At 38.2% G+C, this 144,179-nt stretch overlaps 1 protein-coding gene and 1 long non-coding RNA gene across 2 annotated transcripts; one reads left to right on the top strand and one right to left on the bottom strand.

The window, feature by feature from the left end:
- Positions 1-17,986: 17,986 nt before the first annotated feature.
- On the bottom strand, positions 17,987-21,198 carry LOC118470292 (uncharacterized). The gene is made up of 2 exons (XM_055004794.1): positions 20,677-21,198; positions 17,987-18,475 (listed from the first exon to the last, which is right to left on the bottom strand). Exons 1-2 carry the CDS (start codon positions 21,196-21,198, stop codon positions 18,170-18,172), a joined length of 828 nt encoding a protein of 275 aa, XP_054860769.1. The 3' UTR covers positions 17,987-18,169.
- A 9,314-nt stretch (positions 21,199-30,512) lies between these two features.
- LOC111568519 (uncharacterized) lies at positions 30,513-120,665 on the top strand. Its single transcript, XR_002746132.2, has 3 exons — positions 30,513-30,986; positions 37,842-37,965; positions 120,020-120,665. It is a non-coding gene; the product is annotated as an uncharacterized LOC111568519 (long non-coding RNA).
- Positions 120,666-144,179: the final 23,514 nt, after the last annotated feature.

The following is a 144,179-nucleotide window of genomic DNA, read 5'->3' as shown; positions in this document are numbered from 1 at the left end:
TTATGTTTGAATTGTGAAGGGACACATGCACATATTCTAAATATTAATATCTACACCAATGCTGATATTCAAACGCAGCAAACTAGAAAGGCACTTATTGATGTTTTAATATTTAAAAGCTAGACTATTACACATATTCTAGATATTTGTAATTCAATTCTTCCTTATCAAGAAGCACATTACAGATATGAACAGTGTTATTCTTCCAGGACAAATGAATTATGATCAGTTGTAATTGCATTTTTAGATGTCAAAGTCTAACTCTCACTATGAACCTTAATTATGGCTCCAGATATCTTCTATTTGGGGAATCTTAGATTCTAAAATTAAGTTTGAAGAGGTCAGAATGGCGTTGATATCTCAACTTGGAATTCCGCCCAGTAAAAATGTAATTACAGATATGTAGAACTAGAGTTCTGACGAAGCGAATTGATGGCAAGTTGAAGGCAGAAACAGTTTGCCTTTTAATCACACTGACAATGCAGCTCTGACCACATAGAACAACCATCCTGAGGCCAAATTTCAAGTACAAATCTCTGATGAACAAAGCCTTGTTCTCCACAAACTTCTTCTTGTTGAGTTCTTTCAATTTCACTGCCTTTTCTACCCATCTAAACCACCACAACAGCCATTGCTTATTCTGCTAACACGCTTGAAATGCTTTGATGGACCAAAATCCACCAGAAAACCTCACATGAACATCAGACTCAATAACTCAGACCAGTCATAGTGATATATGAGATGTCTGAAGCTGTTATTTTGACTAGTCTAAACTGAATTTCCAATATCTCTGTTGCTTTGACGAATCAGAATGATGTTATAATGAGATAATTCTGCTTTAAAATGTTAAAAAGACTTGCCATTTTCACTTGGAGAGCTCAGTCCTCTGTCAGGACCAATAGTCCTCTCTAGTAGTTTGTAGTAATCCAGATCTGCACCAAAATTTAGCAGGTTTCTCCTTCGCCCTTTCCCCAACTTCCTGCCAAGTTTCAAGAAATTGAGCAAGGTGTTTTTTGTTTAGTCCTGCTGACAGTCAAACAAACTAACAAAAGGCAATGAAAACATTACATCCACTGAGGTTCCGTCTCTCCGGTGGAGGTAATCAGCAAAGTAGTAAAACACAGTTCCAGCAGAGTAAACGAGGCCAAGGTCAATAGCAATATCTTGTAATTTTTAAAGAAAAAGATCCACATCTGCACCAGAAGTTTATGAGTTCTTCCTTTGGTTGCGCTCTACTTGTCCGCCAAGTTTTATGAAATTCAGCCTCATAGGTTTTGTGTAATCCTGCTGACAGACAAACAATAGTACTGAGAACATTACATCCACACAGATGCAAGGTCATTGCCAGAGATAATGAACAATATAGTGAAACTCAGGTGTAATATCATCTTACAATAAAAATACGTCATATTTTCGACAAGTTTCATGACATTTCAGGGGCCTGGAAGCAGAGTGGTCTAACTCTCTGCTTCCACCTTTCTGTAGCTTTGGAGAGAAATGGGTTCAAAGTTTTGTATTTTCAAAAGTGGTCTAACTTTCCACTGTAGCGCTATATTTGGCTTGTGAGTTAGACTACTCTTCCACTAAAATCTACACTAAAAAATAATAAAGAAATTATTTAAAACTCAATTTCAGATTTTTTGTGGGTCAGATCACTCTGCTTCTAACCCTCTCATTGGACCAGGACATTTTTGCGTAATCCTGCTGGCAGACAACAAGTAAAATAAACATTCCATCCACAGAGGATTCACCTCTTTGGTGGAGGTATTTAAATATTTAGTAAATCATAGTTCTAACAACATAAACTAACTGGGCACTCAGACCTCCGACGAGGCCGTTAGTCCTGTCTTGCTAATTTTATAAAAAAAGTGGTCCAGATTTGCACCAAAATGTCATGGGTTCTTGCTTTGACCAAGGCGCATCTCTACACCAATTTTCAAGAAAATCAGCCTGGTAGTTTTTGCATAAACCTGTAGACAAACCATCAAACAGCAATGAAAACATTACCTTAATATGTCTGTATAGAAGATGGTATAAACGTTGGTAGATGGTGTACATTCATAAATACTTAAAATGTCCTCATATCTGCAACATTATGATGTGAAAGAAACCATTTATTTAATGTTTTTGCTGTGGTTATAAATGGTAAATATGGGAGCTTAAAGTGTTGCAGTGTTGATTTTAGCTGCAAAGAAACCGAGGCTGTCGAGGTTCACCACTGTTTATCTGCTCGGCTTTGAAAAGGAAGAAGAATCCTCTCTCCTGACATCTCAGTCACAACACCAACATTTCTCTGTTTATGAGGCTGCAAATAACCCTCCATTCCTGTCCGCCTCGCCTCCCTCCAGGCCTGAAGCTCGATGCACCGTGAAAGTCCAGAGTTTGGTTGTTATATCTGGAGCTCACTGATGCTCCCTGAAAACTTTGGACTTCTGCAATCCAGGCACTGAAACGGGGCTTAATGAGGTATTTACTTTTAATTACCGGGACAAGAAGCGCCTTAAATGGCCAAATAAACCGGAGTGCAAACACAAACAGTAAAATCACTGTGGAAACTGCAACTGAGAGCTTGCTCCGAGTCGTGCCAACGCTGAAACAGTAGATATTAAATTTCACTACATCATCTATAATGTGCAGTCATTATGTCATTTTCAGGCGCTGCTTTCCAGGAGAGAACAGACATGCCATGCTTTTACTCAGGCAACCAGCGTGGAACAAGTTTCCCAAGAAATTCAATCACACGTCCTTAAGAGCACCGAAATATATCGATGCTGACAAAGCATCTGCGTGCAAAAACCGCGACCTGGAAGTGACCCTTTCCAGACCTGGGAATACTGAAAAAGTCCGGCGTGATCGACTCCCAACAAACAAGTCCACGACACTTCGTTTAGGCCTCAAGTGTCATCAATGGAGGGTTGGATACCAGGTGCAGGAGTCCCTGAGGGTCCGTCTTCTGTTACAAGTGCAAGAAACAGGATTCAATTAGGCGACGAGAGCGCACAAACATTCTCAGTTGAGTCATGGTTTCTATAAGGAATATTTATAGAACTGACATACAGGCCTCAACAAATGATCACTGGCTTCCTTTGTCCGAATGTGGGCGAGGAAACCTTCAGCGAACTCTGTTATCTCTCAACTGACAATTTCTCCAGATAATCACAGTTTCCCAGTGAAAGCCTCCATCCTGCAGCGTGATAGTCAACTCGTCTGCCATCGCACCACATCTCCAGCTTCAACTTTTTAGTGACGGTTTCCAAGACGCATATTTTCGGTCCCGCTTTGAACTCGGAAAAAGGTGAAATATCTACTTTCAGCTCCGCTCAGTGCAGCGCAGACTTCTTGTTTATCACTAAGTTGTCTAAAAAGCAGCTTAGACACAGTCAACACCAGACCTGAGTGATGTTCTGCCAAATGCACAAGAGACACAGTCAAATAAAACAGATTGTATATCATGAGCAAGCAGAGAGATGCTTGACTGATGCTTGTTTTTGCCAGTGGAATCCGTCTTACAAAAGCAAGCGAGTTTCTGCTGTTGACTGCAAACAGAGCGAGTGGAAACTGAAGTATATCCATAGCATGTGAGCAGCTTCTCTCACATGCCAGCAGCTAAAACACATAAAAAGTGTTGGGTTTCTGGTCAGCTGCAATCCAGTGTTTCAGGCTGCCCGAGATGGAATATATTTTCCTTCCTACTACGGCACATAATACCCCAACTTTCAGCAAAGATTACATGGAATGCCTCTACACTCCAGTAGTTTTACCTCCAGGCCTTGCAGTCGAACTTTTCCAGGAGCGGATATTATTGCTCCGGTCAAACACATATGGACGATGACGGATGTACTCGGAGACGGATGTTTGTGCTCCACCAACCACTCCCTTATCAGGTCATGAGCGCTAATAGCTCATAACAAATGGAAACCAGAAGAGACGTCTGGCTGCCTGAAGGAATGAGGGAAGCACAACTAATTCTGTGTTCGTCTGCGGCGATGCAGGCCTTTGGAAGGTGGATGTTCGTAAGCGGAGAGTGTTATTCTCAGCAGGGAGGGAAGGGGAGAAGCCGAGGTCAGGGAGGAGACCGAAGACGAACTCTGATTCAGCTTCCAGACGCATCTCAAGAAGGGATCGGCTGATATGTGTTCATCAGGGCCGATAGAGATGCCAATTACTGGTCCTCGAGAAAGACAAATAACTGATATTTTGAACTGATGTGCATCAAATGTTAGTAGCATTTCATAGTAGGAAACCTGCCATTCATAATGAGGCAGCTCCAAGCACCAGATTTTTTTGAAAAAGTTCATGCCTAACTATCTTATATTTGTTTAATTTCTCTTCTGTGCATATGTATGTTAAGTAAAATGTAAAATCTGGGTTCATAGGTAACAGCGTAAAAAACTCTTCAAGAAGGCTGGTGTCTTGTTGATTTTTGCACTCTTTTTTTCTGCGCCAATATGTGGAGCCATGTTGGTATTGTCCATGAATGCAAAAAAAAACCCTTAATTTTAATAATTTTTTTCCTCATAAAGTATGCCTCTGATTGGTATCATATTCTATATTTTGTAAAGCTCCACTTGGTGCTAATCACAGTGGAAAAAAACTGCCTCTTAGGGTGAATAATAAAGGTTTTATCATTGGTGGAACATTGGAATTTGACCAAGTTTGCACCATTGTATAATTGGTTTGTGTTATTCTATCAGAGCAGGGTTGTGTCATTAAAGACCACATGCACATATCAATGGGTCTACCAAATTTTAGGACTCTAGCTTTATTATTTCTAAAGTTATGGCTCTTCAAACATTGCTCCACAGACTGGTGTGAAGTAAACTGCAAAAAAATCAACATGACTCCACCTTCTATAAGAATTTTGAACTCAAAAACTAATGATGATGAGCCCAGATTCTACCCATGGTCAACTCAATCAATATCCTCCACTTTAAATAATAATCAGTCTAGTTGAAGATGGTCAGATGTGGGGCCTTCGGTGAATTGACCCAATAGGAATAATGACGTCAAAACATTACAGGATGCTAAACGTTCTCCTCTGTTTACTGATCAGTTGATTGATTTTAGATTTGTGTTCTGCAGTTCTATCCACTGTTTGTCTCTGTTTTATCACTTTTATTAGTCGCAAAGGTCCAGAACTCTGTTTCAGGTTAATCTGTGGCTGCATCCTAACTTAGCGGCTAGCTGTTAGCATAGCCTTAGCCACAAGGAAAGCGATAAATTTCCTTGTTTGTGTTTCTTGTTCAGTTTTTGCAGGTTGTCTCTCTGCTAGAGAGACGTCTTTGAGATCACAGAATTCAAAATAGTGCATTTAATTTAGTGATAATTGGTAAATGAGAATAGAAATAATTGAAAAAAAAAGGCAAATATCAGCCCCAATCAGTCAGGCCGATAATCGGTGTGTTTGTAGATAATAGGAAACTTGTCATTCTTTGTTATTAAGGCAGCACCTACCGATAGCAAATGTTGACATTAGAACATCCCAGGACGCTAAAGACGTTCACCTCTGTTTACTGATTGATTGGTTAAGATTGATCAGTTTGTCTCCTACAGTTGTTCTGCTGTTCTTTCTCTGTTTTATCACTTGTTTTAGCCACTAAGGCCCAGATCTTGAGGCATTTTAGTAACTTAGCCATTAGCTGTTAGCATAGCCTGTGAGAGATGCTAATTTCCTGGTTTGTGGTTCTTGTTGGTTTTGCTGCTTTAGAGATGTTTCTGAGATCACAGAGTCAAAACAGACAGAGAGAGGAGGCTGATCAGACCTGAAATAAAGCATTTAATGTAGCGGTAATCGGCTGATCAGAACAACGGTACTGCTAATCAGAAAAATGCCAAATATCAGCCCTGGTTAGGCCGATAATCTGCTGTTCCTAGTCTGAAATAAGTGGCCCAGACTGTTTTAGAGCAATGTAGAAGTCGGCGACATTTTCCTAAAGAGATGGACAGAAGCTCCTCATGGGTCGAGGGTTTCCAGCGAGCCGTGAAAGCTTCGTTCTGTCAGCCGAGTCCATGCAGAGCGTCGAGCCAAGCACATGTGCCGAGGACAACAGGAGGTGCAGAGGATAGGAAACAGGGCTGTCAACAAAACAACTCCAAAAAAGCACAGCCAGCCTCAAGGTTCTGGAGGCGACATTCACTTCCTTGCTTTAATCACCACCTCATGGACTCCAGCGTCTCCAAGGAAAAATATTAATCCAGTGCTACAATTTAGCAAATCGCTTATTTACACTCCGGAATAAAAACCCGCTGTGTTAAAAGTTCACCTAGAAACTTTTCAGACGCTAAAAATCAAAGCTTACATGCATGTTTTTCTGCAGGCCGTGTAAAGGTCGATGGAACACGTGTAGTTTTAAGAGTTTACACAACCTGTCACTCGGTAATTGCTTGAGGTCAACGGATCTGAAGGCTGGAGGGGGAAAGCTGTCATAAAGCGAGGTCAGTTCCTCCACACTCAAGCAATTAAAACGTCTCTGCGTTTGACGTAAAGTTCTGTTGTGGAATGAGACACTGCAGATCTTTGTTTAAAAAGTAAGTGGATCGAAAGAAATGAAAGTTAAGTCCTCTGTTGTGTCTTTTTTAGTGTTTATTGTCAAAAACAAAGAGTGAATCTACAAAAGTAGCCTTAAGATAGAAGTCGAGATTAATTATTAAACCTGAATTTGAGAACTGAGCAGCTGAGAAAATACGGTTTTATGTAGATGATGAGGAACTGTACTTTTATAACAACATATCAGTTAATTGTTAAATATTAGCACTGACACTTGTGACGTTTAAAAGCTAAAATATGTTGTAAAAGAAGTTCTTAAAGGCCCGGAGGCTCAGGATTTGTCACAACTATATTCTACAAAATTTGAATGAAAGCCAGATGTGAGGCTACGCTTATATAACGACAAAACTAAAAAGAGTAAGGGTGAAAAAATTCAGTCAACACTGCAAGTGGGTGGATTTCAGTCGAAGTATGAAAGATTTTCAAACAAGAATGTGTTCTGTAAATCAGCCTCGATTTACTGAAATTATATGAAAACTAGCACCTGATTCTGCCAGACATTTGGTATCTTAATGTTAACTGTCACCATAGCTAACTGAGTCGATGGCTACTGTAGCTATCACAATACTACTGTAGCTAACATTAAACTGTCTACTGAGTCAACAGCTACTGTAGCTAACGTAATGCTAACTGTCAACTGAACCAACGGCTACTGTAGCTAAAATAATGCAGACTGTCAACTGATTTGACAGGTACTGTAGCTAACGTAATGCTAACTGTCAGCTGGTCGACAGCTACTGTAGCTAACATAATTCTAACTATCAGTATACCGCTAGCTGAATCAACAGCTAGTGTAGCTAATGTAATGCTAGATGTCAACACACCGCTAGCTGAATCAACAACTACTGTAGCTAATGTAATGGCAAAAGAAACTGTAAAACAACTAAAAAGCAGCTGTGTCATTGCAGTATTGCTAATGTTAGCTACTGTACTAATCCGGCATTCACAACACCTTTACAGCTAGCTGTAACTCACATAAGCTATCATACATGCTGTAAATGAACAGAATAATTTCAGATTCCTGGCACTGAGCTGCCAGTTGTCAGTTTTTCTGTCATTTTACAGATTTATTTTTTAGAGTTTCTTAGAGCGCATGGAACCTTAAACCTGGTTTTCACCCAAATCTCTTGAACCGAAACCTGTTTTTGAGCCGTTTCTGAGAAATAAAACAAGCACTCGAAGCTGGAATCCTTTGCGGGCGCAGAGAAACGATTAAATGTGACTCTAAAACAGGAGCAGCGTCTCGGTGTGGGCGGCGAACATTACGCAGCCCATGAGGAGCTGATTTATGACAGGCGGTAGTCGGCCTCCAAACAGAAACTTTACAGAAAATTAACATTCGGATGGAATCAAACCAGTTTTCTTGATGTCATCGTTGCTAACCATCCCTCCCTGGATCCTTGCTTCCTTCACACTCGTAAAGTTTTAGGGACGACAACGACGTCTTTGTCCTGTTTGGGTTGGATTAATATCTGCTGGTATCGCAGGACGTCGTCTAAAACCACAGACACCCTGAACCAGAACTCTGAGGAGGAAACTGTTTCTCTGCTTCCACAGACAGGCTGGTGTCTTTGTGTTTGTTTGTATGTTTGTGGAGGTTATTAGAAACCAGAAGCTTGATGACAACAACAACAATAATAATAATAAACATAATAAACATAATAATAATAATAATGATCTGGCCCAACATAGAAGCTGTTTTATTCCTATAAAAGTCTGCTGCTGATTAATCAGGCGTCAGTTCGTCTTTTTTCTAACTTCATTCTGACCCCTTTGGAGCAGCTCGATGCAATCAGCTCCAAGTGCGGGGGTAATTGTTTCCTATCTGCCCCGGAGAGGCAGATATCTGCTCGATCTGCCTCAGCTTAGGAGAGTTTAAGATCAGGATCAATACAGCGTTATCAGATGTCAAAGAGCCTCTGGAGCTAGATTTAGTGAAAGGAGCTGCAAGTTTTCCTGACATTATTTGTGTTTTTATGGGACGAGAATATATAATAATAATAATAATAATAATAATAATAATAATAATAATAATAATAATAATAATAATAATAATATAGTGATAAGTTGGTATTCTGATTGTTATTGTTTCTAGACTTTATACACTGATGAAAACTCATTTTTGTTGGTAAAACTCTCATTTAACAAACAAATGTATGTAAAATTACAGAAACAAAAAATATTTGTTAATTTTTACAAAAATATTTACAGTTTAAATTTAATTATAATTTAAATAATTTGGTAAATGTATTTTAACAACAATTTCTTAAATTCAGATTTTTTTTGAAGAAATAAATGTTATTGTTATATGAATAAATTTAAATAAAATAAATAAATTAATATAAATATAAATTTTATTTAAATACATTTAAATGAAAGATTAAAATTAATTTTATTGAAATAAATTTTATTTTATTTAAATACATTTAAATAACACGAAATGAAATCGTGTTTCTTTTTTTTAAAATGAATGTTTGGAAAATTATAGTAAAATTGAGAATGTATTTTAGCAGTCTTTTAAATATTTTTTCTCAATAAAGAACATTTAAAAGTGTAAAAACAATGAAAATTGCTTTCTTAAAAAAGAAAAAATGTGATAAAAAGTAATATTCTTTCAGTTGTACTTCAAAAATACTGTAAATAATAGAAATAAATTATGTATATAATATGTAAAATATCTGTTTAGTAAAAATACAGTACATTTTCTTGAATAAAATGCATTATGTAGCCTTAATTTTACACAAAATCATGTGTTTTTTTAATATTTAAAGAAGAATTTTTAGTGTAAAATCAATTAAAATTACCTTTAAAAAATATAAAATATATACACATGTATTGCTAAATTTGTGAAATGCATTTTTGTCATCTTTTTCAAACAGCTTTTTAATTTCCTTGCTATTTGCTAGTATTACTATAATGAAAATAAATTTTCTAGCCTCAATTTTACATGAGATCATGCCTATATATATATATATATATATATATATATATATATATATATATATATATATATATATATATATATATATATATATATATATATATAGTTGTTGGCTTTTTAATATTTAATGAAGGATATTTACAAGTATATATATATATATATATATATATATATATATATATATATATTTATATATATATATATATATATATAGTGCATATAAGGATAAAAACTGTATTTTGAGTGGTTACAGATGTTAAACTCAGATCAAAACACATTTTTCGTTGTTAAAACTTCCATAACTATGCATATCTCTCATTTAACAAACAAATGTGGATAAAATTCAATCCTTTAACTAAACTTGCTTCCATTAGTGTTTTTATCGCTAAGTTCTGTAGAAACTTCAGTGTTTGACGTCAGTATAACTGATTACTGGGCTCGTCTATCTGAATCTGCCTCAGGATTTTCTCATGGAAAAGGTTCCTCTGTGGGAAATGTGTGGTTTAACCGTCAGAATGTGGGGCGTTGGCACTTTATTAACGTTACGACAGCTCCGGCTAATTGCTTATCCAATATGAGAAAGTGTCTTTTCTTATGACTCACGGTTCATCTGCCATCTGGTCAGACGCTTTTTCCATCTTCAACATCATCCTCCAGATCCTCGCTGAGATCAGTGGAAGCCAGAGAATAAACCCGTCTTTGTTGACGATGATTTGCTGTTATCTTTTAGAGGAAAGGCGACAGATTCTCTCTTTACTTTCCTATCCAACACGCCTCAGTTTTACTGTCGCTTTGCTTCATTATCGCTGCTCAGTCAGCAGGTTTAACCCTGCAGGACATTTCCTGACCTCCACAGAAGAGTTAATCCAAGCAGCAGATTCCTCCAGGCCCTTTGGTGGAGGAGTTTAGATGATTAAATGCAGAATGAAATTATCTCAGAACTACTGGCTATGATGTGTCAATCAGCAGAGGCCAGAAAGCTGCACTTTAAAGCCTCAGCATGCCGTCGACTTTGGAAAGAAACCTGCACCAATTTGCCAAAAGAAATTTTTCTCTGTAATGAATTTGAATAACATTTCTCAGCATCACATGATAGATGACTACACTGTAAAAACACAACAAAGCTAAACAAAAGAGTAATGTTCCAGTGGCCAGGGTGACAAAAAAAGTAAAAAAAATTAGAAAATAAGAAACACACTCAGAGAGTGCAGTACTCCTCCAAGGCTGCTCATTCCCCCATATGGCAGAAATGCAGCATTTGTTTATTGTTTAGTGTCATCGATGATCAGAAATCATGACGCCTTAGAATGTGTCCATTTATTATAGATGTTCCGACAAACACAATGACCTTGCGCTGAGCACAGGCGTGTGTTCTGCATGTGTACGTTATGTATGGATACCGAATCATGTGACCTAAATATGTAGCAGGTGGCAGGAATTGATGGGACTCAGAAACACCCCCAGAATTTAATCAAATGTTCCTTGTATCATTTCCGGCGGTTAAGTCCCGACAAGTCCTCAGTGGTGGATTTGTAGTAGGATCACAACCATGTGATCATCAGCAGGCAACTGACGTAGTGTTCACGTGTTGTCATGGTTACAGTGACGCCGTGCCGCTATCTCGCAATGATACAGAAATCTTTAACAAATCCGTGGATCCAGACTATAAGCTGCATCGCTGTCAACATCTAATCACTTGGCCCTTGTGTCATTTCTGACCTTGCCTGAAAATTTCATCCAAATCCGTTAGTCTGTTTTTGAGTAATGTTGCTAACAGACAGGCAGACAGACAAACTGACCAACGCCAATCCTCACATAACTCCGCCCATGCTCCACCTTCTTGGCAGAGTCATAACCACCCAATAAGAATACAGTAATTTTCTGTAATTTAAATGCACAATTTTTATGTGAGATTATGTGCGTTTTTCTAGGATTTTTTATGTTTAATGTGTTAAGATGTTAACAGTTTAAAAGATTTTTTAACAGTGTTTTGAAATCAGATGATTTATTTATAATACATGGAAATTTCATTGTTATTGAAATTAATTTGATTAACATTTTGTGATGTAAAAAATAAGGGTAAAAAAATGTAAATTAACAGAAAAATAAGTCTCATTTAAAAAAAATTAAAAGTATAGTTTCCATACTTAAATGTACATTTTCTTTAGATTGTGTATTTTTCCTTTTTTAAATTTTTTTTGTCTTTTTAATGTTTAATGAAGATAATTTAAAAGTGTAAAACCAATGACAATTACCTTTAATATATAATAATAATACTACATGTAATTTCTATTATTTACTCATACAAGATATTACACTATTAACAAACAAATGTATGTAAAATTACAGAACCTATATTCAATCAATATAACACACAACTGATCTAATCTTAGAGATATATTTACAGTTTAAATTTGATTTATTAAAATTCAGTAGTTTCATCTACTAAATAAAAAGTAAATATTTTTAAACTACAGTAAATTTATTAATGTCTTTTTGTGAACAAATACATCTTTCTAAAAAACCTGAAAAGTTACAAGCTTTTATTGTTATTTTACATTAGGCATGTAAATTCAGTCCATTTTGGTGATTTTATTAATATTTTGTGAAGTCGGTCTGTTAAATAAAAAGGAAAAATTCTTTAAAACAACATTTTTTTACAGTGTAGCAGACAGAAGGCTAAACCTCCTCCTATAAAACAGCTCCATCAGTAGATCTGAGACTTTTACGACATGATCGACTGTATTTTGCGGCTCTTGGCAGCTCCAGAGTGCATCCAGATATAAATTAGAGCTGATCGCTGTTTCGACAGTTAATCAGCAGCTCAGACGCCGTGTTTTCCCTCCGATCGCTGCCACAGAAACTATGTGTTCTGGGTCTGGACGCCGATGAAACGCCGAACTGGAGCTGAAAGAAGGAACACATAAGCAAGTGTGACAATTCCAATCATACTTGTCTGATTAACTTCAAGTGTTTTCTAATCTAAAAACTCTGGGAAAACAAAAACTATGCAAGAGGAATTCCAGAAGTGGAGCCACTTGTGCTTCCATTGTTTGGTCCTTCGACGCCCCTAAAACGCAGAATCCTCCCTTAAAGCCTCAAACCTCCTTCAGTCTGCAGGTCTGAAGCTGCTCAGGTCTCAGTCTGAGGCCACCCAGGACTCCACAGCGCCAAAACTCTGGCCAGAAATATGTGGACAACCCTCGACCTCCGACTGTTATTAGCTGTTTGAGTTGGTTCCAATTAGGAGGAACCTTAATGCTACAGAAAACAAGGATACTGAGCTTCCAGCTTTGTGAAAACAGTTTGAAAAAGGTCCTTAGGGATGTTTTCAGTGAAGGCCACATCACTCAACTCTCAAATCTGATCTCACTGATGATCAGCAGCAGATTCCAGCATCCAAAGTGTTGTGGAAAACCATGTAAAAGGAGAAAATGGCAAGTTTGGATGAAAATTCAATGTCTTTTAATGGAAAACACTTCATTTATTTTTTGCATTAAGTTCAAGTTTGTTGGATTTCTATACACAGAATCAACCAGAATCAGAATCAATGTTATCAGTGCTGGAGAGCCAGAGGTTAAAAATAGGAAGGTTTCACAACAGTATCTTTGTTTACCATCCGTTGTTTTAACCTTTAAAGCTCCAAAGTTGGAATATAAACTGCTGTACACTAGCAGGTCAATGGTGTAAACCGTAGCCATGTTTCCATGTAATTATCCAGAAAAAGGAAGTGTAATTTAGTCTTGTTTCCAACTACTACCAGTCTTGTCAGTAGGTGGTGGTATATTCTACATTATACATAGGTGTGATAAACACCATAGAAGAAGTAGAGGTTGTGACCTGGAAGCAAATAAACCAAAAAACCTTGAAGAGCAACAAACATAACCAGTCGCCTTGGACATCTACGACATAAAAACAGACAGAAGCCTTCAGGAGCTGCTTACAATAAGGCAAGTTTTATTTATCCCTTCATGTCGGCTGGTTTTCTTCATGTTTCATGTTCTGTGGAATCTCTAAAAGGGAAAACAGCTCATCAGTCTTGCCAGTTAAACTGAAAAAAGTTGTGTCCATCTCACACAAAGCACATTAAGGCCACTGTTATACTCTGTATACCTACTAGCATCTACTAAGGTCGACCACATGCTGTAAATCATATGAATATATCTTTGTACGTCCAAATACAGCCCATAATTTATTTGTATACATTGTTGTGTACATGTTGACTGGAGTACAGAGGAAGTAGTTGGCATGAATGAATTATGTAGATACGATGCATGGAATGGAGTCCATCTTCAAAGTCATAGTAGTTTCACTGATGTTTTTGTAGAAAATATGAAAAAAAATCTGCAAACTTCTAGTCCTAGCCAACCAGAAAGTTATATAATAAGAATAACTACCAATCTGTGGTGTCTGCAGGGGAATTTGCGCCTCTACAAAGAGTGTAATCAAGGCTTAACTCTTTCTTGAAAAAATGAAAACCCCCCTAAAGTGAATGAAAAAAACTGTTTTCAAAACTGGATAGGTGTGAATAAGTGATGCATTTTTAAAAAGTACATTATGGAAACTGCTTGTGTGAACAGCCCTGTTAGCAACTGAGCTAAGCTAATAAGCATTACTGAGCTTGCTGGCTTTAATTCTTGAGAAGAAGAACAAACTTTGATTTGAAAACTGAAACTTGAGCAGATTTTGTGATTGATCAGCACCACAATGTTCTGAGCTGGCTTGGGTTAGCAGCTAAGCTAGCTAGCCAACCAGCTATAAAATGCACTTTTGCAACTTCTGCATGGGACTCCAGTGAGCATTACAACTGTTGCAGGAGCACTGGAAGCAGTGTCACTGCCTTTCAACACCATTAACTAACACAATGTAGCATTAGAACACAGGAGTGATGGTTGCTGGAAATGTTCCTCTGTACCTCTATGGAGATATTCCATTAAAAATCAGCTGTTTCCAGCTAGAATAGTCAATTACCACATTAACAATGTCTAGACTGTATTAATCATTCATTTAATGTTATCTTCATTGAAAAAAAAACTGCCTTTCTTTCAAAAATAAGGACATTTCTAAGTGACCCTAAACTTTTGAATGGTACTGTATATTTAGGCATTTTTATAGGTATAGGCTTGGAATTTTTTGACCACACTTTCTACAGTAGTTGACCAAGAAGCAGTGCATAAATGTCCAAATATTTTCAGTTTAGCGCTTACATATGGGTGTAATGTTCAGCTCCGCCCCTTTCCTATCAACCAGATACCCACTGTAAAAATCATCCAACAACTCTTCCAGGACTGTGGATCAACATGATTGGAGAGCAGACCGGCTCTGGGATGGTTTGGAGATCCAGTGCCCATCACAAATGGTATTTGGCATCTTTACCTAATTTCTAGACTTTTAGTGTGGATTACAAGTGTTGCAGGAGCACTTGAAGCTGTGTACTTGTGGCACAATGCGCCTACTTTGACAGGGACGGTGGCAAAATTTAAATCAGGTACATTTCTGTAATTTTATAGGTATAGTCTTGGAACTTTTGGACCACATTTTATTGAGTTGTTGAACAAGAAGCAGTACATAAATGTCCCAGTATTTTTGAATTAATGTCCACCCCTCACATATGGGTGTAATGTTCAGCTCCATCCCTTTCCTATCAACCAGATACCCACTGCAAAAATCATCCAACAACTCTTCCAGGACTGTGGATCAACATGATTGGAAGAGCAGATCGGCTCTGGGATGGTTCTGGTGGTCTGCCTCGCTTCCACCTCTGGAATGTCCATATTACAAACCGTGATCACTTCCCATCTCGGCAAGAATTGTTACAAGTGTGTAGTTCATTTCAATGTCAGATGTCTTTTTCCTCCTTCCCCCCTCCCTCCACCATGTAAATGCATTCACTGCGCCGTGTGCGGACAGAGCGGTGTTCTGCTGCCATAAATAAGGCCGATGTGGGCTCCGGCCTGTTTCATCCATCACCGGAGCCGGAGCTGTGTTTGTGGAGCAGGGGGGAGCGTGAGGGGCCGGATTCATCCATGTTCCCAGCAGCCGTCCCCCCTGTGGGAACTTCACGTAGCCATTAAACACCTCATGGCAGCCCGTTAGCTATCGGGCCAGCTGAGCCGAAGAGAGAACCGCCGTCCCTCCGGCTCCCCCGACGTTCCCCTCGGACATGTCAACAGGTTTTTCATTTAAAGTTTTAGTGCACATCTCGGGCGCATAAGTCTGCTGATATAGGGGGGAAATGGAGGCGTCTTCGGAGTCGCACGGGTGTTAATGTAGGACGTGAAATACAGCGTTGAAAAGCGGCGTCTTGATTTGCAAACAGAAATGACCTTTTGGACCTGTCGATTAATGAAGCTGTTTGGTAGAATAATAGACTTTTAGAGCAGGTGGTGGACATTATGTTTGAGTTTTCGACATTAAACGCAGCTTTTAGAGATCAATCTGGAGTTGGTTTTGCAAATATTCGTCTCATTACAGGAAAATCTCCTTGATTGCATAATCATTGGTTCTGTAAAGTCCTCTCAGGATCCATGGTGACCGAGGTCCTTCGGTAAACACAGATGACTCTGGGTTTGTCGGTTAAACCTGCAGTTTGATTCTAAGGGGATGTGATGGATTCTAGCATGCCCTTAAATCACAACTGGGAGCGAAACAAAGCTTTTTTTTTTTTTATGAGGGAGAGAAACGCAGGTGTTGAGTTTGACAGACTCTGCTGCAGCAGATTCCCAAGCTTTTTAAATTCATGCATCTGGACTAATAAAGAGCTGAACTTCCAAACGAGAGCGGCGGATTTGTGTCGGTTATCATCACTTTATTGGAAAAAAAACCCTAAATTAAAACCATAATCGTCAGTTAGATGCAGTGTTTCCCCGCTTCGGTCTGCCGTGGGAGAGTTCCTGCAGGACGTTTGATGTCGTTAATTAAAGGAGAACGTCTCGGTGTCTCCATGTCGGATCACTCGGGGGAGTCGACGGCATTGTGTTGCTGAGGAAGACTGAAGAGGTGGCGGCTTCTGAAACTCCTTCAAACCGCAACTCCACATGCCAGAGATTCCTTCTGACCGCACCGCTGGGCAGAAGCAGATGCCTGATTGATGAATAGGTTCTTTTTTTCTTAAGTGTGTTTTCTTCATCAAACAAGCTGCAGCGTCTTTGAACTTTACGGCGTTTAATATGACGCCATTTTCATTGTTTGGCCTCAGGTTGGGGAGTTTGTCAGGGAAAATTTTACACAAATACAGAGCGTAGATGTCCAGTGTTTTCTAGCTATCTGCCTACATGCGACCATTTTCTATTTGTTTCATCAATTATTCTTTATAGCAAGATTTTATCAGTGGTTACAGCTTATTAATACTTCATAGATTAGTTAAAAACAATATACTTTCAAATATGAAAAAAAGATTCACAGTCTTAAAACTGTAAAAACTATATCTAGAAAATAGTGCAAAATACAGCCTCTCTTTTTCTTATAAGCAAAACTATCGAGTCTAAACCAATAAACAAAAGAAAAAGTCAATATTACTGTGTATATATTTGTTAAAAGTCCATAAAAATCAAATCTGCAGTCACTAAGGATGAGAAATAAACAGCAATTCTGAAGTTATTACTAAAGTAAATTAAAATTAAGTGTCAGTAAATCATCATACGTATAAATGTTAATACACTGATATTAACACCTAATAAATGTCTAATCTACATGGATAAATTATTGACAAAAGGTTATAAAAATCAAATCTGCAGTTATGTGTTATTGAGGTCATTAATGACGAGAAATAAACAGCAAGTCTCTAATATAAATGTTGAACAGCAGTAAATTCTGCAAAATAAAGCAAGTTAATAAATTTGGGATAACTAAGAACTTTGCATTTATAAATGTTATGAAGATGTAAGAGTGATTTTAAATACAAACTCTGCATTAAACATTTATGATTCTGCAGATTAAAATGTTCTTACTACATGAGTTGGGATGGACTGGAGAAAGATCACAAATGGCGTTTGGCATGTTTACCTAATATCTAGACTTTTGCTGCGGATTACAACTGTTGCAGGAGCACTTGAAGCTGTGTCGTTGTGCCACAAGGCGACTACTTTGACAAGGATAGTGGCCAAATTTAAATCAGGTACATTTTTGGATTTTCATAGGTATAATCTTGGAACTTTTTGATCCCACTTTCTACAGTAGGTGAACAAGGAGCAGTACATAAATGGTCTTTGGCGGGTTTAGCTAAACTGGACTTCTAATGAGGATTACAGGTGTTGCAGGAGCTAGTCTTGGAACTTTTCGATCCCATTTTCTACAGCAGTTGATCAAGAAGCAGTGTATAAATATCCAAGTATTTAGAATCAATGTTCAACCCTTACATGTGGGTGTAATGTTCAGCTCCATACGTTAAGGATTTATAAAATTTATCATGAAGTTAGCCATGTTATCTCTTCTTATTAAGCCAAGAAAATGCAGAACTCCTTTGTTAACAAGTTATTAATAAAGAGTCTCTATGATTCTGCAGATTAAAATGTTCCTACTACATGAGTCCAGATGCTGTGCAGCTTTTCCCAGAAGGTTGGAGGTGAGGCGAACTGAAGAACCGACAACACAAAGCTAGAGGAAGATAAACATCTGACAAACCCAACGCTACAACCTGTAAACCACAGACGTTCTCTAAAGCCTTTTATTGGGAGTTCTCATTAGAGTGAAATCTGGTGTTTTCCTGCAGGATCCTGGAAAAGCAAACAGCGGCTGCTCTGCGAGGGAGTTGGGCTGTCTGGGTGATGGACAGCGCGATTATAAAGCATCTCTCTGGACTCCGACATGCAGCCGACAGCCGGGACTCGGCCCTGGACCCCTGACAGCACCCATAAGTCTCGGACCGACTCCCTGGTGGATCCAGATCCTGCAGCCCTACATGGTCCGAGTCGTCGTCTGAGCCCCGTCACAGCGAGATGATCCACAGCGACGCCATGTTTAGTCATTAGAGGGATGTAGGACCACGTCTGACAACAACCGAAGAGAAGGAAAAGCTGCATGAGAGAGGATGGAGGATTCGAAAGGAAAATATAGTTCTGGTGCAGCAAGGAACATGAAGCTGGAATATAAATATAACAGGGAAGATGTAAATACTAGCAGCAGCTAAACTGAAATTTCTGTTCCATTTGGTGGAAGATAAGTTCTCCATCAGATTCCGTTTATTTGTGATGCATCACAAAGATGTTTCTAGTCAGCATTTCTTTTATTTCATTGCTTTACTGTAGCTTTATTTCAGCCAAGACGTCATACACTTTGAAAAAAAATACATCTTTTAAAATGTTTTTTAACTGTAATTTATTGAAAAATTCAGTTTTTTGTTGTATTTTTTAAAAATAGATTTTAGCTTTTCTTTTTTTAAAAAAAAAGAAATCAGAAATGCAAAACTATTGCCATCACAGAAAAAAGTATTAATTTACATGTTAGTCTTGCAGCAAGAACACAAAGCGGAAATTTAAGTACAACAGTAAAACAAGCTAAATGTAAATACTAATAGCAGCAAAACAGAAACCTATCACAAATATGTTTCTAATCAACATATACATAGCTGTTGTATTTAAATGAGCTCAAATAAAATATTTATTTTACAGCAATTTGCCATCATGTTCACAGTTTTTACAGCTTTTGAAAATTACAGTATTTCACTGTTTTGCAACTTACTTTTCTGGCATTATGCTGTCAAATTTTCACTTTTTTCCAATTAAATTTTTTTACAGTGCATGTAGCACCTCAAAACACAGTTTTGTGACGAAACTATAAATAATATCCACATGAAAAAACAATAATTTGTTCATTTACAGCATTTGACGTAAAAAACGTAAAATTATACTATTTTTACAGTATTTAAATTGTCAAAATAAATATCGAAGTACAGGTTTTTAAAATTATTTTGTGGTGTAGTCACTGCTTGTAGTGCTAAGCTAAGCTAAGTAGCTGCTGACTACACTGTAAAAATATAAAATAAATATGAAAAATGTGAGAATCTGCCATCTAGGGTGTCAGAAAAAAATATGTTAACAGTGGAATACTGTGACATAAAACAGTCTAGAAATAATTCTAATTATATTTTACTGCTTAAAATTGTATTTTTAATTAGCGGTTTATAATATATTTGTCATTTTTCAGCACTTAGTATGCATAATAGTTCTTTCAAATAATCGCAAATATCTTTAAAATAATGATATTTTTGCTTATTTAAGTTCAGTGAAAATACAATGCAATAATTTTATTAATCCCCGAAGGAAAATTCAATAAATAGTGCAATGGAATAGTGCAATTTTAAACTAAAATGCCATAAAAGAACAAATTGAAAGGGAAAAAAGGACCGGATTAAGTGAAGTTTATTAACAGACAGCAGAAATATGTACAAAAAACAGATTGATGACTGTGATAAAATCAGAGATAAAAGATGAAATAAATGCAACAGGTTCTTTATTTGTTTACCTTCTTGTTTTATTTGTGCATCTGTTTTTTCATGATGCAACTGATCTGGCTTTCCTTTTAAATCATTCCTCCTCCACAGCTGGTCTTCGTCACAAACAGGAGGGACGATTATAAGTGAGTAATTCGACAAACAATTAGTCGCTTTAAAGGCTGTGCGAACACCAGACGTCCTCTCACTCGTGAAGGCATGCAGGGCTCAGGCTGTAAAAAGTCGGTTTGCGAGGAAACAGACGAAAAACGTCCCGCTGAGTCTGTAAAGACCTGCTCACAACTTTAACGGCTTTTCCAAATATGCAAACAAAAAACAAAAAGGGGAGTTCTGGGTGAAAAATTGTTGAAACAGTGTGTTAAAAATCTGCTCATTCTTCATCTCAACCCTCCTGTCAGCTGATTTTGACCTCATTTATAAACATAACAGACACCCAGAGTTATTTTAATGGAAACTGTGACTAAACCGGAGGTAGAAAAAACACATTTTTAGAAAGTGATGCAAGTAATAACATCAGTTTGACTCCTGTAGAGGGCTACAGTAAGAAAATCAAATTTTTTATATTTTTATATTAGTTTTTATAAGTCTAGACCACTCCACAGGCACCGTGCCCGATGCCCACGCGACATTGTAGAGACGTGTCAACCAAGACAGTTCAACGATGTCCAGAGCCTTCAGCATCCTGGGGCGAATCTTGTCCACACCTGGCGCCTTGCCACCGAGGAGCTCTTTAATTACCTCGGCGACCTCTGCCATGGATATGGATGACGATTCCCCTGAGTCTTCAGGATCTACCTCCTTCATGGAGGACGTGTCTACCAGGTTCAGGAGTTCCTCAAAGTGCTCTGTCCACCTCCTGACAATATCCCCAGTACAGGTCAACAGTTCTCCACCTCGACTGTACACAGCCTGAGTAAAGCCCTGCCTCCCCTTCCTGAAGCGTCGAACAGTTTGCCAGAACTTCCTTGAGGCCAACCAAAAGTCCTTCTCCATAGCCTCTCCAAACTCCTCCCACACCCGAGTTTTTGCTTCCGCAGCTGTCACAGCTGCCGCCCTTTTGGCCAACTGGTACCTGTCAGCCGCTTCAGGAGACCAGGCCTGAAAGGCCTCCTTCTTCAGTCTGACGGCTTCCCTCACCGCTGGTGTCCACCAGCGGGTTTTTGGGTTGCCGCCATGACAGGCACCAGTGACCTTCAGGCCACAGTTCCTAACAGCTGCTTCAGCAATGGAGGTTTTGAACATGGTCCACTCAGACTCCATGTCCCCAACCTCCCCCGCGATGCAGGAGAAACTCTTGTGGAGGTGGAAGTTAAAAACCCCATGGACAGGGTCCTCCACCAGATGTTCTCAGTTCACCCTCACTACAGGCTTGGGTTTACCAGGTTTGTCCAGCAGTCTTCCATTGGATCCAACGCACCACCAGGTGGTGATCAGTTTCCAGCTCTGCTCCTCTCTTTACCCGAGTGTCTGAGGCATACGACTGCAGGTCTGATGATACGACTATGAAGTTGATCATTGACCTTTGACCTAAGGTGCTCTGGCACCAAGTACACTTATGAGCCACCTTATGCTCCGACATGGTGTTTGTTATGGACAATCTATGACGAGTGCAGAAGTCCAATAACAAAACACCACTCGGGTTCAGATCGTGCCGTTCCTCCCAGTCACCCCCTCCAGGTTTCTCCATCGTTGCCCACATGAGTGTTGAAGTCCTCCAGGAGAACTATGGAGTCCCCAGGTGGTACCCCTTCCATGAACCACCCAGAGACTCCAAGAAGGCTGAACACTCCGAACTGCTGTTCGGTGCCTAAGCACAAACAACAGAGTTTTCCCCTCTGCAACACTGTGACGGAGCGCCTCTAAATGCCCCGTCACTCTTAAGCCCTGTGCGCCGTTTCTCCTCTCGGCGGCTCCGGAGGGGGCGGGGTGCAGGAGCGCGCCGCGCTCCATTATTCTCACAGCGCGCGCTGAGAAACTGTTTGCCGAGATCGCCCGCACGTTCCCCGGCCCTGGACTCATAAACTGCCTGTCATAATCCACCCCATATCTGGACTCAGCTCTTCCTTGTTGTAACGCGTCGAGGGTGCACACTCGGCGCCTACACGTCTCCCCTCACCAAACACACACGGACAATAACACTCACCTCTCAATGACTGTGCAGCCTCTGTGTCATGGGCCAAACAGAGGCGCTTCCGGCTGTGGGATAAATGGGGCAAGTGGCGCGCAATGGGGCCACCACGTGACCGGGACGTTCTCATTTTCCGGTTCTGTAGTTATTTTGTGGTTTATTATGCTTTCAGAGTTGTTTCAGTTACCATAAGTTGGGTAATTTGTTTTGTGTAATTTTGGGTTAATTGTATTATGGATTTTGTTATTCTTTATGGTTATTTGTGCCTTTTCTTATTTACCCCCCCTACAAGTAACTTTTGGTTTGCCCGGGGGAGGGGCTAGGGGGTATATATAGGGGCCCTGAGTTGAACAGGGAGAGAGAGTTGTTGGTGCTAGAGGTTCTCTAGGTGATGTGGCTGCCTGCGGAAAGTTTTCGAGCTCTTTGTAAATACTTCTGTTTTTTTTTCCTGCTGTGTCCACCCGTTTTTGGTTTTTTTGCACTGTAAATATTTATATACACTTTTAAAGGATTTGGTGCAAATAAAAGAATTCACTGTTTTGGGACTCTTCGGCCTTGCCATCATTTTTTTTAAAAATTTTTTTAAACGAACCCGTGACAAACACGAAGTCGCAGAGAGGCGACCCTCTCGTTCTCCAGGGAGAACTCCAACAAAGCGACGCTCAGCCGGGGACTCTGAGTATCCCCACACCCACCCAGCGCCTCTCACCCTGGGCAACTCCGGAAAAGGAGAGAGTCCAACCCCTCTCCAGGATTCTGGTTCTGGACCACTTGCTGTGCGTGGAGGTGAGCCCAACTATATCTAGCTGGTATCGGTCCACCTCCCACAACAGCTCAGGTTCCTTCTGCTCCAGTGAGGTGATGTTCCACATCCCCAGAGCTAGTCGGGACCCCTAGATGCCCACTCCTGCTTACTGCCTGGTGGACATAGCACCCAACCCCGACTTCCTGCCCAGTGAGTGGTGGGCCTACCGAATGTTGGCCCCGTGTTACTTTTCTGGGCTGTGCCTGACCGAGCCCCATGGGGCCCCAAGGTCTGGCCACCACTTGCTGTTTGGCAAACCCCACCCCCTCAGACCAGGCTCCAGGAAGAGACCCTGGTTTCCCTGATCCGGGTGAGGTGGCGGCTTTCCTTTTGTTTGCTGTCATCAAAGTTTTCTGAAAGACTCTGTGTCTGGTCCCTGACCAAGGATCAATTTGCCTTGGGACACCTTATCAGGGGTTATTGCCCCGGACAACGTAGCTCCCAGGATCAAAGGGACACTCAAACCCCTCCAGGTGGCGATTCATCAAGAGGGTAAAATATAATGTTGATTTAAAAAAAAAATGCCACAATTACAAGAGACATCAATGAAAAAAATAAAATAAAAAAGGAGATTTAAATTTAATTTGAACTGTTTTATTTGAGATTCAGTTTGGTCATCAGGGGGGTGGGACAAGAGAAAAATGGCATTTTAGGGGGAACTCCAGACTTATTTGGTACTTTAAAAATATTTTCAAACATTCTTTTCTCGTATTTTTTTTCAGATTCGGTCTCAGGACAAGAACATTTACACAACTGCATGTTTTAGGATTTTCTACATGGATTATTTGAAATTTGATGGTAAAATGTTCTCGAGTTCTGGAATGACCCATGACTTGACAAATCTTTGCTGCAATTACACTTTTTTTTCTTTTTTTCTTTCTTCTAGCAACAAAACTGCAGATCAGGTCAAACCAGCACATGATACGAGAGAAGCTAAACAAGCCCAGTGATGTTTGCGCCATTAAAAACACGCATCCTCCTGCGAATAACAACAGAGCCGAGTCCAAATGGGCCGTTGTGTCGAAATCTTAGCCCGCCGAGGGGAGAAAGGAAAATTTTTGCAAGTTAATGTCTTCCTCTCGGATCACTAGTGCCATCCGACTCCTCTTGTATCTGCTCAGAGGCGTCGGTGACCTGAAGATGGGTCAGGAAGGTGTTTTCTACACCGTGGTCATCGAGAAGCGCTGCGATATCCATCAGGGTGACGGCCGTGTGGACGTAGAGCCGGGTGTCTCTGAGGTGCTGATTGAGGCGGCAGATGGAGGATAAATTATGATGAAAAGGCATCAGCGAGGCCTGACCCCCCTCCATCTACGCTTAATCTGCAGCCAAGGAGAGATTTTATTTTCCTTGCAAGATCAGGGGAAAAAACGTCCAGGGAATCGTTGTGCTGAACCCTCGGCTGGCAGCCGGAGACTCCGAGTGCTTCAGCATCTGGTGCTTTATTTTCCACTGGAAGTCTCTGCGAGGGTTTTTATTTTTCAAATTTTTTTAATTTGGACTAAATGATTACTTGCACCACATGAAATTGATTAATCTTAAATAATAGCAGGAGTTTTTTCTTTTCTTTTTTTAAAAAATGACCACATCTTGAGTCCAGTTTATAAACTGTTTTGGCATCAGGAGCTTAAAAGAGGAAAAAAATAAAACCCTGCAGTGGAAACTGCATAGACCTCTGAACTCTAAGCTGTTTTAAGGTGATTTTATTCACTGTTGGTTCATTTTTCACTTTAATATAAAGTCCTGAAACTCTATGGAAACAGAACAACCATGAATAGAAGGAGAAACAACTCAAAAATGTCTTCTGTGCAGAATGAAACAGTTTTAATGCCATAAATAATCAAAGAAGATCAAAAACAGTTGAATTTCTTTGATTTTTTATTCCACAAAAATTGAAAAAAATCTGAAATCAAGATGTGCAACAATTTTTTAAAATAGCCACAGGTTTTGCTAATATTAGAGGGAAATTCCTGAGTCTAAATACTATTAATATTAAACTACTTACATATTTAATTTGTTGTTTTCTCTCCGTTTGGTGACACCGCCTGCAGTTCAGCCGAAAAGTCATTGAATTTTTGCCACTTGTCTGTTGTCCACAGGTGAGTCAATAGTAGCTCCACAGTTGTGGGAAAGAGTGCAGATTTTTTTTTTTTTTTTTAACAGAATCTGGTTAAAGCAAAACTATTTATTTTTGAGGATTTTTTAAAATTTAAGCTCACCATAATACATCAGGTTTTCCAATGGAATGAACACGTGAGCAGTTCAAGGACAGTCAGAAAGTTGACAATCTCACAATCCTATATCTGTTTTTGAAGTTTCTAGCTGATAGATTTAATAAAATAACGTGCCTTCTTTCAAACCCACAGGCCAGTATTTTGGGTTCAGAGGGACTAAATGAAATGAGTTTGTTGAAATAAATGGATAATAGCCGGTTCTGGTTTGATCTCAAATCCTCATCGTTAATTTTAACACGCATCTCAGCAATTAAATGCAGCATGTTGTAAAACAGAAAGTGATTAATAGAAAAGCCTTTAATATATCACAGCTGGATCCATCTGAAAGTGGAGCAAGCGCTGCAAATGCAAAGCTCTAAATTTGTTATTTTAATAAAGACTCCAAAGCAAAAACTCGACCGTCCTCCTCCAGGTTGAGCAAACAGAGCCGGTCAGTCGAACAACTGGAGATGACAGAAATCTGTTCACTTTTATAGGAGAGAAAAAAAACCCAAAAACGCTCAGCAGAACCCATTTCCAGTTGTGCACAGTGACTTGCAGTGAAGCCTGCAGTAAATAAATAATCAAATAATTTAAAAAAAGGGTCAAAAATACTTGAATTTCTTCAATTTAGTATTCTACAAAAATGGAGCAGTTTCTGGGTGTTTTTACAAACTGTGGAATGGACCGTTGGTTCATTTTTCACTTTTTAAGGCATTTTTACTCACTGTAATTTAAAATCCTGAGCCTCTATACAGAACAACCATGACTAGGAGCAGAGGGAACTCAAAATGTCTTTTTTTGCAGAATAAAACCGTTATAAAGCCGTTAATCATTTAAAATAAAGTTGAGTGAAGTTGAATTTCTTCGATTTTGTATGTACAAAATTTGAAAAAACTCTGAATCAATTTTTACAACATTTTTCCAAGTGATAAGTGTTTTTACTCACCGCACTACAGTTATAATGCCATAAATGATTTTTTAAAAAAGGTAAAAAAGAAAGCTGAATTTCTTCGATTTTGTATTCTACCAAAATGGAGCAGTTTCTGGGTGTTTTTATTCACTGTTGGTTCATTTTTCACTGCAGTATCAAGTCCTGAACCTCTATGGAAACAGAACAACCATGACTGGAAGTTGAAAGAACTCAAAAATGTCTTTTTTGGCAGAATGAAACTGTTATAATGCCACAAGTCATCAAAAAAGGGCAAAAAAAAAAAAATACGGTTGAATTTCTTCAATTTGGTGTTCTACAAAAATGGAAGAAACTTGAAATTAATATATGCAACATTTTTTCAAGTGCCAACAGGTGTTACTAATAATGAAAGAATTATTTTCCTATTTACAAATCTCAAATATCTACAAACTTGGTGCTTTGCACATTTTAACCTTCTGAACTCTGAACTGTTTTAAGGCGTTTTTACTCACTGTGGGCTTATTTTGCACTGCAGTATAAAGTCCTGAACCGATAAAGTCCTGACTAGATGTATAGAGAACTTTAAAATGTCATTTTTGCAGAATAAAACAGAATGTCATAAATAATCAGAGAAGCTGGATTTTCATACTACTTTGCCCATTTTAACCCTCTGAACTCAGTTTTAAGGCGTTTTTGCTCACTGTAATAGCAGGAGTTTCTTCTTCTTCTTAAATGACCACATCTTGAGTCCAGTTTTGGCATCAGAAGCTTAAAAGAGGGGAAAAAAACTAAAACCCTACAGTGGCAGCAGTGTAACTCTCTGAACTCTGAGCTGTTTTAACCTTGTTGTCCTCATTTACGGGCACCAAGAAATATTGTTTCCTTGTCTGGAAAAAAAATCCAAAAATTCAGCAAAGAAATTCCCCAAATTTCTGAAAATTTGCAAAACCTTCAGGGAGAAAATTCCAATAATTCCTTAAAAGTTTCCCTTAAAAGTTTCATTTAAAAAAAAAAAAAAATCCCCCAAATTTGGCAAGAAAATTCTTGTAAATATTTTCAAAAAATGAGTAAAAATCTTCCAAAAAAATTCTAAAAATATCTAAATTGATTACACATATATCTGGAAAACTTCTAATATTTTCTTTAAGAACATTCACATAAAAATTAACCAAAATCCAGCGAAATTTGCTGGATTTTGGTAGATTTTTTGTGTCGAATGTTCTTAAGAAACATTTTTAACATTTCTTTTTTCCACCAAAAAATGTTCAAAGATTTCCCAAAAATGTTGAAAATGTGGACATCAGAAGTTTCACTGCGAAAATATTATTTTTCTTTCCACATTTTCAAACTTTAAAACGGGTCAATTTTGAGCCGCAGGACGACACAAGGGTTCAGGCATTTTTCCTCACTGTTGGCTCATTTTTCACTGAAATATAAAGTCCTGAACCTCTATGGAAACAGAACAACCATGACTAGAAGTAGAGAAAACTTTAAAATGTCTTATTTGCAGCATAAAACAGTTCTAATGCCAGAAATAATCACAAGCAAAACTCTACCCACCTCCTTCAGGTTGAGCAAACAGAGCCAGTCAGTCAGAACAACTGGGGATGACAGAAAACTTTTCACTTTCACAGGAAAGCAAAAAAGCCCTCAGCAGAAACCATTTCCAGTGACTTGCAGTGAAGCCTGACCTCGCTTGGCGGTGACTCCATCGTGCACCTGTGCAGCCTCCCCGTCGCCCTGATGGATGTCCCGGCGTCCCGGGGTCCTGTCCCCGAAGGCGTGGGTCTCCCTCCAGAGGTCCGATTAAAACCGGCCCGGCTCTCAGCTGTGTTGTCAAACAGCCATGCTTTATGGGCTTCATTAGCCGGGGAGGCGGCTTACATGTGGGGAGAGTGTTTTTCTGCCACCGGCTGTCTGTGAAGGCCGCAGATCACGGCTCTGTAGTAAATCAGCCGAGGAGAAAAAGTCTGTTTGGACACCCAGAAGATAAGAAATGCCTCCGAGTGTTGTGGGACTGTAAGGTTTTATGATATGTAGTCGATGCCTGACTGTGTTTATGGGAGCAGCGTTTACATGCTGGTGTGTAGGACTCAGTAATTAGTTCAGTCTGTGGAGTTTGTTTGCAGCCGAGTCCTGTTGAATCACGTTAACCTCAGAGTTCAACGTATTTCTACACGTGGCCAGTGGAGATCTGTTATACCACAGGTGTCAAACATGCAGCCTGTGGGCCAAAACTGGTCCTCCAGAGGGTTCAATCTGGCCCTCGAAGTGTAGAAATTACAGAGGAGACATTAACTGCAGATTGTAAATTAGTAAAACTATAACTTTTAAATAATTTCTAGACCATGACAAATTGTTTTGATTATAAAGGAAAATACTAGATTACTACCTTACATAAATAAAGCTTTTACAGCTTAACTTGAAGCAGAAAAATTAAAAATTGCTGCAAAAAGATTCAGCGGAATGAAGAAAATGAAGTACTTTCATCATTAAACTATAATAAAATAACCCAGTTTTGTCCACTTTGTAAAAATTACCTTAATAAATGAAGAAGATGGTAAATTTATTTCATGAATTGCATAAGATATTTTTTGTACACTGACCACCAGGCATTTGCAGGTCTAAAATTCTTACTTTTACTCAACTTTAATGAGTTTCACATCCCAAGTTTACTTAAAGATCCCCCTAAAACACATCCTAAGACACATAAAAATACTTCAATTATTGTAAAATAACCCATACTGTTTAGTCCACTTTGTAAAAATGACACCTGTACCTTCTCCTTCATTGAAAAATCCAGACTCCATCACTCCTTTCATGCTTTATAATGAGTCACAAGATGTTGCCTTCATTAAAAAGTTGATTTTAAATCTATGTTCTCTGCAGGATTGAGTTTTTTTGAGTCACTTATTGGTCCGAACTAGTCACAAACCCTGCAGGTACAGCATGTATTAAACTCAGATTATGGGTGAGCATTGAGAAATTGCAAAAACAAACAAACAAAATAACCAAAAAAGTCAAAAATTACCACAAAACAAAATAAAAATAAACCATCAAAAGACATCAGTTCAGCTTTTTGCTGATAGTAAAGGTGTGATTTTCAGGATCTGACACAGTGGTGACACTAAATATGTTAATAAACCAAAGTTTTTAAAAAGGTTCATCATTCAACACTTTACATCCATAAAATATAAAATACAGGCGATACCCGGAGCTTCAGAACCAACAACCTGTGGAAAACATTATCAGATAAGAACAGCATGGGAGGAGAATCAGTGTAACCACCGGTTGAAATGGGTAAAATCTGACGGTGATAATGATTTTTCAGGGTGTTTAGAGCGCTGAGACGTCGACTACAGAGGCCTGCTGACGTCCTGATGACACTAAAGGTCAGTGAAGAAACCGAGGCGACGACGTTTGCTGAGTTATAGCTGCAGAAGCTGCAGCGCTCACTGCTGCTCAACACCAAACATTTCATCTAACAGTAGAAACTCTATCAGCTGAACAAAACGAAGAATTTACTGCCAAATACATTAAATTGCAATCAGCTAAGAAAGTAAGAAGAATGTACATTCTTTAAATTACTAAGAAAGAAGTGAAAGTTTTGACTACTGACATGCTATTGTAATATTTGGTTATTTGCCTATATACCTGTCAGATTCAACATATAACAACATTGGAATCGTGCTACAGTTCTTAGATATATAAATGTGAATATTTAATACGTCATTCCAACATTTCAGCTTTTGAAAAATAAATTGAAACTTGTAGTTTGCTGTGAAAATAGAAAATCTTCAATAAATCAGATTGGAGGACATAAAATTGGAACAAAAACTTCATGTTTTTTTGAGTGAACAGTGATTTCAGGAGAGTTCAGTTCTGTGAGAAAATGTGACAACTTAGGGATAAAAAAATGCAGAAAGAATTGTGAAGTTAATCATGTATTCCATAAATTCCATCTTCATGTGTAGTTTTTCCATATGCGTGATATTTAATTTTCAAGTGCAATATTTTATGCAACATTTCAATTTAATATGCAATATTTCATTATCAAATGCAATAGTTTATTATCATGTGCAGTATTTCTGATCATGGTCAATAGTTCATTTTCAGGTGGAATTTTTCATTATCATGTGCCATAATTCATTTTTTGTGCAATATTTCATTACGGTGTAATATTACATTTTCATGTGTGATTTTTCAGATTCATGTGCAAATTATTTTACTGCTAGCAGTACTAGAATTACTTCGTATTTTTCTATTGTAGTTGTATATTATTTTACCTGTTTAAATGTTTATTTGGTCATGTACTCTATGGATCTTAGGACTGCATTTTTTTGGTCATAATTTTTCGTAGCAAAATCTGGCAAGTTTGGTCTTATCATATTTAAATTTTAATCTTTTCGAAGTGTGAGTGTGTTATTGCTTTGTTCCTTTATGCTTTGAAATTATAAATCTAAGTCCTCACACTGTTGTTTGGGGAAGTTCGCGATTTGTAGGTTAATTAAACGCACCTGTGATTGGTAGGAGGGAAGATAGTGAAAACTATGGAGACAGAAACAGGCTGGATGAGTAGCTCGGGATAAAATGTTGTTTTCTCTGTTTCTGTTTCCTCCTTATTTCAGATATTTTACCTGGATTCTGTTTATCTGAAGCAGTGAGCTCCGCGTATCTCTGCTTGTTAGCTGCTAAGCTAAGCTAGCCGAAACGGGGATGCTAAATGTCGCCTCTAGCATGCCAATGTTAGCCACTATGCTAGCGTTAGCTTATGTGGCAGGCGGATTAATGAACCGTGGACAGGTGAAAGCTGGAGACAACGCCGGACTGAAGGTTAGAACGAGCCACGGTTACCGGGAAAACGGTTTTATGGAGCCTGGTGTTACAGTGGAGGAGCTACCGGTGACCAGACGGTTGTTTTTCACCGGGGAGAGGTCAGGCTTCAGCTGCGGCCTGCTAGCCTCCATCATCCAGGACTCAGAGGAAACTGTGAGTTGGACTTTCAATTTCTTTACTTTTTTTTTGCCTTATTGTGCTTAAAATACTGAGAAACAGACAGCTATGAAAGGTTTTCTGTTTTAATTGTTACTGTGCATAAATATTTGTTTGAAATACAGGAATTATTGATAAAGATTTTCGAGAAGGATTAGCTTTACTCAGTTGTGTTCATTCCTACATTATATTAAAGTGCAGAGATGAAATTATTTGATTTATATATATTTTTGAATTATTTTATGAAAGCCGATCAGCTGTTTTATTCCAGAATTTCTTAGTTTTAGAATCTAAACTTGTGTTTTGGGCTGTTGGTTTAAAGATGCAGCATTGTTTTGGGAATTTGTGATTGACTGTTTTGGGAACTAATCAATTAATCAAGCCCTCTATAATCACTATTGGACAACCTGCAAGCCACCATGTCACAGTTAAGGTTAATTGTCCCAAATGTTCTCCATCATACCTCTCAGGACATTAAGGTATAAAATTTGATTAGCGTTTCTTTGTTGATTCAAAAAAACGCTAATCTAATATAAAATATGACAAAATGAACATAATCAAGGTATGAATTTGCCTTGAAAGTCCAAACTTTGGGGATGAATTCAAGGTGTTCAACCACATTAATGTTGAAGAAAACAAGAAGCTCCTGAGGTGATGCGTTTTTTTAGAAACTGCTGTTTCTTCTGGTGGTAGCCACAGACCCATCTCTAGTGATGACTCTCCACATGAAGGTTCGATCATTACCAACCAAGAATGTTGAATCCAAATCCAACAAACATGCACATTGAACAGTTTCAGAGCTTTTTGATCGCACCGGTGGTTTATGTTGGGCTTTTTATAGAAGCTAAGGGCGAAAAAGGTTGCACTTTTATTCCTTTTCTCTCAAGATCATGAGATTTGTTCCCTTTATTTAGTTTTCTGAAGTTTCACAGACTCTAAACCCACTATCATCTGATGTATGTTTTTTAATTTATTTTTTTATCCTGAATAGATAATTTGAATGACGGAATTATTTTCCTGTCTTGAAACGACAACATTGTGTTCTGAGCTGTAATTGCATGAGGACAACCTTTTGTTTTCTCAAGAGAACCTCATAGGACTTAGGAGATCTTGAGATAGATAGTCCACTATCTGCTTCATGTTTTTTAGCCTGTACATCTAAACAGCCTGGAGAGAATATGCAATGGTGCTTCTTTCTGACAGATAATACAGTTTGATTTGTGGTAGAACGGCATGAATCTGTGAAATCATTGGCATGACAGTTTAAACCCCGGATCAGACTCCTCGCTAAGTGTTCGAGGTGTGGCAGTGGAATAATGAGTCTGGGTTTTATGGCGTCCAAACCACAGCGTGCAGCCAGAAAACCACACATTGTACGTTGATCGATGGCGAGAATAAACAACCCCTGAAAGCTCCAATCTGAGTTTAACGTTTAAATCTGCTCAAATTAAACTAAATTACAGCACCAGTCTCATGTTGTAACAGCCACACCTTGTGGTTTTCCAACTGTATTTCTGATTTAAAGCTGATTATTTGTTCAGTTCTACTATTAGATGGCTGGTTCTCTTAATTTTATGAGTGTTTTTGGACTATTGCTTGGATGTTTGATGTTAGAATTTGTAATTATCCAACAAGACATTTGTCATTTTGGACTTTGGGAACAGTGATGGACATTTTCTGTCATTTTAAAGAGCAAATAACTAATTAATTAGTTCAATAAATAAAAGCTGCAGCCCTCATTCACCTCCACTGTAAGTGCTCACTTTATGACTAAAAGCAGCTTATATATAATGAAACAGGGGGAGAAAAAAGTAAAATAATAGGTAAATTGTTCTTGTAGATTGGAGTTTTTTTTGGTTTTGGTGTTAACATGTGAATTAATTATGTTCTGTAATTTAGCAAAAAGGCAAAATGTGTAAAATAGAAAAACTTTGATTACTCCTTAATATATATAAATTGTCTTTTATATGAATAAATGTTTTTTAAAATAGTGACTTTTTTTCCTGATTTTTATACATAAAGCATGTAGATGAAAATTCAGCTTTTTGTTGTAGACATCATTTACAGCTTTGGCCTCATACTTTAGGGTTAATGTGTAAATTATTATTTTTTCTGCAAGTTTTCTGGTTTGTATCTGTATTTTAACAAAACAGAGAAAACCTGTAATATTAATGTAAATTGTTAAAAAAATACATATAAAACTTTTCAAAAAACATTCAGTTTTTACCCTGACGCATATCATTTAATTCAAATAATAGGCAAATTTTTTTAGTGTTAATGTGCAAATTAATATTTTTTTCTGTCATTTTACAAGTTATTTTCTCTAATTTAGCAAAAAGAAAAACTTCAATTGTGCTTTAATATATATAAATATTCTTTTAAATAATAGCAAATGTTTTTAAAATACTGACATTTTTTGCTGATTTTATACATAAAATTTGTAGGATTTTTATAGTCAAACATGAAAATGTATGTTTGAAATACATATTTTTGTTGAGGACATTATTTACAACTTTGACCTATTAATTTAGGGTTTGCATGTAAATTAATTTTTTTGTGCAAATGTACTAGTTAGTATCTGTAATTTAACAAGACAGAGCTAATTGTAAAATATCGGTAAATTATTTTTAAAAATTACAATTTGTTATTACAATTAAAAACTATATAAAATACGTTCAGTTTTAAAAAATTTTTGCTGATTTAAATACATAAAAAATTGTATAATATTTATGGTCATATATTATAAAATAACAAATTACCTTTTATGAAAATTATATAAATTTTTTTTAAGTGGACATTATTTACAGCTTTGGCCTCAGACTTTAAGGCTATGGAGTAAATTAATATTTTTTGTTCTTGTTTTCTAGTTAGTGTCTGTAATTTAACAATACAGGTAAAACCTGTAAAATAAAAGTCAATATTAAAAAAAACCAAAAAAACATAGAAAACAGTTTAGAAATAATCAGTTTTTAAGCTAATACATATATTTTTTCATTCAAATAAGAGAAGATATCTGTGAAGTAAATAATAATTTGAGTACATTAAATAATTTTATGGTTTAATGTTGTGGTAGTTAAATTGGTGGTAGGTAAAGCAGGTAAATTGATTTTTAAAAATTACAATTTAAAAGCAATTAAAAAAAATTACTTTTAAATTAATTTTTTTTTTCAGTAAAATAATGCTTTTTTAAAAAAAACTAATTTAAATATAATTTTAAAAAGTGCAATTTCTTGAGTTAATATTTTAAAAGAACAAATTAGTATTTGTAAAAAATACTATTGATGTGGACAATAAAACAGTTTTGGCCTGTTTTTTATTCCGTCAGCATGTCAATAAATACTTTAATTTTCCCTGATTTTGTGAGATATTATTTGTAGTTTATGATAATAGGATAAATGTTTTATTTACCATTTATTAATCCTTAGTATAGATTATTTTTTTTATGTTGAGAATAACTGTAATAAAAAGAGAAAAACTGTAATATAAGGACACTTTTTCAGATTTAAATACAGTAAAAATGAGCAATTTTATCTTTAAATGTTGTGAAACGACAAATTACTGGTTACGAAAATACAGATTTTTGATGTGGACATAATTAGGGGCCGGTTACTTTAGGTTTAGCATGTGAAATAATAGTTTTGTCTGGGATTTTATAGATATTATCTGTATTTTAACAGAACAGGGAAACTGTTTTATTTGCCATTTTTAAAACTCTTAATATATATACTTTTTCTTTGAAATGATGGCAGCGTAATATGACATTTTTGCTGATTTAAGTATAGAAAGAATTGTGTGATTTTGTGATCAAACGTAAAAGAACAAATTCTCGATGACAAAAATGCAGATTTGTTTTTAATGTGAACATAATTTAGAGCTTTGGCCTGTATTTTTGGGGCTAATTTGTTAAATAAAAGGGTTTTTTCAGTTTTTTTTTTCATATTGTTATTAATATTTATACATACATATATATATATATACATATATATATATATATATATATATATATATATATATATATATATATATATATATATATATAAAAATCTGCAAATTGTTCAAAAAGATGCAGTTTTTTCCACTGTGATTGATTATCAGTGATTGAAAGTCCAAATAAGAAGAGCGTTTCTTGGTTTTCAGGCTTTACGTAGTCAGTCAGCTATGCAGCGTTCTTGAGTCTAAATAATTGGACCCTTACCAGAGTGCTTATAATGTCAAGTCTCACTGCCACAAATCTAATATTTGGACTTATTTGTACTTACTGGGCCCAAATGTGTGTTCCTACCAAATATGTCTCCTAATACAGCGAGACATCAGAGCTCTTAATGCCAGAGAGTGATCACATATGGGAGCAAATTTGTTCCATCTCGTGGAGATTTACTTTGAGGTAACCTTATATTTTCTCAGAGCGAGGAGTCGTAACAGAAGCCCACATGTGTTCCACTTAACGCAGGATGACTATTGGCTGTCGGTGGCGTCTCCATTCTCACCCAATCAGGACACTTCTGACGATTAATGCGCTGGAAAAAGAAGCCCAGAGATGGCAGACGACTCGCTGCTACCCAAAGACGTATTTCAGTTTAATGATGCACGGAAAACGAGGGCTTAGTTTTTTGACTCTTCCTATTTTTCAGGCCATTTCACCTGTCCACGGCTGGGCTCGGATCGTGACATTGATGTCTCTGAGTGTTTGTTGTGGAAAACGAATGACTCTAGGCTCAACTGAGGCATTAAAATACCTGTAAATATATGTGTGTGTGTGTGTGTGTGTGTGTGTGTGTGTGTGCTGTCACTATGGTTTTTTTTTTTAGTGCTTTGGCCTCGAGCCTGCAAATCTGGCAACTTCAGCGCTTCTTTGGTGGTTTTCGTCATCCACTTTCCTGGTGGTCTCCAACCTACAAAGTCAGAGCATTTGGTTAGTTCTCAGAGAAAGACCTGGCAAGGAGGCCGACCTGGCAGAGCGGCTTTTCATGCCCACACAGAGGAGTGTGTGTGGCGCTTTTTCACGCCGGTACGTGAGGCTGGAGGTGGATTTTAACAGCCGGAGTGCACATCTGAAGGCGACGCGTCATATATATATATATATATATATATATATATATATATACATACATACACACACACACACATACATACATACATACATACATACATACATACATACATATATATAACAAGAGTGTTTAATCTCCCTCCATGAAAAAGAGCAGCTCCCTCTTTTCTAAATGCTGCAGATGGAGGCTGAAGAATTCATGGCAGAGTATCCTCATGCTGCAGCTCTATAAAAATAATCCCATAACATCATCACACTCGGCCCGTCATACAGGACACCTGGGAGAGGTCGGCCGGCCTTTCAGCCTCATGACTCAGACTCCATCCACTGGACCTCCTCTGCTCTCTGTGTGAAGGAAGCGGGAGGAAGCTGCCCTCCTATTTAATAAATAGGAGGGCAGATCTCTGGTTGTTTAGATGATCCAGATGCCTCAGTGTGTTGTTGAAGAACAGCCATTTATACGAGAACGCTTCACCTGGAATAGAAATGAACAAAACAAAAACTCACGAGGATGTTTATGTCCCAAACTCTCAAACAATTAAGTCAACATGCTAAAACCTCCATGAGCTTAGACACTGGACTAAAAATCAGGGGGTTGCCATGGTCAGGAGTCTTCGTTCTCTATTTTCTGCACTGTAAAAAAATAAACAAAAAAAAATCCTGTGAGAAGACTGAAAAAATCTGTTAGAAAATGGTGGAATACGGTAAATATTCAGAAATTGTAATTTTCTATAAAATAATATTTTTTTTCCTGATTTAAATATAGCAAAACAGTGTTGTTTTGTTATTATTATATTTATTTATTATTGTTCTCCTTATTATTTATTTTATTACATTTTCAAAAAATTTCATTGGATTTACACAATGACACATGATTTTTTTTCTTTACTGTCAAAATGTAAATGAATGCTTCATTGTGATATTACAATATATTTTCTGTAATTTCATGAAACAGGGAAAATCTGTGAAATAACAGCTGAAAAACTGATTTACCATACATACATAAATCTTAAATTTTCCTTGTAAATAATGGCAAATGGCAATAAAATATTTTTTCTGATTTAAATACAGTAAAACTGTTATTTTGTTGCTATTGTTATTATTATTTTAATATTTATTTTATTATGAAAGAACAAATTACTATTTGTAAAAATATAAATATTTGATTTGTATTGCTGTTATTTTATTACATTTATTTATTTTTATTACTTAAAAAAAAAAAACAGATTTACTGTTTTTCAGTCCATATACATAAATCAAAAATTTTCCTTTTAAATAATGGCAAATAGCAGTACAGTAACAGTATTCTTAGGTGATTTAAATATGGTAAAAAAAAAAAACCTATCATGTAATTTTATGGTTAAACATGAAACAACAAATTAGCATTTGGATAAATACAGATTTTTTCGCAGATACTATTTATCGTTTTGTCTTATAACAATTAACATGTAAATAAATTATTTTTCTGTGATTTTCGTAGTTATTCTTTTATTTAGCAAAACAGGGAGCATCTGTAAAATCACTGTAAACTCCATTCATTGGTTGCTGAAATATTTCAGTCTCAACCAAACTTCTGGACCATTTTTAGCCATGCTGCTAGCTAAAGATCATTTCCACAGAAACTCATGATTAGTTGTGTGTTTAGTTTCCTTGTTTTAAACTCACAAAGCTCTGCATGTTGTTTTTGCTGTGATGTTATTGTGAAACTCAAAGTGTTGAATAATATTTCCACTGCTTTGCTGAATGTCCACCGTATTTCCATCTATTCTTACGGACATGAATCGTTTCTCCTCCTGCTGCAGGTTCTGGTTTTAGAGAACAAAGGACTACTGTTGGCGGCTGCAGTTGAAGACGGTTGAGTCGGAGTCGATCAGCGGAATAAAAGGATGACATCAAGACCCACAACAGCGACCTGACAGCATGCAGGTAGGGAAAACTGAGATTACATGGGCTGGACTAGCTGGCTAGCAGTGACTGAACATTCAAAATGAAATTACCGCTGCAGTTTCCAGGATGATTGGTTGGTTAATGTGCTCTTTTCTGACCAATACATACTGGTTGAACTGTTGCTGGTGTTACTTTCATAAACAGAAAAACTTTGCGTCAACACTCTGTCAGGATTTATCCATTATTTTTACCAACCTGATGGAGACTTCTTTGTCTAACTAATGTAGTGTTTACTGAACTGACACCATGTCAAAGAAGTCGCCAACACGGCTTCATTTTATTTAAACGGATGGACAAAAAGTTGTGCAAACAGCAGAACAACAACCAACCCGAAATCTAAAAACAGCAGCTAACTTGTCTGCGTTACACTGCCATTCAAAAATCTGGAAAAGTTGCTCTAAAATGAGTTAAAGTTCCTCTATATTGGTTAAAGTTGAACTACACTACCGTTCAAAAGTTTGGGGTTACTCAGACAATTTCACGTTTTCCAAGAAAACGCACACTTAAAGTTGCTCTATGTTAGTTAAAGTTGCTCAAAAATGAGTTAAAGTTGCTCTGTATTAGTATCTTCAGAAAAAAATGCTTTTCTTTCAACAAGAAGGACTTTTCTATGTGACCCCAAACTTTTGAACGGTAGTATGCAGTATATTCCTAAATAGTTCTTGTCCTGCAACACCACTTTATGTAGTTCTATTTTCAGAAATCTTGTCACTATAAGCTGCATTTCAGTGTAAAATAACCAGGTTCAGATGATCTAATATGCTGCAAATGCTAGCTTTTTATACCTACTAATAATTTAGGCTCTTCTAATCAGTCGGTTTAAGTGTAAACGTGGTTTCAGCTGATCAGGATTTTCCTTAAAAACACTTGAATTTATCACCTTTTCACGAAGAGATCTGTTTGATTCCTTTGAAAAGCAGCCCATGTTCCAAATTCAGACCGTCCACGATGTAAGATTACCAAACCTGCTGCTGTAAAACTGCCTAGAACAGAAATGGAAAACATCTTGGACTGAAGCTTTTTGACTAATGCCGAGAGGAAAGAGATGAATGTTGGGTGTCTGCAGAGCGGAGATGGACGGAGTGTTTCCTAAAGTAAATGTCTCTGAGCTCAGCGTCCAGGTGGGCAGCCTACTTTCTTTGGCCATCTCTGCTCATCTTGGCAGACACTGCTGCTAAAAGTTATTCCAACCTTTCCTTTAATGCGCCTCCAAAGTCAAGTTTTACAGTTTCATTAGAACAGCACTTTGCCATTCAGGGAGGCGGATCGGGGATGAAACTGATGATAAACAATGAACAAGCAGCCAGCATCAGGGGGAGGAAGAGGAGACTTATTTCACCCAACATGACAGCAGAGTTGTGTTAAATGTAGTGAGTAAAGTTTACTTTTCTGCTCTGTCGGAGGTGAAGCAATGACAAACTGTCGTCTGGTGGCTTCTGGCCAGGTTGTCTTCGATCTCCCCCACGGAGGATATTAACGGTGACCCCTCATGTTCATAATGTGACCTGTGGACAACCTCCATCAGTTTGTTTCCAGCTCCAGCCCATTTATTCAAGGTTTCCCAATGCGGTTAGAACATGAGTCCCAGAAAGAGGCATTTACATTCTGATAATGTTACCGGCCAACTGCCTGGGAGCGTTGCTGTTTAGATTAAGCTGCAGAATCACAGGTCTGCATTTAATCCTGTTTATTATTGTTTCCATGCGCTGTGGAAATTTTAGTGTTATGCTCTTGATTCTCCCATTAACCCAAAACATACCAAAGGAACAGAACCTTCAGCTTGATAAGCAGATTTGCTTTTGATTTTCTGCCTGTAATCTGCATTTCATCTGTACACGATCTATACATCACTGAGAACCATCATCTGTCTGTCTCTGTCTGTCTGTCTGTCTATCTGTCTATCTATCTATCTGTCATTCTATCTGTCGTTCTATCTATCTGTCATTCTATCTATCTATCATTCTGTCTATCGTTCTATCTATCTCTCGTTCTGTCTATCGTTCTATCTATATCGTTCTATCGGTCTATTGTTCTATCTATATCTTTCTATCTGTCTATCGTTCTATCTATATCGTTCTATCTATCGTTCTATCGTTCTATCATTCTGTCTATCGTTCTATTGTTTTATGTTCTATCTTTCTGTCGTTGATTCTATCTATCGTCTATTGTTCTATCTATCATTCTATCGTCCATCGTTCTATTGTTCTATCATTCTGTGTTCTTTCTGTCATTCTGTTGTTCTTTCTGTTGTTCTTTCTGCTGTTCTTTTGGTCGTTCTATCGATCGTTCTATCGTCTGTCGTTTTATCGATCTATTGTTCCATCCATCCATCCATCCATCCATCCATCCATCCATCCATCCATCCATCCATCCATCCATCCATCCATCCATCCATCCATCCATCCCCACTCTGACTCATAACAAACACTATGAAACTCTTACTTAATGTCTTTGTATTTTAATACTCTGCTGGTTTTAGTCATGTTTTTAAATCCTGCGTGTGATTTAGATTCTTCTGACTCCTCGTCTAGATCGTTCCATAGATTGACCCCTTTCAGAGAAATGCAACGTTCCATTAATCTGGTCCTAAATCTTGGTTTTATGCAGATCTCTCTTTATGTAAGCAGCATTCATGCTCAAACTCCACATCTACTGATGAAAGTACATCTAAAGCACAAAGAGGCAGCACTGCGGTGTGAAAAAGTGGCTTTTACGAGCACATAAAACGTGGATCTTGTTACAGCGCTCTGGCTTGCGGTCAGAATCTCTTAAACGTTTAAAACAACAGTTGGGTTTTGTGGGTTGTTTTTTTTAAAAAAAATCACTTCTTTCTCTCGGGTCAGAATAAACCGTCACACACTAAACTTCAGGTCAGGAATGGTTGCGGTCGAACATGATATTTTCGATTTCATTAGGAGTGGTTTGGTTGTGTAAACCTCCTCAACAACCACCATGATGTTTAGTCATTCTTAACGTGTAATCTGTTAATAAAAACCATATTTATCCTCAGAAGTGTAATTACACCGGGGAGCATTGTGTCTCTGCACGAGTGGAGTGATTGAACTCTTCATTTCACCAAGCGACTGGGACTCATCCAGACTTACATGCGTAGCCCCAAAGGCCGGGGCGAGCCTCCTTCCCTTTGTTCTGGCCGAGGCCTTGATTAGAAACATCAAGCATAATTTCCTAATTGGGCTGTCCTAACCACTTTCATCTGTTGGGATGCAAGGCGAGCAGGTACAGCCGTAATCTAATAACACATGCAGCAGAGGATGCTCGCCCTCTGACTCAGGCTTTTCCGTGGAAGAATCGGGGTTTTATCATCGCCAGAATCCGGCCTTCAGCAGACCCTCTTCTCCGTGTTGTACCTGCTACAGAAACCTGCATTATCCTGGACTTTATCTGTGTTCTTATATATTGAAGGAGATCACACTGATTGCATGTAATGAGAAAGGTTTATTATTTATTTACTAGAATGCTCATTATTTGTGCCTCCGGTCTTCCTGGCATCCGCATTAAAAACATGCATTAAACATTATTTAACCCTTTGAGCCCCAAAAACAACCCGTGGATAAAAAGATTGTTGCAGAAATACAGCAAAAAAACCTGCATCAGAACAGTTGGATTGTCAACTTTCCAGCTGTCCTTGAGCTAGCCATGTGTGAATTCTGTCCAGTTTGGAAATTTAACTAAATCTAGGCTTAACTTAATAATCAATCTGTTAGAGGGCTCAAGACTGAGGCCAAAATGCATCGGTGTCGTACATGAATTAAAGTTGCTCTATCTAAGTTGAAGTTGCTCTATATTAGTTAAAGTTGCTCTATTTTAAAGTTTATCTATATTAGTTAAAGTTGCTCTATTTTAAAGTTTCTCTATATTAGTTCAAGTTGCTCTAAAATGAGCTAAAGTTGCTCTAAAGGAGTAACTTTCTTTTATGTTTTAAATCCTTGATTCTTATCTCTCCGGTGCAGGTGATTTTTCTTTTCCTTTGGCTAAAACCTCTTTAGGGGTTGCCAAAAATGTCTTTATGCAGGAAAAAACCCTGTTTAGCAACACCCAACTGAGGAAAAACGATTCCAAATCATTCATTTTTGATTAGGCAGGAGAATGAAATCCTACAAGGTGTTCCAGACAGATTGCAAAGTGTGTTATCATTAACGTCGCTCTATTTACCCAATATCACATTTCAGCATGGCTCAGCAGAAACAGATAGAAAAGAGTTATTACCCCAACATGTGATATCTGTCTGTCTCTATATTTAACAGATTATGAATGTTACAGCTTCAAACTATAGAAAAACTTTCCAGGAACAAAAAGACTTTTTGATTAATGACGCTGACAAGCCAACACATAATTTTCTACCAGCCTCAGTGGACGTCTCATAGAAATGTTGCCTGGCTTAAATATTTGTTGATGAACTCCAAACTTTTAGTTCAGAGCCTCCTCTGGGACAAACAAAAATGTTCAAGCAAATAAATCAGGCCCCATCGAATGCTCTGATAAATGAACATAAACAAATGCAAGTCAGATGTTTTTTGGGGGAAACGTCCATGGAGGGTTGTAACCTTGTCGCTGCAGTAAAAAAAAGCTGATGTCAGATCAGTTCTAAGTGCACGGCGACCGTAGGATTGTCAGCGTATACTCTAAAAGCGATTGAATCATCTTGCTTTGGGGCCGGAGCATCATATGGCGCACATGTTTCCAGAGGGCCCCCGTACATCTATCAAAACCCAGATCAGAGCGCCGTTCTGTGTTTGTGTCAAGGTGTCTGCAGCAAACATGTGCAGAACATACCATGTGTCGGAGGAATAAACCATCCCGTGGGCATTACAGGAATGCACATGGTGTAAGACGGAGGGGGGGGGATGAGGGAGTGCCCCGGTTACCCCCGTTGTGGTGGTTTCAGTCGGAGATAGTGGGAACCAGTGGAGTCCCAGGCCTTATCGCAGCTTCCATCTCTGCTACGCCGACATCCTCTGGGACAATAAGACCAGGGAGAGTCTTGGGGGTCGAGGCCAAACCAATAAACCTTCGCTATCTGCGCCTCCCTCATACTGCCGTCCTACCATCCCTCCATCTAAATAAGGGCATGTTGAGTCTATCGGAGACCCCCATCAGGAGAAAGTTTTCTCTACACTTGTGTTTTTCTTATCTGATAGAGAGACGCACAATCGGTTGTTTTTAGATTGTAGATCTTTGTCAGGCTGGGAGATCTTTGCTGATTTTGTTGTTCTTGTGTCAGTCAGCAAGTTACTTTCCAAATACTTAAACATAGATGTGGTAAAGATAGAGATTGTCAAATTGTTCAAATCTGGCCTCCTGGTCATATTTCTGCCATTCAGATTTAGTTTAAAATGATGGAAAACCAAAAAATCGTTGCATCCAAAAGGTTAAATCCAGATCATACTTGGTTCTTTTGCTTGATAAATAGTTTGTGATTATTCAGTTATCATAAAATGTGACACTTGGAAATGTTTGCATTGCAGTTTTACAATTCTGAGGTGTAATGTTGACATATAGAGCTGCCACTAACCACTATGTTTTTGTGAATTTGTTTTATGTTTTTGCAAATTGATTTTTCTTCAAAAAAAGCGAAATGTTGAGTATCAGAGACCCCCATCAGAAGAAGAAAGTTTTCTCTGCAATTGTATTTTTCTTTTGCACAGTCGGTTGTTTTTAGATCATAGATCTTTGTCAGGCTGTGAGATCTTGATTTTGTTGTTCTTGTGTCAGTCAGCGAGTTGCTTTCCAAATACTTAAACATCGATGTACAGATGTGCTAAAGATAGAGATTGGAAAGTGATAAAAACAACCAGTTTTTCAAATCTGTCCCCCAGTCACATTTCTGCCATTCATATTAAGTTTAAAATGATGGAAAACTAAAAAATTGTTGCATACGAAATGCAGATCATATTTGGTTCTTTTGATTGATAAATAGTTTGTGATTATTCAGTTACCATAAAATGTGACGTTTAGAAATGTTTGCATTGCAGCTTTAGATATTAGAGGTGTAACGTTAACATATAGAGCTGCCACTAATGACTGTTTTTGTGAATTTTTTACAATTTTTTTTTTCAAATTGATTTTTCTTCACATAAAGCAAAATGTTGAGTCTATCAGAGACCCCCATCAGGAGAAGAAAGTTTTCTCTGCAGTTGTATTTTTCTTTTGCACAGTCGGTTGTTTTTAGATCATAGATCCTTGTCAGGCTGTGAGATCTTGATTTTGTTGTTCTTGTGTCAGTCAGCGAGGTACTTTCTGAATACTTAAACTAGATGTAGTAAAGCTAGAGATTGGAAAGTGAAAAAACCCAACTAGTTTTTAAAATCTGGCATCCTAGTTCCATTTTCACCATTCATATTCAATTTTTTTTATGGAAAACCAAAACATTTTTGCATACGAGAGGCTATATGCAGATCATATAATCGAATTAATTCGAGGCTTTGTAATTAATTAATCACGATTAATCACACTTTTGTCAAATAGCAATATTTGACACAATGAGCAACGTTTTTCAGTTCAAATAAATATAGATTGAGACTGAATGACAAATAGACATATATGTGAACTTAGACAACAAAAAGTGCAATTACAGCGATTTTATTGAACATTGTTGTACTTTTTGTAAACTGAAGCACTTTCGGTGTCTTGAAAAATGGTGTATTATGGGATGGCTCCACCATTAGCCAGTACCAGGACTGTCATAGCTAACGTGTCCACAACATCCGTCATTTTCTGACATCCCATTCATTGTCTATGTGAAACGCGCAGCGTTGCATGCTGGTTGTGTTTCGAGTTGTGTTTCAGTGCGTCTCCGTGGAGCTCATTTGCATAAAGTAGACTTGACTTCTACTTTTTGCAAATTCGGTGCGGGAGTGAAGGCCCAGTGCATCGCAAAATATTCTTTAAACGTCTTAACTAGCCGTTGTTGAACTAAAATCAGGACAAATTCAGCAGCTTATTTCTGGCCTCAAATGCTTTCAGAAATACTGTTTGCTGAACTGTTTGTGTAATAAAAGAGAAAGTTTGCAGCCGAGCCGCCATGTCGGGCCGATGTTTCTACCAGACTGAAGCTAAAGCTGTCATGTGACCAGCTAGTAACCCACTACAGTGCATCCTGTGCATCTTCGTCACGTCTTCACAGACTTTAGGTTCATTGCCGCCACCTACTGGGCTGGAGTGTTCATCAGTGTTACCGTGGGCCAAAAATTAGGGGACTGAGAAAGGTGCTGTAGGAGCCAATGAGCGCCCTATATTATAAATCGGAACCAATCTTGTCTGGGCAGGTGTTCCGCCCGGAAGGTAAAACAGTTTTGACCGCTGAAGAAGCCACTAAAGAAGCCGGTAATGATAAATTGTTTGTTTTTAGATGAAGACTGTTGAACTGCAATTGTTTTGAGCAATAAATGCACAGATTATTGGAACGCAAGCGTTTGTCTTGGGCTCTCTTCATCAGAGGCGGTTAAGTTTGTCATCTTAAGTCCTGGTGAAGCACCTAAGTGGCTTCAAGCATGGGCTTAGCCTCTACAGGTGTGATTTAAACATGTTTTTTTTTAAACACTTTTTTTTAACACGTTATTTTTTTCGTAATTATTTAATCAAAATTAACGCGTTAAAGTCCCAGCCCTAGTGATATGAAGTACTCCTATAGTTTCCAAGCTTTGGGTCATCGTCTTAAGATGACATCATGACACGGCAGCATAACAAAGGAAAACAGTTGTAATAATGATTTGAATCTTTTCAGAAAAACATGCATCTGTTTGAAATATTAGTGTTGATGCATTTTTAGGGTGGCGTCAACAATAATAATGCAGTCCTGATTAACATTTCATCCGTTTTTTATCGCCTCCTGACTAGAAGTTGGAATAAATGATGCACAACAGGTTGTTGAGACCTGACAAGTGTGGACGTTGTTTGACTTCACCCAAAACATCCGAATCATCTGCAGGAACATCTGCATGCATCTTCACTCTACGTGTTTGTTTTTGCTCATTCTTCTTCGAAATCTGAAAGGATTGAAGCTTCCATTCATCCCCTGGCATTCAACACAACGCGTCCTGGGGTGTGCATGTGTGGGCATTTCCACAGTTTGTAGCTTTGACGGCCATCTGATGGATGGAGGGTGAGATAGAGGAGGTTTGGAAGTGGCCAAATTCTTCAGCTGCCGCTCTGTGCTGGCATAGCAACATGGGAGTGTTTTACTACGTGGATGCACAGATGAAGCATGCACATTTACCTACAGTAGAGTTTATAGATGCGTAGCCTAAATATTTGGAGGGGCTGTCACACCGGTCGCTGGCTGTTTGTATGTACCTGCAGGGTTTATGAGCGCTGGGAGTTATTCCTCTCTGACAGATGGAGCTTTTAGTTCCGTTTTCAAGGTGCTCTGGGTTAATTCATTCAAGCTGCATTTGCTAGGCTTTACCATCCGTCCCTCGTGCACCAGCATACACCCGTCTACGCATTGATCCTTACGTTTCAACGAGCATCATGCTAAGTCCCCTGCTCCGGCATAGGGGCTTTAGGTTGATTCTCTGTTGTTTTGAGACTTAATAGCGGAAAATGCAGTAAATGCGGGTCCAAATGAAAACCAGGGGCTTTTGTCAGTGTGCATTACATGTCAGCCTTCAGCCTCACCTCTCCCACTGCCTGCAGAGAGCCAGCAAACTGCCCAGAGACCCAGAGCCCTTCCTAGAAACGCTGTCGAACCATCACAATCCTCCCAAAGTGTTTGCATTCAGAGTATTACTGGTCAGCCCCCCTTCGGTTGCATTCTTGGCAGCCAAATTTATTTCAGGGTGGTGCCCGGCTGAGATGCTTGCTCGGGCTTTGAGGAGGGCTTTTAAAGATTTCAAGGTACAAGGGAATGTTCTACTTTGAACTGGCCCCTTTATCATTTCAGCTTAACGTCCATTAGAGCACCACAGACATCAGTCGTGATAGATACTTTGCCCGGCGCTTTTTTTTTTGACATCTTAAAATGATTACGGGGTGAAAGGGGGCCTTTTAACGTTACAAGAAGGGCCGTGGCGGCGGTGGTGGTGGTGGGGCGCTGTGGGGGTCTGGCACATCGGTTGACGCCGTTCATGCTTCACATTAGTTTTTGTCATCGTGGCCGTCCAGAGCCAGCTCTTACAGATGCTGCTGATGTCATGCTGCACAACACGGCGCATAAACAATGTCACTTCACACCCGCTGATGTCGAGTAAATACTCACACAACAGCTCAGGTCTGTGCAGCAAACCCAGCGATGGGCTTCAGCGGTTCGTCGAAGGCATTTCTGAGCATCTGTGGACCGTGAGGGACGACCCTGCCGCCTCCTGAAGGTTTAAATGCCATTTGATCCTCTTCCATTCTGCTTCTCTTCACTCTCCAGGACAACACCCAGGACATGATGTCTGATCTCTGTCTCTCTCACCCACTCCTAGATTTAGAAATGTTTCCACTTGACATATTCCTGTTGTGCTCCACTTTATATACAGTGCTTTTTGCTTCCCACACACCTGAATCACATTTTCCTGTGTTTGATTCTGTGTTTGTTCTCCTTGACCCGCCCTGCTGGTGAATAAACAGTCTACCGTCCCTGCCCTGGTTCAGGCGTCCTTGCCTGGATGGCTTCCTCCGCTCTTTAATCCACGTGTTTGTGTATTTATGTTCACCTATGTGCGAACACATGTTTGTATATACATGTGTGCTGCTTGGAAACGCACATAACCGGTAAAATCTGTGAGCGTCTTTTTTCAGTTTCTGCACAAAGGATTACAGATGTGTTCATTCAGCAGAGGTTATCATCAGTGTAGTTTCATTTCCTTGTGTTTGCGCTGGATTTGATGAACTGGGGTGTTCCAGACGAGGCATTAAATACACAACAAAGGGAATGACAGAGTGAAGAGGTGGTGATGATATTGTTCATTTATTCACATTGAATCCAGTGCACGGCTGACACAAATGGACACGGTGAAGCAAACCGAAAAATATGAAGCGGTTTGGCAGGCCGGGCACCATTGTTGTAAAGCATGTTTATCCGCCTTGTACTTTTTATGTTTGCTTTGTTTGCTTTCTGTGGATAGAAATGTCCAACGCTATTGTTGTAATTTTTGTCCAGAAATTCATGGTCGTTAGAAGATGATGCCAACTAACTTTGGTCATCTCCTGAAGTTTCATTTAGCATCACATGGTGATTAACGTTTTTGGGGTTTTTTTTGTGAAGGATGGATTTACATGGACTTTTGTACAGACATTCATGTTTCCAACAGGAGGAAATAATATCTTTGGGGACTTTCATCTACTTTTAATTGTCTAGTTTAGGGATATTTAGGAATAAATTAATTGCCGTTAACAATTGAATTGATCAAAATATTTTAATTAAAAAGGCAGACTGTCAGAAAATGTGTTGAAGATTTGCTGTAGTACCTGCTTTTGCTGCCAGGAGTTTTTTACTGTTTAACCCTTTAAGACCAAGTCAGCCAGGACATATTCTTACATTTTTATATACTAAAGTGCAATGTTTTTGGAATATTTTTATTTGCTTTACATCAGTATAACCCTTATATCCCAAGTTTTAATAATATGCATTGACTTGTGTCTTAACTACTACAATAAATTGCTTGAAAGTACAACAAACCTAAAAAGCAAAAAAAGAAAATCGTTTTTGTTTTTTTTTCACATATATTTCAAAATACAGAAATTGCATAGCCGTACCCCTCAAATTTGTAAATGTAAAAAAGTTGCACAACATCCCGTGGTCTCATTTATAGATTTGGGCTTTATTGTGTATTTTTACAAACCCATCACTGCAACCAAAAAGTGCTCTGAGACCTGGCGAATGTGTGAAATGTTAGTCTAACACCCCAGATGTTACATGCAAAAAGAATGATCGATCAATCTGAACTGGTTTCAAATCTACTGCTAATCAGAAATTGTTATGCAGTTGTAGCGCGAGTGCTACTCTAGGGTCTGTTGGGTTAATGAGATGGAGTTATAGGTGTGTTTGCTGACCATCCATAAAGGTTGCACAGAACAAGTGCGCCTCCCTGCTGCCTAACTGCTAACTGTGGCAGTCGTGTTGATGAATTCATAGTGTGGTTGCTGTCCAGTCCAGCTAGCTACCTGAGGCTAATGCTAAGCTAGGTACCACAAAGGCCAAAGGTACCACAGCACCCCAAGGTCCCCCAGCACCCCAAGGTCTCAAAGTTCCCCCAGCACCCCAAGGTCCCCCAGCACCCCAAGGTCCCCCAGCAGTTCAAGGTCCCCCAGCACCCCAAGGTCTCAAAGTTCCCCCAGCACCTCAAGGTCCCCCAGCACCTCAAGGTCCCCCAGCACCTCAAGGTCCCCCAGCACCCCAAGGTCCCCCAGCACCCCAAGGTCTCAAAGTTCCCCCAGCACCTCAAGGTCCCCCAGCACCCCAAGGTCTCAAAGTTCCCCCAGCACCCCAAGGTCTCAAAGTTCCCCCAGCACCTCAAGGTCCCCCAGCACCCCAAGGTCTCAAAGTTCCCCCAGCACCTCAAGGTCCCCCAGCACCCCAAGGTCTCAAAGTTCCCCCAGCACCCCAAGGTCCCCCAGCACCCCAAGGTCTCAAAGTTCCCCCAGCACCCCAAGGTCCCCTAGCACCCCAAGGTCCCCCAGCAGTTCAAGGTGCCCCACTAACCCAAGGTTCTCCAACAACCCCAGATACCCAAGTACCGACTCCAGTGACCTCAGATGGTACACTGTCCATTCAAGAAGCTAGGCTACCAGCCCAAGGTGCTACACCAGAAGCCCCATTAGACCAGTCCAGTCCAGAACTTCAGCAGAAAGCAGCTGTAGCTACTAATGCTCTGCTTGACTGTGAGTATAAATACATTTCAGAGGTGACAGTAAATACTGACAGATTTCTTGGACTGATAAAGATGCTGCGTTAGTATTTGTGGATGTTGGTTCCAGCTGAGCAGCTGTTTGCAGCAGCTGGATTAACTACAGTCAACAAGTCGCTCCATCATGTAGATCAGCTGTGAGGATTATTATGATTTCAAACTGCCGTGAAGAGAATAATGACATGCTTAATTATTTACTGGAGAAGACTGCACTTTGTTGTTGTGTTTAATACAATAAACCAGGCATGCCATACTCATTCTAGTTCAGGTTAAAAAAAAAGACAAAAAAACAACAAAATCGAGACACAAAAGGACAAAAAATGAGACAAACGACACAAAACAAAACAGACAAAAATAAAAAGACAAAATATTACAAAAACGAGACACAAAACGACAAAAGAACAATGAAAAATCTAGTGTTTTACTTTATGATCCAAACAACTTGTCATGATCTAGAAATTATTTTAAATTTATAGTTTTACTAATTTACAATCTGCAGTTAATGTCTTCTCTGTAATTTTTACGTTTTACAAAGTTGCCCCCCGGCTTTGTAAAGTGTTCTGAAATATCCGCCTTGTTGCATTTGTTTCACGGATTCAATGCTAATGTAGCCGAATATTGATTTAAAAAAACTCATTTGAAAAATTGCGCCTCATCATTTTATTATATTGATGTTAACATTTAGCTGTCTCTGCACCCAGGCTCAACCTTGCAGGACTACCAGTATACTGTATATTTTTCGAATTTGTCGATTTTTTCCAAGGGTCACACATGCAAATTTAATAAAGATGCATGTAGTTGGAGGAGGAAGCTGAGAAAGACACAAAGTTGTTTACTACTGTGCCTCCACTACACTAACTTTAACTAAGTGTCGCTGCGATACAAATAACGAAGAACAATGTGTGAAAACCACTGACATTGTTTGCAGGCGGTAGAAGAACAAATACGTCGCCAAACAAGCATCTAGAGCAGAGTATGTAAATAGCACACTCAATACAACACACCCCAACAACCACAGAGCCAGAGGCCGGATCACGTCAACTTTTTTTGTATCTGTATGTGTTAGAGCACCATTATTTTATTAACTCGGCTCCCTCAGCATTGAAAAGTCCTGTATCTGTTCATGCCAGTGTGTGCATGTGGATGCAGGAGGTGCTAGTGGTCTGCGTAAAGTGTAATCAGAAAAGAGGATTTAAATAACCCTCTGCTTTTGAGTGGCACCCAGCCATGAACGTCGGCCAAAACAAACCTCTCATGCAGGTCACACAGTGGAAGTCCTTTTGTCAGGAACCTGCGATCACTTTGTCATCAGGCCAGTGTTTGGATTGGTGCAGCTCCAGTTCCTTAATTGAGTAAACGCTACAATAGTTTTCACCTCACCTTTTTCAGTCCCTCACTCGATCCCCGGTGGTGTTTCGCCTCATTTAAGTTGCCGGATGCGAGTATTACTAAATCTTTATCCCCTTTCCATGTCATAAAGAAATATCCTCCACCTGCAGTTTCACCTTTGGACCAAACCTCTCAAGTGATTTCCCTTAAAATCTGCCTGGTGGCCGGTGCCAAGAAAAAGCTTTTAATTTGAATGCAAATGTCCACAAGTCACGGCTGGTTTTGGCTGTTGGTGCTTTGGCGAGTAGATCAAATTAATGATGGCGTCATCGTTTTTACACACACAGAGGAGAAAATATCACAGAAATAACGAAACTGTAGAATCCCAGGAAGAGGCTTTTTATTCGGCGCTACAGAGGAGTCGCTATTCTCAGACGTCTTGATCTGAGAATAGAAAGTGTCTCGTCTGAAAGTGGAGAGGTTATCCAGAGCTTCACATCCATATATCTTAGTCTCTGAGGAGCTCAGTAATGTGAAGACACTGAGCCCCTGTAAAAGCCAGATTAAAGGATAAACCCAGACCTTCTCTCATTGTGTTTATTAACCAAACAAACCACAAGGCTTAAGACTCAAGCCCTGCTGCGCTCTCACATCCAAATTAAAGAATGACACAAGTTGGACAAAACAAACACAGAATGACAAAAACTCTACACAAAACAACCAATAAAGCGAAACACACAATGTCAAAAATAATACAAAATACACAAGCGAGGCAAAAAGGAAACAAAATGACAAAAACTAAAAACAATATTACAAATATTACAAAAACGAGACATAAAATTACAAAAGCAAGAAACAAAAGACAAAATGACAAAAACTCTACACAATACAACCAATAAAGCGAAACACACAATGTCAAAAATAATACAAAACACACAAGCGAGGCAAAAATGAAATACAGAACAACAAAAATGAGAAAAAAACATTAAAAACATGAAACAAACGACAAAAGACAACACAAAAACAAGATGAAATATTACAAAAATGAGACACAAAACGACAAACGCAAGAAACAAAACGACAAAAACATGAGACGAACAAGAAAAGACAGACAAAAAAAACACAAAACAGCAAAAACAAGACAAAATATTACATAAAACGACAGGAGCAAGAAACAAAATATTATAAAACAGACAAAATGACCAATAAAGCGAAACACACAATGTCAAAAATAAAATACACAAGCGAGACAAAAATGAAATATGGAACGACAAAAACGAGAAACAAAATGACAAAAACATGAGACAAATGACAAGACGGACAAAAACAACAAAAAACAACAAAACAAGAAAAAATATTACAAAAATGAGACACAAAACGACAAAGACGAGACAAACGACACGAAACAAATCAAAAAAGAGATAAAAAATTCTCTCGCATCCAAATTAAAGAATTCAGATTATTAATGACTCAACAACATGAGCAGATAGAGCTCCTGAAGGACTTGTAAATGTTTAGTTTCACCAAACGCTTTCTGTGGGAAAACAGAATGAAAAGGCGGACGCTCCCCCGATTCTAACCCGGCTACAAGAATTCTGTTTAATTAGGGGGCTCATGGGAAGCCCCCTGTTTTTAATTTCTGGTCCCCGTGGCTCCCCAGGCCGACTCTAGCTGGTCGGGGGTCAGCGCTACGAGGCCCGGGTCCTACTGCCATGCTGCCAGAGGTTAGCGGGGCCAGCTGGTTCTCAGACCGGCTACGTATCCGAGTGCCAAGTCCAATATTGGAGACTCTTTCCCCTCTCTGGTGGACGGCATGTCGAAAACAGCTTCAAAATATTTGTGAACCTTCAATGATTTCAAATATTTGAACAAGCAGACATGAAACTACCAGGAAAAGCTGCTCAAGTTCCCCGGCCAGATTAGCTAATTGAGCGATTCCACATGAACCTCCACACATTTCCAAATGTGTTTTTCTAATATGGTTCAGCTTTTGGATGTTTACGGCACCGCCCGAGTAAACAGCAGGAACTGTTTGGCCCCGTCACAGATTAGAAAGTCAGATTCAAACTTTGATCCAATTGAAGAGCTCTGGTTTAGTGCGGTCTGTAATCCGAGAGTCATATGAACATGGATGAATTGTTTTACAAGAACAGATGAAACTAAATGGAAAGGAGCTGCCCGTTACACAAGAAAAACCAACAAATTCTCAGTTAATGTTTCATATTTCTGACCCTCGGACTCCAATAGTTCCTCATAATGATGTTGGAGTGGGAAAATAAAATCTAATTGGCCGTTTCACAAGATTAAATACAGTCAGAAGCATTTTCTACCTACTTCTACTGTTAGTGCAGCTGCTTAACCCTCCTGTTGTCTTCATTTATGGGCACCAAAAAATATTGTTTCCTTGTCTGAAAAAGATAAAAAAATTCAGCGAGAAAATTCACCAATTTTCTGAAAATTTGCAAAACCTTCAGGAAGAAAATTCCAATAATTCATAATTCAGATTCCCTTAGAAGTTTATTGTAAAAAATCCCCCAAATTTGGTAAGAAAATTCTTGTAAATATTTTCAAAAAATGAGTAAAAATCTTCCAAAAAAATATCTAAAGTGATTACATATATATCAATAGAACTGCTAACATTTTCTTTAAGAACATTCACAAAAAGTCAACCAAAATCCAACAAAATTCACTGGTTTTGGTAGACTTTTTGTGAATGTTCTTAAGAAACATTTTTTTAAAACATTTTTTTTCCCACCAAAAAATTCCAAAAAATGTTGACTGTGGATATCAGAAGTTTCACTGTGGAAAATCTATTTTTTTCTCCCACATTTTCAGACTTGAAAATGGGTCAATTTTCCCCGCAGGACGACACGAGGGTTAAAGCTTAGAAAATGACACGTTTTAACCAATAATATAATTGATAACATTTGCTTAGCGTATACACCCAATCTGCACCAAATGTTTCGCTCTGAACCATCACTAGATTGATGGATAGTGGTTGTACTAAAGAAAAAACATGACAGCATTCATTTAGAACAGATATTATGGATTTTCAACCAGTTGAATTATATTTTTGTGATATTTACAGTCAGTATTTTCTCAGGGTTCAATGTACATTATAATTAATTAGTTGTGAAATTTTCATTAAATCACAAACTGTTTTGATAGTTGTTTAATTGCTTTGAAACTGAAAAATTCTCTGATTTCAGCTTCTTAAATGTGAATTTTTTTAGTTTCTTTCCTAGTGTGTTTACATAAACTGTCTTTGAGTTGCGAACAAAAGAAGACAGTTGAAGACGTTATCTTGCACTTTTCACCATTTTTTTAAGGGCATGTTGAGTCTATCCTAGACCCTCATCAGGAGAAAGTTTTCTCTGCTATTGTGTTTTTCTTATCTGATAGAGAGACGCACGATCGGTTGTTTTTAGATCGTAGATCTTTGTCAGGCTGTGAGATCTTTGCTGATTTTGTTATTCTTGTGTCAGTCAGCGAGTTGCTTTCCAAATACTTAAACAGTGGTGTATAGATGTGGTAAAGATTGTAAAGTGATAAAAAACCAACCAGTTTTTCAAATCTGGCCCCCAGTCACATTTCTGCCATTCATATTTAGTTTAAAATGATGGAAAACCAAAAGATTTATGCGTACAAGAGGCTATATGCAGATCATAAAATCGAATGAATAATGGTTAGTGGCAGCCCTAATAAAAAGTACTCTGCTTGGAGTAATAATTTTGCTCTTATATGTTTTCTAAATGCTCAAAAATCCTAACAAGACATCCACTACATCTCTTTAACCAACATTAATATCTATGGATTATAGAATGTTTTTCATTTCAAAAGTTTAACTCAGGGATACAAGGCATTTTGCATGAAATATTCACTAGATGTTCCAACTTTTCACACCAGTCTTGTTGGTTTCCAGTAGTTGTCTTTTTCTTTCTTTTTTACTGTGTTGACATTCCAAAAAGGTCTCGTTTTGTCCACAACCCAAAAATATTCAATTTGCTGTCAGAAGAGAAAAAGAAACCAGAAAATTTTCGGATCCCCCCCCCCCCCCCCCCCTTTTTTTTTTTTTTTAAAAAAAAAAACAATGATCATCATAACTGTTTTCAGCCTTAGTAAAAATAACTCTTTTTGGAGTAATAATTTTGCTCTTATGTTTTCTCAATGCTCTAAAGTTCTGAACAAGACATCAAATCCATCTCATTAACCACCATTAATATCTATGGATTATAAAATGTTTTTCATTTCAAAAGTTTAACTAAGGGACACAACTTTGTCTCCTCCTTCACTTAAAAGTCCTTTTGTGCAAAATATTCACGAGATCTTCCAGCTTTTCACACCAGCCCTGTTGGTTTCCAATATATATTTTTTGTCTTTTTTACTGTTGACTTTTTTACTGCTCAAAGATATCCAGTTTGTTGTCATAGAGGAGGTCAGAAACCAGAAATATTTAGATTTAACAAGCCAGAATCAGAGAATGTTCACTCTTTCATTTAAATACAGCATCGTGGCCTTTGAATATCAACGTTTTTCACCATTTTCTGACATTTTATGGACCAAACAACTGATCGTTTGTTGTAGTTGCAGCACTAATGTCAAGTATTTGCTTACGGATGTATAGATTGTTCCTCCTGTTTCTTACCAGAAGGCTTTCAGTGTACATGATCTGTTCATTATTTCAGACACATGAAACACAGGAAGGTGCTTTTGCTGCCAATTAAGTATTAATTAAGAACTTGTCCTGAGTGACATCCGTGGCCGTGGGTTGGTGGGAACAGATGATCAGAGGTCAAAGGGTGTCGGCGTTCAAACATATTGACTATGCAGATATTTGCCCTGATAGTGCTCCCATCAATCACCTTCTACCGGCCAACCAGCACCATGTCAGAGATATTTAATGACACGGAGATGCCTAATGAACCTCCTCAACCTAACGTTTACATAAACTCATAACAGCAGCATGATTGATTGCAGTTTAATGAGGTGAAAGTAGTTAAATAGTTAGTTTTCAGAAGCTGTTTGGTCCAGGGTCATTCGATCTAAACCAGGGGTGTCAAACTCATCTTAGTTCAGGTTCCACATTCAGTCCAGTTTGATCTCCAGTGGACCAGACCAGTAAAATCACTGCATCATAACCTATAAATAATCACAACTTCTAATGGTTCCTTTGTTTCAGTGCAAAAATGTTCACAAGGAATTATCTTTTTACAAAACATCATGAACAGCCTGAAATTTATTAGGAGAAGTAAACTCAGTTTCAACAACATTCAGTCTCATTTTATCATTTCCACATTGCAGCTTCCAGATCCCAGAGTGTCTACAAAGGAACACAACATTTAGCCACATCTATCTGGAACTGAACCATATAGGATTTTGCTTTAAAAAAGACAAAAAAACAACAAAAACAAGAAAAAATATTACAAAAACGAAAAAACGGAAAAACGACAAAAGCGGGAAACAAAATGACAAAAAAATAGACAATGCAAAAAAATGACAAAAGCGTGAAACAAAGCGACAAAACCGATACACAAAACAATGAATAAAGCAAAACACGAAATGACAAAATGAGACAAAAAACAGAAGCGAGACAAAAAGGAAACACAAAACGGCAAAAACGAGAAACAAATGACAAAAGTCAGAGAAAAAGAAACAAAACAACAAAAACAAAACAAAATATTACAAAAATGAGACACAAAACGACAAAAGCGAGAAACAAAAATGAGACAAATGACATGAAACAAAAGAGACAAAAAATTAGACAAAAAAGTTACAAAGCGACAAAAAAATGAACAAAATTTTAATAGCATGAAATATGCTTAGTAATAAAGCTATTTGTGAAATTTTAACATGTTATCATGTAATTTCTGAGATGATTTTTCATTTAAAATAGCCCGTCGGCTGAATTTTTTGTGGAAAAGATTAAAGATATACACCTTAAATTTTCACTGATATTTCTAATTCTCCTGGTATTAATTCAGAATCTGCAATATTGAACAAGTAGATCAAAAAATCTTGAAATAGTAATTTAAGCTATCATTAAAAGTCCCATCTCTGAGCTCACAATAGCAAAAATTTGCAAAAATATTGATAATGCAGATGTCAACTAGTGATATTTTTTGACCCCTATATAGCCGCATGTCACAATAATACACAAAAACCAATATGAGAGTTTTATTATGAAATACTTGGTCACCAAAGTTATTTTCGTTGAACTTTCATAACAGATGGAGCTGGTTTGACAAGTCACACCACAAAAACCAAAATACAGGTTGATAGTCTGATCCAAGTCTGAACTGAGTTTTGGAGTTTTTAAATGGTTCTCAAAATAAAACTAAAGAAATAAGTTATCTAATATGGTCATATTTTTTTAAAATTTGTCAACCCCTTGTCATTGTCGATTTCTAAAAAACCTTAATTTTGTGATGTTTTTGAATTTCTGTCAGCCCAAAAACTTCAAAAATATTCTGTTTACACCAGTTTAAAGCCTATAAAAACAAAAACATTCTAACCTGTCGGGCTAGTTAAACGATTCATCATCAAAACAGAGTTGGTTTCTGTTTTCTCCGCTCTTTATCTCAATATCTTAACCTGAAATAGCTCCTTCCCATCCTCTGGTCTGTTTACTGGTGAGAACGAACCAGCGCCCAGATAAGCTCCCAGAGATTCAAAAACCTCCATCTTCCCACAGGCCGGCAGGAACCGAACAAAGGAGAAATGAGCAAAGGATAAAGGTGAAAGGCCGACTACATCCTATGTTTTCTGTAGAGTTTCCTCCCCAGACGCTTTGCAGGACAACCTGTTCCAAAAGAGGCACCCAGCGACAAAACAACCTGAAAAACGATCCTCCGAAAGCGCAAATCACCTCGGCCCATGGAACTGGCTGTTTGGAGCACAATCACCAGAGTACAGTAAAGGAGGGGATGTGCTTCTTATTGTGTCGGCCAACAATAGGCGACTGTAAACTGGCTGCTATGGATTCAGCAGCTCTTCACAGGACCGGCTATTGTCTCTGAGTTCCAGAGTGTGTCAGGTAACAGGTGGTGGAGATCAGAGCAGATATGGGAAACAGAAAGAGAGAGTGATGAGGACACAGTCTTTTTTTTTTTCTTCTTGGATTTATTTTGATTGCTCCGTAAGCTGGGCGGAGCGGAGTTTAATGTGTTCCACCGGCTCACCAAAGGGCCTGTCACAGCGGTATGATACCTCCATACACCGGGCTGCAACGGAGCATTCAGGAGCTCTGGAAAGAATCCCACAGCTCCCAGAAACACCATCACACTGTGGGCTTAGAGAACAGCAACAACAGCCTCAACTGCTTCACTTCAGCTCCTTCTGAGGAAACTTTACTACATATCGTATCGTACATGAATTAAAGTTACTCTACATTAGTTAAAGTTGCTCTAAAATGAGTTAAAATGCCCTAAAAGGAGTTAAAGTTGCTCTATATTAACTAAAGTTGCTCTATATTAGTTAAAGTTGCTCTAAAATGAGTTAAAGTTGCTCTAAAGGAGTTAAAGTTGCTCATAAATTAATTAAAGTTGCTCTATATTAAAGTTGCTTTAAATGAGTCAAGGTTGCTCAAAAAATAAAGTTACTCTATATTAGTTAAAATTGTTCGATATTAATTAAAGTTGGTCTAAATGAGTTATATTTGCTCTAAAACGAGTTAAAGTTGCTCTATATTAAAGTTGCTCTAAAGGAGTTAAAGTTGCTCTATATTAATAAAGTTGCTCTAAAATGAGTTGAAATTGCTCTATATTACTAAAATTGCTCTATACTAGTTAGTCTCTCTAAAATGAGTTAAAGTTGCTCTATATTAAAGTTGCTCTAAATTGTATGGTGGCCGAGAGGTGCAAACCAAATTTACATAATGCAAAACACTTTTACAAAGCTTGAGACAAATTTACATTTAGGAAAACATTTTTACATATCATAAAACACAATTACAAGTTCTGAAACAAATTTACATTTTAGATAAACAATTTCACAAGATGCAAAACGCTTTTACAAAGCTTGAGACACTTACATTTAGGAAAACATTTTTACATATCATAAAACACAATTGCAAGTTCTGAAACAAATTTACATTTTAGAAAAAAAAATGTACAAGATGCAAAACACATTTACAACCTCCAAGACAAATTTACAAATGACGAAACACTTTTACATATCCAAAAACAATTTTACAAATTAAATTTAACCGGAAAGGGAATGTCCCAACTCCGGTGTTGAACCGGAAGTGATAACGAGGAGCGGCTAATGCGACTTTTGGCTGTTGTTGATGGTGAACCAAGATGGACAACGAGTGGGTGATGTTTTGCCCGTTTTGTGGGGAACATATGAGCCGATTGACGCGGTTTTGTTTTTCGTGTGGCCGGTCTTTGGAGTGTTTAAATGGCGCAGATCAGACCGACAGAGCAGAAACACAGGAGACATCTCAACCATGGCGCTCCTCGTTGTCACTTCCGGTTCAACCCCGGAGTTGGGACATTCCCTTTCTGGTTAAATTTAATTTGTAAATTTGTTTTTGGATTTGTAAAAGTGTTTTGTCGCTTGTAAATTTGTCTTGGAGGTTGTAAAAATGTTTTGCATCTTGTGAAATTGTTTTTCTAAAATGTAAATTTGTTATAGAACTTGTAATTTTGTTTTGTGATATGTAAAAATGTTTTCCTAAATGTAAATTTGTCTCAAGCTTTGTAAAAGTGTTTTGCATTATGTAAATTTGGTTTGCACCTCTCGGCCACCGTAAAATTGAGTTAAAGTTGCTCAAATGAATTCAAGTTGTTCTATACTAGTTAAAGTTGCTCAAAAATGAGTTGAAGTTGCTCTATATTAGTTAAAGTTGCTCTATATTACAAAAAAGTTGCTCCATATTAGTTAAAATTGCTCTATATTAGTAAAAATTGTTCTACAATAGTAAAAGTTGCTCTATATTAGTTAAAGTTGCTCTAAGGGAGTTAAAGTTGCTCTAAAGTGTAGTGTATTAAGAATAAAGCTGCAATGACTCATAAATTGCTCTCCAATTATTAAGTTAATTGGCAACTATTTTTCGGTTTATTTGTCTAAAAGGTTTTGAAATGACTCTATAGTTGCTCTAATTTTGTCATAAATGATTCAAAATCTCTCCAGTATGACTAAAAACTTAGTCGAGATTTGTCCAAAAGTACTAAAGATTTGTCCAAAATGGCCAAAAAAAGTCTAAAATTACTCAGATTTGTCCAACATGACTGAAAAATTGTCCAAAATTACTAAAGATTTATCCAAAATTACTGAACTTTGTGCAAATTAATGTAAAATTTGACCAAAACATAGTTGGCAGTTAGCTAGTGAGGAAAAGGAGGTTTTTATCCAGAAATAATTTCCTCAGGAGTCAGTGGAGACCAGAATAGAGCTAAAAAAAATAAATAAATACTGGACTTGGAATCATAAGTTGCTGGATGCGTAAACAGGCATCTGTTTTCTAACATGTTCACCATACCTGCATTATAACGTAATACATCAGATGGAACCAAGAAAAGCAACCAAAACCATTTAAAACAGCTTCATCGCAGAAAGATATTTTGTCTATTCAATGCATGACTACATGCAAACAAAACCGATTGTTTAAATCGCTTAAAAACCTTGAGGAAGAAGAAACAAACAAAAGTTTGGCCTTCTAGGGAGAAATGAGACAAGTCTTTAGGAATTGTTCTCAATCTGGAAAGTTGGAATTATTTTTTCATGTCGGCTGGTAGTGTGAACATGTTAGTGCCGAACGACTACATTGAAGGAAGCAGAAACAGCTGATCAGTCATGAATAAATGCTCATTCAGTCAGAATTTACTGACAAAAGGTGTTGAATTTTTCTCTTATTCATTCAACCTTTATTTAAACTCGTACATTATGGTACGAAGGCCTCCTTTCAATGTCGCAGAGTGAGGAAATATAAAATGTCAATACACCAATAAGAAACTCCAATAGCAATAAAATATTAGAAGACAGCCATAGTAAATTATAGCATTCAAATTATCAAACACGAAGGAATCAACTGCAACAAGAAAAGCTGGAAGTAAAGGAAGACTAAATCTAAAATCTGAATTGCCCGATTGATAAAAGTAAGTCCGGCTTTCTTTGTTCTGCGAGGACAGTGAGTGAAACTTGTTTTTCCAAGCTCAGTAAAAACAGCATTTGAGCTTTTAGTGTAACAGCTCACATTAAAAGACAGTAATGAGGTAATGTAAGGAGGGAAAAACACAGTAATAAAAGAAACCAGTGTCTGTCAGGCCTTAGAGAGAGGGAGGACCATCCGACGTTAGCATACACCTCAGAATGATGAGTGTTGGAATTATCAGCAGAGATTAATCTTAATGTGGTGTCAAAATGACTCAAATCTCTCCAGTATGACTAAAAACTTACTCAAGATTTGTCCAAAATGACTGAACTTTGTGCAAATAACGTTGAATTTGTCCAAAATACCTTAAGATTTCTTGAAAATTATTCAAATTTGTTGAAAATGACTGAAAATGTGTCCAATATTATTAAAAAATAATCTTAAATTATTAAAAATCTGTCCAGAATGACAAAAAATTGTCCAACATTGCTGAAATTTGTCCAGAATTACGTAAGATTTATCCAATATTACTGAACCTTGCACACATTGACATAGAATTTGACCAAAATGAATCAACATTTGTCCAAAATGACCAAAAGAAAGTGTCTAAAATAACTCTAATTTGTCCAAATTTGCTTAAAAAATGTTAAAAATGGCTGAATTTTATCCAAAATGATTTAAAGTTAATCTAAAATCACTCAAAATCTCTCTAGAATGACTAAAAATTGTCCAAAATTACTCAAGATTTGTCCCAAATTACTGAACTTACTCTGCAAATTAACGGAAAGTTTGTCCAAAATTACCAAAAAATAGTTTAAATTACTCAAATTTGTCCATAATGCCTTGACATTTCTTGAAAATTACTCAAATTTTGTTGAAAATGGCTGAAAATTTGTCCAAAATATTAAACATCAATCTAAAATCACTAAAATTATGTCCAGAATGACTAGAAGTTGTCCAAAATTACACAGAATTTGTCCCAAATTAGTGGACTTTGTGCAAATTCACGCAAAATTTGTCCAAAATGCCTTAAGATTTCCTGAAAATGATTCAGATTTGTGGAAAATGGCTGAAAATTGCTCAACTTTGTCCAAAATTACTCAAGATTTATCCAAAATGACTGACCTTTGTGCAAATAATTAATTATTAATGTAGAATTTGACCAAAATGAATCAACATTTGTCCAAAATGACCAAAATAAAATGTCTAAAATGACTTTAGTTTGCCCAAATTTATATAATAAAAAAAACAGTGTCTGTCGGGTCTTAGAGAAATCAGCCGTGAGAATTAACCCAAACTCGTGGAGCCAACCGGACCACCTGGCCTCCAACAGATGGGACTGTAAGGGAGCCTGGTCCGGTCCGGTCCGGCCAGGTCCGGTCTGGTCTTGTCCAGCATGGTCGGGTCTTGGCTCACACCGGACTGGAGTGAAGAAGGTGCAGGTAACATGGAGAACAGACCTGTGTGCTGGACAGTGATGTGTAAAACACTCCTGCATCTGCCCTCAGATCACACCCTATCATTCATCTCCAACGGGTACGTCCAATGGGATGCCCCGGAGGAAATGAGGTCATCGGAACAGCCTCACCGAGTAAATGAAGAAAACCATCCCGATCCAACTCTCCTGCCCCTCGGTCTGACCTTTTATTTCTTCCAACCAGAGCTCAAATTTGTATTATTTTTTTTTTTTTTTTTTTTACATTTAGGGATGACTTCATTGATGCACCCCCTGGTCGTCTTTGAACGCCCACGCCCAGCCGGAGGCCTCAAACAAAGCTCTCCACATATGTCCGTTTTAAGACACTCTGAGGTCCGGTGAGCACGCTCCCATCATTCTCAGCCTGTCCGGCTTCCAGACGGCAAGCTCAGCGAGGGACTGCTGGGGGAAGAAAAGCAGAACAAGCGAAGGTTTATGTGCTCTTTGCTGTTTTATTGCTCGGTATACAGAGTATCGGGAAAAGATGGTTGAGAAACAGTAAGACGAAAGGTCACCGGCTTATTACATCAGGCTAAAGTAGTTTGCACCTTTGCCTGTTGATCCTTCAGCGCACCCCGGAGTGAGGGAATTTGGGGGAAGGGTAAAAAAAAAAAAAAAAGCTTGAGTCTTCGTGCCAAGCATTACATCTTCCTTTAGTCACCAGGCCCTTCACATGGCCCAGAGGAGGACAGCCACTTAAACAGATGATTTTTGTTTTCAACATGACCGCAGAGACTCGAGAGCAAGAAGACTTTTAAATGACATGAAGATGTCAGATTCTCAGATCAAAAAAAACTACTGAAAGGAACACACATACACAAGGATTTCCTGTTTGATCATTTATTTGAATGTTTGTTTTCCAACTCGGCATCAACGGTATCCCCTCGCTATCGTCGGCCTTTGATGCTTTTGCCAGATTTTTTGATGTGCATTGTGATCTGACGATGAGTAAGGCGGAATAACAATGGCAATGAAAGCATTTCGGAGACAGAAATGTTTTTGCTTTAATTAGAATTGGCAGTGAAAGCTGGTGGTTTTTGTCATCGCACTAGAAGGGAAATGTACACAAGTTCCCCTCATTTATGTGCAATGATCACAAGTCCTTTGGTCTTTATGAGCATCAGAAGCCTCAAAAACACAAAAAGACTTAATGGGATGCACCTTTTCTGCATTTTATGTAATAATTCTGCATTTGTTTAAAGCCATGTTTCGCAATAGTTCACAATGAAGGACCTGAAACACCCAGCAATAGAGCTTTTACATACAAATAAACCGTCATTTTCATTTTTAATCAATTATTGCCAGGATCTTAGCATTCAGAACAGCATGGGCATCCTATCTAATTTCTCTTTGTCACCTGATGAATGTAAATCCAAAATTTACTCAACTTTAAGCTTAGAATCGGTCCAAAAATGGTGTCTCTTTGCCATTTTGTGCTGCATATGATGCTCACATTAACTATCTTGAGTGTAGCTGAACACACCCAGAATTTCATATGATGACATCTTTTGGTGTAGCAATCCAAATCAATTAATTAAAGCAGCTAAAAACTGCAAAAAGTAACAGATTTGGTTCATCATTCTCAGTGGAAATAGCAATTTATCACCCGATTCAGATGTTATCAGCCCATTAAATGTTCATTATTATCACAGAACATTCTTATACTAATGAGCCAGCGGGGACCTCCTCCACCTTCTAGTGGACTCAGTGGGCCATTATCATCCATTCTGGTCATTGATAAACAAAAAGTAACCAGATAACATTGGTGACCTCTTAAGGTCTCGTGAAGTTCATGTAAAACCTCCAGTGGAGTCGTCACCATGGAAAAACTGAGCTTTGTAGCACGTCGTAAACATAGCGACAGGATGTATTTTAACCCAAACAACGATCATTTTCTAAGCCTAACCACAGAGTTTTGGTGCCTAAACGTAACCAAATACTGACTGAATACGTAAACAAACCCAGAGTGCAAAAGATCTAACTATAATAATGGTCCAAGACAGAACTTAAGCTCATAGTCTGCTGACTAACGTCAACCCCTCCAGCCTTCAAATGTAGACTTTGGTTCCTTTTTGTAAATGCAAAATTGCGACACTACCATCATTAAATGCAACCAAGTCTCCACAAAATTACATTCCTAAACCACTAAGCTCTTTTCTCAATTACCTTTTGAAGGAAAAGTATTTTCTGCCAGATTACGTTTGTAGTGTATCACAAAAACAGTTCCAAGAATCGTATCTTTGCAATGTATTTTACTGTTTCACCATCAATACCTTACAGCCAACCAATCACATATTGGATGGGGTGGGATTTGTCACCCAAAATAATCAAGAAGATGCTTCAAACATCTTGTGAAAGGGTTATATTTTAACCCAAACCATGACATTTTTCCTAACCAAGCCGTTTTGATGCCAAACCTCAACCAAGCGTCTAACATGTAAGTTTGTAAATCTAACCACATGGGTTTGGTGCCAAAACCAAACCAGAAAGTGAATGAAAACCAAATGTAAACACACACGAAAGCAAAATGTAACTGTGAAACCGGTGGTCTTCTCTGAACCCTGATCGTTTTGGTAAAATCCCAAATGTTCCGTTATGCCACCAACCAACCCTTCAATCCAAATTTGTGTCTCTTTGCAAACAAAATTATGTTCCCTTCATAAATTATTTGAAAATGTATCTTATTTGAATTGTAGCATGATTTAGTGGAGACTATGTGGTAAATGACAGGATAATGAAGCACAATTAAATGGAAATGCAAGTAATCGTCTCTGATAATGGTGATTTAACGATGGGATGAAATTCAAAACGGGCGAGTTCATCCATTGATTAATTTGTCAATTATAGTTGGTGACTGATTACTAGCCTGGCAGATTGATGCATCTGATATTTAGCATTTTTACTCATCAGAATTGTTGCGCTTTTAGCCGATTCATGATAAGTTAATCCAAAAATGTACGACTACGATGCTGATGCAGTTTCTATGTTTGTACAGAAAGTCCTCAGTTTACGACGTTCTCGACCTACACTGTTTTGTCGTTGTCGGAACAGGTTACGTGGAACTAGATGAGCGGAGTGCTACATTCACTAACTTTTTGCCCTTCATTATGGCTCCCAAGCGTAAGTCAGACTCTTCTGATCCTTCGAGGAAAAGGAAAGCCATCTCAGAAAGCATGAAAGTTGTTGGTATTCATGACTTTTCGAAGAGCTGATTGATATCAAGTTGCACGTAGCGGCTTTGTTTACAGTTTTGCTGAAGTTCCACCTTACGGCGAAAATTGACTTACATCGCGTATTCCTCGTGTTGTTGTCTCGAGCAACTTGTCTCCTTTAAAACTACTCGACTGGTTACATGTCATGAGTAATAGCCTGTCAAAAGTGAAGGATAAATGCTGAAAACTTCCTTTTTTAAATCAAACACAAGTCAAACATAAATACGAAAAGGTATTTCATTGAAGTTTTGTCTTAGTGTAAACTTTACCACTAAGATTTGTGTCTTAACTGCAAATGTATCTCAGTTATTTGTCTCGAGCCTTAAATGATTTGGTTTAAATCATGTCAGTTTTAAACAATATGTAGTACTGGTCTTCTAGAGGATAGAAAAACTCACAACAGTGGAGAATTGATAGATAATTGCTCGATATTACTTCAAGTTTGGACAGAACAGAAAGCTGAATTTGTCGTTTACTTTGGCTTGTAGTTTTCTATCTTTAAATGTGGCGTTCATTCTGAGGGGGACTGACAGCACTTGTAATCCCTTCATTCACATTTTATTTAAAACAATATCAGTCCTAAGGAGTACATACAGTTGATTAAAATGTCTGAAAGTAATTGATGTGGATGCGTTGCAGATACAGAGCGTGATGCAGACAGAATTCCTAAATAGATTGTGGTTAGTAAAGTACAGCAGGAATGTTCATCACGTGTTTTGCAGAGTCTCTCATTGGCTTTGTAGGAGTAACGAAGCCAAATTGCACTTGACGTAGACGGAGCCCATGTTGGAGCGAGTTCAAGCCGTGCTATATCCAACAAATATGTTTGCTTGCAGCGTGTGAGCGAGCGGTATTGGAACAATTGCTGTGAGAAAAGCCCTGCAACATGCTTACTGTCATGTGAAGCGAGCTGCGTTGGCCTAAATGAGGCTAACCTCAGCATGTAAGGCCTCAGTCTGTGGAGCAAATGACAAACTGAGGTAATATGATAATAGCGGGGCACATGTGCTGTTAAAATGCTGTAGCTTCCAGCGGGGATAACCGCCCCTGACTTCAAATGAAACATATATAGTTTCTTTAAAGGGTTCTGTGTCTGTAGGAAGTGCATGAAAGAGTATATTCTGGCTCCTTTCTGTGCAGAGGCACAAAGAAAAGCCGTCGCTTCGACAAAATATGTCATGAAACGGAAGGTCCCACCCATGCTTTACCTGAGTCCCATTGAAAGAAAGTGTGCAGGACAGGATATCATTACTGTTAAAGAGGAAACACGGCTTAACCAGTGCCAACAACTTGCTATTAAAAGCGTGAATGCCTCATTGTGTTGGTGGTCTTAGTCTGAATCTTAAAATAACAGGTTCTACATGGTTCTTGCTCCCCAAGGCGGTGAGTCGTAGCCACGCTCGCCTTTCAAAGATTTTCACTTTCCTCATGATCGAAAATAAAAAATAAAAGCAGGGCTGGCCCTCTCTTACGCCTCGATTAGTATTCTGAGAGGCAGACAAAGAGGCCGCAGCAGAATTAATAGCCTTTGACATTTTCAACTTCCTCTCCAGAATCCAGTTTGATTGGTGGGAGGTTTTGTGTGGGTGATGATAAGAACGCTGGAAGGCAGCAGGTCCCCAGACAGCTCCGTTCATTAGTACCGTCTGCTGAGATACGTCCCAACCTGAGTCCTCTTCGCTGTTTTTTTTCTCTCTGGGGCAGATTCCAGCGTATGTATCACCTGAAAGTAGAAGCCAAGGAATGAAACTGAGAAAAGGGCTCATTGGTAAAGGGAGCCAGGCTTGATGAGTGAAGCATTTCTTTATTTTTTTGTTTGCTATGCATCATGTTGGTTATTTCTTCAGGCTGTCTGAATATGATCTACTCCCCCGGGGACAGTGTTTGGGAGTTACGGTATTTCATCACAGTCTGCTCTGTGAAATGATGTGGGCTGATCAGTAGTGACGTATGAGAAAGATACACAGACGAGATGACTCGATTCACTCCCACCGACTGATAAATAACAGCTGGAGAGACAAAACAAATCCGCTTGTTAAGGAGTTTCAAGCGTTTCCACTTTTCTCAAGGAGAAACAGGACACCAGATACTGATGCTGACCTGTAAATCATTTTTAAACATTCATAAACGCATCACAAAACACTTCCTAAAATGCAATTAATGGGGAAAAAAATCCTTTTATTTACACGTCATGCATTTACAAGCAGTATCAGAACATTTGACCTTTGACATTGAACTCTGAACACGTGGACCGTACATTTACACTAGAGGTTTCCTTAACTGATAATCGGCCGCAATAACCAACAAGAAAAGCACTCAAAGAGAGCAATCCTCCTCCAAGGCTGCTCATTCCCCCATATGGCATTGTCAGAAATGCAGCATCTGGACAGTTTTGGTCAGCTTTTGAGTCATTTTGGGAAGATTTTTGTTATTTCTGACAACTTTTGTGTAATTCTGGACAAATTTTCTGCAATTTTGCATCATTTTCAAGTCATTTTGGAGGATTTTTATAGCATCTTGGACAAATTTCGTGTCATTCTGCAAATTTTCAGTCATTCTCGATCATTTTTAATCATTTGAGAGACATTCTGACTGATCTTGGATCCTTTTTCAGTCATTTTAGACTATTTTCATGTCATTCTAAGCAAATTTTCATCATTTCAGGTCATTTTTGGAAAATCTTTTGTTTTCAAGTAATTTTGGATCATTTTTGAAGCATCTTGAACAACTAGAAAAGCCCTCAGAGAGTGCAGTACTCCTCCAAGGCTGCTCATTCCCTCATATGTCAGAAATGCAGCATTTGTTTGTTAGTTACTGATGATCAGAAATCACAGCACCATAGAATGTGTCCATTTAATATAGATGTACCCACAAACCCAATGACCTCGCGCTGTGCACAGGCGTGTGTTATGCTTGTGTACGTTATATATGGATACCGAATTACGTGACCTAAATATTTAGCGAGCGGCAGGAATTGATGAAACACCCCCACAATTGAATCAATTGTTCCTTGTATCATTTCCAACGGATAAGTCCTGATAAGTCCTCAGTGGTGGATTTGTAGTAGGATCACAATCATGTGATCGTCAGCTGGCAGTTGACGTAGTGTTCACTTGTTGTCATGGTTACAGTTACCGCTATCTCGCATTGATACAGAAGTCTTTAACAAATCTCCACCTTTGTCCAAAATTATTAGAAATTTGTCCAAAATTTGCTCAGAAAAATCCTCTTTTCCTGTTCACAATCTGTACAAAATGAGTTAAACATCTAGCATGGATAAAAAGGGTCCCATAAATGACTAAAAACAATAAAAACATGTCCAAAATGACTCAAATTTGACCTCATAAAATAAGTATGTTCTCTAAATGTTGTCAAAATTTGTCAAAAATGACCCGAAATATGTGCAAAATGACTAGAAATTACTCGAATTAGTCCAGAACTTACTCAAAAATCCTCCTTAACTGTTCATGACCTGTCCAACTTGAGTTAATCATCTAAAATGGCTGAGAAGGGTTAAAAAATGACTAAAAATGGGTCCAAAATGACTCTAAAATGTCTTCAAACTATTGAAATTTTCTTTAAAAAAGTAGGAGCCGATCGTCGCATAAGTCCGCCGAGTTTCTGTCTCCTTGGTGGAGTATTAATGTTCTGGTTAATTGGTTAGATGTTTGTGTGCAATCTGTTTAAATTAAAAACATTAATTTCATTTATTCAGTGGGCATGGCTATTCAGTGTTTGGGGTGTTTGGTAACAGTGTGTTTATTAAAGCGGGAAGCTAATGCATACTTCAGTAATTGTTCATTTAATGCAAGTCATAGCGTTATCTCAGTATTGAACATCATGCATGGTAGATTATGCACATCTCATACTGTATTTCATTTGACTACTTGTTGCCAATCAGCAGTGGTTATGGGGCTGTTATCAACATTATTGAGTATTTTTCTAATAATTACGCTGCTAATGCTCATTTTTTTCTATTAAAAACATCCAAGTCCTCTTATTGGACCACTACATGACTTTTCTCTGACCTGAAACAAGCATCAGCCTCAGTAGAATTAAATTGGTAAAACGTGTCTGGTTTAATAACACGACTTTGGTCTGCCTTGGTGGCCCATCTGAGTCCTCCACCTCCCAGAACCCTCACCCTCTCCTCACCCTCTTCTCACCCTCTCCTCACCCTTTCCTCCACCTCCCAGAACCTTACAAACCTCACACCTTCACTCACCAGCCTGTTGTTCTTCACAGCTTTGTACCGCTGTCACACTCTGAGGCAAACCTCAGGAATTCAAATTAACTGAGTTCCTGCAGTCCTCACCCTCTCCTCTCCTCACCCAACCCTCTCCTCACCCTCTCCTCTCTGCCAGTCAGTCGTTTGAAAACACTCAAATGCTGCTCTGGTTAAATCTCCTAAACAGGAAAGTGGGTGAACAGACCTGACCCTCTCTGCTGTCTGTCAGTCGGGTTCTGCTTCCCTCCCTCTTGATGTTTATCATCTGATATTCCTGTTTTATCCTCACATGTCCTGGCTTTTACTTTTTTTGTTTCTGCCTCTTGAGTGTGAGAATGAGTGTGTGAGAGCGTAATCTGTCCTGACAGAGGAATATCTGCCACCAGGGAATAGGAGCTCTGCGGTCAGAGGAAAGTTGTCTGCATTAATGGAAGGATTTTAATGGGAGTTTCCAGAGAAGATGCCGACTGTGAGCAGACACATGCTGCCCAGCTTGATTTATTCTCTAATGCCAGGCGTTACCGTCGCTGCCAAACAGCGGATCATAATCAGAATTTCCAAACTTGAGCTGAAGACACAACAAACAAGGGCAGATGCTTTGGATCCAGCCATTATTTAAAATGCAGAATTTCCCCTAAAAGTCCAGGTGAAAGGTGCCAGATCTGAGGTTAGGTCTTAAAATCAGCTATTGCGTCATGGAAATCTGAAGCTGTGGCTGCAATAAATTATAACCAGGGGCACTGCAAATGCAAAAAATGGCAATTTATGTGAAGGAAACTGTAAAGAATAGCTTGTTTTTTTTCAGATTCTTTTTAACCTAAGATAGTCATGATGAAAACGATTCTGTATTATCAGAAGGATTAACATAAACATGATATTATGAAGTCAAACCTAGATTTCCTTCTCAGTGTCTCAAAATCCACCATAACTTATCCCCTGAACAGTATATGGTGATGTATATGCTATATTTGTAGTCCTTATTTTTTAAAACATATGTGTAGACATAAACTTTTCAGTTTTATTATGCTTTGTTCAGGAGATCTGATGCAAAAATACATCGTTTGCTTATTGCAGAAAGTAAAATTCACATTAGATTTTTGAAAAGGCTCCATTTTTGACCACAAACTGAGTGATATAGTATTTTACTTTATGATCAAAACAACAAAAGTCAGACAAAAAAAGAAAAAGGACAACAAAAACAAGACAAAATATGGCAAAAATGAGACACAAAATGACAAAAAATGAGACGAATGATAAGAAATCAAACAAGAGACAAAAAATTAGATAAAACAGTTACAAAGCGAGAAAAAAATGGACAAACGACAAAAATGAGACAAAAAATGGGAGACGTGAGAAACAAAATGACCAAAAAGTATAGACCATCTACACAAACAAGACAAAAAAAACACAAAACGACAAAAACAACACTCAAAACGGCGAATAAAGCAAAACACAAAATAACAAAAATAGGACAAAAAACACAAATGAGACAAAAAGGAAACACAAAACGACAAAAAATGAGACGAACAACAGAAGTCAGGCAAAAAAACCCCCAAAATATTACATTAAAACTAGACACAACATGACAAAAGAGCAATCTAGTATTTTACTTTATGATCAAAACAACTTGTCATGGTCTAGATATTATTTTAAATTTATAATTTTACTAATTTACAATCTGCAGTTAATGTCTTCTCTGGAATTTTTACACTTTGAGGGCCGCATTGAACCCTCTGGAGGGCCGGTTTTGGGCTGCGGGCCGCATGTTGGACACCCCTGATCTAGAGTATAACTTTCGCAATATTCCAGAGACAGGTTCTTTTTAAGCTAAAACAGTTGTATTGAACATTATTTTACTTCATACAGTCACTGTATCATCAAGGTTAATGCACATGTTTAACATACATGCTCTAAACATGATATTATGAAGTCTAGCCAGGGTTGTTAGACGCTGCAATTTCCTTCTCACAATGTTTCAAAATCACCATTAACTTTTCCCATGAACCCTTTCTATGTTCATGTTTGGTTTAAAAGATATAATGCAAAACTACATAATTTTCTTACTGCACAAAGTGGAATTCCCTTTAGATTTTTGCAACGGCTCCATTTTTGAAACTATTCACGACCCCAGACTGTCCAAATATACCAACCTGGACTGTAACTTTCACAGTATTCCAGAGAAATGTGTGTGTTTCCAAATGTACAGGGTGGGTACCGTGCTCCACATAAATCTGAGGTAATGTTCACCAGCGAGGGCGTATGCAGACAAATATCCATCATCTGTCCTCAGAACACAATCGCTCGGCGGCTTGTTTGCTTATTTTTAATTTTGGTGTGATTAGTCATATTTGTGTGGTGGCGAGGAAATGGATTATTATTATTTGGAGCAAATATTTAATGTTCCCATTATTTGAGCGAGCGCATAAACAAATGCGTCATCGGCGGTCCACCGCTCGTACAATAACAGAGAGGACGGTTCCCACAGCCGGGCTGGAGGTTCAGACCTACACAACGCAGCCATAGTCTACACAACAACACAGTCAGGGTCTACACAACACAGTTGCGATGTGAAGTTTGCTTTGTGCAGATTACACGATGAAAACACAGCTGGATCTCAGCCTACGATGTACATGAATCGATGTGAACACGCAAGAATAAAATGTCATGAGCGTGCGCCGTCCATCCATGAAAAATAAACATCCGAAGCATAAACGGAGCTCCTACAATCACAGCGAAATTAGCCAAACATGAACTGAGCCCTCGCCCTGCTGACATTTATGTGTTTGTGTGTGTTTGCTAGCCGCTAATGTGAGCTTACTAACCTGGGAGCCACTATATCCTTCCATGCTTCGTCCTTTTTTGTCCGGTTGAGGTACGAGAACATGCCATAAAGGCTTCTGCTGCCACAAATCTATTAGGCCGTCTCCTTTGTTTAAATCCCTCCTACTTGTTTTGATACGTTTTGCAAATTATCTACAGGAGATCCTCGACTTACCTCAGAGTTCCGTCCGGTTTTTGCCATAAGTCGGAACTCCAGAGAAAATGTAAACAAAACCGTTACGTGCATCACGATATCGATCAGTTCTCCATAAAAGTCACGAATACCAACAACTTTCATGCATGTATGAATCATTTTACAAGAAAATAACAGAATATGTTGTAGTTTTTACAACTTGATCTAAAAATGCCGATGTTCATCAGTGCTTCGCCCTGTTCTGAGCGTTTTATTAAATCTAATTTCACTTCCATGGTGTGTTGTCCTTAAGGCAGAATTATCAATGTACTTTTATTTTGAAATTGAAAGTTGTCACTTCCTGTCCACTATTTTGAAGTTTAGCTTCACATATGTACGTGCTTTTCTGGATGCACGGCTCTGTACTTTGTAAACATCACAGAGGTAATGCCGTAAGTAATTAACTTCATTTTTGGACTTCCTGGTTAAATTAAAAGGATTTATTCACACATATTTCTGTTGTTTTAGTCTGTTTTTGTTGCAGTTTTTACTCTGTAATGTATATCAAGAGCCACAGTAAAGAAGCCAAGTTTGCTATGACTCGCGATTCATTTTGCAAGCACAAGTTTAACTAGTTGGATGGAGATGACTTTCCTTTTCTTCGAAGCATCAGAAGAGTCTGACTTGTGCTTAGGTTAATTCAAACACCATAATGCAGGCTAAAAGTTAGTGAATATAGCACAATCCAAGGCGGCGCACAACTGTAGAATGTAAACAAAGCCGTCTTATAGCGCTGCGTGACGACGTATTCATCCGCTCAGCTCGCCAACTAGTTCCACGTAACCAGTTCAGACGTAACGATGAAACGCTGTAGATCGAGGACGTCATAAACCGAGGACCTCCTGTATGTTCATTAGACGTTCTATGCATGTCAGATGTAGGGGAGCACCAGACTCATGGTTTGAATCCTTGAATCCTAGGTTGATGACGTCGTAAACCGAGGACTTCCTGTATTTGGGCTTAACTCCAGTGTAGCACTGATCAGTACATCATTCCATACTGCATTTCTATTGGTTAGTTTGTTGTTGTAGGTTGCAGCAGCAGTCACGCTGTGAGATGATCACCCCAACTTTCTGACACTGTCAGAGTTTTATGGCAACTTGTCTTTCATCGCCATGACAACAGCTGTCCTTGAACCTGTCTCAGTGCGACGTAGGACCACCGATTTAGAGCCAAGACCAAAGATACCACTACGATTCTCTCACTATTGTTATCTTTGGGCTGAGACGGCTGAAAATCATACAATGTGTAGAGGCCTTTAAACATACAGGGTGTTGATGCTGTTGGTGTTTCATTCGATGTTATCACCTAAAAGCTACTTCTGTCTCTAATTTAAATAAATAAAATGTCTTTAATAGCTTCATAAACCACTGGTAACATTAATAACTGAAGCATAAAAGGCACTCCGGATAAAGAACATGCAAATTAATATAGTACAACAGGTTTACTGATACTATAACATGAGCTACATGTGCATAAAACATTTTACGATCAAGTCCACCTTAACACGCACCTTTATACATTAGTACTTCTAACGTAGTCATGATATGTGGACTGCAGTGCCAAACTAAACACAATATTTTGAGGGTAATGGACCATTAAACACTTTTATTAGCTTGTAAATCTCTAACAATGAACCAGCAGGACTTGTAAAAGTGTTGATAAAGCTAATTTCCTTCTACACAGTTCTAGCACTCGTGTCTTATTAAAATCAAGGTATTTTATTCTACAGAGAGGTATTTTTGGTGCCCCAAAAAGATTTTTGATGCACCAACATGGCAGGAATTGAATGTACAAATAGAAATTCAGTATTTTACTCAGTTTTGTTAATTGGGATCTCAATAACTCCAGCATAATATGCAATTTTGTTGATGAAAGGGTCAGAAATAACAGATAAATGTGTAGATTTCTGTCTTTCTGACACCTAAAGGCCCAAGTGACCAAAATTACTTAAATCTGTTCAGAATGAAGAAAAAATTTTTTTAAATGACTGAAAACCAAATGGACACATTCTATGTTGCCGTCATTTCTGATCATCAATAACTAATAAACAAATGCTGCATTTCTAAAACAAAAATGCTGCATTTCTGACAATGCCATATGGGGAAATGAGCAGCCTTGGAGGAGTACTGCGCTATGAGTGCTTTTGTTGTTGTCCAAGACGCTTCAAAAATAATCCAAAATTACTTGAAAATGATCCAGCATTACTTATTAATTTTCCGGAAATGACCTGAAACAAGGAAAATTTACTCAGAATGACATGAAAATAGTCTAGAATGACAGGAAAATTATCCAATATCAGTCAGAATTTTTCTCAAATGATTAAAAATGATCCAAAATGACTGAAAATTTGCAGAATGGCACGAAATTTGTCCCAGATGCTGTAAAAAAAACAAACATTCAAAATAACTTGAAAATGAGCCACAATTGCAGAAAATATGTCCTGAATTATACAAAAGTTGTCAGAAATGACAAAAAATTTACAAAATGACTCAAAAATTGACCACAATTACTTGAATCTGTTCAGAATGAGCTGAAAATGATTTAACTGAAAATGAATGAACACATTCTATGGTGCCGTGATTTCTGATCATCAATAACTAATAAACAAATGCTGCATTTCTGACAATATGGGGGATTGAGCAGCCTTGGAGGAGGACTGTGCATTCTGAGTGCTTTAGTGGTTTCTAGTATTGGTAACACCTGTTTTTCATTTCTTTAAATACGTAATGAAGAAAATTCAACTTCAGTTTTACAGCATTTTAGCTGTCACACTGCACAGAGGACATTTCTGAGGTCTCTCTACTTCTAGTCAGGGTTGATTTGTTTCCATAGAGGTTCAGGACTTTATAAAATGAGCCCATAGTGACTAAAAAAATGTGACAGGAGCAAAAAATTCTCAGCTTCAGGGGGTTAAAGCGTAGAATTCCAGACCTGTACATGTCCATAAACATTGGGTGAAGAGCTTTCTGAGTCCCTGGTATGGATGGAGAAACACCGCTGTGCTGGAAGGTGTTGCCACTGGTAAAAACTAATTGCATCATGCTGCATTTAAACACTTCATTGACGGAGCAGCAGGTCACGACCAGCCTGCTCGGTCTCGGTCAACATCTCGGCTCCAGGGAGTCTTACTCAGCAGGGTGATGTCACCACCAGGGGCCTCCTGCACATTCCTGAATCAGAGCAGAAACTTCCAGCCAAACAGAAATGACATACGACTGCACTCTGAGAGCACCGAACTGTCACCGGCCGCATTATACACTCAGCATAAAGCTGACACGTTACCCGGAGGACTCGGCTGCATCGAAATGGCAACACACATCTGTTTTTGAGTATTTTGTGGCACAAATGTGGCCCTTAATAACATCCTAAAATAGGAGAGAAAAATCATGTGGTTTCCCGTTTATTTTCTCCCCGAGGAAAAGCTCACATTGGTGCCATATCTTTGTCTAGTAATAAATCTTACAACATCTAGACAATCCGATCTCAGGAGTGAGACATTTCCTCCTCCGTAAGAGTCAAACATCTGAGAGTAAATAAACTCTACTTAAGGCAACAAATAAAATATCAGATGTGTGTCACCTAAATGGAGGCTAAAAGAGAGGTTTGAGTCGGCGGTGCAGCCACAGCGGAGCCGTTATGGATCCAGTATCATCAAGATTAACAGCTCCACTGCAGTTTGGATGTAGCCTCTGGGAGCAGAGAAGTGTGTTATGAAGTTATTGTAGTATTTCAATCCATTTTTCCCAGAGTGTAGAGACCCCACCAGTCACTTCTTCATTCTTATGTTCTGACACGGTCTGTAGATCTGATATGATTCGCTCAGATTACACAACCGCTGTCAATTCTAAATCAAAAGTACGAATGGGAAACGTCAAGAGAGACTCCCGTGATTCTTCTTCAGCTGCTGATGAAGCTGTACGGCAGCGGTTTGATGCTTGTTGTTTTGTTAACATGATACCAACCAAGGTGTGGTTTAGTCATCATCTCAGCAGCTCTCTGACTCTCAGAAGACAACAGGAAAATCTGTGCAGGTGTGTAGGTGGTTGCTTTTTTTTCTTTATGTTTAAAAAGATAAAATTCAAAGCATTTTCAGGTGAACTGCAAGCTGTGTTTTTCATATAAATAGATATATCACTGCTCAAAAATGACATACGGAGGAGAATATTTTGTGCAGGCTGTTGGAGGATACATTCCACATGGTGAAACATGGGAATTTGAGATTCTTCTTTGATTCTTCTTCATTCCTATATGCTGACATGGTCTGTAGATCTGATATGATTTGCTCAGATTACACAACTGACATCCAGAGAAACTCCAATGATTCTTCTTCAGCTGCTGATCAATGGTTTGGTGCTTGTTGTTTTGTTAGCATGATACTAATGAAGGTGTGGTTTAGTCATCATCTCAGCAGCTCTTTGACTCTCAGAAGATGATGCACGTCTGTAGGTGGTTGCTTCTGTCTTTAGGGGATAATTACTCGATGTGATCTCGGATATTTCCTCCAGTTTGGTTGCTATTTACGGAGCTAATGACTCAGAGCACAGCCAGCATGTCGATACCCATCACTAGAGTCTGGAGCTCAGCCAAGTCTGAGCTTTTCACTCGGTGCACAGACTTGCAGCGTGACCTCCGAACAACACTGTCAGTGTCTGGATTACTGGGAATTACAAGGAGGCGGAACACAATAACAGCTTTGCACTTGTTGATTTGTGAGTGTGCAATATTTTGGTTAATTAATAGCAGAGCATGTGATTCTGGGGAAAGATTGTTGACATGTTAGCATATTTTGATAGTGTGTGCCAGGTTTACAATCCCTCTCGCTCTTATTTAAGCTTCACAATATTGGAAAAAAAATTACATTTGTAAAGTTTGTTATTCAGGCAAGCACATGAATTTTCACCAGATGACTTAAATAACTTTACAGGGGGTCCTCAGTTTACAACGTCCTCATCCTACGGCGTTTCGTCGTTACATCGGAGCTGGTTATGTGGAACTAGTTGGCGAGTGGAGCGGATGAATATGTCATCCCGCGGCGCTATAAGGCGGCTTTGTTGCCATTCTCTGGTTGCACGCCACCTTGGATTGTGCTACATTCACTAACTTTTTGCCCTTCATTATGACTCCCAAGCATAAGTCCGACTCTTCTGATGCTTCGAAGAACAGGAAAGCCATCTCCATAGAAGTGAAATTTTATTTTTATTCATGACTTTTCCAAAGAACTGATCAATATTGTTATGCATGTAATGGCTTTGTTTACATTTTCGTCGGAGTTCAGACTTTGGCAAAAATTGACTTGCATCGCGCCACAGGAATGGAACTCTGACTTAAGTTGAGGACATCCTGATTTTGGAAAGAATTAATCAGGAAAGTCCTGATACAATCTCAAACATCAGGATTGGAGCCGATTGGGGCATTTTTTCCAATACTTTATGTTTACCGTTGCACAGATGTTGTAAAAGGAGAGCACAATTTGTTACAGGACGATATCAACAGTACTTATTGTACTTGTTGTTTTGGGTTTTTTTTCTGTTTTATTAATGCTCCCTACACATTTGCACTATCCCCCACGCTGCAAATTGCCCCACTGTGGAATTATGAAAGACTTATCATTCTCATAAAAGTTTACACAATATTACAGTAAACAAGCCGGATTTAGCATGAAGCTAATTTTCATCCGTGTCCCAAACATTAAAGAAAAACATACAGACGTATACAAACAATAAAGTAAAACAAAGACAACGACAATACATTAATTCTGGCTGTGTTAAACCTACCCTAAAGTGCTGTTATTTTAAAATGTCACTGAAGCATAGAATCTCTGTTCTAGCCTATTCCGGCTTGTTTTAAACACAGCTGAGATTGGAGGTCATTAAGCATCACAGAAGTCTCTGTCATGGTGCCCGTTGCTCGCTAAACCATCACAATGCTTTCTGTTTGTCAACACTTACCTGCCAGTGTTCTGGGTGACAGCCTCCTCGGGTTGCTAAAGTGCTAATAAGAGATTAAATTAGCTAATCTGCAATACTTGATCATTTCAGTCTGACGGAGCTTTACAACAAGGTTCCTGACTACTTATGTAACATTTAGGAACAGCTTAGAAGCAGAAAAGCATTTTTTTCTTTTTCATGCAGACCTATTCAGTTGTCATACTTTGGATTGACTTCAATACCTTAATGTACTGAAAGTGTGTATTATCTAGGAAAATGGTATTGGATTGCGACTCTGTATTATTTTTGAGTGCACACACAGAACAGACAGCTAGTGGACCATGACAAGATGGATCTGACAAAAACTCTATTGGATTAAAACTGCTGACTCCACTTTTAAGGTTCCATATTCCATTCTGCAAGGACATGAGGCAAATCTCCACAAGGGACGCATAATAAAATTAAAGATAAGTAGCCTTCAAGCTTAATTTCATACTTAAAGCAACAGTGCAGCATTTTGTTTTTATTTGCTGAGAATAGTAAGATGAGAAGACTGATACCGCTACTGTACTCTCCAAAACACTGGAAACTAGAATAAACAGCTCTCCTGGCTCCTTTCTAAAACTTACTCATTAACCAGTTGTTGTTTAATTTCTGCTAAATGTGCAGTTATTTGTAATGCTGGACTATTTCCTGGCAGGGATCAGTCACTTTCCTGGTGTCTTGTTGTCATTGTGAGGTTGCTAGACAACCAGTGGAGCTTTAGAGGTGCTGGTATGCAGATTTTACCAGACAGAGCTGGTATGACTTTGTCTAAGGGTGTGCCCCAATATTCATGCTACCATAGCATGCCAGAGAAAGATGTAGTGTGTTCTAGTTTGGCCAGAAAATTTTAAACAATTTTCTGAACTGATGGTTGGCTGCTTTATCAATCAATAATCCATTAGCTGTTAAATGAGTGAAATACAATGGACGTTCTTCCATATGCTGATTAAGCCATTTTAAAACGTCTTGGATGAATTACCCACATGGTGGTCTTGGAATCGTCTTAAATATGTGAGTTCTGACCAGAAGCCATTAACCGCCCCCAGTCTTGCTGTCATGGTGCCCGATGCTAGCTAAACCCCAACAATACTCAGAGTTTGAACTGCCTTCAGTCCAATTTACCACCTTTTTCTGTCGCTGAAGTATTAAACACAAACAAACTGAAGTTTTCAATCTCATTTAACAGTTAGGAGCTCCACTTGTGGGCTCAATCAGGTAGTACAGCTAGTCTAAAATACATTTTCTGGCACTGATGTCCTTCATCTTCTACCTTATTAGTTACAGTGTTTCTAATTGCTTAATTACTAATGGAAATGAATCAATTACACAGCTGTCACTCCAAAATACCAGGAAGTCCTGCTACGTCCGCTCTTACTTTGAAGTTTGCAAACCAGCTTTTCATGCTTTTCTGGCCATTTTGACCCGCATTCCTTTGCGCAGTTACGTCACATATGTTGCAGTGTTTCACCCAAGTACATCAGGTCCTCGGTTAATAACAGCGTTTCGTAGTTCTGTCGCCATCTCCCATAAATTTATAAAGAAAGTCTTGTTACATCATTCCAATGTACGGTGTTTGCAACGTTAAAACAAATTTCGCATGGAACTAGTTGGCGAGGTGAGCGGACGATGAGATCGTCACACGGCGCTATAAGACCACTTTGTTTACATTCACCAGTTGTACGCCACACACGTCACAGTATGTGAGTTCCGACTTACGGCGAAAATTGAGTTACGTCGCGCCATAGGAACGGAATTCTGATGTAAGTCCAGGACTCCCTGCATAAACAAGCTTGAACCGCTAAACGTGCACACACAGATGACAGCTAATTTTGCACTACAAACTGTAACAGTAAAAGTTCCAGGTATGGATATTTAGTATCCATACTAAATATGGAATGCGTACTGCATGCTTAAATATGTACTTTGTAACTGCAGTTGTAGTTTGTACTGAAAGTAAAATGGCAAAGTATGAAACTTAGAACACTGTGCCAGTATGTTCAGAGCCATACTAGCTGTTTATTCATGTCTGCAGTCTTCATGCTAAGCTAGCATGTTGCTGGCTGGAGCTTAATATTTAACTGTAACTACTGTTGAAGACTTCGAAGTTTGCTGTAGTGGGGTGGTTATTGGTATTCTAGCATACGGTGGGCTTACCAACACAGAGCATGAGTCTGTGAAGGTAAGCCGACCCAGAACATTTGGAAAGTCCACATTTTATAGGGAAAGTCAGAGAGTAGGGAGTAACAGATGGTAATACAACAAAGAACAAAAGGTGGTTGGATCAAGAGGTCTGGCAGACGGATGCATATAGCAAAGGTGCAACAACAAAAGGTAAGAGGGGGTCCGACAGACAGTAATAAATGACAAAAGATAAAAGAATTGTGGATAATGGTGGGAAATGGGATAAAGGAGGGACACTAGAAAGTATCTGTAGGAAAAGATGTGTGCTTTTTTCTTCATCACTACTTTGCTTTCAAGGACAAAGGGCAATAGATACACAACGAGATGGACATGGTTGTACCACAGTTGAATGTGTTTTAATGTGTGGAAGGTTATTTGAGCCGCAACATAAATCAGATAAAGAAAAGAAATGAAGATAGACAGAAAAAGGACTGATAACTAGAAGTTCTAAACTAATTTATCTGGTCAATACGAACAACAGAAGCACTCTAAATTAAACTGTGCACTGACATACCAGCCTAAAATTACAGGCAGGACTACTAAACCTGGTGTCATTTATGCGTTTGTACATGAACTACAGTTGAATCAAGTCTTACACATAACAAAATAATTTACAGGTTTGTCTAAGAACCAGGAAACATATCAATAAGCAGCACAAGTCAGTGCTGGGGGGTTCTGGTCCAATCAGTCATGGCAGGAAATAGGATGAAGCATTAACCATCAGAACCAGAGCCCAGGTAGGCACCTATCCAGAGCGGGGACTTGCTAATATAATTTTGCATATTGAATCAGGACAAAATTTAGTCACACCAAAACAGAAAGGGAGTGCAGCAGCAACAAGACTGTAACTTTACCAGACATGTATCATCTCATCCAGCTGTCTGAGGGAAATTTTGTTTGCTAAAGTAATAAACTGTCCCCTTTTAATGCTCGACCCACATATTTATTTAGTTTGGCTCTTCTTGAAGGCGCTCCATGCTACCCCAGAACTTCACAGGTCACAGTAGGAGTTTTTAGATCAATTCTTCCCAACCTGCTCCCTGAAAAAAGCATACAAACTATCCAACTGTGACACACAAACACACACACCTTACTATGCGCGTCATCAATCATCCTTTTTCCACAAGAGTGTCCTCCAGGATTGAGTCTTAATGTCTGTTATGAAATCTGGACCATGTGTTGTAAACCAATATTAGTTTACAGTCCCTGGGCCTTTCAGCCTGGTCTGGTCCTGTGCCTAAGTACTCCTCAAAATCAGATCCATTTATAATGCAGCGGTGCGTGAACATTTGCTTTCCCTTAAAGGCCCGAGCTGGAATTGAAACGGCACCGTTAAACTCACTGCTTTATTTCAGCCTGCGTCATTGTTCTGAAGGTCTTCTCTGATCGACCCACACTCTCAGTTTGACTCTCGTTCTGCTGATATTTGCAAACATGGTAATAAAATACAGCACTGTGCAAAATTTTAGAGCAAATTAGATGCTCAGCTTCTCATGGAGCGTCTGATTAGTCCCATATTCATTGTGCAGAATGACAACAACAACAAACATGCAGCCAGAGTCATAAAGATCTGTTTGTTCTAGCCAGAAGAACGAGGAGTTCTGCAACAGACGGTTCCACAAGATACTCAGAACAAACTACTTCCTCAATTCTTAAGAACGGAATTGGTGCAATTTTAAATGTGAATTGAGCTTATATCAAGTATTTTTATTTATTGTTTTTCTGTTTAAGTTAAAAAAAAAAAAATAATTGAATTAGTTTTGAATGCACACTTCAATGTCTTTGTTTCCATCTTCTGAGCCCCAAAACCCCCTGGTGGGTATGAAAAGGATCATGGAAAAAAAATACAGCATATGTCTAGCTAGAAACTTCAAAAACTGAAATTTTTTTTAATATTTTTAACTTTCGAATGCTCATTGACCATATTATGTGTGTTGTGCAGTTTAGACAGAAAAAATAGACAAAGTCACGATTAATCTTGTGGTGTACAGGAGGTCCTCGGTTAAAGACGTCATCGACCTACGAGGTTTTGTGGTAACATCAGACCTAGTTGGCGATGAGTAATTCTTTTTATCTGACAACGTTAGTAAGGGTGATTGTTTTACTAACTCGACTAACTTTCTAACTCTGCCGGATAAAAAGAATTGTTAATCAAATATAAGAAAATGACAAATGAACATAATCAATCAACTACTTAGCTAGCGGAGCGGATGAATACGTTGTCACAAGGCGCTATAAGACAGCTTTGTTTACATTCTCCGATTGTACGCCACCTTGGATTGTGCTACATTCACTAACTATTTTCCCTTCATTATGACTCCTAAGTGTCAGTCAGACTCTTCTAATGCTTTGAAGAAAAGGAAAGCCATCTCCATGGAAATGAAATTAGATAGAATAAAGGGCTCAAGTTGTAAAAACAGTGCAACATATTCTGTTACGTTCTTGTAAAATGACTCAGACATGCATGAAAGTCGTTGGTATTCGTGACTTTTTTGAAGAACTGATCAATATTGTGATGCACGTAACGGCTTTGTTTACATTTTCACCAGAGTTCCAACTTATGGCGAAAGACCACTTAGGTCGGAGTTTCGTTCCTACGGGTCAACCCCCGGTATCATTAGAAGTATCGTGATTCTGCAGGTCTCTTTTCAAAGTTCTTCATAAATATACACTTTGCACCAGATTCTTTAAAAAAATAAATTCAAAGAATTTTCAGGTTAACTATTGACTGTTTTACATAAAATAATTGTATCCTGGCTCAAAAATGGTATACAGAGGAGCATGTGTTGTGCAAGTTGTTGAAAGATACATTCTGCAAGGTGAAACATCTTCTTAGAGTGAAAAATGTCTAATTTGTAGAGGAATATTATCATGAAAAAAATAAGACATCACGGCATATGTCTTGCTAGAAATTACAAAAATGGAAAAAATCTTTGGATTTTCTACTTTCCCAGTGTCCTTGAACATATTGTGTGATGTGTGGTTTAGGCGGGAAAAAATAGCCAAAATTACCATTAATGTTGTGGTATATCATCAAAAGTATCTTGATTTCAAGCGTCTCATTTTAAAAGTCTTCACAAATATGCTATTTGCACCAGATTCTTTAAAAAAGATAAAATTCAAAGAGTTTTCAGGTGAACTGCAGGCTGTTTTATATATAAATAGATGTAGCATGGCTCAAAAATGGTGTACAGAGGAGCATGTGTTGTGCAAGTTGTTGGACGATACATTCCACATTGTGAAATATCTTCATTGAAGTTGAAAAACAACACGTTTGTAGAGGTTGTAAAACTGTAAATTGTTAAATATCTCTTGGGCCCACATTTTGTCTAGTGTTGGTAATATCTGTGGACACCGAGGTAAATGCTGTACAGATTGATTCCAGTTTTTTTCAACTGCTGTAAATCAAATAATCAAAGAAATTCAACTCATTTTCATTCTTTTTTTAAAAATTCTTTTACAGTTTATGGCATTATAACTGTCATACTCCACTTTTTGAGTTATCTCTGCTTGTAGTACTGGTTGTGCTGTTTCCATAGAGGTGCAGGACTTCATATTTCAGTGAAAAACGAGCCCACAGTGAGAAAAAACGTGACGGGAGGAAAGAAAAACACCTAGAAACTGCTCGGGGTTCAGGGGGTTAAGTCACCAGTGGCAGCTGAAAGGAGCAGAGAGCAGATTTTCCACCATAAACCCCTCGTCCAAGTCCTTAACGCAAAATAAAGCCATGCCGAGGAAAGAAATATGCATATGAAGATCCAGTGTCTCTTTCTCATCCCTCCCTTTATTTCTTTTTTCGTAACTGCAGCAGAGCGTCCAGGGTTTGCTTCCCTGAAAATGTGACAACGATGAGGGAGAAGGTGTGGAGACATGAGGGGCTCTGCTGGGTGTGAAGCTGCAAATTAGCATTATTTAGCTGGACGGCTGTGCTGCTAACTCATAGCTCAAGCAGCTGTCTTAATGTCCAGCAGGATGTTTTTGTTTTATTTTTATGGATGGAAACCACGTTGTGGTTCGAAGGCAAAATATTGTTTCTTTATCAAATGAGCAATGAGTGTCATCTTAAACCAGAGATGCTCCAGTGATTTGACCTAAACTCTTCTATAAGTGAGTCAAAAATGTCTCATAAGAATCAATGTGTTTTTATACCATTTTTGTCATTTTGGTTCAGAATAATCATTTGTAATATTGTTTGTATTATATTTTTGCCCACACAAGAATGATTTCATGTTTGAATTAAGTTTGTTTTTTGCTTCATAACAGATTCTGAAAGTTTTGTTAATTGAAAAAGAAGAATATTACACAGACCAGCAACAGACGCGAAGGACTTGAAGTCCAAGTGAAGGAGTTGAAGTATCTTGAGATCTTGTTGACTAGTGATGGGAAAATGGAGCCTGAGATGGACAGGTGGATTGGTGCGGCATCAGCAGGAATGTCGGTGTTGTACCGACCTGTTGTGGTAAAGAGGGAGCTGAGCTGCAAAGCAAAGCTCTCAATTTACCAGTCCATGTATGTCCCACCTATGGTCATTCCCTGAAAATCTGCATTTTTTTTTTTTTAGAAATTGAGAAATTTTAGACGTTTGAAGCTGCTGGTACCAAGTAGGTCAATGGGTTTGACGGAAAATTTGATATTAAACCCAACAGAAACATGACATAAAATGATATCTGGATTCCGGAAAATCTGGAATTGCCTCTAGAAATTAAGAAATATTAGACATTTGAAGCTACTGATAGTTACTCACTCAATTTGTTTGACAGGAAGTTGGCAAATTCCAGAGGACATGACATAAAATGTTACTGGAAATTGTGAAATTTTAGATTTTTGAAGCTTTTATAACTAAAGATTTAGAAAATCTGACAATACATCCAATGCTCCAACCCTCACCTATGGTCATGAGCTCTGGGTAGTGACCAAAAGAATGACATTGCGGGTACAAGTGGCTGAAATGAGCTTCCTGAGATAGGGTGAGAAGTTCAGACATCTGGAGGGAGCTTGGAGTAGAGCCCCTGCTCCTTGAGGAGGTTTGGACATCTAATTAGGATGCATCCAGGGAGACTTCCTTTGGAGGTTTTCCGAACATGTCCGCCTGGGAGGAGGCCCCAGGGTAGACCCAGAACCCGCTGGAGGGATTATATATCTCATCTGGCCTGAGATCACCCTGAGATCCCCCAGGAAGAGCTGGAAAGCGTTGCTGGTGGGAGGGACGTCTGGAATGTCCTGCTTCATCTGTTGCCCGGATAAGAGGAAGAACATGGATGGATGAATGGAAGTATAGACGAATGTCAGCATCCATTTTGTTGACATTTTTCTAAAAAATTAAATGGAATGATGTCAAAAACATGTTTTTGGAGGAATAGCTGGAATATGCAAAGCTTTTCATTACAAAGATATTGCAGGAAACCGACCTGACCGGCTCAGTTTTGACCCACTTATGCATCTAAGGGTTAATAAAAGATGCCGTCATGCCTTTGCGTTTAGAATCAGCATGTGCACTTACTCTGTGTTTCTGCCCCACTTTGAGGCCATGTTCGTATCCACCCCGTGGGGTTTCCCGGGACAGACCCCTCCCTGACGCCGCACCCAGGAGAGCGAAGGAGGGTCCCTGCTTGACAGCACCAGGGAATGACTCCCTCCCGATGCTATGCAGGGTGACATCTGCAAACCATAACAACTCCTTAAAACCCCCCAAAAATGTGATACAAAGAACAGGGCCACGGCCTCTCTGTGCTCACATAATGAGGCCATGGGATAAGCATCTTCAGAGGAGGAGGACGAACACAGAACCAGAGAGGCTCCTTGAAGTTCAAGCCGAGTGTCAGCTTTGTTTTACGCAGATGAATTAATAAGACGTCTCTTTTTCGCTAAACATTTATATTACACCTCAGTGGTGTAATTATATGTATGACATACACCATAAGCATCATCGTATTGAGCGATTCAGTATGTTGGTGCCGAATTATCCCCGTCGTCACCTTTGCCCTGGATGTTATTTATCAAAATTATTTCAAACTGTTGCTCTCTTGCTGAGCTCCACTCAAATACAGGCTATTACTGCGCCTTGATACGATCTCTTTAAGTGAGCTCGGAGGAAATTCACCCTACTGCTCGATGGCATGGACTCTGAAATTCCTCCCTGGAATTGCTCCGATTGTGCGGTTGCTCCGAGTCATGGCAGATTCCGGCCTTAAACAGAGGCTGGCTCCTTCAAGGATCAACTGCATCCGACGCCAAAACAGCCCGAGGACTTATCGCTTCGCAGCCGCAACATTCGGAGGGGAGACAAGTCGAACAGCTGATAAAATCCAGTGGAGCTGACATAAAGTGTTATCTAGATCCCTGAATATCCGGAAGTATTTCTGCTGCAGCCTATATTTAAAGCTTGCTAGCAAATCGCTGAATGTTTCTTACGGAAACATTTAGAATATCTGATAATAAATCTAACAAAACGGCCACAATCTGTGCAAACTGACCCTGCAAGTCAAGGTTAATCAATATAGGCTGTTTTGTGTTTACTGAAAAACATCTGGCAAAATCCAAAAGACATGATGTAAAAAAGTTTACCTGAACTCCTGAAAATCTGGGTTTATCTCTACAAATTGAGAAATTGAGGCATTTTAAATGCTTGTAGCTGCTGGTCCCAACTCGCTTGATTGGTTTGATGGGAAGTTTGTTGAAGATTTTGAAAATCTGATATTAAACCCAACGAAAACATGACATATGATGATATCTGGATTCCTGAAAATCTGGAATTATTTCTAGAAATTAAGAAATATTAGACATTTGAAGCCATAGTAGTGATAGTAACCCACTCAACTCATTTGACAGGAAGTTGACAAAATCTAGAGGACATGACATAAAAGTTATCTAATTTCTTAAAAATCTGAGTTTATTTCTAGAAATTGAGAAATTCTAGACATTTAAAGCTGCTGGTGTCTCCAATGTCTCCAGTCTGTACAAACTGACTCTGTCCACCTTTTTGAGCCTTGATATGAAGTCTTGTGAACATGAAGCCTAGTTAAAGTCCCTGAAAACCATCAGACAAAATCCAGAGGCCGTGACATAGAGTGTTATCTGGATTCCTGACTTCTATTCTAAGACATTTTAGAGGTGCAGCTAACGTTGGAGGCTGCTGGTATCAACTTGCTTCATGTGTTTGACAGAAAGGTTATTAAAGATGTAGAATATCTGATATTAAATCCAACAAAAAGCTCTTCAGTCTGTGCAAGCTGACCCTGAATATCAAACCTCGTGGAAGCAGGCAGGCGGTTATCTGCTGTCAAAGACGAGGCGATATTCAATCGGACTGAACTTGGATAAGGTTTGCATGTCTGACCCGGAGAGGGAGTCGACCAGATGTCTTATCTCTTTTAAGTCAGTAGAAGATCGGTGTCAGGAACGCCAGCACGCTCCGCCAAAGGCCTCTGGCCATTCCCAACGCAACCCAACCTCGATGGCCGACTTTCAGACGGCTGAGGAGAAGCTCCGCCGCTCACCTTGGCTTCCTCTCCTGTTTCCTCCTCCGTTGAGGACATGTAATTGCGCTGTACTTTTCCCCTTCAAGCAGGGAAAGCCCAGTGGATTCACAGGCAGTGAACCCTAATGGGGCTAATGGCAGCGCTACATCTAAATTACCTCCCTCCGTCCGAGAGGGTTGCTGTGTTTATGTCTGCTGCCGAGGGTAAACTCCCCCCGTCCTGCCATTTATCGGGGCACTTGTTTGTTGTAGAATGCAGCTCCACAGCAGATCTTTATCAGCGTGACCAAGTGACCCGTCTAGCCTCTGCAGACAGTAAAACACAGCGCCGGCTCTGGGTTTTAGCCACCGTTTGAACGGGGAAGTCTTGTCTGTGAAAAGTTACACTAGAAATCGCCAGTATAACTAAAAATGTGCAACCGTCTAGCATTGTTTGGACTGTTGATGCTGCATTTTACAGGAAATATACTAACTAGCAAACATAAAATGAGGAAATTACTTCTCTGAAGATCTGAAGCAACAGTTTGGGACATGCAGTTATTTGCTTTCTTCTGATAGTGAGATGAGATTGTTGTTATCAGTTTCATCTGCATTTAGTGCTGATATGGAGCTGGAGGGCAGTTAGCCTAGCTTAGCATTTGATATTAAAGCTAACAAAAACTTGGCATGAAATGTTATATGAATACTCAAAAATCTGGAATTATTTATTGAAATTTGAGAAATTTTAGACCTTCAAAGCTGCTGGTATGAAGTCCCTCAATGAGTTTGACAGGAAGCTGATTGTAGATTCAGAATATCTGATATTAAAGCCAACAAAAACGTGACATAAAATGATATCTGAATTCCTGAAAATCTGGATTTGAAAAAAAAAATTAGACGTTTGAAGCTGCTGGTATCAACTTGTTCAATTAATTCGACAGGAAGTTGACAAAATCCAGAGGACGTGACCAAGTTTGTTCATAGAAATCAGGGAATTTTAGACTTTTGAAGCTGCTGTATCTAAAGATTTTGAGATCTTTATCAGTGTAGTGACCCGTCTAGCCTCTGCAGACAGTAAAACACAGCGCCGGCTCTGGGTTTTAACCATCGTTTGACTGGGGAAATCTTGTCTGTGAAAAATGCCACAAAATCGCTAGTATAACCGAAAATGTGCAGCCATCTAACATTGTTTGGGCTGTTGATGCTGCATTTTACAGGAAATATGCTAACTAGCAAAAATAAAATAAGGAAACTGGTTCTCTGAAGATCTAAAGCAACAGTTTTGGGCATGCAGTTATTTGCTTTCTTGCTGATAGAGAGATGAGATTGTAGTTATCAGTTTCATCTGAGTGTTTCGTGCAGATATGGAGGTGGAGGGCAGTTAGCTTAGCTTAGCATAAGAGGAAGCTAGGAGAAATGCTGCCCCCTACTGACACTATTTCTTAGCAATTAAAGTGCAGCCTAGAGACTTTTTAGTGTCGATCTAAAGCAACCAGTCTCTCAGAAGATCTAAACTTGCCACCATGTTGTGATTTTTAGGTTATATTTGTTTAATCATTAACGCTCTGAACCTGGAGGTTTAAAGGCATGTTATCTTTCAAAAAAATAGCAAAATTTTTCCATTTATCAAAAAATAATCAGATTTTTAAAGTATGTTTTCATTTGTGATGTATTGTTGCATCAGAAAAATGATCCAGAATTGTGATATTTAATCAAATCACTTTATTCTACATGTCTCGTTTAGAAATTTGACAGAAATACACTACATTCTGTAAATACTAAAAATTCAGGGCTCCTCTGCAAAACTGAAAATCCACGACTGACTCAGTCCTGATCAACTGTTAGATGGCAAAAATAAAAATAAAAAATCAAGAACAAGTATTGAAAGAAATTTAAAACGTAAGTAGTAAAATATCTGTAATATTTGGTGTGACAGCAACAAAAAAAAACACCCAGAAACAAGTAAAATCACAGGAAAATGTATTAATGTTAGCCATAAAAATATCAAATAATGTCCAGATCAAAAATCTGTATTTTCACGCTTGGTAATCCCTTTCTTTCTTTCTTTCTTTCTTTTTTCTTTCTTTCTTTGATTTGTAAAATTACATTATTTTTTTATTGTAGTTAAATCAGCCAAAAATATAACTATTTTACACATACTATTATTTTCATAGGAACTGAAAATGGTAATTAATTTAATAATCGAGCAGTTTGAACCTCTTGGGCCTGCATTTTTGGTAAATGTTCATTTATTTATTTGGGCAGCATTTGACTGTAAAATTACACTTTTTAAAAAAAATTTTAATTAAATAGCCCAAAATCTAATTATTTTACAGATATTTGCCATTATTTGAAAGCAAATGTTGGTATATTAGGAACTAAAAACGGTAATTTAATAATTAAATTGTTTGAACCACTAGACTCTTGGTAAATGTTCCTTTAAACAAAAATTACAATGTTTGACTGATATTTTAAAGATTTTTAATTTATTTTTGTTATATAACCAATAATTAAACAGGAAAAATGTGTTGTTTTTAAGTTAATTATAGAAAATAATTAAAAAATAAAATAAATAGTATAGGCTAAAATTGTAAATAATATCCACACTAAACATGAGTAATTTCACAAATAGTGTCTTTTACAATGTTTGACCATAAAATTCCACTGTTTTATTTATTTTATTTTATTTAAATATGCTAAACGTCAACTATTTTATTGATATTTGCTGTTATTTTCGCAGTTTTTTAACAGTTTTTTAAACACTGGTGTTCCTAGTTTATTTACATTCTTTCTCTGGCACCGTGCTGCCACATTTTCACAGTTTTATAACAGGATTTTTCTTTTAAGTGTGTGTATGGCATGTAATATAGGTTAAATAAGGCCCAGACCCGTGATTAACCTGCATTCTCTAGTAAAACTCTGTTTTCTTAATGTTTGTTGCTCAGCTGGATCCTTTTTTTTGGTGGATTTTCCAGATCTCTATAATTAAGTTGGAGCATGCAAAAACAATTGCCAAAACCGTGAAAGTAAGATCCAATTCCCAATAAAATGGAATTTTCCCTTAAAAGTAACTTACATGGTTCTATGTCTTCAGGCAAACTGATTAAAACCAAATCTGTAACACCTGGACCAGTTTACGTGGTGTATTGTTTCTTTCCCAAGTGCGATTGGATCATATTTGTTAAGTTAAAAGCCAAATGACAAACCAAATGCCAAGATCTTTTTTTTTTATTTTTTGGGGAAACAGGCAGTCAAGGTACATTACTTTTATCCGCTTTGAACAGCGACTGCATGTTAGATGACATGTTATTGTTCTCCTTCACAGTGAATTAAGCAGAATAAATGGAGAAGGGAGCAAAAAAACGCGTCCGACTCCAAGTTCCCATCGAACAGAAGTCATGCTCGCTCTGAATTCTAACCCAAATAACACTTCCGACCCCGGCGAGAATGAAAACAAAAGTCAGAGAGGGAGCCTCGGTGCTTCTCGTAGTTTTCTTCTGCAGTCCTTGTGCACTGACAGATGGGATGTCTAGACCCGCATCAGCAGCCTCCATGTCGAGCTGCTGAGTCACGTCCTCCTGCCGATGACCTGAGGTGACCCCTCCTCTCCAGGATCCATGAGAACGCTCTGAATCCTGAGCAGCGTTGAGGGAAATCCTTCGGAGTAGAGCTCGTTCCGGCAAATAGAGCAGAGAAGGAAAAGGCCTTTTGTTTGGCTTTGTCTCAGTTGCATCTACCGCAGTTTCCTCTGCTGCTTCTACTTTGGGAAGACAAAGGAAACATAAAACTCTGGCGTCCCATTTCCGGCCCTCATCCTGTCCGTCTCGTGAGTTTGGAAGCAACAATACAGACCGAAAGCAACAATAAATACGACTGAGATTCTACAACAGTGAAAGTGGCAGCAGCAGATAATTTGGCATTTTATTCTAGCCTAATAAACACAAGAGGACGAGATTAGATGGGAGCAGGATAAATGGTGGGAAAGGAGATGAGAGAAAGCAAGAAAAGGAGACTAAAAGAGAAGATATTCACTGTCGATTCATCTGTCAACTATGTCTTTTAATTGAAACCTTTTTGTCCTGCAACAAAGCAAAATAACCATTTAACTTCATTTTATTCTGACAAAATGTATGCATAATGCAGCAGAGTACAGGAGAAAAGTGCAAACTATTGCTCTGGAAAAAAAATAAAATCCTGTAAAAAAAAAACAACAACAAAAAAACCTGTGAAAACCCAGCAGCAAGAGTCCCAGAAAAGAGGAAGCATGTAGAAATGAAAGTAGAAGAAACAAGAAATGGGATTTAAAGAGATGAGGTTGACCAAAGGAAGAAGGATTGATGAGATGAGATTTAAAAAAACAGATGAGATGAGACTTAAGAAAAAGAAGAGGAGACAAGACCTGATAGAAGGAAATGATAGAGGATGGAATGAGGCATTAGGAGTTTGGAGAGAAGAAAAGGTGAAGAGAGGAGTTGAGACAAAAGGAGCTTGGATAGGAGTGTAGAGAAAAAGACATGAGAAAAGACAGGAGACATGTTGGATGGAGGAAACTTAGAGATTTTGAGGAACTAAGTGGCAGTGAAAGCAGAAGAAACACCAAGACATGACTGAATCAGAGAAGACGAAATGAGATAAAAAGAAAGTTTAAAAGATAGGATGAGGTGGTTTAGAGGAGATTTGGGGTCAAAAGAGATGTTACGAGAGGAGACGAGATGAGACAAAGGAGGAGAGAGGAAACAAGAGGAGATAAGACAGGAGACAAAGTGACAAAACAGGAGATGAAAGGAGGCAAAGATATGATATGGTATGACGCAAATAGGAAATGAAGATACTAACGAAATGGAGAGGAGATTAGATGAAAGAAGAAAATTTATAAGATTGGACAAAGGTCTTTGTAGAATTGAGGGTGAAAGAGATTTAAGGAGAGGGAATGAGATGAGACAAAAGACGAGAGCAGGAGAGAAGAGACGAGGGAAGATAGGAGTGGAAAGGAGGAGATGAGAAAACATGAGAAGAGACAGATCAAGAGGAAACAAGTGGAAATGAATGTAGAAGAAACAGGAGACATGAACAGGTGAGACGAAAGGAAAGGAGACAAGATGATAGAAATGAGAGGAAAGATGAGATGAGGTCAAAAGAAAGTTTCATGGATTGAATGAGGCATGAGGAGTGTGATGGTGAACCAAGGAAGAAAGAAATGTAAGGAGAGGAGATAAGATGAGACAAAGGAGGGGAGATGAAATGAGGAGATGCGTGGTAGAAAAGACAGGAGATGAAAGGACAAAATAGATGAAAGGAGACAAAGATATGAGGAGAAGAGAGCCGAGGAAGAAACAAAGATCAAGATGAAGCAAGTGGCAATGAAAGTAGAAGAAACAACAGGAGACAACAAGATGGAGATGGGACAAAGGGTTGAAAAGAAAGTTTAGAACATAAGATGAGGTAGTTCGGAGGAGATTTGAGGCCAGATTGATGTGAGGAGATAAGAGTTGTAGGAAAAGACAGGAGATGAGAGGACAAAATAGAAGATGAAACAAAAATAGACAAAGATATGGTATGACGCAAGGAGGAAAGTAAAGATCTGAAGGAACTTAGTGGAAATGAAAACAGAAGAAACAGCAGGAGATGTTGGCCGAATCAGAGGAGACAAGATGGAGATGAGACGAAAGGTAAGGAAAGGAAGAGTAACAAGATGAGGTAAAAAGAAAGTTTAGTAGATTAAAAGAAGCATGAAGAGTGCAATGACGAAGTAAGGATGGAAGAAATGTAAGGAGAGGAGACGACATGAGACAAAAAGAGATGAGAGTGGTAGAAAAGCAAGATGAGAAAGCAGGAGATGAAAGGAAGATGGAGAGAAGGTCAGAGATGATATATTAGGAGGAAACAAGTGGAAATGAGAACCACCAGAAATGAGATGAGATAAAAGACGACAAGATAAGATGAGAGAAAAGACAAAAATAAATCAGAGGAGTCGGCAAAGGAGATTTGTCAGAACAAGAGGAAAGAATAGAAGACGAGACAAGATCGAACAAGAGGAGACGACATGAAAGTTTAAGATGAGAGGATGGGAGCAGTCGGATAAAACCAGGACCTAGAGGTGCACAAACCCTCATTTTCATGCAAATTCTCATTTCCCTCCTCTCCATTCCAGCTCATTTCCTCGCTCCCCTGTGCCGGCCTGGTCCGGGTCGAGGAGTCCTGGAGTGAAGGTCTGACTCAGAACCTGCAAGGTCTGCAGGAAAAAAGGTGATTGAAACCATGTGAGATGAAGCAAACTCTGGAATCAGCTTTCCATATGACCTAACCCCCGAAACCTTAGCTGAGAAAAATGTGGAGAGGATGAAGACAAAGTCCCAGCGCCTCACATGAGCAGAAACACGAAAATAAAACCCTGGAATACATATTCTAGTGCAGGTTCCAATTTGGATGGATACATAGATAGATGGATAGACTATAGATAGACTAGATAGATAGATAGACAATAGACTATAGACTAGATAGATAGATAGATGGATAGACTATAGATAGATAGACTAAATGGATAGACTATAGATAGATAGACTAGATAGATAGATAGATAGACGATAGACTATAGACTAGATAGATAGACTATAGATAGATAGACTAGATGGATAGACTATAGATAGACTAGATGGATGGATAGATAGACGACAGACTATAGACTAGATAGATGGATAGATAGACAGACAGATATTTTATTAATCCAGAGGGGAAATTCAAGTGTTCAGCAGCTTACATATAACAGAAATATAACAGGCAGGTTAGTAACATTAAAGGTTAGTATAAACTCTGAAAACTTGCTGCACAATACAATAAAAAACACTTCTAATTTTAAAATCTATAGAAAAATTAAATGTATTGAAGCTCATTATTCAGTATTTACAGCGTGCTGAGCTGAGCACAGGGAAATACGGTCAAAGTGACTCTGGGATCAATTAGACGCTGCTCACGACGACTTTTTTCCAAAACATGACAGACGCGTCAGATGCTGTGGAATCGGTGACATGTGATGTGGAGGAACGTGGCTTTCCATGAGATTCCCGACAAACCGGAATGCCACAGAGTTTCTCCGAGGGCCGTGTCGTTGCTACCTTAGCAGGGAAATCCATCCTGCGAAGTCAAATCCCCCGAGGTCTAGGATCTACACGCTGCCCTTCTGTTTGTTTGTTTTGGGTGTAGCTCTGAAACCATGGAGCCGAACCGCACATCCAGCGGCATACCAACCCCGAACGCTCGTCTTACAGCGTCTCCCTCCTCTTCTGCTCTGTTCTTATTGTCTCCTTTTTTTTTTTTAACACTCCTTCCCAACCCCTCACACCCACTTATACAAACATTCTGACAGATGAGAGCTGGCGAAGCAGCAGCTCAGCTAATCACACTCAGGCTCTGCTGTCGCTGAACTCAACTGTTCCAGTGACGGCGGCCAAACTCCCCAAACTCCCATCTCCATCACCGCCGCCGCTGCCACCAAAAAACAAAAAAAAACAACGCCTTGCCACTGATACCAGGAGTTTCTCTCTGGGCCACCCAACAGTCGACATCTGTGAAAGTTACTAGAAACATGCAACCACTTAGTCACTGCTTAGACCTCATTAAAATGCCATTTTTGGAGTTTTTTTTTCCTGCAACAAAGCAAAATGAGTATTTCATTTAAGTTAATTTTTTTCTGATAGAATGTGTTGCTGTACAGCTCAGGAGGAAAGAAAAGTGCAGAACTGTACATTGTAAAAAAAAAAAAATAAATAAAATAAAAGAGAAAATAACAGCAAATATATTTAAAATATATAGCTTTTTTTGAAAAAAGAAAGTAATTAAATACAATAAAACACAAAAATGTTTATAGAGATCTATAAAAATAACGATTTTTGATGTGGAAATTATTTATAGCTTGGGCCCGTGTCTGTGAAGCAAAACGACTATTTCATTAAGTCAGTTTTATTTTGATAAAATGTGTTGCTGTCCACACAGTAGGAAAGAAAAGTGCACAGCTGTATAAAAAAAAAATAAAAAAATCTTGTTCAGAAAATGGTGAAAATCTGGCAGCAAATGGTGAATTAGTGTGATGCTCAAAAACAAAACAAAAAAATAACAGTAAATATATTTAAAGAATATAACTTTAAAAAAATACAATAAAACAGTGTAATTTCATTTTTAATTTAAAAAGATATTTGTAAAGATCTGCATAAATACAGATTTCTGATGTGGACATTATTTACAGCTTTGACCTGTGTCTCTGGGATTTTTTTAATCAGATTTCATTTTAAATTTAATTCAATGAAATTTAAAGTTTGAACATTTTTTTGTCTTTAATGTACATCATTTTTATCTGGTAATTTAAAGAAAAAAACATTTATTTTAGCTAATTATCTTGAATTTAGCCAAACAATAATATGTAGAACAACAGTAAATTGTTTTTGAAATTACAGTGAAAAACTAAAAAAAAAATCTTTTTTACTGTGTATAGTTTAACTGACAACTCCAACATCATTAAAATACAATAAAATAAGAGGGATTATTGTTCAGATAAGTGTTTCAACTGGTTATAGTGCAGCTCCTCGTTTAAAGTTCATTTTTGAGGGTTTTTCTTGGGAGTTTGTTCACAGATTGTGAAGCCCTTTTGTTATTCTGCTCTGTATTAAAGACACTGGACTTGACTTGACAGTCTAAAGCTGATAAATGCTCCCCAGTTGTTTGGCTCTGGGCAGGCAGTGTTCAGGAGTTAGTCACAGCTTTTATGTGTCTGCTAAAAAGTTGCTGCTGGAAATTGGGTCAGTAAAGAACAAAGGTTAAAAGCTGGACAACCAAAAACAGTGAGATAAAACTGGTGAAAACACTCCGCTGGGCTGTCAAATAAGGTGATTATTATCTGTGAGTTTATCACAATAAATAACACCTGTAATACTAAACATAGTCTGTGTAATTGTTGATATAAATATATAGATCTATTCAGGTCATTTCTTCTCAAATCATTTCATCTCATTAAATTTTTAGAACAATTTCTACTCAATCATCTCTGATTTGCCTGAAATTTCCATAATATAAAATATGGATGTTTATGAAGACATTTGTGAAATTCTAGCTTGATATATATATATACTTTTTTAAACTTTCATTTGGATCATTCCATCTCAAATCATCAAATTTCTAAAATCTTGATAGAATAAAATAAGATTTTTTATAAAGAAATGTGCAAAGTTAATACTTTTTTTTTCCCGAAAAATTGTATTTCTGTCCACCTTTAGCCATTTCATTTGCACAAATACATTTGACGTTAAGTTTGAACGATATATCTGATTCACTATTAAAGATAAAAGCCTGAAAATTTTAATGTTATTTCTCGCCTTATCGTTGATTTAGAATCTACAGTGTTGGGCAAGTAGATCATAGAAGCTGGTTATTGTTCAGTAGAATTATATGTTTTAGATCTAGCAGTCAACATTAGGTTCAAAGTTTCAAAAATGCAGGAAGATCACAGGTAGTCTGTTAATGGATTAACCCTGGAAAGTTTTTGATGTAGAGCTTTTGTCCTTATGAAAGTTACACCGGAGTGTGTTTAACCAATGAGAATTTAGTTCAACGAGAGCATATCGACCCACAAGTCGAACATCTCTGCCATTAATTCTACTTTAATGAAGCCGTACATTTTCAGTTATCCAAAAGGTGACAGTTCTTCTTTATTATTGAGGTCATAGGGGGTTGTGGTTCCAAAGCTTTTCAACTTCTGCTCTCAGTAAGTTTAATGGAATTACCAAATATTAAAATGCTTTACATGACTTGCTCCGCTGCTCATAATGTGTTCCTGCTCAGCGCTGGGCTGTGAAACAGTTTAGAGTTTTATTTCTTTCTGTGTTAAATTTCTGGCGTTTCTAGTGCGTTTTTTTGGCCTTCGTAGTTGAATCTGCCTCGTCGATCAGAACAGAGCCGTCAGAGAACCAACCACTTCTAACAGATACCAGTAGAGGCTCTGGTGGTGTCTGGTGGCTGTGGTCTACCGACATCTAACCAGCCCCGTTTACACAGATCCAATCACTCCACCAGGTTATCCCTCTTCTCTCATCCCCAACCAGAGGATTAGTTCGAGATGGTTTACGTCCATTTGGGTTCTTTTGAAGTGGTTGGCCGTCGGTTAACCACAACACAACATGTGGCGCAGTCCCCCCAAAACACGACCGAGCCAAGGACCACAGGGCTGAGAAACCGGAGAAATCAAATACTTGGAGACACCATTGGTTCATGTTAGGGTGTGTGCTGTGTTCTGTAAGCAAACAATGCCATGTGGGAGTAAGGTTCTATTTTTAAAGATAAGGAGTTCTTTAAAGATGCTGAGAACCAACCACATATGAGTTGAAAAAGTGTCCACAGCTTTGATTTTCAGTTCAAACATTTGTCTCAGAGCACATTAGAGCTGTTCTATCTGCATCTCTGAACGTTTTTACCCAAAAAAATTAGGCTGAAATACCTGACTATTCCAGATTAAATCACCTTTATGATGCTTTTTATCTGAGAAACTGAGTGTTGCAACCTTCTGTAAATATTTTTCACATACATGAGTTTACACCACTTGTTGGAACAAGTTTCTATTTTTAAAGATAAGGAGTTCCTTTAAATATGCTGAGAACCAACCACATATGAGTATGCACTTGTATTCCAGTTGAAAAAGTGTCCACAACTTTGATTTTAGGCATTGAACATTTGTCTTCGAGCACATTCCTGCTGTTTCATCTGCATTTCTATTTGATTTTAATGAAAAATGCAGCTAAAATAACCGACTATTCCAGATTACGTCACATTTATGATGCTTTTAATCTAAGAAACTTAATGTTGCAAACCTCCTGTAAGTATTTTTACATATAGGACATGGGACACAATGTGATCTGGGAAAATCAGAAACTACTTTAAGGACGCTGAGAAGGAACGACATATGCAGTTGTCAGTATAAGTTTCCCTCCACTTGTAAACACCATATGCATCATGGTAGTCTTGAGTTTCCAGTGACTCTGTAACTGAATCATTAAACACTTTGTTACAAAAAAAATCCTGTATTTTGGTTGTTTTATGGATTTATTAAAGGTTTTCTAGAAATAAGACAAAATCTACTGGGTCAACATTTGGTTCAACGTCCTTTGACCATTTTCACCTCAACTATGCATTTTGGTTTCCATCTACAAGCTTCTGGTTGTTTCTTTGACTCCTCTTGACAGAATTGGTTCAGTTAAGCTAAATGTGTTTGTTCTGACCTCGACTTGTTTCTTCATCACTGGTTCCTGATGGGTTTAAGTCAGGACTTTGAAGAGACCAGCCTAAAATCTTAATTCTAGCTTGATTGAACCATTTCTTTACCGTGTCTGATGTGTGTTAGGCCCATTGTCATGTTGAAACACCAAACTGTGTCCAAGATCAACCTTCTGCTGATGGTTTTAGGTTTTCCTGTAGAATGTAGAGGTAATCCTCCTTCTTAATTATTACATTTACTTTGTTGAAGGCTCCAGTTCTTCTGACACCAAAACAGCCACAGACCATGATACTGCCACCACTGTACTTGATGGTAGGTTTGGTGTTCTTGGGGTTAAAGGCTTCACCTTCTCTCCTCCGAACATAATTGTGCTCACAAAAACTTCTGGGTCAAAAATATACGTACCAAAATGCTAATATTTGGTTAAACGTCCTTTGACTATTTTCACCTCAAATATGTGCTTTTGGTTTCCACCACAAACTTTTGGTTGTATCTTTGACTCCTCTTGACAGAATTGGTTCAGTTAAACTAAACTTGTCTTTCTGACTCACTTGTTTCTTCATTACTGGTTCCTGATGGGGTTTAAGTCATGACTTTGAAGAGACCAGTCTAAAAGCTTAATTCTAGCCTGATGGAACCATTTCTTTACCACATCTGATGTGTGTTTGGGATCATTGTCTTGTTGAAACATCTGACTATGTCCAAGATCAACTTTCTGTTGATGGTTTTAGGTTTTCCTGAAGAATGTGGAGGTAATCATCCTCCTTTTTATTCCATTTACTTTTTGTAAAGCTCAACTTCCACAGAGCATGATACTGCCACCACCATGCTTGATGATAGGTTTGGTGTTCTTGGGTTTAAAGGCCTCACCTTGTCTCCTCCCAACATATTTCTTCTCACTGTGGCCAAATAGCTCAGTTTTTGTTCCATCTGGCCACAGAACTTTCCTTTCTTCCTGATTGTGGCACTAACACAACTGTACCTTACACTTCATACTTGCAAACAACACATTTAACTGGCTCCAAGTGATTTTTTTTGACCTGCTAAAGTCAGTGATTTGCTTTTCCAGATCTTTGAGCTCCTCAGATTTTCCCACTGTAATGTTTGTAGCTGAGTCTAATGAGTGGATCTAATGGGTTCTATTTAAATTACCTCAGAGGAGTCAGCAGCTGCAGTCGATCGTAATCACTCTCAAGAAGTTAAAAGGTCATGACACTAAGAAAACTTGATTAACACAGCTTTCTACATCACCAGACTGGATCATTGAAGTTGCTGTGTGTATGTTTTAGACCAACCAGATTTTGTCAAACTGCCAGGAGACCTAGAATACATCTATAAAAGAACCAAAATGCATGATTGTTTTGTTTGGGTTTTTTTTTTTTTGTGCGACAAAGACTCATGGGTTTCAGTGATTCATAGAAAATTCAGAGTTGTAGGAGTCATTGAAACCTCCAGACTGCCGTGACATACATCCACTTTTCAAGCACATGTTTACGACTGTAAATAAACACTTGGATTCCAGATTCCATCGCCTTTTTCAGAACACATTCCTGCTGTTTTATCTACCTCTCTGAAGCTGAAATAATCGACTATTCCAGATTACGTCACCTTTATGATCTTTTTTTATCTATTTAATGTAGCAAACCTCCTGCCGATACCAAGAACCATTTTTCACAGAATATAATGAGCTCTCTGCAGCTCCCCCCGGGGACAAACTATGTCCTGTAATGGGTTGAGTAAAAGTCAATGATTTCCCGTTCGGTCTTGGCATGAACAAAGGGCACGGGGGTGCGTGTCTGTCTCTGTCGAGGCGTGTTTGTGTATTCCTTTGGGTTTCTTCTTGTGTGTCGGTGTGGAGGTGTGGCCTTCCCGAGTTCAAAAAGGAGAGCAGGGTGAAGTCGCTGCTGCAGAAGGAAAAGCCTCCTCATCAGAGGAAAACCAGCACGATTGGAAGTCAGCAATTACCGTGTTGGAGATAACAAAACTGGAGCGATAAGAGCGCCACGATTTAGCTGAACGAGCAAAATCCCCCCGAGGCTTTTGAGAATGCAGCTCCACACGTACAGCACACGCAACAACATAAATAGACATGATCCTGTCTCTGACATGTCTTCATTCAGAGAGTTATCAGAATGGATTAACAGATTCCATAAATAGCATGAGCATTAGCATGACGTCAGATAACAGGCACCTTTTCACTGCAATGTTTCTGTTGTTGTTGACTGAAAGCAGGGCTGTTCCCAGAAACTGCATTTAAATTTAGACTAGTCAACTCCTCTAAGAGTAAGAAAACACTCTGTAAACAGTCAAAACAGCACAATTCAAACAATGTTGAAAGAATTTAGAAATGTCCTCAATAACCAAATTGTTTTTAGAATTATGCTGAAATTATATTCCACTTTGTGCCATGCTAATTCACATTATCCTAGAGAACAGAACAGCTCACTAAATGGTGGTAATTAACCCTAGTTGATCTGTGATCCATACAGATCTCCACCCACAGCTAATGTGAACTCTAGATCATTTGCAAAACTTACCCATTCTGGTGTGAAATCCAGTTTTTTTTAACACTTTGACTTTTCAGAGGAACGATACGCACAATTAGAGAGTCGAATCTGTCAGTTCAAAACTTAATTTAGTCATGCATGCTTTACCTCTATAATTGTTCATGAAATTCAATTTGGTAGTTTTGGCATAATTTTGCTGAAAAACAAACCGACAAAAAAAGGCCTCAGCAAGGAATGATTCAGTAAATCTTAGTGTAGAGTTGCAGTAATGAGACACAAAGCAGTGTCTTTTCTTTCTTTTCCTGATATGAAAAGTGATCCAACCTGTGACTCAATACCTAAATATGATCTGAACTTTTGTGATCAGTTGCACCCCGACTGAATTAAAGTTTGGCAGTAATATTTGAAATAAATACCTCGCAGGTTAACCTCCACGTGCCTGCGCTCAATGTGGTGACTCATTGCTTTGTTTGAGTGGTTACCTGCTAAATGCTGCCAAACTACTCTGGTTTTACCAGATGTCATTTGTCCTATTTTCCTGGTTTACAACAACCCAACATTAGTGTTGGGAGAGAGGCAGCTGCTAGTGGCAGGTGGCTACATAACCCCAAAGATACCGCAGCTAAGTGTTGTTTAGCATTCATAAAATGCCACTAATTAGTTAAACTCAAAGGATTTCTAGTGCTGAATTTGTTTAATCGCCACCCACAACCACCTTAAAATAACTTTCGTTTCCTCGGTGGCCACCTTCGTTGCCCTGTAGATCTACTGGCCTGCAAACTCTGAAACGTCTTCAAGAACCTACATGAGAAGTCTAGAGAAGTGAAACATCTTCAAAAACTTCATCCAAGGAACCTCTTGAATGAAGAAATCAGCTGAACTTCTCTTGTAGGTTCTTGAAGATGTTTTCACCTCTCATCCACGTTTTCACAGGTGAAAACATCTTCAAGAACCTACAAGAGAAGTCGAGTTGATTTCTTCGTCGAAGAGATTTCTTGGATGAGTGATGAAATGTCTTCAAGAACCTACAAGAGAAGTCCACTTAATTTCTTCATCCAAGACGTTTTTCGGATGAGAGGTGAAACATCTTCAAGAACTTACAAGAAGTCCAGTTGATTTCTTCATGCAAGAGGTTTCCTGGATGAGAGGTGAAACGTATTCAAGAACCTACAATAGAAGTCCAGTTGATTTCTTCATTCAAGAGGTTCTTTGGACAAAGGTGAATCGTCTTCAAGAACCTACAAGAGAAGTCCAGTTTCCCTGTTTCTTTCATTGACGATCCACTTTTCCCAGGGAACTGTGACCTCAGAGCATGATCTGCTTCCGAGTTGAGCACCAAGTCTGGTCGTAGTGTTGTTGTAGCCACAGTTTTTGAGAACTTCAGTAGCTTCCCGAGGTTTGACTTTTTGCCTCCCAATCTTGTACCATTACCAGAGCCAAAGGAGGTGATCCTGGCTGTTGATGTTAGCTTTTAATTAGATCTGATGAAAGAATGAGGCTTTATTTAGAGGCTAAACCCATTGTAGATGGTGTCTGCTATGGTGTTTGGGACCTGGCTGTGGTGTCAGTGGTAGCAGCCAATGAGGATGTACGCCAGGTTTCTTCTTCTCCAACATGTTGTAGACAATCTAGATTAATAATTTAAACTGATGGTGCTTGGCATTACTTGTTCCAGCGTACAGCGGGCTGTAAATGTATTTCTGCCACCTATTATTGGCCATAGTGCAGTTTAATGCCATGCATGCTAAGCTAACATGAAGCTCTGAGAACACAAAGTGACTAAAGGAGTTTACTTTTGAGCACATTTTTAAACTACTTCTTGTAAAACATAGTACATTACATAAAAACTCCTCCATATTAATGCTGCAGTGGGTCAGAAATGTACCTCTCAGTGAAATCTTATTTTTTTCTGCAGTTCTTTTTGCTGTACAAACAGAGATGTAATCAGGAAAAGCTGTTTATGGGTGTTTCAATAGAAATCTGATTTTAATCTTGACGCTTGTTTTAAACATCTCAATTGTTGAGACATTATTTTTGATATTAATCGCTTTTTAACATCATATCGCTGAGCCTGGCGTGGCTGCCTCACCTATTGTGCAACGCTGTTAGTTTTGAAAATTTGCCATGTTGATTTCTCCAAATATTTAGGCTTGTGTATTAAACTGTTTGTGCTTGGTTGAGTAATATTTAATAGAACATTTCTATGAACAAACACACGCCCTGTTATCCAATTACAGAGCAGAACGTGTGCATCTGGAGCTTATGAACACAACCTAAGGGTCACTTTCTTTACATTTTGCCTTAGCATGTGTGTGCATTTAAGAACCTTGTATATCTGTGTTACAAAAACACAGCAGAGTTTCTGTTGGCATCCTGCCTCTGCTCACTGCCAGAATAACCACAAACTTAATCCCTCGCTCTTCTATTCTGCTCTCTCTTTCGCCTTTCTTCTTTTCTTTTTGTCTCTCTGCCTTGAATGTCAGCTCCTTCATCAAAGAATGCCTCCAAACCCTATGGAAAAGAACGCTGTTGCTCTTTAGCGGAACACAAACAAGCAGGAGTTGTTGTTTTTATATTTACTTTCTGGCCTTGAACCAGAGTCGCTTCTTCATTCATGTGTGGTTTTCTGTTTTTGTGTCTGTTCATGTTTACGTCGTCTCCGGCCTTGCATCAGGGCCAACGAGTCAGTAAAAAGTTAGCATGATAGCAATATAAGCAAGGAACGCTTTGAAACAGTTCAAGCAGTGACATAGTTGAAAGCAAAGCAGAATTCAAAACACAATAAATCAGAGTGGATTTCACTGGGATTATGATAAGAAGTTTAAAAAAAAGAAATCCTAAAAGTTGATTCTCTGGCCTGTTGAGTTATGGACTGTCTGCTTTCACCCAAAGCAACGCTCTTGATCCTGAAACTGTATAAATAATCACTGGGAAAATTAGGCTTTCTTGAGCGTATAAGGCAGCGGTCAAGGCTGCAAGCGCCATATGTTTCCAGGCAAAGCTCTAAAAAAGCAGCAGCATTACGATCCAGGTCGAAATATAAAGAAGTGTTCTTCTGACATGACGCAGCTGCAACAGATTCACAAAACAGACAAACACCTGTTAATATCTTCCACCAGCCAGCGGAGGCTTTTCATTGCACACAAATAGCAATAAAGGGATTCATAGCCTCGCAAAATCATGCCGCATGTCAAGAGAACATCTGAAACATGATTGAGCCATAATTTCTTTACAGCCAGCGGGGGCTGTTACTGTGTTCAAACACTGCTTTTCTGCAGATCCATGTGGGCTTTGTTACTCTTCCATTACTATGATGGAGCTGAGCTAATCCACATCGATCTGGCCAGCAGAGAGTCCATGGCAGCGATACTCGGCTTGCGTTGCCCAGGGGCCACTTAGGCAAAGCAAACAAACAATAATATTCATCAGATAAAATGAATAAACATTAAAAGGCCCATAAGTCTTCTTTTCTGACATTATTTATATTCAGATTAACTGAGTAACAGCCAGGAGACATTTCTGAACATTTACTATATAAACAAACTATAAAAGTTCCCAGCGTGAATTGTTTTATTTCCATCGTGAACATCGAAGACGCTCAGTGGACCAGCCGGCTCCCTATCGCTGGCTGGGCTTGGACTACAGAAGTACAAAGGACATGCATGGATGTGATGTGTTTCCAGCTGCTGTTTCTGTTTCCTTCGTATCTCCGTCTCCATCTATGAGTAATGGGTGACATGAGGATGAACGAGGAGGGATCAGAAGCTCTGCTGCTTCCCAGCGCTGCAAAAGCAAACAAACACATCATAGGCACGAATTAATTTTTGATAAGGGGACTCTAGTCTATGTGGAAACAATAATAACAAATAACTTTAGAGTTTCCGCATGAAAAAACTATCATAAATCCCAGAAACCCACATATGAACAAAACAAATTGTCAGTGACCTTGATTAACTCGATATAATACAGAGATACTCAATACTACTGCATATTAGGGCTGAAAAATGTAAGATAAAATGTTTGTTTTCAGCCAGTGTTGACAATTATTGATAGTATGTTTTCAATTTAACCACCTTACTTTAAGTGCTTTAGCCTAGTTGCAAAAGTTCACAGATAATAGTCTGACTCACCGGATGTAGATTCTAGATATAAGCTTCACATTTCATGCAGCTTTCACTTTCCCTTCCGCTATCCGTGAGTCGCTGTTTTTAAAATCCCCTTCACTACAGGAAACAACAACCACCTCAGAGCAGCAAACTACATGCCAAAAAAATGAGTTTTCCTGAAGATTTGTATCTTGCAGTATGGAAGCCCTGCTTTTATTTCTGTAAATTATCCCTTTTAATGACAGTTATCACTAAGGATGTTTGTCGTGAACAATTTAACCCATTTAAAATATATTCACCAATAAGGCACAAGACATATATGTAAAAATAATAAAGCAGATTATTTGTAGTACCTGGTTGTATTCCTACTATGGTTGCCTCTGACTGTTTAACGCTATACTGTCAATTCTGTGTTGGTAAACAGAGACCATTGTGGGAGTTTGGCTAGTAAAGTGCAACCATGAGAAAGTCTTCTGTGACATTAAATGTCTACTGGCCAACGCTGTCATGTTTTCAGGAAACACAAGTGCTTTAAACGTCACTTTAAGGCAGTGGTTTCAATAGACTGTGCCTGACGAAGTACTGATGTCAATAGATGTATGCCATTTGAGCATTGAACATCATGTGAACACAATTGGAAACATTAAATGACGTCTAAGGAATTGATATTATGATGCTGATTAATCCATCATTGATTGATAAGGTCGCCAATTATCTATTAAAGAAATGATTTAAAGTTTAGCCCTCGTCCGACATTTGTGCCGGTGTTCACCAAGACAGTTCCCATTTAACTTTTTTGCTAGGGCACCATCACTTATTATTGATTAATAAGGCTAGAACATCCAACGAAAACAATACCCCATCACCTTTTTGAGGGGCACGGTCACTACATCCTGGGCTTAGCAGCGGTGTACGTGTTGTGACTGTAATCAAGACATTTAATAACTTCTCCTGGGTTTGTATTGGGTTATGGATTAATCGATTGTTGATTGACAAGGCTGCTGCCTGTCGGTTAAAGTGATAATTCAAAACTTGCATCCTTAGTTCTCACCTCTTTTCAAGCAAATGTTCCACTAAAACAATTCCCATGTCACTTTTTGCAGGGGCATTGTCACTACATCCTGGGCGCAGCAGTGGTGTATGTCTAGTGACCCCAATCAGGACATGTAATGACATCTAGGGTGTATATTTTGTCATCAATTAATCAACTATTGATTAATAAGACCAGAAGAACCAATCAAAACAATTCCTTTGTCACTTTTTGGAGGGACACCATCACTACTTCCTGGGCTTAGCAGCGATTTGCATCTTGTGACTGTATTCAGGACATTTAATGACATCTACATCCATATATACTAGTGATTATTTTAATATTCACTGATGAAGCTCCTAATTATTGGTTAAAGTGATTATTCAGAGTTTTGCGTTCTTAGTTCTCACCTCCTTTCATGCAAATCTTCCACCAAAACAGCCTTTTTTTTTTTTGCTAGGGTACAATCACTACATCTTGGGCTTAGCAGCAGTGTATGTCCCGTGACCACATTCAGGACATTTAATGACGTATAGGGTTTATATTTTGTCATTAATTATTGATTAATAAGGCTAGAACATCCAACCAAAACAATTCCATTGTCATCTTTTGGAGAGGCATCATCACTACATCCTGGGCTTAGCAGCAAGGTACATCTTGTGACTCTAATCAGGACATTTAATAACTTCTCCTGGGTTCATATTGGGTTATGGAGTAATCAATTGTTGATTGATAAGTCTGCTGTCTGATGTAAAGTGATTATTCAAAATTTGCATCCTTAGTTCTCACCTGCTTTCAAGCAAATCTTCCACCAGAACAATTCCCCCATCACCTTTTTTGTTTGAGCACCATCACTACATCCTAGGCTTAGCAGTAGTGTACATCTAGTGACCATAATCAGGACATTTAATGACGTCTAGGGTTTATGTTTTGTCATCAATTAATCAATTATGGATTGATAAGGCTAGAACATCCAACCAAAACAATGCCTCATCATTTTTTGAAGGGGCACCATCACTAAATCCTGGACTTAACAGCAAAGTACATTTTGTGACTGTAATCAGGACATTTAATGACGTCTAGTGTTTATATTTTGTCATCAGTTATTGATTAATAAGGCTAGAACTTCCAACCAAAACAAATACCCCATCACCTTTTGGAGGGGCATCATCACTACATCCTGGGCTTTGCAGCAAAGTCCATCTTGTGATTGTGTAATTGTGTAATAAGGACATTCAGTGATGTCTACGGAGTTCATATGATATCATTGATTGTTTATTCACTGATGAAACTGCTAATTGTCAGTTAAAATGATTATTCAAAATTTGCATCCTTAGTTCTCGCCTCCTTTCATGCCAATGTTGCATCACAACAACCTTTTTTTTTGCTAGGGTACCGTCACAACATCCTGTGCTTAGTATCGGTGTACATCTAGTGACCACAATCAGGACATTTAAGGGTTTATATTTTGTGATCAGATGATCAATAATTAATAAAATCAGAACAACCAAACAAAACAATACCCCATTACATTTTGGAGGGGCACCATCACTACATCCTGGGCTTAACTCTGCCCAAGACGATAGCGATTGGTGTAAAGATATATAAATATTCAAGAGCGTTTTTTTTCCCCTGTGTAGCATAACGATAATGAGGGTGTAGCGGTCCATTCTCCAGCACGTTGGAGGAAGGTATACATATGCAAGATGACTTTGTCACATGAAAAAACACACACAAATAGATACATTTAGAGACATAAATAAAAATAAGTAAGGATATAGGAATGATCTCTATTTGATAAACGTCTTAGTTGGAGGTAGTAGGAAACACTAGACTGTGGGTGTTTTTTTTCTTTTGGATTTAAATAAACCTATAGAAAGTTCTTTCTGACTATTTTCTAATTGCTGTTGACTCTGTCTCTCATAATGTATTGCCACAGTTTTAAGGCCTACTGCAAATCGCACCGTAATCACGGAACAGCCTTATATAAAACAACAAAGAAATTATTCCCATGTTTGTTCTGCTCCCCAGCCTCATCAGTGGATCCTGTATGCCCTCTTCATACATGACTCCTTTCTTTCTTTGTGTGATTACATAAACAGACAACAATATAAGCGCCCACAGGAAACCCAGGCCGTCCGTCTGACAGCTAATCACCCTTAATTGTGTACTAATAGTGAAAGCAATACAGGGGAGGAGGAGAAAGAAAATAAACAACAGCAGTAGGAAAGGGAAAAGGGCAATTTCAACCGAAAAAATATTAATGTAATCAAGGCAAATTAGTAGGTTTGGGATAACATTCCTATGGTGTTTACTTTGCAGCCAAGTAAATGGAGAGTAGGTAGAACAAGCCGGACTCACCTACCGAGGCTGCATGAATGCATTCGCTGTGTCTGCCACTATTCGCTCAACTTCCAGCCTTTTCTGTTTATTGCAGTTGCAGATAAAGTGTCGTGGAAATCATAATAATGCACATGCAAGCCGAGGCTCAGGAAAAATAAAGTTCAGCTCCGCGATTGTTTTGTTTCAGTCAATCATATAAACGAGGAATGTTGGCGAAATTTGTCAGATTCAGGGCAAACGGTGGACACGCTTCACTGGGGATTGTTTAGTGACGCTGACTGCCAGGCCCATTCAGATTCACCGGCATAGAGAGCCATCATTTATGATCGACCGACGCCGGCACATCCTGTTTTGTTTGCACACGCATTAACCTCCTGTGTGTTTGTGTACAAAACTGTGAGCGCAGTGTGAATTGTGTGCGGGCGTTGGAGGTTTTATTTCTCCCCAGTTGTCCTCGGCTGAGTGATGAGCAGCAGGGAGGGGAAGGCTGCAGAAACACCAACGCTTAACTAAACAAGATGTGCTTCAGGACTCGAACCGTGCACCGTCACACACTCGCAACGCACGCTTCCCCGCTCCTCAATTACACGTGCACTCTGGCGCGCACGTGCAAACACACCGACAGACTCCTGTTTATTGAGTCAGATGTTAAATTGTCCTCCAGCGGTCCAGCGCAGAGGTTCACAAAGTGTTGAAACAGACTGAGCCTTGTGTGAAAGATATCCAAACACACCACGTCCAAGTCCGCCCTGGAGACCATCCTGTAAGAGCTTGACCAGGCCACATCACGGCCCTTTAACTAGATCAATTCGAGCTGCTCCCGGTCCAAAAGCTACAACAATCCATCTGTGCACTGATGTGAAAAAAGCCACTGGCCTGCTGAAGCCCTCTGTGAAGTTCAGTGGATTTATACTTGTACAGAAGTCCAAGGTTCACCTGTGGAGCTGAATACTAACAGATATTAATTCTGTGTGTTTAACATGGCTGGATTGTGTAAATATGCTTAGTTAAACGTGAAGTTCGTGGAGCTCCATGATTGATTAGCTGTATTTTATTTGAGGTTATAGTGAAGTGAAGGTGGTTCAGGTTGGAGGAGGAAGCGAGCAGCGTGGTCTCACAGCTCCCACTGGTGGATAGAAACTAGACAACCGCCTTCACTCCAGAGATGCTGTTGCCTCTCAGCACAACAAAACTCCAAAACAAATGACAGTAGTCGAAAAAAATCGCACTCGATCACACTGATTCAGGGAAACTAACTCGTGAGGGAGCCGATTTTTGGGAGGTAAACCTCGATAAATGTTTCACAATGTGGCCTTTTTCAGTCGGTAGGGGCTCGTTGTCAGACAGCATAAACAAATATGACGTAAGCGGGCTGGTGTAAAGCACGTTGTCTCTGAATAATGAGTGGTCGTGGTCTCGGTTGGTTTGCCGTCGATTCGAGACAGATGTGGGAGAGGAGGCGACGCATGGGTGGCGTAATCTTGGTCAACCTTGCACAGGGAGAGACAAGCAAATGCAAACATGAGGGGTCCATCTACAAGCATCAAGAGGCTGTGGTCTGGTGGCCGTCGTGTTATTGGACGAGGCTGCTCCCATTGGCAACGACAGAAAACCCCTGGTCTCGGAAAGATCATGTCAGGGTCGGGGCTAAGACTATATTTAGAAGGTTTCTTGCTTTATAGGCAAAAGATATTCATAAATACATCGTAAATCGGGTTAGTACTAAGACATACAATATACTCCATAAAAACTATTGTTAGTCTTTTACCTTGTTAACAGTTTCATTGTGGTGTTTTTGTTGTAGATGAACTGGTGTGCTTGAACTGTAATGAATGGAAAGAGATGGGTTTAGAGAGAGACAGGGACTTCATAGATCTGTACATTCTAGAGCATGAGTGTCAAACTCATCTTAGTTTAGGTTTGGCATTCAACCCAGTTTGATCTCCAGTGGACCAGACCAGTAAAATCACAGCATAATGACCTATAAATAACCACAACTCCTAATGTTTCCTTTGTTTGAGTGCAAAAATGTCAATTCTGAAAATGTTCACATTATCTTTTTACAAAACATCATCAACAACCTGAAATTTCTTTGAAAAAAATTGTTTAATTTCAGCAACATTCAGCCTCAGTTTGTCATTTCCTCAACTTCCAGATCACAGAGTGTCTACAAAGGAAGACGACATTTAGTCACAGCTATCTGGAACTGAACCATGTAGGATTTTTACTGTATGATCAAAATGACAAAAATCAGACAAAAAATGACAAAAACAAGACAAAATATTACAAAAATGAGACACAAAATGACAGAAATGAGACACCAAATGTTAAAAATGAGACACAAAATGACAAAAAACTGAGACAAACGGAATGAAACAAAACAAAATGAGACAAAAAAACTACACAAATGACACGAAGACATAAATGACAAAAGCGAGAAACAAAATGACTAAAAAGTAGACCAACAACACAAGCGAGAAAGAAACCCCACAAAACCACACAAACGATAAACAAACAACCTAATAAAGAAAAACGCAAAATGACAAAAATAAGACAAAAACACAAATGAGACAAAAAGGAAACAAGTCAGACAAAAACTAACTAAAAACAACAAGAACGAGACAAAGTATTACAAAAATGAGGGACAAAATGACAAAAAAATTTGATAAATGACACGAAGCTGAACAAAAGACACAAAATTTGACCAAAAAGGTACAAAGTGACAAAAAATGGACAAACTACAAAAGTCAGACAAAAAACAACAAAAACAAAGCAAAATATTACAAAAACGAGACACAAAACTACAAAAGAATAATGAACAATCTAGTATTTTACCTTACGATCAAAACAACTTGTCATGGTCTAGAAATTATTTTAAATTTATAGTTTTACTAGTCTGCAGTCAATGTCTTCTCTGGAATTTTTATACTTTGAGGGCCAGATTGGACCCTCTGGAGGGCCGATTGTGGCCCACGGGCTGCATGTTGGACACCCCTGATGTAGAGGATTAAACAGTGTACAATTATATTGAAGCATTTTAAGGCAGAAAAGGATTATTTTCATGGAAAAAACTTTGGCAACTTTGATAGACAGATGAATTTTTAGGTGTAAAGTCAACAACCGTAGAGGGACTTCAACAATATCTATACAGAAGCTCTGTAACATCTGCATACTGAAGCATATATACTGAACAAAAATATTAACGCAGCATTTAAGAAATTATACTATCAGAAAGGACATCATGAAACAACTGAGTGTCCACTGGTTTGGAAATGATAATAGCATCGCATAGCGCCCCACATCTGTTACACATGTAGTTAATAAAGTCGTCAATGCTGCTGGTGGAATGTTGTTCCTGAAAGTCTTGGTGACGTTTTTGGACATATTGGGAATGTCATCAGACACTAACTAGAACTGTCTGAAATGACTCCTTAGACGATAAATAGTGGGTTTGTGGACATTTAAGTGCCTGACAAGCAGAATCCAACAAGCCAGCATCTTCTTCTCATCTTCTGTGGTATCATGTACACTGAGTAAAGCTGCATTTTAAGGTGGTCTTCGATAGTTGCTGGTCAAAGGAGTCTCTGGTAGTAAACCTTCACCTGACTAGTATGTGGAATAACTCGGTGGTCAAGAAGTTATAAAATAGTACTTTTTAACCAAAAACTCAATAAGGAAAGTATGGTTTTACCTTGCTGACATGTTTCGACTACGTCTACAGTCTTCTTCAAACATGTCTTCGAAACATGTCAGCAAGGTAAAACTGTACTTTCCTTATTGAGTTGCCAGTTTAAAGGTAGCACTAGTTTATAGTAAGAAATGACAAAATGAACATAATCCAAATATGGTCGAGAAGTAGTCACCAGATGTACAGTTCAAGAACTTCTTGTGCATAATTGTCCACATTTCACCCTTTTCTATCATGAAAAATGCTAATTTAACTTTGCCTTTAAGTCACAAAAGAAGCACATTTGCATTCTTTATTACATTTTTGAGTAATGAAGAAGAAAGGGAAAGAAAGGAAGAAAGATAATTTGTACCCAGAAATACTATAAATACTACAAATTTTAGGGTTTTTTATCCGACTCCCTACTAAACTGATGGTGTGTTCCAACACAGTACTGTAGAATGTCCCAGTACATAGCATGTCAAAAAAAAACATACCAACATGTTCTAGTACATGGGGTCGCGTTTTGCAGTATACCTTTCTGGCCATTCCGACCCACAATCCTTTGCTCAGCAGAAGATTCGTCACATGCTTCACTGTGTTCTACACGACTATAAACAAGCGCAGAGATGGATGACGGGTCATTTCTCACTACAAACTACAGATATACGAGCAGGATGGTTCAAAGATTGAGGCCCAATAAAAGTGGGATGTCGCAAGCAGCGGTGCTTTACGAGGACATCTGCAGAACGTACCGAAAACAAAGCCTGCGATCTGGAACATTGGGTGACATAAAGCAGATCTGCACATACTGTTTATCTTCTGGAGTTGTTTCATGGAGAGAAAAAAAACACAATAAATAGGAAAAAGTGACCGAGGCGTAACAAGTTCACACACTGATTAAAACCATGCCATTAAGAGATCATGTTAGAAATCCTGAGAACTTTGCTTTTTGCCCAAAACTTGACAGGTTTCTAAGATTTTACATTTCATATTCTGGTTAAAGGTCACTGGCAGAACAATAAAGCTTCATCAGGACTTTGGAGAAAAGGCAGTTAGAGTCTTTTTCTTCTATGAATAAGTCCCGAAGGGTTGGTTGTGCTAATAATAGCTTTAAATGTGCCAACACCTGGCCAACAGATGTGGGTGTGGTTAATAAAAGTGTAAGCGTCAACAGATGGAATGATAATGATAGGTGATAAATGATATCTGCGCACCACAAACCACCCTTTAATCTCTCAGCTGTGTTGGCGAAGCTGTGCGAGCGTTTTACACCATGACTTCATGTTCTCAGAGTGCGGTGCCTCCATTACAAGGTAGCTTATCTTGTCTGGTTTGTGCTCCGTTAGGAATGATTTGTGTCCTCAATTACTGGCTGGACATTTTTCACCAGAACAAATTACTTGAAAGTCGGCTCGGGAGTGGTTTCCTCTACAAGGTGGTTTACATCAGACATTTGGAAGCTACAGGGACATAATTCACTGTGTTTAAAACAACATGAATCAGAGCTTTTATGGTCACAATGGGACAAGTGATGACCCAACAGGATGGAGGGGGGTGATCCTGGCCAGAAGATCAGATGATTATCTCATGGTCCACAATCTGAATCACAATTCTCTAACAGATTTAGTTGAAATCACAGGATTAAGTCGTGTATACGGTTGCCTAGATTCAAAGCCACTCTGATTTTATGCTCCATTTTATCTTCAACGCTTCATTTTGGATGTTGGTTGTGTTTTTCTATGCTGTCTAACACCTCCAAGAAGTGGTGTAACGGACTGGAGTCGATTTGTAGATCCTTGGCAGCAGGTGAACCACAGATTAGTTGAAAGTTTAACTATCATAAGCCCTATTTTCTCAGGATTAGTATCACCTAGGGACCCTTATGTGCTTTAGAAATTACAGAAAATCTGTGTGTTGTGTGACGCATTCGCACTGGATAAGTGAAATGTGGGTTTTACTCTGACATCTCCAGACTTAATATTAGCAGGATACCACAAAATAGACCGCAAAGAGTTCCCTAGTGTTTGCTGCCATGCATGTTGCCCGTCTAATCATCTATTGAGATTTTGCTCGTCTGATGGGTTTTAGCTTCATGTGTTTGCTTCTCCATTCTGAGCAGCAGCATGAGCCACCTTGAATCGCCACCAAACTTTCACTGATAACTGCCGACACACCTGTCATAATTCTCAAGTGAGAAAGAGGCGGAAGAAATCAAAGAGATGCCGATTCACAGGTGACTAATACCATCACTGGACTTAAGTGTTTGGCTAAATCGGGTTGGGAATTTGTGGTTTCAAAGTATGGATATTGAAGATTCCCACAGAATTAAGTTGTGTATATGGTTGCCTGGATTCAAAGCCACTCTGATTTTATTCTCTATTTTATCTTCAACGCTTCATTTAGGATGTTGGTTCATGGATATCGAAGATTCCCACAGAATTAAGTTGTGTATATGGTTGCCTGGATTCAAAGCCACTCTGATTTTATTCTCTATTTTATCTTCAACGCTTCATTTAGGATGTTGGTTCATTCTGTGTTTTTCTTGATGCTGTCTAGCACCTGCAAGTAGTGGTGTAACGGACTGGAGCCGATTTGTAGATCCTTGGCAGCATGTGAACCACAGATTAGTTGAGGATTTAACTATCGTAAGCCCTATTTTCTCAGGATTAGTATCAACTGGGACCCTTACGTGATTTAGAAATTACAGTCTACAGTCATCCATCTAATCATCGATCAAGATTTTGCTCTTCTGATGGATTTTAGCTTCAAGCCTTTGCTTTTCCATGCTGAGAAGCAGCATGAGCCGCCTTGAATTGCCACCAAACTTTCACTGATGATTGCCGATGCAACCTTCATAATTCTCAAGTGAGAAAGAGGCGGAAGAAATTAAAGAGATGCAGATCCACGGGTGACTAATATTATTACTGGACTTGCGTGTTTGGCTAAATCAGGTAGGGAATTTGTGGTCTTGAATTATGGATATAGAAGATTCCCACAGAATTAAGTTGTGTATATGGTTGCTTGGATTTAAAGCCACTCTGATTTTACTCTCTATTTTATCTTAAACGCTTCATTTAGGTTGATGGTTCATTCTGTTTTTTTCACTATTGGCCATGCTGTCTAACAGTGCTGTCCTCCAAGTAGTGGTGTAACGGACTGGAGATGATTTGTACATCCTTGGCAGCATGTGAACCACAGATTAGTTGAAAGTTTTACTATTGTAAGCCCTATTTTCTCAGGATTAGTATCACCTGGGGCCCTTATGTGATTTAGAAATTACAAAAAATTTGTGTGCTGTGTGGTGCATTCACACCTGATAAGCAAAATGTGGGTTTTACTCTCATTTACTGACATTATCTCCAGACTTGATATTAGCAGGCTACGTCAAAATAGACAGCAAAGAGTTCCCTAGCGTTTGCTGTCAACCGAGAACCAGCAACCGGCGGATCAGCCCCTTCTCCCACCTGAGGAGCAGAGTGACCGACCCTCGAGAGTCCACACTGACGGACACAGCTGCTGAGGCCTCAGCCATCAGAGCAGCAGACCCAGACACCACCAAGGTTAAAACCCTTTCACTTACCAGTTTATTTAGCAGAACAGCTTCCAACTCCTGCTTAATGAGCGACAACGAGACACCAACACCATAGTGGTCTGCGATTGCAAATAAGTCCTGTTTCCGACATCTCTCTAGCTGATCCACTGACAGATTAGCCACAAACTCAGCCAGCACAAACACTGCCATACTCACCAACGATAGTACACCGGCTGCAGGCCGCCACTAGCCAGGCTAGCACAACCTGTCACAACACCTGGTCACACACACACAACCGGACTGTACCACTGTAGTCACCGTGGAAACACACGTTTAGCACAACAACACCAACACTCAAAAAATTTCCTCCGTCCTGCCTGACTCTTCTCACCTGTCTATCTTCTGGAGCGTGCTGGGCTCGAGGCAACTTTAAAGGCTGAACTCGGTGGCCGAGGCCCTGAACCCGTACCCCCAGCAGGGACTGGACCCCACCCGGTATTAAATAAGAAAAATAAAATACCCACCAGCGACAACAACACACCTCGACACAATAAATGGATTTAAACAGCTCAGTTTCCCACTTCTAAAAGAAATGGACGAGCCCCCAAATATGTTACGTCCCTGAGAACTAGGGGATGAAGGGAGTAAAAAATATATAAGAATATAAAGAAAGAACCAGATAAATAAAAAATATTATTTATTGACAAAAAAATAGCAAAGAAAATTAAACTAAATTCAACAGAAGGCGAGCTTATTAACACAAAGCCGCTCCAAAATCAAAACACCACACTGTTGGCTTTTAGCAGAATATGAGACGCCAACACGGCACACTAGCTGCTGATCTGGTCCACTGGCCAAGATGACCAGGTTGGCTTGGCTTTTAACCGTCTCTACTGATTGTGAGGTAGCTGAAGGTGTACCTGGCCACTCCCACCAGGCATAACCTGACAAAAAAAAAAGGGAGATAACGGAAACAAAAACACAAGCTACCCTACCTACACACAAACACACCAAGAAACGTAACATGCTGGCTAATATCTTCATCATATTATCTGTTCTGGTAATAATCTGTCAGTTTTGGTTTCACATTTTGCTTTGGTTGCTTAGAATCTGTTAAAGCGAGAGTTTTGTTGGTCCAAATCTGGTTTGCAGTGTTCCGTAAACTGACCTCCCTGATAGATGGTTCAGAGCTTTGAGTGTTCTACAATTTCACATGTTTCTCCCCATAAAATACGACATGTTTCTGCTCCTACAAGATGAAGGTTAAACAGAATATGATAAACAGTCTTCTGGAAACGCTCAGAGAAAACTTTGCCGGAAGAAACGATTGCCTGGATGTGGACTGGACTGGAATTCATTCTCTCTGATGAATCTCTCATCTCCAGCGCTTACTGTAAGAAGGTATTACTTTTCTTCCCGGGAAGCTGCGAGCTCCGTTCAGGTTTGTCAGATATCGATGCGTGACTGCGTCTGCCAGCTTCAATCTCAATCACAACGGAGGGTTCAGTTCCAGCTGCTGGATCAGGGCTGGACATGGAGCCTGTTTCGTTTGGCCGGAAAGGATTTGTCAGTTGCTTTTCCTCTTTTTCTTTTTCCTTGCTTGTTTGGAAAAATGTTCGGAGGTCAGTGTTCTTCGGTGTTGGTAGAGAGAACCTTTTTTTTTTTTTTTTTTTTAGAGAGAGAACCTTAAACGTTTCTGTTGGTGCCAACGTCAGCAGGAGTTTGGCTGAAGGAGAAGACTGGAACCATGAATCTACAAACACCTGACCCAGGTTCTGTTTTTATCAAAACAACAAACAGACAAATGACACAAGCAAGACAACAAGGGGAAACAAAATGACAAAAAAGTGAGAAAAATGACACGAAACTAAACAAAAAAAGACAAAAAACTTCACAAATGACACAAAAAAGACAAAAAATGACAAAAGCGATAAAACAAAAACGTGAGACAAACAAGACAGACAAAAAAGACAAAAAATTACAAAATGAGACACAAAACGACAAAAAATGAGCAAAACGACAAAACTATACAAAAGAGACAAAAAATTACACAAATGACCAAAGCAAGAAATAAAGCGACAAAAAACCAAATGACACAAGCAAGACAAAAAACACGAAACGACAAAAACGATACATAGAACAACGAATAAAACAAAACACAGAACTACAAAAATAAGACAAAAAACACAAGCGAGACGAGAGAGACACAAAACGACAAACACAAGACAAACGACAAAAGTCAGACAAACTACAAAAACTAGACAAAATACTACAAAAATGAGACACAAAACGGCACGTCAGACAAAGCAAGACAAAAAACTGTTTCTCGTTTTTGTCATTTTTTGTTTTTTTGTCCACTTTTTGTCGCTTTTTTTGTCTAATTTTTTTTCCTTTTTTGTTTAGTTTTGTGTCATTTGCCAATTTTTTTGTCATTTTTTTTGTCATTTGTTTCTCATTTTTGTCATTTTGTGCCTAATTTTTGTAATATTTTGTCTTGGTTTTGTTGGTTTTTTTGGTCTGACTTTTGGCTGTCTTTTGTCATTTGTTCCTTGTTTTTGTCGTTTTGTGCCTCATTTTTGTGTTATTTTGTCTTGTTGTTGTTGTTGTTAAATGCTTGTTTGGACTCAGTGTTCTTAGAGAGCCTTAAATGTTTCTGCTGGAGTTTGGCAGCTGGAGAAAACTGGACCCATGAATCTACAAACATCTGACCCGGTTGTGGAGATGGGAGAGCAGAAGGAGATTTAACTTGTCGTTGTTTCTCCTCTTGACGTCCAGCCATCAGCTGGAGCTGCCTGCTGGGAACCGGGAGGTCAGGACGAAGCCTTGATTCTGGCTCGGCTTTAGCATCACGCAGCTCTGGCCTCCAGAAGAACTCCGATCCTCTCTGGCTCACGTCGAGGAGCTCTGTCATCTCCCTCTCCTCCCGGCTCTCTGCTGTCAGATCTGTCTTCGCTGAGGCTTGTAAAATCACCTGGCAAGAACAACTCAAAGCGCCGGGCCGAGCCGAGCTCCCCGAAGTCCCACAAACTTTTACAAACTTTTTTTTTTCTGTTTCATTAAAATGAAAAGTTCACTGAAAAGGAGTTCTCGTTGTCGTGCCAGAGGGGTCAACGATCACTGAATCTGCTGCAGCGTTACAAGGTGATTCCATCTAAATTTATCCCATTCCAAACTTTTCTCAACAATGGCTATTAAATTTAATTTACTAAACATGTTGGAGTCGTTCCGACCCAGCGAGGGGTCCATTTTATTCTCTGCTCTTGGACGGGCTCGCAGATTAATTTTACGGGTTCTGACAACAAAAAGAAAAACCATTATTGGAATTTCTTGCTTTAGTCGGACAAGGTTGTGTGAATTAAATGAATCTAATAATCGATGTAAACACAGAAAAAGATTATTTTACCATCAGAGGCGGACTTCAGAACCAGCTCTCAAATTATCAGTCAAAGTTTTTGGGTTATCAGTAGATTTAACAGTTTTTTTAGTGTAAATAAATGCCTTTTTAACTTAAACCTGCAAAAACTACCTTCTTTGTCCACTTGGGGGCAGCAGACACAACATTCACTCTGTTTTAATTCTGTTTTTAGCCCTTTTAAACTCCTGAGAGTTCATTACTGGGGTCTTTAAGGTGATGACAACGAAGTATAAAGTGGGTTTTTAGAGGTTTTTACTGAAAACAGCTGCTTGATTTGGCCGAACTTTATTAATAGTGATAAGAGTGAACCCAATCACAGGGCTTCATGTTTACTTTTGTTTCCCAAGGAACTCATTTGCTCCTCAGCTGACACATTTAGTGCAACATAAATGATGTATTAATGTGTTTTTCCTAAGAAAAAGATCGGGTCATGAGGACACATTTACAAGCAAAATGGTTTCATCTAGTTTTTTTCTGCTTCAAACTGTGTTTATGTTGTTTAAACATTATGAGCACCTCTATAACCAACTTCTTCATTCTAAATAGTAAAAAATTTCATCCAGCAGTTAGTTTTAGTAAATATTAATTTAGTCTGTTGGAGAAAATGTGTTTGTGTCAAATTTTTGTCATTTGATGAGCAGTAAATAGTATCCATCCATTATCTATACACCACTTAATCCTCACTAGGGTCATGGGGGGGCTGGAGTCTATCCCAGCTGACTCAGGTGAAGGTAGGGGACACCCTAGACAGGTCGCCAGTCTGTCGCAGGGCTACATATATAGACAAACAATCACTCTCACATTCACACCTACGGGCAATTTAGAATGATCAATTAACCTCAGCATATTTTTGGACTGTGGGAGGAAGCTGGAGTACCCGGAGAAAACCCACGCATGCACAGGGAGAACATGCAAACTCCATGCAGAAAGATCCCGGGAAAGCCGGGACGCGAACCAGGGATCTTCTTGCTGCAAGGCGAAAGTGCTAACCACTACACCACTGTGCAGCCCCAGTAAATAGTATATATAGCATAAATAGTCCACTTAGAGTGAATAATAATTTGACAAATTCATACATTTTCTGATTACTTCTGACTATTTGGAAACAAAAATGTGTATTATGCTTCAGTATATTAAACTTTATTAGCAAAACTGGTTTAAAAAACATTGAAGTGCTATTTTTAGTCTCAATTCTTATCATTCTGGTGCCGGTGATTTTCTTTAGTTTTGGCTAAAACCTCTTTTTGAAGTAGTGTTAGATTCGGGTTACTTAAAAAAAAAAGTCAAAAATAACAAAATCGGCCTACAATTACTCAAAAACTTTTCAAAATTGCGTCCAAAATGACTCAAAATGTGTTCCAAAACATGTACAAATTTGTCCAAAATAACTCAACATGGGTCAAAACATGAGACAAAATAAGAAAAAGACAAAATAAGAACGAGATGCAAAATAAGAAAAATGAGACACAAAATGAGAAAAATGAGACACAGAAACAGAAAAGCGAGACACAAAATGATAAAAATGAGACACAAAACGAGAGACAAAACGACAAAAATGAGACACAGAATGACAAAAATGAGACAAAATGACCAAAACGAGAAAATGAGAAAAACGAGACACAAAATGAGAAAATGAGACATAAAATGACAAAAACAAGACACAGAATTTGAAAAATTATACACAATATGACAAAAATGATACTCAAAATTACAAAAATGAGACACAAAATGACAAAAACGAGAAATAAAACGACAAAAGTTATGGCCTCATGTTTGCTTTAACCCATCAGCAGCGGCAGTTTGTGATTCCACAGATGCTGCAGGTCGAATGAATGCGATTTTAGATCGTAATTGTCGTATTATAAACCTCTTGCAATGCTTCTTTTTTCTTTCCAGTTCACACACATCTATTTACAGTTGCAGATGTTAGCGAAACATCTGTCGAGCCTTGAATCACTAAGATAAAGAGTTGAAACTCATTTATAGAGCTGTTTAAAGCAGAGGAAGCCTTCACATGTTAGATACAGTGTTATTACAGAAAATACTGATTATATCCACTTTAAGTAGCAGATCTGACATAATGTTTTCATTTAAAACTTGTTTGTGACTCAAATTTTAGTTAATCTGTTGGATTTAAATGAATATGGGAGGCACTATAAAGCCATAATACGCTTCTAATAGTGTATAAAGAAATGATTTGTGCATGAATTTTCTAGTCAGAAAAATGTCCAGAACCTCCTCCTGAAAATGATCCTGCAGTGATATCCACAAACACTGGCAGTAAATCAGGTCCTGTAAGATCAGTTTAAGACGATGTTTCATCAAGTCAGCCGTGGTTAAAATAAATCTAAAACCATGTTGTGTTGAGATTAAAGTCCTGTTCTCCTCCGTCTGTCTGCAGTTCCTCCTCTGGTAGCTAGAGGGCAGCGTTGGATAAAACCTCCATTCACACTTTTAGCCTGACGGGGTTCAGTCCTTGAGCTGTCATCGGGTCCAAACGGGCCTCGTGCACCTTTAAATTATACACTCACAGATCGATTCATCCGTTAGAAACACCTGCCGACCAAACTGGATGAGACTTCTGGCTGCTTAGAGGCAGTTCTGGCGCCCAGGAAAAACGTTTAGTAGCTCCAATATTACAACAACTGAGACTCAATATGGATATTTAATCTTTTATGTTGAATGAGATTCCATTTTCTCAAGCATAATAGACATTTTTACCTTAAGAGTGGCCAAAAATGTCAAGAAAATGCACAGATTTCTGTAAATAAGACTCATTCTTTTTACTGTATGAGGACTGATCATGCTTAGTATTGTGCATAATTCCTATTTGGAACCATTAAAACATTAGAAATGGTCTTTAACTCTCTGAGACATTTTGTCCCTGCTAGAACTATTCAACTTTATATATAAATATATGTATTAATTCACCAATTAAAGGTAAAAGCAAATCTTTAGTATCCTTTTCTTAGCACAACAGGGACTATTTAGTGCACAATAATATTTTTAAAAGGTTGTAAAACCAAAAAGTTTTTAGAAAAATAATTTTTCAACAAATAATGGTATTTCGGTGCGCAAAAGTTTAGTTTTTTGCACACATGTAGGGGTAAAATCAACAAAAATTAAGACTCGCAACAGAACATTTTTATCACATTTGTCCATCGTGTGTTTATGATACATTGGTTTTTTGGTGTGTTCTCACTTGAATTGAGCATTGGAGCCACGTCTTTACTTTGTGCAGCTGAATTATATAGTATTTTACTTTAAAAAGACAAAAACAACAAAAACCAGACAAAATATTACAAAATGAAACACAAAATGACAAAAGAACAATGAACAATCTAGTATTTTATGATCAAAACAACTTGTGATGGTCTAGAAATTATTTTAAATCTATAGTTTTACTAATTTACAATCTGCAGTTAATGTGTTCTGTGGAATTTTTACACTTTGAGGGCCGGATTGGACCCTCTGGAGGGCCGGTTTTGGCCCGCGGGCCGCATGTTGGACACTCCTGGTGTATAGATTATCAACTGCTATCACAGCTTGTGACTGGAGAGGAGAGTTCAACCATCTTCCAGTCTCTCAGTCACCAAAACAGTGACGATAAAGTCCATAAAACACTGAATTATCACTTTTATTATCTTGTAAACGAGGCCACAAAGCTCCTGGATAGATTATAAGAACAAGTCTAACAGCTGAATCAGTTTTTTACAATATCCAGCTACATCTGTTGCAGAAATATTAAACGTGTAAAAGTAAGTGCCGTTTCAATCCAGAAACAGGTCGCTATTAAGCGAAAATTCTTGGAAAACAGTTGTTATATGTGTAAAAGCAATCAAAACCTGCAGCACATGAGCTGAAATACTGGTGCAGAACTCTGAGGGGGATGTGAAAGAGGAAAAATGTGGTGAAAAAAACAAACACACAGGTGCTGAAATTCCCAAGTGGACTGGACTGAGTTCTCCTCCTAAATAACAGAAAAAGGGAGTGACCGTCCACGAACTATAAAATCCTTCACAATCAGAGGACAACAGAATATATCAGAACTTTTAATGCCCTTAAAATGCAGCTTCCTAAAGGTGAAAACAGTTTAATTTTACTGCTCTTCATGTCGTTCATCAGTTTGAAATGCAGTGACATTCGCTTGTTTTTACTGAACAGAGATTTGTGAGGTTTTACTGAAGAGGCATCATCGCAAAGTCGTAAAATGTTTGATTTTATTGCAGTTTATAGTGTAAAAATGACAAAAACGAGAAACAAAATGATGAAAAATTAGATAAATCACTAAAGTTAGACCAAAAAGGAAGAAAAACAACAAAAACAAGACAAAATTTTACAAGAGACAAAAAATGACCAAAATGAGACAAATTACATGAAACTAACAAATGAGAAACAAAAAATATACAAAAAAGTTACCGAGACAAAACAATGGACAAATGAAAAAAACAAGAAGAAATTACCTCAAAACGACAAAAAATGACAAAAGCGAGAAACAAAATAAAATGACAATAAAATAGAAAACAATGCAAGTGAGAAAAAAAGGAAACACAAAATGACAAAAATGAGAAACAAAACAACAAACACATGAGACAAATGACAAAAGTCAGACAAAAAAAGACAAAAATGAGACACAAAATGACAAAAATGAGAAACAAAATGGCAAAAAATGAGACAAATAAAACAAAAAGAGACAGAAAAGTTACAGACAAAAAAAATGAACAAACAACAGAAACAAGACAAAAAATGACAAAAGCAACAAACAAAACAAGACAAAAAAAATAGACAAATAACACAAGTGAGATAAAAAGGAAACACAAATCAGCTAAAATATGAGAAATGACAAAAGTCATAAAAAACTACAAAAAGGAGACAAAATATTACAAAATCAAGACAAAACGTCAAAAGCAAGAAACAAAATGATGTAAAATGAGACAAACAACAAAAGTCAGACAATAAACGGCAAAAAACAACAAAAACAGGACAAAATATTACAAAAAATGAGACACAAAAGATCAATAAGCCACATTGTGCGTTTATTGGTTTTAATGCTACACATGAAGATACGTGAGGGTTTATTGAAGCAAAGTCGTAAAATGTTCGATTTTATCACAGTTTTTAGTGTAAATGTGAGAAAAGTTTTCTTTTAGGAGGCCTGAGTGAGATGTTTGGTGTGAATTCAAAGATGAATTTACAACAGAGATAATCAGACGTAGTGCTTCTGGCAGCAGCGTCGGCGTTCTGCGTTCTTCTGAACTTGTTTGGCAGTTGTCTCTGGTTCGTGTTTGTGAAACATCCCCAGGGAGGCGATGGGATGCATGAGGGAGCCACCCAGCCCTCATCATCACATTATCCAACACTCACAGAGCAGCGTCTGGTTCAAGTCAGCCCAGAGTGGAAGTGACGGGGACCCGTTCCCTCCCTCCAGTGGGGTTGACTGTGGGTAAAGTACAGCCATGGGAAGAAGAAGAAGAAGTCTTGGAAATGAAGCATGTCTGTCCGCAGAGGTGACAAATAAGATGAACAGGAGTCTGGAGGACAGGATGATGATGTTAAAAACCACAATCTGACCACGTCAAACTCCCCCACATGTTCACACACAAGCAGAGAAAAGACTAGAACGTAAAATACAGCAATGCAGCGTTTTTTTATTAGTGTTAAGCAACATCAAATTTATAAGCCCTCACTCATTGTGTTTTGAGCCATGCTTTTATTCTGAATGATGTGTGCACTGATACGCGGAAGTGAAGTATTCTGAGTGCCGGGAAATTGTTACTTGTCGTTTGGCGGTCTATGTTGATGAAGGTCCTAATGAAGATGCAGGGATTCTATTCTGTTCTATGAAGAAGCCTGGAATTAATTCCTTTAAAATTAGTTATTGATGATCAGAAATCACGGCAGCATTTAATATAGTTGTACCCACAAACTAAATGACCTCGAGCTGAGCACAGGTGTGTGTCATGCATGTGTACGTTATGTACACATACCGAATCACATGACCTAAATATGTAGCGGGTGGCGGGAATTGATGGGAATCAGAAACACCCCACAGTTTAATCAGTTGTTCCTTGTATGATTTCCAACTGATAAATCACAGTCAATTTGTAGTAGGATCACAATCATGTGATCGTCAGCAGGTAACTGACACAGTGTTCACGTCATGGTTACAGCGACGCCGTGCTGGCAGCTATATCTGGCAATGGGAAATCCTTCACAAAGCCGTGGATCCAGACTATAAGCCGCATCACTGTGAAAATCTAATCACTTGGTCCTTGTGTCATTTCTGACCTTCCCCGAAAATTTCACCCAGATGTGTTGGTCCGTTATTGAGTAATGTTGCACACTGACGGACGGACGGACGGACGGACGGACGGACGGACAGAAAAACGGACGCCGATCGTCACATAACTCCACCACGTTCCTTGGTGGAGTAGTAAGATATTGAGACTATAAGAAACAACACATTTAGAGATGAAGTCAGGGTGTTGAGCTTTGTTTATTACTATATGAATTTAATTCAATGTTTTCCTCAATTTCTTTTTTTGTTTTTGTTTTTTACTAGAAACTAAAAGTGTGTTCCGTCACTTCATTTATTCAGTTAGATTTGTCAAAAAATTCTCATTGTCAAAGGAAAAATGTATTTATTATCCACATTTAAAACAACTGGAGTTGAACTAAAATGATGTACAGTTAAAATAACAGGATTTAAAACGCAATAAAACACATTAAAGAAAAGATGATTCTGAATAAAAGTTATAAGATATTAGGATAGAAAGAAACAAAACATTAAGAGATGAAATCATGGTTTGAGCTTTGTTTATTTAATAATATGTGAATTTAATTTCATGTTTTGCTCAGGTTTTTTTTGTTTGTTTTTTTTACTAGAAAACTAAAAGTGTGTTCCGTCACGTCATTTGTTCAGGTAAATTTATCAAAATAAATTGTAATAATCAAAGGAAAAATGTATTTATTTAGCTCATTTAAAACAACTGGAGTTGAACTCGTGCTGTACAATTAAATTAGCAGGATTTAAAATGCAATAAAACACATGAAAGAAAAGATAAATAGAATAAAAGTCATAAGATATTAGGAATTAAAGGTAAAAAAAAAACATTAAGAGATGAAGTCAGGCTTTATTTGGTATATATGAATTTAATTTTATGTTTTGTTCAATTTTTTTGTTGTTTACTAGAAACAATAGGTATGTTCTGTCACTTCATTTTTTCTGTTAAATTTGTCAAAAAAAATTACAATTATCAAAGGAAAAAAATAATTTATTTAGCTCATTGAAAACAACTGGAGTTGAACCAAAGTGTTGTACAGTTAATATTAGCAGGATTTAAAATGCAATGAAATGCAAAAAAAAAGTCATAAGATATTAAGAATTAAAGATAAAAAATGTTAGGAGATGAAGTCAGGGTGTCAAGCTCTGTTTATTTAGTAGTATATGTTTGTTATTTCATGGTTTAATTTTAATAGAGACCATTATTTTGAGTAAACGTACATCTCTCAATTAATTTATTCAGTTAGATTTGTCAAAAATTGTAATTGTCAAAGGAAAAAAATTTATTTTTAGATCAATTTAAAACAACTGGAGTTGAACTAAAGTGTTGTACACTTAAATTTGCAGGATTTAAAATGCAGTAAAACACATCAAAGAGAAAATAAATAGAATAAAAATCATAAGATATTAGAAATTGAAGGAACAACACAATAACAGATGAAATCCAGCTGTTTTTATTCAGTAATCTGAGTGTATTTTCTTGTTGTTGTTTTTTTTTAACTCCAGTGTTCAGTATTTGTACTTTCCATGGCTGCACTTTATCCTCTCACGTACACATTTAAAAAAAACTAAAAACAAACACGGTTCCACGTTTATGTGATTCTGTAGCTGAAACGTTACACAACCCGGCAGCATCAGAGCGAACGCCTTCGTCCTTCTTCTTCTTCCTCCCTCCAGCCGTCAGATCACCAGCGTGTTCTTCAGAGAGGATGATGCTGGAGGCTTTTGATTGAAAGGCTTCCGAGAATTCTCTGGCTTTGTTGTGGAGCTTTTCCCCCGGAGCTACAGCCGGAGGTAATGGCTTTAGCAGGGGCAGGTACACAAAGCTCCAGTGGCCACAAACCGGAGCTGGACAAACTTTACTGTTGACATCTGGAATTTCTTTCCTCCCCATCCTTTTTGTTTTTTTTCTTCTCCGTTGTGATTGAGGGCTGACTCGCTCGGAGCAGCATCCATCATCGTAAAAGCTTCAGCCGGCTAAATATAGACGTTTGTTTTTTTCTTGTGCTGCATATTTTACCACACAAGTTCTGCCCTCCTCGCTGTCCGCCCCCTGAACCCCTCTAGAGTTTCACCGCTGCATGTACACGCCAGGCAATTATCATAATGGAGGCTGTCAGGGGCAATTCTTCTCACATCGCTGATACTTCACGTCCGATCTCGGCCTCGTCTGCTGTGGCTTCAACTCCTGCATCAGCCGTCCATTACTCCAACTGAAGCCCTAAAGTTTAACTGCTCGCACGTTGTCATTATAGACTGGATCCTATCGCTGCCGATCCATTACCTGCTCCACTCAACAGCCTGGTCTGGTTGGTTCCACTGCAGTGATTGCAGCCGCATAAATACTCATCATATCTGAGAATATTTCAGCTAGAGTGGGTATCCTGATGGGGGAGGTTGGAATCGACGTCATGCCAACAGAAATTCCTAAGTACTGCCAATGAGAACATGCAGAGCCCGCCAGGTCAGATTAGCCCAACAAATTGAATAAGAAAAGCCCTCACAGAGTCCTCCTCCAAGGCTGTGCAGTCCTCCTCCAAGGCTGCTCAGTCGTTGGATCATTTCTGATGGCTGAAAACTTGAAAAGATTCATGGCAGAAATCACCATAGAGTGTGTCCATTTAATATAGATGCACCCACAAACAAAATGACCTTGCACTGAGCACAGGCATGTGTACGTTATGTACGGATATCGAATCACGCGACCTAAATATGTAGCGGGTGGCGGGAATTGATGGGACTCAGAAACACCCCACAATTTAATCAATTGTTCCTTGTATGATTTCTGATGGATAAATCCAGATAAGTCCACAGCGGTGGACTTGTAGTAGGATCACAATCATGTGATCATCAGCAGGCAGCTGATGTAGTGTTTACTTGTTGTCATGGTTACTGTGACGCCATGCCGCTATCTCGCAATGATACAGAAATCTTTAACAAATCTCTACATCTGTCTAAAATTATCAAAAATGTGTCCAAAATTTGCTCAAAAAGATCCTCTTTTCCTGTTCATAATCTGTCCAAAATGAGTTGAACATCTAGGATGGCTTAGAAGGGTTCCAAGAATTACTAAAAACAATAAAAACACATCCAGAATGACTCAAATTTGACCTCTTAAAATAAATGTGTTCTCTAGATGTTGTCAAAATTTGTCAAAAATGACCCGAAATATGTGCAAAATGACTAGCCATTACTCAGATTTGTCCAGAACTTTCTCAAAAAATCTTCCTTTACTGTTCAAGACCTCTCCAAAATCAGTTAATTGTCTAGGATGGCTGAGAAGGGTTAAAAAATCACTAAAAATGGGTCCAAATGACTTTAAAATGTCTTCAAACTATTAAAAATGTCTTTAAAAAGTAGGAATTATTCACAATTACAGCTTTATAAACATCTGTGGTCTGCAGCAGTGGATTTGTAGTAGGATCACAATCATGTGATCGTCAGCAGGCAGCTGATGTAGTGTTCACTTGTTGTCATAGTTACAGTGATGCCGTGCTGCTATCTGGCAATGATACAGAAATCTTGAACAAATCCATGGATCCAGACTATAAGCTGCATCACTGCCAAAATCTAATCACTTGGTCCTTGTGTCATTTCTGACCTTCCCTGAAAATTTCATCCAAATCCATTCGTCTGTTTTTGAGTAATGTTGCTAACAGACAGACAGACAGATGCCGATCGTCACATAACTCCACCGTTCCTTGACAGAGTAAATATAGAATACAGACTAATCCTCCTGGGTTCAGTGCTAGAGAGAGATTGTGACAGAAAGTATGTCTTTGTGTTGATGATGTGTTTTCAGGTTCAGAATGTCCTAAACACATGGAAGAAATTTACTCTGATTTGGTGCAAACATTTACGTGGAATGACAAAATGATTGACTTTTGGTGACCAATTCTCCTGAAGGTGATAAATAAATGCCCCCTTGGGGCAATTTCTACAAACCTGGCACAAATGTACACAAAAGTTTGGTAATAATTAGCGGTGGGACGTGATTAAAAAAAATTTGTATGTGGGTGAGACCTAAAGAGAAACACACAAAAGTACACTTTTTTCTACTGGCAGAATGGGACAGAATCATGACGTCTCAAAGAAACGTCCAATACAGTCACTAAAGACAACTTCTAATTAAGAATTATCCTCGAGGGCTTCACACATTTTTAAATAAACAAGTCTGTATAGGAGATATAGACAAACTTTGCAATGCTGCACATGTACAGTACTGGTTTGTGCATGTATTTATATTCACTATGTGTAAAGACAAAGAGCTTCAAACAGCTGCTCAGACAGGATCTGTCCATCACTGCTGGTTAAACTGCAGCAAAATGATGTGTTTGAGTCCATCACAGGGATGTTCCTTCCTCTTTAAGTGCACGTCTGGAGGTTTATTTACCTGCATGTGAGCGTCTGGGTGGAGCGGATTCCTTTGTATGCTCTAATGTTCTAATGTTCATGCTACACTGTATGACCTGACATGTGCTGCGTTCCTTCCCTTTAGGGAGTTTCCGTCCTCGTGTCCTGGGAGTGTAAAACTCCACAGAGTGAGCTCGGTGATTGAGGAAACGTTCCTTTTTTGAGGTGTTTTGTTCGCTGGGTCTGATCCTGACAGCTCTCCGGGGAGCGCGCTCAGTCGGCCTCTTCAAAGCTCCCCAGCTCCCAGAGCAGGAAGTCCAACCCTGCGCTGCTTGGAAACAAAAACGAGGCAGACAGGAAGGAAGGTAATCCATGAACACGCAACACAACTACTGTCCACACAACCAAACACACACACACACACACACACATCCCAACGCTGCCTCCTGACACCTACAAACAGGAGACCCTCAGGCTTTTAGTCAGATTTATCTGGTGTTTGGTGCTGTTAAATAGCTGAGGTGATCACCAGCAGCTCGCCGTAGATGATTCTGGTTTCCTGAATGTGTCCAGAGGTCGCAGCAGCTTCGCCACAAACTCAGCAGAAGGAGCCGTACCTTCTAAAATAACCAGAGATTTGGTACGCGCTATCGAAAATGATGGATGGAAGGTTACTTTTTGGAGCCAGATTGATTTATTTCTCCCTGGCAGGAGCACCGAGGTGCTCCGGTTGCACAATATTGGATGCTAGTGAATGTATCCTGATTGTTTTCCATGGCAATAATGCAGCTTCCTGCTGCTGAAATGTTCTGCACGACACCTACCTTTCAGGAGGAAGATTGATGACGAAGCGTCTCCAATAAGCCAAACAAGAGGGATTTAAGGTTTAAAAAGTGCTTCTCAACTGAATAGATGGAAATTTTGAAAGCCACTAATCCAATCACTGTCTGAAAATGTAAAAAAATGTTAAAAAAAAAAAGTTGACAGTTTGTTCAAAGGGAGACGAACCGATTTCAGCTGTTCCAACTGAAAACCACTAGAGAGCACTCTTCAATTGATTTTCCATCAGTGGGGCACAAAGTCAAAGCTGAGCTGAATGTGGCTGGAACAAAAATCCAAAGCAGTTGCCAATGAAATCAGTAGGCTGGCCTCGGCTGTTTGACCCGGCCTGCTCATATTATTCACTGTGTGGTAAAACTGTGGCAGCGGGGAAATTAGTTTCTGTGGCGGCGTGTCGTTGAGGTAGAGATTAGCTGTTTTCGTTGTTGAAACTGGAACCAACATGGAAGCTGAAGCCTGTAATAAAAACACACGGCAACATGTTTGGGGTCACTTCACTGAGAATTAAGAAATTCCTCTTATTCAGGCGAATTTATTCACAAAACCAAGACGTTTCGTCAGAGTTCAGTCAATTCAAGGATTTTACATTTTTCTGTTTCATTTCACCACTGAAGACATGATTACTGACTGTGTGTTTTATATAATACTGAAATATTTCACTAACTCAGGTCAGTTTACATAATCAGTAATACCCCTGGGTCTTAACGGTAATATTTAAACTTGTTGGGTAAATCTTATTTCTCTGTTGGAAAGCACTTTGGCTCAGTGTGTGCCGTATAAATAACAGTAACTTGACTCAGAACCAAGTCTAACCAGACAGGTTTAAATTTATTATCTCAGCTGGCTTCAGATTCACACTTTTCACAGGCTCTGGTAAAAATTTGTAGATAAGAGTTTCCTTCCTAATTTTCTCTGTTGAATTCTCTCTGACAGTCAGCAGTTTTGCTCTTGGGATCATTTTCGTTTCGGTAAAATGAAACAGGCTTCAGGATGCGTCACACTTTTTCCCAGAGACTGAAGTGGCAGAACTCCAGAGTGACTTTTCCACTGGTAGAACTGGTGCCACTGACAAATGGTCAGACTTTCTTTTTTGTTTTAGTGGAGCCTAGATATCTAGAGACTTGATATTTACACAAATTTTAATCCAAAAATCACGTTTTTCATCTGACTTACAGATATGGCTATCTTGCGTTTCTAATATTAAAGAAATAATATATATTTTTATAAGATATTATCAGATTAAAGCACAGCATAACAACAATACTTGTCTTTTTATATGTACTTTTTGTTTTTACCACTTTATTGCTATCTTGCATTATTCCAGCATAACCTGTTGCCTTTCCAGAGACAATAAAAGTTCATTTCACTTCGCTTCACCTTACCTTAACCCAGTCCACTCTTGACCAGACCTAACATAATCTCAATTTAATCTAATCTTCACTTCACATGATCTTAACTTAATTTAACATAATCAAATGTTAGCCTAACTTAAGCTAATCTTCTCTTCTTTGTACTTTACTTCACCTAATCTTATCTAAACCTAACCAAATCTAATCTTAACCTTATCTAATTGTCACTTCCATTAACTTCAACTGAACTTAATTTAATCTTCACTTGACTTCAGTTTATTTCCTTTCACTTCACCTAATCTGAACTTGGACAAATCTAATCTTAACCTGATTTTACCTTCATTTCACTTCATCTAATCTAATCTTACTGTAATTTAACCTAACCAAATCTAATCTTAACCTTATCTAATTGTCACTTCCATTAACTTCAACTGAACTTAATTTAATCTTCACTTGACTTCAGTTTATTTCCTTTCACTTCACCTAATCTGAACTTGGACAAATCTAATCTTAACCTGATTTTACCTTCATTTCACTTCATCTAATCTAATCTTACTGTAATTTAACCTAACCAAATCTAATCTTAACCTTATCTAATTGTCACTTCCATTAACTTCAACTGAACTTAATTTAATCTTCACTTGACTTCAGTTTATTTCCTTTCACTTCACCTAATCTGAACTTGGACAAATCTAATCTTAACCGGATTTTACCTTCATTTCACTTCATCTAATCTAATCTTACTGTAATTTAACCTAACCAAATCTAATCTTAACTTACTCTTCACTTCACTTTACTTCACCTAATCTTAATTTACTCTTCACTTCACTTTATTTCACCTAATCTTAACTTAATCTAACCAAATCTAACCTTAACCTCATTTTACCTTTACTTAACTTCACCTTATATCGCCTAATCTTAACCTAACCACATCTAATCTTCACTTCCATTAACTTCAACTGAACTTAATCTAATCTTCACTTCAACTAATTTTACTTCCTTTCACTTCACTTCACCTAATCTTAATTTAACCCAACCTGACCAATTCTAATCGTAACCCGATTTTACCTTCACTTCACCTCACTTTACTTCCTTTCACTTCACCTAATCTTCATTTAACCCAACCTAACCAAATCTAATCTTAACCCAATTTTAACCTCAATTAACTTCAACTGAACTTAATCTAATCTGATCTTCACTTTACCTCACTTTACTTCTTTTCACTCCACTTAATCTTAAACCAACCTAATCAAATTTAATGCTAACCTGATCTTCACTTCACTTCTTTTCACTTCACTTCACCTAACCTTAATTTAACTCAACCTGACCAAATCTAATCTTAACCTGATTTTAACTTCAATTAACTTCAACTGAATTTAACCTAACCTATCTTCACTTTACTTCCTTTCACTCCACCTAATCTTAACATACACCAGCCTAATCAAATTTAATGTTAACCTGATCTTCACCTCTTTTCACTTCACTTCACCTAATCTTAATTTAACCCAATCTAATCAAATCTAATCTTAACCCAATTTTACCTTCACTTCACTTCACTTCACTTCACCTAATGTTAACCTAACCAAGTCTAAACTGAACTTGATTTTGCCTCACTTCTCCTAACCTTAACTTACCTAACCTAGTATTCTCTTCTTTTTACCTCACTTCACTTCACCTAATCTTAACCTAACGTAATCTAATCTTCACTTCAACTCATTTTACTTCCATTTACTTCAGTTCACCTAATCTTAATTTAAACCAACCTAATCAAATCTAATCTTAACCTGATCTTCTCCTCACTTCACTTCACCTAATCTTAACCTAATCAATCTAATCTTCACTTCAACTCATTTTACTTTGGTTTACTTCACTTCACCTAATCTTAATGTAACCCAGCTAGTCTTAACCTGATGTTCTCGTCACTTCACTTCACTTCACTTTACCTAATCTTACCTTAACCTGACCAAATCTAATCTTAGCCTATCCTAATCTTGACTTGATTCATTTTAGCCACATTTTCACTTCACTTCACCTAATCCTATCTTAACCTAACCTTAATGTTTCTTTACTTTGCTCTACAGTTAACCTCCTCCTTAACTTATCCTGAACTTAACCCTAACAGCAGCATTCATTCATCCAGCAGGTCCTTTAGAGGGTTCAGATCTTACAGTGGGGCCTCCTGACCTTCTGTTCCACTGAGAACCATAACTTAACATCCTGCCCTGCATCACAGTCCATCACTTCCACTTCCTCCGCTTTTACTGGCATGAGGTCCTCCGTAGCACCAGTATGTTCTCCTAACATCTGACAGCCTCTTTCTCAAATATTGATAGAATGATCTTGACCAGGTGTGGACTATTCTGCAAAAAAATCCAATATACTGACCAAACCAACAATGACAATAACCACATCACATTTATGTATTAAAATCACATAATCGTGGCATTATCTGAGCAGTAGTGCAGTTTTATAATCAAGATTTCCCTTAGGAGTGAAAAATCCGATATTGTTTTGACAAATCAGGCAGCGTTTATGTAAAAATGTTGTTTCCACTTCATCCAGTGGCTAAAAATGAAGTTCTTGCTGGTTTATGGTTGATTTGCCAATAGTCTTAGCTTCCACCTTTTCTTTGACCTTCATGATATTTACTTTTTTAAAATAAAAATCATCTTTTAACCTTAATTTTCAACACATATATTGTGGTATAAACTTTCTTTAACCTTCTCTACAAACCTGACAGTGGAAAAATGGTAAACAGCTTCCCAACGCGAGATGATGAGAGTCCAAAGCCTCGGAGAGCTGTAATATTCCCCCACAATAGCAAGGAAGTGTTGCCAACACCTGATTCCAATCATAAGCGATCATATGTGATTATTAGCACCTGTGGGTGTCCCCCCCTTCCTTCCTTCCTCCCTCCCACACACACACCAGTGTATTAATGCTGTAATTCCTGCAGACAATACGTTTCAGGAGCAATCAGAGGGATTATTCCTGGGACTGGTGGAGTCCTAACCTTAGAAATAGTTTCTTATATTAACGTCTGAGTCAAGCCTTGGGCTGTGCTGTCAGGTCCAGGCATTACCTAAAATCCACCACATGTTCTGTTTGCTTTAGAGACCATCCAGTGTTTGTTAATTAGACATCATTAATTTCATTTGCCGGTTTGCCCAAAGTGATGGTTGTGGGGTGACATAATGGATCCCAGTGACACATGTTCTCTGAATATTGCTGATTGAATTACTTTTTTTTTAATTAATCAATTGATCGTCCATCCTATTTTTTTTCCAGAGTTCAAGGCAATACATTTGAATGTCTTATTTTTATCCAATCTGCAGTTTAACCCTCCGAGGACCAAGAAGTTTCTGGGCATTTGTTCACATTTTTCCTCACTGTGGCCTCATTTTTCACAGCAGTAAACCTCTATGGAAACTACTGAACCATAACTAGAAGCTGAGAAAACTCAAGTTATCATGTCATGAATAATAAAATAACACGACTTCAGGTCTTACCAATACTGGAGACAAAATGGTGACCCTACATACTATTGATGGTTTACTACACAGCCTGCAGTTGAACCTAAAATATTCCAATTTTTGTCATGTCATAGTTGAGTCACTAATGTCTCAGCACAGAAATAATAGTTTCTTGCAGTGATTTTAATGAAACATCTTGTTTTCACGTTTAGATTTGGCTAAGTTTTCCAACAGGATGGCATGTTTAGTTGTTAAGGGTTTGTTGAAAAGTTAAAACAATTATTTTTACTGTTTTTACACTTTCTATCTCTGATGAAAGGTGTAACTTTAGTGTTTTGTTTTTTTTTTTTAAAAAGGGAACAGCTGTTCAATCTCACTAGTAGGTTATCGGGTTTAGAGGGTTACAATCCATAGAGATTTAGTTAACAAGGTTTTAATAAAAGAGACGAAGAGTAAATCCAATCTATCCATTTTTCCTCACTGCTGTAAGCCTCCATGGAAACAACTCAACCATGACTAGAAGCTGAGAAAACTCAAGTTATAACACCATGAATAATAAGATAACATGACTTCAGACCTTAGCAATACTGGAGAAATAATGGTGATGCTTCATACTATTGATATTTTACTACAAAGCCTGCAGTTCAACCTAAAATATTCAAATTTTTTTGTCACGTAGCTGTTGGTCACAGCTGAAAGAAGAGTTTGTTTTTTTTACAGCGATTTTAGTGAAATGTCTTGATTTTAAATTTAGATTTGGCGAAGTTTTCCAACAGGATGTTACAGTTTAGTGATTCAAAGTTTGTTGAAAAATTAAAACTATCTTGGATCTTTTCTCGTCATTTTGGATCATTTTTGTGTCTTTGAGATAATTTTCAAGTCATTTAGGACAAATTTCATGCCATTCTGGACTAATTTTCCATAATTATGGATCATTTTCAAGTCATTCTGAGCAATTTTCGAGTCATTTTGGATAAGTTTTGAGTCATTTTGGACTTTTTTTTGTCATTTTCAACAAGTTTTATATCAGCTTGGATCTCTTCTTGTCACTTTGGATAATTTTTGTGTCTTTGGGATAATTTTTGAGTCTAAGACAAACTTCATGTCATTCTGGACAAATTTTCTGTAATTATGAATCATTTTGATGTCATTTTGGACAATATTTGAGTCATTTTGGGTCATTTTGGACAATTTTCTAGTCATTTTCAACAAGTTTTATGTCAGCTTGGATCTTTTCATATTTTGGATCATTTTTGTGTTTTGGGGATAATTTCAAGTGATTTAGGACAAATTTCATGTCATTCTGGACTAGTTTTCTGTAATTATGGATCATTTTCAAGTCATTCTGGACGAGTCAATATATAATTACGGGACTTTTTGTATCACAGTTGACATTTTAGTGATAGCCAGGCATTTTTTATTAATAAGTGATTGTTTCCACAATAAGTAATTATAGAATTTGTAAAGACATGATCATAATGAGCATAAAAAACATTAGTTATTTTACTTTTAATGAAAATGTATGCAAGATTTATCCCATGGACTTCAAAAGTCCCTCAATAACATATTGACCCAGACAATTTTTGAGTCATTTTGGACAAATTTTGAGTCATTTTGGGCAATTTTTCAGTCATTTTGGACAAGTTCTGAGTCCTTTTGGACAATTTTCTTGTCATTTTCAACAAGTTTTAAGTTGGCTTGGATCTTTTCCTCATCATTTGGATCATTTTTGTGTATTTTGGATAATTTTCGAGTCATGTAGAACAAATTTCATGTCATTCTGGACAACTTTTCCATAGTTATGGATCATTTTCAAGTCAATTTTTGAGTCATTTTGGCCAGTTTTCGAGTCATTTTGGACAAGTTTTGAGTCATTTTGGACGACAAAAGTCCCTCAATTATGTATTGACCCTACTAGCTGTTGACTACCAAACAGCACAAAGACAAAGCTAGCAACTAGCTGGTTAGCATAATGTAGCATTTAGCCGCTAAGGAGCCAGATATTTATCCCCAGGAGGCGGTGAAGACCAAACCTGAGCTAAAAATTAGAGTATATGTTACATTCACCATCTGAACAAAGACACAGTTTAATACCAATGCTAATATTAGTGACTTTAGCTTTATAAGGTGCTAATATGTCAGTGTTCACAATTTGTTTTTTCTGGCCTCAAGCGGCCCCAAAACAACACTTAATGCAGCTTTAATTGTGAGAAAAAAACACGACTTCTTCTTCTTGCCGAGGCCTTAAACACTTTTTATTTGGAGACGTTTTCACGGCCAGAAGCGCTGACATCACCGTCCGTTTGTCAGCAGGGCAGTCCGTCACTTAGCTAGCGCGGCTAACGACTTTAGGTAATGCTGCTGGCAAACCAGAAAGTGAAAACACGCCATCCATTTCAGCCACATCTCTCCATGCCTCCAGCTGTTTATACAGGCTATTGTGCATTATAAATAGTTTCTGAAACAAGTGGGGCATGAATAACCGTTTCCAGGCGATAATACCCCCAGAAATTCATCAGTTTCACTTGTTTAGATCTGACTGTATTTAAAGGTAGTTTATGCAGAATGTCAGGTTCAAGTATTGCTTGTTAGCTGCTTGTGAAGCACTTTCTGGGCTTTTAATTTGCTCCTGTCACATTTTTTCCTCACCGTGGGTTCATTTTTCACTGAAATATGAATCTCTACACCTCTATGGAAACAGAACAACCACGGCGGCAAGAAATGTGCAGCGTAGTGCAGTTATAATTCTATACATCATTTAAAAATACAGAAAAACTGAATATTTTTATGATTCATTTCAACCTACAGGTGTTACCAATAGTGGGAATAAATTATGGCTCTACATGCTGTAGATGTTTGCGTTTTTACTTTTTTACAACCTCTACAAACTCAGTGTTTCACCATGCTGAATGTATCTCCAACTACTTCCTTCTCTGTTCATTGTTTCTGAGCCATGCTGCATTTATTTATTCATTCAGTAGGTTTAATTTTGCTCTCGGTCCGTTTTGGTTCCTGTAGAAACACTGAGGTTTCCTTTGTGGATGTTCAGTCTGTTTGTGGTTGTTTTGTGTCTCTTCATGGTAGTTTTGTGTTTATTTTTGGATGTTTTCTGTCTATTTGTAATAGTTTTGTGTGTCTTTGTGTTGGTTCTGTGTCTCTTTGTGTTGCTTTTTGTCTTTTATTGGTTGTTTTGGATTTTTTATGGTCACTTTGTGTTTCTGTGTGGATGTTTGGTCTGTTTGTGTTTGGTTTTGCACATTTTGTGTATCTTTTGTAATTGTTTTGGATATCTTTGTGGTGGTTTTATGTCTGTTTTTGAATGTTTTCTGTCCGTTTGTAATTGTTTTGTGTCTCTTTGTGTTGGTTTTGTATTTCTTCATGTTGCTTTTTGTCCTTTTTTGGTGGTAAAGGTATTTCTGTGTTCATTTTGTGTTTTTTGTGTGTGTTTAGTCAGTTTTGGTTGTTTTGTGTGTCTTTGTGGTGGTTTGTTGTGTCTCTTTTTAGTAATTCTGTGTCTTTTTTTGTAATTCTGTGTGTCTTTGTGGTTTTGTTGTCTTTTATTGGTTGTTTTGGTATTTTTATGGTCATTTTGAGTTTCTTTGTGGATGTTCAGCCAAATGTTCACAAAACGTTTGTCATGGTTCTGTCAGTCACAGTTTATATTTGGTTAATTTTTCCAGACAGAAGGTTAAGTCATGTGTGATGCGTTCAAGAACATATCCGAATGCCAGAAATCCAATAATTCTCCCTGTTTCTACAGTTTCTAGCTCTGATAGATGCAGTAATTTGTCAATGTGCAGTGTTTCAGTTTTTAGGTGCAATATTTCAATTTCATGTATAGCATTTCATTTTCATATGTGATATTAGTTATTATCTCAGTGTCATTACCAGCATTATTTTGCATTTTTTATTCTAGTTTTATTTGTTTATCTTTTTTATTTCATCTTTTCTACTTGCCACTGCATTTCTTATGTCCTTTTGGTTTTTTTTCTGAGCAATAACTGGGAAAAAAATACTTACTTTTGAGATTAATTAAGTTTTAAGTTGAATTATCTTAATTTAGGGACGTTTTTCCTTTAAATATAGCACACATTTTAAATGTACTAGCAAGATTTAGGATTCAGAGGCCACATTATCATGCATTACATGATTTTCTGCAGCTTATGTGAGCAAATTGACCTAAGAATTAGTGATATTTAGTGCATTACACTATTGTTCAAAAGTTTGGAGTGAGTTTCCATGAAAATTTACACTTTTATTCATGTGCTAACATAGCTGCACAAGGGTTTTCTAATCATCAGTTAGCCTTTCAACACCATTAGCTAACACAATGTAGCATTAGAACACAGGAGTGATGGTTGCTGGAAATGTTCCTCTGTACCTCTATGGAGATATTCCATTAAAAATCAGCTGTTTCCAGCTAGAATAGTCATTTATCACATTAACAATGTCTGCACTGGATTTATCATTCATTTAATGTTATCTTCACTGAAAAAAAACTTTTGAATGGTAATGTAATAAAATACAGTATAATACAGTAAAAAATATAGTACAAATGCAGTAAAAATATGGTAAAAAAATACAGTAAAAATATAGTAAAAAATGTTTTAAAAATATAGTAAAAATAAAGTAAAATATAGTAAAACTACAGCAAAAAATATGCTAAAAATATAATAAAAATACAGGAAAAATAGTAAAACTAGAGTAAAAATAAAGTAAAATATAGTATAACCCCAACAGAAAATATGGTAAAAATACATTCAAAAATATAGTAAAAATACAGTAGAAACACAGTAAAAAATAGTAAAACTGCTGTAAAAAAAATGATAAAAATACAGTAAAAAAAATTGTAAAACTCTAGTAAAAAATATGGTAAAAATACAGTAAAAAATATAGTAAAAAATACATTAAAAATATAGTAAAAATACAGTACAAATATAGTAAAAATATGGTAAATATATAGTAAAAATACAGTTAAATGTATTAAAATACACTCATAATATACACTACTGTTACCTCTATGTTCATATTTCATTAAAAATTAGCCATTTCCAGCTACAATAGTCATTTACCACATTAACAATGTCTAAACTGGCTTTATCATTAAATTAATGCTATCTTCGGTGGAAAAAAATGCTTTTCCTTCAAAAATAAGGACATTTCTAACTTTTGAATGGTAGTATAGATACTTGTAATTTAGAAAAAAGCAGCAAATGAAGGGTTTTTAGTAAATTTCAGTGCTGTTTAGCTAGCAGCAGTTCTACTCAAGTCAAAGAAAACCATTTTCTTTCCTGCTGTGAATCAACAGAAGCTGTTTTCATGCTGGGATTTGGTTCCTGACTGCACCAGGAGAAACCAGTAGCCCTGTTTATTATCCGCTATCTGTGGTGTTGATGGTTCCAGAAACATGGAGGGAATCAATCAGCAGATTTCTGATCTGCTTTTTATGTTGTATTAATCTAAAAGAGCCTCTTTGTTTTTTTATCCTCCTCCTTGTCTCCAGGACAGTAGCCCAGATCTCAGGTGGACGTGGGGTTACTGGAGGTCACGCTGTCACACCTGAAAGACTGATGGAGGAGTTTAATCCTGCCGCTGTCATGAAGACGGATCAGATGTAAACACACCGTCACACTCACACATTTAGATAGAAGCTTGCTTTTCCTGCGTGTGTCTCGTTTTGCTCTTTGTCTATTCCAGCTCCTAACTTTCTCCCAAACAGTCTAATAATCCACCCGGCGTTAGACTGACAGCAGCAGGTTGTGGGCAGGCTGAGGGGTGATGTGACTCACGTCCAGCTCATTTATCTGCAGCCCGCTGTGGTGTGTGTGACTGAGTTCCAGTCCAACACACTCTGAGCTCCTCAAACAAACACTCCTTCTGCTGTATAAACACTGAGAGCAGAAACGCTCACGTTATATTATATTACTGCCGCAGAGCGACACCGAAAAACCTCTGGCTGCCGTAACTGTGACACAATCACACGCTAAGACCAAAGAAACACTGTTCGTTCTTTTTTTTTTTGGATGTTTTGTGTCTTCTTGTGTTGGTTTTGCACATTTTGTGTCTCTTTTTAGTAGTTCTGTGTCTGTGTTAGTTTGTGTCTCTTTGTGTTGTTTTGCACATTTTGTGTGTCTTTTGTGGTAGTTTTGTGTCTCTTTGTGTTGGTTTTGCACATTTTGTGTCTCTTTTTAGTAGTTCTGTGTCTGTGTTAGTTTGTGTCTCTGTGTTGTTTTGCACATTTTGTGTGTCTCTTTGTGTTGTTTTGCACATTTTGTGTGTCTTTCGTGGTAGTTTTGTGTCTCTTTTCGGTGGGTTTGTGTTTATTTATGTTGCTTTTTGTCCTTTCTTGGTTGTTTGGTATTTCTATGGATATTTTGTGTTTCTTTGTGGATTTTGAGTCTGTGTTGGTTTTGCACATTTTGTCTTTTTGTCGTACTTTTGTGTCTCTCAGTGGTAGTTTTGTGTCTCTTTCTGTTGCTTTTTGTCTTTTATTGTTTTGTTTGGATATTTTTATGGCCATTTTGTGTTTCTTTATGCATGTTTGGTCTGTTTGTGTTGGTTTTGCACATTTTGTGTGTCTTTGTGGTTGTTTTGTGTCTCTTTGTGTTGGTTTTGTGCTTCTTTATGTTGCTTTTTGTTTTCTCTTGGTTGTTTTGTGCATCTTTGCAGTGGTTTTATGTCTATTTTTGGATGTTTTCTGTCCATTTGTGGTTGTTTTGTGTCTCTTTGTGTTGGCGTTGTGTCTATTTGTGTTGATTTTGCATCTGTAGTTGTTTTTATTCCGCACAGACAGGAGTAAATCTTGACAAATTTGTCTGAAATGTGTAGTTTCATTTGGTCTGTTCTCAATAATTTCCTGAAATATCTGCGACAGTGTGGCTCACTGCTGGGAGATTCACACACAATAATTCGTTTTTTTGATTTCAGTGTTGTTTTTTTTGTCCTTTTCTTTCAATATGACAAATCAAAAGTCAATATCGGAGCATTGAAAGCTGCAGTATTTCATGGCAGAATCAGTTCATTCCATTAGACTGATGGTGATCAGTGGGCTCACAGGTGTAGAGTAGATCAGTAACAGGAGTGTTGCCAGCTCACGCTTTGGGCATCGCTCTCACGCTGACCAAACTAATCCCACATCAAACTGGAGGAAGCCTCAGAGCCTCCACAGGAAAAACTACAGTCATAGGCCTGTAGGTTAAATGGGGTTTTTCGCTGCACACAA

The sequence above is a fragment of the Amphiprion ocellaris genome, chromosome 18 (genome assembly GCF_022539595.1).
Source record: "Amphiprion ocellaris isolate individual 3 ecotype Okinawa chromosome 18, ASM2253959v1, whole genome shotgun sequence".
NCBI lineage: Eukaryota > Metazoa > Chordata > Actinopteri > Pomacentridae > Amphiprion > Amphiprion ocellaris.
The sequence above is the reverse complement of the archived record's forward strand: the minus strand, read 5'-3'. Positions and strand labels throughout refer to the sequence as shown.

What these genes read in the sequence shown, in the direction of transcription:
- LOC118470292 (XM_055004794.1), bottom strand. Translation starts at nt 21,198, where the DNA reads ATGGAGTCTGAGTGGACCATGTTCAAAACCTCCATTGCTGAAGCAGCT. An exon ending in CCATGGCAGAGGTCGCCGAG is followed by an intron (nt 18,476 to 20,676) that starts GTAATTAAAGAG and finishes GGTTGTTGTCAG; the next exon opens with ACGTGGTCCTACATCCCTCT.